Here is a 131,769-nt window from a genome sequence, read left to right as displayed (position 1 = left end):
GTGCCCGCTGCTGGACTCAGACCCACATCCTCCCAGTTCACACATGCAGCCTCCTGGAAGGGCTTTCTGACACTGGCAGCTGGATCTTTCTGATGTCACCATTCAGGGCAGTAGAATGCGTCCCCTCTGTGTAGTTTGGGGCTGAGATATTAATTTCTCCAGGTCACTAATGACCTCCATACCCCTAAATGGAATGCTGATGTGCCAGGAATTTCAGGATTCCCTGATGTCTGAGTTTGATCTGACCTGCTCCCGGATTCATTACCAGAACATAACCACCTTGAACCAAGTGTCAGGCTTAAAATTCCCAGCGTACCCGTGGGTCATACCTGGTCATGATTCTGTCTGAGTCACCTTCCCAGGTTGATATGCGGTTGCTGTTGTGTTTGTAAGGTCTCCAGGTAGCGTCCCAGCCCTGATTGCACGTCTCTGTTCTCATTTCTGCCTTTGCTGTGAGAATATGATGTTCTCGCGGAAAACGTGTCTTTTTCTTGATTACTTCCATGGGTCTTGTTAACCGCTGAATGATACTGACAGTATTTATTTGCGACTCTGATGTATTTAAGATATTTTTAGTCTAGTTTCATAATCTTTCTCAGTAAAATGTTTGATATAAAGATTGTGACTATAGGGCTTCCCTGGTGGCACAGTGGTTGAGAGTCCGCCTGCCAATGCAGGGGACACGGGTTCGTGCCCTGCTCCGGGAAGATCTCACATGCCGCGGAGCGGCTGGGCCCGTGAGCCATGGCCGCTGAGCCTGCGCGTCCAGAGCCTGTGCTCCGCAACGGGAGAGGCCACAGCAGTGAGAGGCCCGTGTACCACAAAAAAACCAAAAAAAGATTGTGACTATAAATGGCACTCTCATCCTTTCCAGGGCTTCCCCCTGCATTGCTGGACTTAGAAACCCTTATGTCCTGTTACCTGAACTTATTGGATCCGGGTCAAGTTCATTTGTTAAACTCCATAGATTTAATAGGGGTGGATATATAAGGTCTGTGTCCAAAATAGTGATATTTATCCAATATCACCCCAAACAAAGGACCAGAGGGGGAAAGGTATGACAGGTCATGAAGCGAAAGAGGAGAAAGTAAGCAAGTGACGGGTCTGAAAGCCGTGTCCTTAATGGGGAGGGTCTCCCAGGACCTGGAGACGAGGAGCTCCTCAGAGTGAAAGCTCCAGGAAAGGGGGGAACCCAGCTTGCTTAGGTGTCAAGGTTCAGGGCAGGAGCACAGAGCCTGGACAAGGAGAGGGACATGCAGGGGGTTGGCAGAGGCCCCCTGGGTCTCCCAGGGCACAGATGCTGGACCTCTGCTTCCTCGTCATCCTGCCCCGTACCTGTGGTGGATCATTCGTATCTGGGCCCACAGTCGTTGTGTTTGTACTGAGAGACCAGTAAGGAATAGAGACATTTTCACTGACGCCATAAAGATGGACCAGGATGAAAGCATGAGTCTCGGGATTCAACAGCACAAGTGACAGCAGAGGCCAAAGCTGAGCTGGCGTCGGTCACAGTCAGGGTCAGACAGGGGTGTGGAGGGCAGATTTTTATCTCACTTCCCCAGAGCACAGGAGTCCCTTGTGGTGGTGGGTAGTGATTAGATATGTGATAACCAGCCTCCTCATCAGGACGGGGCCCAGAGGTGACCAAGGAGGCCGTGCGGACAAGCCAGGAGCCAGAGAATAGCGCTGAACCCCCAACGTCACTCACCTGTGTCCTGGGTCACAAAGGTAGGGGCTCTGTCTGGGATCTCTTGTCACCGTTGCCATGATAACCCCCATGTCCCTGCTGCTCCCTGTGCAGGAGAAGGTGCTCTCGGATCTGGGCTCATCAGGAGCGTCACAGGGGGAGGGGCACAGGCATGTATTGGGGAGTCCCTGCTCCTGACGGTTCCCAGCCCCACCCCCACCCTGCAGTGTTGGAAATCCTCCAGTGGGGTAGAGAGGAGAGGAGGACACAGCCAGCACCTGTCGGCTCAAGAGAACCCACTCCCGGGAGTCCCCTGGGTCCTGACAGGTGTCAGCTGTACCCCTGACACCTCAAGTTCTCTGCTCTGACCCTCAAGGAGCAGAGTCCACGCTTTAGTGGACGGTCCACCTGCTGGGCTGGTCCCCGGGCTCTGCTGAAGATAAAACGAGGAATGACTCATTTCTTTATAGTAAGAAGAAAGGCCAGATCTACCTCTCTGGTTGCTTACACATGGATAAGCAGGCAGTATTTCAGTGCCATCATGAATTATTTTGTTTTATTTTTGTTCTAAGTTTTCAGGAAACTAAGAAGGGTTGAATTAAGAATTGGGAGTAGATCCATTACAAACCAGAATGTACTTCCAAGTACACTTTGTATATATACAATTTAATGTGAAATTTAAAAGTTGTCATGAAAAAGGTTCTGACAGGCTAAGGTTCTTGTTCCACTTTCCCATCTGCCTGCGTCTCTGTGAGGAGCACTGTTGTACCAGATTGCACAGTAATGGTCAGCCTCGTCCTTGGGCTGCAGCCGAGATGAGTAGAAGCCCTGCATTGGCCGAGGCCTCTTTGGATCCAGAGAAGTGGCTGGGGACCCTGGAGCCTTGGTCCTTAATGGAGTCTGAGTTGTAGGACAGGAGGTACCAGGGAGACCTCCCTGGCTTCTGCTGGTACCAGGTTATAACATAGCTGGCAACACTGTACCCACTGCTCAGGGTGCAGGTGAGGCTGGCTGATGCTCCCAGAGATGCAGAGAGGGAGGGAGGCTGAGTCAGCACAGGCTGGGAGACGGAACCTGCAGACACAGACACAGCGGGGAGATGGGGCAGGAGCTGGAGGAAAGATTCCAGGGGTCTGAGCCACACGGGCTGATGCAGGCTGGGGACTGAGACCTGGTCCCCGCGGCCTGGCCCTCCCTGTGCAGTGAGAGAGGAACACGAGCAGGAGAGGAGTCCAGGCCATGGTGCTCACAGCCCCCTGGTCCCCACAGTGGGGCTGGGCTGCCCCAGGCCTCCTTTTCTCCCCCAGCCTCTGCCAGAGGAGGGGCTCCCGTGCAAATGGGTGTCCACCCAGGGCCCACCCAGCCCCTCCCTGAGCCCTGGTGCTGGAGCTCAGCTCACAGCCCAGACTCAAGGGGATGGAGGGCGGCTTCCCCCTTGAGACCCCCTGGGAGGAAGCACCTGCTGAGACCACGCAGGTCCCTGCTCAGGGGCCTCTGCCAGCCAGAGAGTACACACTGCTGAGTCCTCAACAGGGAGCACAGGTCCCGCCCCCAGACCCAGCTCCTGGAGTGAACGATCCTCCCTGAGCAGCTGTGCAGGGATCCAGGGCAGTCCCACAGCTCACCCTGCTGGTTTTATGTGGGAAAAAGAATCCCAGAAAATGTATAGTAAAAACACCTCTAAAATGCATCATTGCCTAGTAAGGTACAACATTGTCTGCATCAGATATAACATGAGTAACAGACCGATTTCCTTAGAAAATAGAAAATTTTATGGAACTGCTCCAAAGAATGACATAAGATACAGATAGTTTCACAGGAAACATTGAACAGAACTTCAGAGATCAGATGGTTCCGACTTATTTGCTTCATATTTTTTCACAAAGTTTGAAAAAATATACACTTTCCTAGTTCTTATAGAAAACATATAACAGTGATGAAAGCACCTGACTCCTTACACAAAACTATTACAGAATAGTAACATTAAATATTGATGAAAATGTTCTAAATAAAATATGAACAGAGATTTCTTACTAGATTAATAAATTGATACTTTTACTCCCATGATACAAGTTGGGTTCCCTATTATGAAATACTTTAATATAATACCAATAATAATACAATATATTATTGTCTTAAATGATCACGAAAGAAACTTTGACCCAACCTAACAGCAATTCCTTAAAAAATCCACATAAAAATACAAACAGACAGATACCTTTATAATATGATAATACACACTATCTCACACACACACAGATAACTAGTCCTTAAGCCAGGATTTTAGGGTGGTTAAAGATCAGGAACAGGCGAAGGTGACCTTTAGCTCCATTATTATTCAATTATTCTGCAAGTAGTAGAAAGTCAGTGAATGAAATGATGTCAATGGTGAGGACGTAGCATTGATGGGAAGGACCAGCAGTTCTTTCTAAAGATCCAAAAGGACATTTCAGCCTCAGACAGGCCGGTGCTGGTGCAGAAGTGATGGCAGAGGTTTCCCCACTGAGGGACTAGCTGCAGACTGTGACTAGTACAGGTAACAGCTGGTGACCAAGTAGAGATGGTGGAGCCAGGGGGGCAGAGGGGAGTCTGGGCCACCTGCCCAGGGTGAAGAGAGCCTTGGAAGGTGAGAAGCATAGTTTGCCTCCCACTCAGGCTGCATCCTGAGTCACGTCAATCCTCACTTTATGGGGGATCCTCAAGGGGGAAGAGAATGAGAACATCTCTGCAGACGCAGAAAAGCGAGGACCCCAGAAGAGGCATCTGGTGTGATGGGCCCAGGGGGGCTATGGACGGGGGCGCTGGGGAGAGGCTGGGGACTCACTCTGCCCCGTGCAGGACTCTGGACCCTGGAGACAAGGTCTGTGACATACAGCAGACGACTTGTCTTGAGCCAACGTCTTGCTGCTGAAACTCGGCCTCTGTTCACCAGTGACAAATAGAAACGCGGAGACAGAGTTTTGGGTGAAGTAAAAAAGAGTCGCTTTTATTGCTTTGCCAGGCAAGGAGGCCACAGCGGGCTAATGCCCTCAAGTCTGTGTGACCCACCCTGGAGGGGGTAGTGAGGAGTTTTATAGTGTTCAAGGATCAGGGCATAATCAGCTCGTGGACAATTCTCGGATAGGTTGGCATCAAGGTGACGTTTCAAGCATCATCAACCTTCTGGTTCCAACCAGTCTAGGGTCTATGTGCTTGTGATCAGCAGTTTTCATCTGGTGGGGCTCTGCTTCCCGTACAAACAACTTAGGAATGTGTGTCAGGCCTTTATCTACCTTCATCTTTCAGGGAACTGGGATTTCGGTGATTCTGCAGGAACTGGGAGTTTGGTGATTCTGCGATGTGGCAGAATTATAGTCTAAATTGATACCAGTTCCCCAGCCCAACAGCTATTCTTTGTCTCTCCATCTTCACGTTTCCCAATCATTCACTCCTGAGTCAGCATTTTACTTCAAAAGACGTGGACACAGGGGCTTGTACACGGTTTCGGTTTCAGGACTAACCTGGAATCAGATCAGCCAACAAGAGCACCTGAGGGCCTGAAGGATGCCTGTGGTGGAGAAATAGACAGTGAAAGAGGGGTCCGTGTCAGACCTGGTGTATAAGACTGGTCCCCACGTCTGTCTATGAGCAGAGGGAGAGGGGAAAGGAAGTCAGCCTCTCAAGATTGGATAGTTCAGCCAACCAAATATGCAGGTGGCAAATCAGCACAGGAAAGGAGGCTCAGCATCGTTTCTCATTAGGGAATGTGTATTACAACAACAATGAAATGCCCCTACGTATCTATGGGCGTGGCTAAAATGAAATTCTAGTAAGTGAAAAAAATACCCGACGGGTAATTTCCCATGGTGATGTTGGTATGAAAATAAACAAATACTGAATCCATTTCCCTCCATGGGTCGTACATCTACACTGGTGAATTGTTTGAAACAAAATAGGAGTCAGAATGTGAAACTGCAGTAACACAGATTGAAAGATGCACGTTCAGTGAGCATCTTTTTGACAGTTGGCTAGAGCCACGCTGTGGGTCACTGCATCATGACATTTATATACTGATTATTGAAGGAAAATCACTTCAAAAAGGGTGAAACGGCCACGCAAACTCTCTCACCTTTAAATTCAACACAAGGGAAGAGTCTGGAATTACTAAGCTGGAAAACTTTTAAAAGGAGTGTAACATTTCAAGCACATTTTATGGTACCGAGAAATTTTATAAAACTTTATTCTTCTCCCGTTCTAAGGTTTTTGGCACAGTTTATTTTGAAATTAACATCATGATTCAGAAAGCTCTCATAAGGGACAAGGAGACTTATTTTGGGATCCATAGTGATGCAATGTCCAAAAAAAGCCTCTTAAAAATCCTTCTAATATTTCTTTACAAGAAATACATACATTTCCAACTGGGGTGAACCATCAGAATTCTGTTACCAACATGGATACTTTGCTGGACTCTGAAAAAATGAAGGAATACAACACTTAAAAAAATGTCTGAGTGCCCGTCTACAGAGGTCCCAAGGCTACATCCATGTTTGACCCATTGATGCCATTTTATTTTCAAAGCCACACATTCACACCACGCAGTCTCTACATTCAGGTTCATTGCTGGTTCCTGCAGCGCTGACACTGATCTCTGGTGAAATCTCACTCTTGCAGTAGAGACATGTCAAACGCCTTATGTTTGCAGTTGGCCTTCTCATTTGGAGGCTGAAAGCACAGCCTGGGGGCCAGGATGAGCACGGGGTTACTCTCTGTCTCTCTCTGTCTCTCTGTCTCTCTGTCTCTCTGTCTCTCTGTCTCTCTCTCTCTCCACACACACACACACACACACACACACACACACACATCTTTCCTAGGAAATGTGTGGTACCATGGATTGCCCTCTGGATGGGTTTCACCTTCTGTTCCATTGCTCTTTACTATTGGAAACATGTCCTGAATTCTGCATGTAAGTGACTGTCATTTTTCATTTATCAGTTTTGGTATAAATTTTAGTATGTTCGTTTAAACTTTCTAGAGTTGTCACATTTTCCATAGACAGTAGAGAGTTCTAGTGTGGCACCGGTCTACATCAGAAATGTTCTGTTGATCTTATCAGTAAAGCTATTAACTACCTCAATAAACGTGTCAAAGCTTGGAAACGAGGGGCCCAGGGTTTTTGTCCCATTCGCCATCTGTCTCTGTCACGGTGCTCAGCACCACTTGTATACACCTGACAGTAAGAGTCAGCCTCGTCCTCGGGCTGCAGCCCAAAGATGAGCAGGAGCCCTGCATTGGCCGAGGCCTCTTTGGACCCAGAGAAGCATCTGGGGACCCTGGTGCTTATCAGAGTCTGACTTGAACCTCAGGAGGTACCTCAGGGGAGGGCTCCCTGGCTTCTGCAGCTACCAGTATATGCCTTTACCACCTACACTGATGTCACTCTCAGGGTGCAGGTGAGGCTGGCTGATGCTCCCAGAGATGCAGAGAGGGAGGGCAGCTGAGTCAGCACAGGCTGGGAGAGGCACCTGCAGACACAGACACATCAGATGAGGAGAAGGGACAGGAGGCAGCTACTCGGGGACCTGAGCCAGAAGGAATTCCTCAGGCTGGGATGGGCCCTGGTCTCTGAGGCCTGTCTTACCTGTGCAGAGAGAGGGGAGCATGAGGAGGGCAGGGGTCCAGGCCATGGTGATCACAGCCACTGCTCACGACACAGAGCTGGGGCTGGGCTGCCCAACTCCTCTCTTATGCCTCCCCGCTGGCGCCACAGAGGAGGGGCTGTCACGCAAATGTGTCCCCACCCACTGCCTCTCCCCCATGACACCTGACAGGTCTGGGGCCCTTGGACCCAGGGAACCTGCCTGATGCACTAGTTTCCCCCATGAGCCGGGGCGGGGAGGAGGCAGCTTCCAGGACCACACACGGGCCACGTGCAGGGGACTCGGCCAGGCCCAGAGAGGACACAGCTGCCCCCTCCCCAAAGGAAGCAGAGCTGGGCCTCCGGCAGAGGAGGTCTGCCCAGCTGGGCGCCCCTGTCCTGCCCGATCCACCAGAGATGGCCGCACAGCGCCCCCTGCTGGTCCCAGGGCCAACCTCTCCTCCTCTCGCTCTGGTCCACAATCTCACGGTCACCTGTGTCCCTGACCCCTGCGTTTCCCACACGTGACTCCTCCTTACGGGGCACGAGGCAGGTGTGGTCCTGGTGTAGCCTCACTGATTCGGGTCCCTTCTCCGCGGGCGGCGGTCTAGCGGGAGGCACACGTGACATCCTGATCCAGGAGGGCGTGGGAACAGCTGCGGAGCTGAGGACCGGACTCAGGGAACAGGGAGCACAGCGGATCTGCCCACGCGGGGGCTCAGAGGAGGCGGGCTGGCCCTGGTGCTGTGAGCAGGAGCTCCAGGGGACAAGGACGCTCACAGAGGAGGACACAGAAGGAGGGGACGCTGGTCCTTCCAGAGCAAGTCAGGGGGAAGACTGCACACACCCTGGGGCGCAGGGCTGGGGATGGAGCAGGGCCTGGGCACCCAGCAGGGACCCCTCGGGCCGTCCTGCCACTTCCCCGTGTGCTGGGAGATCTTTAATCCCGGCGGTGCTGGTCCTCAGTGGGGCCAGATAGAGACCGAGCTCTGAGTAAAACTCTGGGACAGAACTTGGGACAGAGAGAACCAGCCAGGGGACATTTGGGGAGACTGGACGAACAGGACACAGAGGAAACAGGAAGGGGTGACATGGCACGTGGCCTGAGGAGGGACACAGGGTGGTGACCAGCTGACCCCAGGCCGTGGGACAGGAACGGGTGGTCCAGATGTCTGGTGGATGCCCGACTGACACAGGTGAGGGCAGCTGCAAGGGCAGGGGTTGGGACTGGGGGGTGGGTGTGTGTACATTTGTCACATAGAGACCCATGGTAGGAAAGCCTGGAAACATGTTAGTAAAACTCAGGACAAGGGACTCATGTCCTCCGCTAGAGGAAGGACACAGGGGCTGTAAGTCACCCGATGAGGGACTTAGCTGCATCATTCATTCATCCAGCCAGCCAGCCATTCATTCTCTAGAAGATATTTAAGGACTGTCTCCCGTGTACCAGACACAGGGGGAGGATGGGGATCGAGGACAGGGGCCGGGTCCCTGGAGCGGGGGAGCCAGGCCAGCAGGGGTGAAGGTGATCCCAGAGGACATGCTAGGGTCTGAACCCCGGGTCCCCGCAAAGACCCTGAGATGTCAGAGTGTTAAGGAAGCACAGGTCAGAGACTCCAAGATCTCCCAACGTTCATAACGCCTAGAGCACATCACCCCACAGGACAGGCCACATCCCCGAGTGTCTGGGGACATATGATGGGGTTGCTTTGAACGCGCAGATCAACTGGGCAGGATTGATCGACACCTTCACAGTAAGAAGTCATCGAATCTATGAACACGGGTCTCCTTTCCCTTATCTTCATCTGCTTTAATTTTTCTCTGCAAAAAGAAAAATTACAAGGGCCCCAGACCCTGTCAGGGGTCATGGGGGAGAGGCAGTGGGTGGGGACACATTTGCGTGACAGCCCCTCCTCTGTGGCGCCAGTGGGGAGGCATAAGAGAGGAATGGGGCAGCCCAGCTCCAGCTCTGTGTCATGAGCAGCGGCTGTGAGCACCATGGCCTGGACACCTGCTCTCCTCATGCTCCTCTCTCTCTGCACAGGTAAGACAGGCCTCAGAGACCAGGGCCCATCCCAGCCTGAGGAACTCCTTCTGGCTCAGTTTGTAAGCTTCTCACCTACTCGGCTAATCCTAGTCCTAAGTATTTTATTCTTTTTGATGCCCTCATGAATGGCATTTTTTAAAATATCCTTTTGCTTCTTCATTTTTAGTAACTAGAAAACCAAGAAATTTTTGTAGGTCATTACTCCTCATAACACTGTGGAAGATCCTAGTTAGAGCCCGGTATGGGGTTGTGATAAGAGTTGTTTTTCCTGTTTGTAAGGCAGGTAACAAGCAATGGAGCAGGTGGGAATATTGAGGTGGGGTCTGCCGTCCGTAGACAGTAAGATGAGCCACACAAAGGGGCGGCCCTGGTGTGACCATCTAAGGAACTGAAATGGCCCAGCGCTGCCTCCACTAATTATGGGGGAAAGGAAAAGCATAAAACACTTTTTCTTTTCAGTTTGAGAAAAACATCATGAATGTATCAAGAACTTATGTAGTGATTGTGAAACATACATGGTAAGAGCACCCGCTATCCTCTGATTGGGCCTGATGATGATAAGTTGTGGAAACGCCACAAATCAGGAGCAGCCAATGTGACTTTTAGCTCCATTGTTATTCAGCACCGTTCAGCAAGTGTTAGACACCGCAATTAAACAGGAGGAATCAATGGTTGGATCACTGAGGGACATGGAGAGGTAGTTGTTCCAAAAGACCCAAATGTGTGATGCACCTTAGATGCTCTGGTGTCAGTGCAAAAGTGTGCGAAGAAATCTCCCCTGTGAGCAAAGCACAGCCGTTCATCCTGAGGGCTGATGAGAGGGGGTCATAGCCCTAGAAACTCCTGGGAATTGGCAGATGACCCCAATGATGGAGGCTCAGGGTTCCCGAGTCAGAGTTCAGGTCGGAGATGACCTCCACCGACCCCCCACCTCAGCCCCTGAGCTTCAGGGCAAAGAATGCTGCATCCCCAGCGATGGGCACATGGCCTTTCTGTTTCCTTTGAGACCCCTCCTAGGAATGGGCTGCTGAAGGGACTTTGAGGACAGAGGGGAAAGAGGAGGCTCCACACCCCAGCAGGCCCCCAGGGATGAACGTGGACCCAGGGCAGCAGCAGAAGCAGCAACAGAAGCTCCAGCCAGAGCCTGAGCAGGAAGCTGCTGGCGGCCCCACCTCCCGCAGATGAGAAAGGAGTCCTGGTCTCGGTTCCTGTTCACCTGGAGCTCTGGGTGAGCCCGAGAGGCTGTCACAGGAAAGGCGGGAGAAGCAGCCTGGTATCAGCTCAGCCCAGTGATGGCTAAGGAGGCCAAATGCCAGACTTGGGACCAGGGAACTGATCAGGGACCACTGTCTGTCCCCCACTAGCATCAGAGATGAGGAGCTTGGGGCCCAATCCTGGGAGCTGCTGGTCCCAGGATACGTACTGGACAGTCTGATGTGTCCTGATTCGGACACAGCTGGACTCTGGCCCCTGGTTCTGACCTAACCCATCATGGACTCTGTCCCCAGGGCACCTTACCCTGGCATCCAGGGATTCTGCTCAATTTGAGAAAAATTGGACAGTTTTGCTGCCTAGGAAAAGCCTGGGCGGCAGAGGGAGCGGGGTACAGAATTAAGATGTAAACAGATTTTCTGGACCAAGTTCCCTGGTGTGGGTCTCAGACCCCAGTTTTAGGCCAAACAAACAACGGAAGCAGCTGACTTGGTAGAGGATGGTTCTGCCCCGGGAGCCCCAGTGCTGGGGGGACAGCAGGTTTTTGTCTCACTTCCCCCCTGGCTTGCACACTGTGTGACCATCCAGGCTGTCATCATAAGACTGGCAGTAATAATCAGCCTCGTCCTCAGCCTGGAGCCCAGTGATGGTCAGGGAGCCCGAGTTGCCAGACTTGGAGCCAGAGAAGCGATCCAGGACCCCCGAGGGTCGTTTGTTATTTTCATAGATCAGGAGTCTGGGGGCCGTTCCTGGGACCTGCTGGTACCAGCTCACATAATTGCTCCCGATGTTGCTGCTGCTTCCAGTGCAAGAGATGGTGACCCTCTGGCCCAGGGCCCCAGAGACAGAGCGCAGCTGAGTCAGCACAGCCTGGGCCCAGGATCCTGCAAGTGGAAGAGACAGAGATGGTGATTCTGGGGTCCAGACACAAGAGCAGGAAGCAGGGCCCATGGTCTTCCCGGGGTCCCTTCCCCTGTCCCTGCATCTGTGCAGTGAGCGACCAGGGTGAGGAGCAGAGGGGACCAGGCCATGGTGGACATGGTAACGGGGTCCTGCCTTCTGTGTCCCCACAGCTGAAGCAGAGCATCCCCAAGTCTCTCCTTCCCCTCTTCATACTCTGAGAGAGGGAGGGTCCATTCATGCAAATGACACCCCCCCCCCACCAGCTCTCTGGTCCCTCCCTGGGCCCTGGGTCAGGTCCCCGTGCTGAGCGTGGCCAGGGGGTGGGCAGGGGCGGGGCTGAGTGGGGCCCAGGGGTGGGAGGTCACAGCAGGCAGCCCTGAGCAGAGACCACCAGGCAGTGCTGGGGGGCTGGTCCCAGCTCTCGTCCCCCCCAGACCCTCAGGAATGGCCCCCGCGCGCCCCTTGGTGTCCAGGCCCTGAAACACACACCGTGTGCCCTGGTGGCCAGAGCCCCTCAGGGTCAACTCCTGCCCCCTGCTCTGTGCACTGTCTCCTCCTTAGGGCCATTCCAGGTGCCCCTTCAGTGACCCCCGTGACCTCAGAGCCATCTTTGGGCTCCCCTCAGACCCCTCAGGGTGAGTCTGTCCACAGCGCCCTTGGCTGCCCAGGGGTCAGGATTGAGGGGCCGTCTGTGACCCAAATTCCTCTTAGATCAGGATCAAGTGAGAGCAGTGCTGGCCCCGTGGAGGCCCGTCCCCTTCTGTGCAGGACAGCGGGTCCTCTCCTCTGTGTGACTTGTCCCTGGTGGCCAGAGCCCCCCTTCCTCTGTGTGTCCCCTCAGCCCTGAGGAGGAGGGAGTTCCTCTCTGTGGAGGGGGTGAGGGTGTGGGGAGAAGCCTGGGGGTGACCCTGAATTCCTAAACGCCTCAGTCTTTATTGTGTGTGAAGCTCTCCACACACGAGACCCACCGTCCCCCGTGTCGTGTCTTACGAAGTGACTCCCTCCTGGGAATCTCTCTTGCAGGCACACGTCACAGGCTGCAGTGAACAGGGCCTAGTGATGTTCTTGGCAGTTTTTATTGAGACTCTGAAGGGCTTTGAGCAGCATCTGTTCCCAGGGAGCCTGATACGTGGGGCTGTTAGGATCAACAGAGCCCCAATAGTGGGTTTGAAAAGACATAGTTAGGGGAGTGTTTGGTTGGAAGAGAACAGCCTGACTGAAGTTTGCCCAGCACTGCGTGTGTGTGTTACACAGATGGTGTGTGACTGTGAGATTTTCAGTTTACCAAAATGCGTTGCCAAAATGTAAGGTCATTACTTAAAATTAGTGCAGGATGTTTTTTTTTTTTTTTTTTTTGCAGTACGCGGGCCTCTCACTGCTGTGGTCTCTCCCATTGCGGAGCACAGGCTCTGGACGCGCAGGCTCAGCGGCCATGGCTCACGGGCCTAGCCGCTCCGCGGCATGTGGGACTGGGGCATGAACCCGTGTCCCCTCAATCGGCAGGCGGACTCAACCACTGCACCACCAGGGAAGCCCTAGTGCATGAATTTAACTGAAGGAAAACCTATGTTCTATTTTAATTTTGCATTGACAAGTGTAACATTTCTGAAATACTATATTTATCTTTGTAAATACTGTATTTTTATCAAGGACATTTTAATAAAATGACACAACAGGTATCCTATGAAATTTTATTTATTATCAAGTGAAAAAGGAGTCTGAGTGAGGCAGGGCCAGAACCAACCTCTCTCTGCCACTCATAACATCTCCACTGGAAGATTTTTTTTTTTTTTTTTTTTTTTGGCTGCATTGGGTCTTCGTTGTTGGGTCTTCATTGCTGCGCGTGGGCTTTCTCTAGTTGTGGCGAGCGGGGGCTCGCATACTCTTCATTGCGGTGCACGGGCTTCTCATTGCGGTGGCTTCTCTTGTTGCGGAACATGGGCTCTAGGCACGTGGGCCTCAGTAGTTGTGGCCCGTGGGCTCAGTAGTTGTGGCTCACAGGCTCTAAAGCACAGGCTCAATAGTTGTGGCGCACGGGCTCAGTTGCTCCACGGCATGTGGGATCTACCAAGAACAGGACTCAAACCCGTGTCCCCTGCATTGGCAGGCAGATTCTCAACCACTGCACCACCAGGGAAGTCCCCACTTGGAGATTTTTATCTCTGAGCATGGAAGTTTTGTCTGTGAAAACATGAGCCGGCTGAGGTATCAGAGCAATGGGTCAGTCTCAGATTTGAGGGGAGGAAAAGCATATGACAGGGTCAGATTTGTCATTCTCAGGAAATTCAGAAGTGACAACAGAAGGTCACCCTGAGTTAGACGTGGTCCAGGCAGAGCAGCAGTGACTGTCTCAGGGGGAGGGCACAGGGGAGCTTTTAGTCTCACTTCCCTGTGGGTCTGGAGCACAGTGTAAGTACCAGTGTTGCCGTGAACTGTAGCACAGTAATAGTCAGCCTCGTCCTCGGGCTGCAGCGCAGAGATGAGCAGGAGCCCTGCATTGGCCGAGGCATCTTTGGATCCAGAGAAGCGGCTGGGGACCCCAGAGTCCTGGTACTTATCAGAGTCTGACTTGAACCTCAGGAGGTACCGGGGAGAGCTCCCTGGCTTCTGCTGGTACCAGACTATGTGGTAGCCGCCAACAATGTACCCACTGCTCAGGGTGCAGGTGAGTCTGGCTGATGCTCCAGGAGATGCAGAGAGGGAGGGAGGCTGAGTCAGCACAGGCTGGGAGAGGCACCCTGCAGACACAGACACATCAGATGAGGAGAAGGGACAGGAGGCAGCTACTTGGGGACCTGAGCCAGAAGGAATTCCTCAGGCTGGGATGGGCCCTGGTCTCTGAGACCTGTCTTACCTGTGCAGAGAGAGAGGAACACGAGCAGGAGAGGAGTCCAGGCCATGGTGCTCACAGCCCCCCGGTCCCCACAGTGAGGCTGGGCTGCCCCAGGCCTCCTTTTCTCCCCTAGCCTCTGCCAGAGGAGGGGCTCCCATGCAAACGGGTGTCTACCCAGGGCCCACCCAGCCCCTCCCTGAGCCCTGGTGCTGGAGCTCAGCTCACAGCCCAGACTCAAGGGGATGGAGGGCAGCTTCCCCCTTGGGACCCCCTGGGAGGAAGCACCTGCTGAGACCACGCAGGTCCCTGCTCAGGGGCCTCTGCCAGCCAGAGAGTACACACTGCTGAGTCCTCACCAGGGAGCACAGGCCCCGCCCCCAGGCCCAGCTCCTGGAGTGAAAGGTCCTCCCTGAGCTGTGAGGGACCCCAGGGCAGTCCCACAGTGCTGCCAGCTGGTAACATGTGGAAAATGGAAAAAATAACACATAACTGGTAGGAAAGAAGAGATTAAAATGCATGCTTTTCAATGAAGATATAACATTGGCTCTATTTGAGAAAATACGTAAATGCACTACTTTCCAAAGTAAAAGAATTATTATTGAATTTCTGCTGAAAGATATGATATATACATTTTATTGGGAATAGCTAAGAAATCTTCAGCAATCATATGGTTCCAATACATTTGCTTTGTGTATTTATTACAAAACATTGAAAAAGATGTAAAATTTCTTAGTTCTTTTGAGATAGCAGTTAAAACAGTTATACATACAGCACATAAATTGAACACCAAAGAGGAACACTGACAAACCACTATCAGTGAATATCGATCCAAATGTTCCAAAAGAAATGTCAACGAAGAAATATTTATACTGGTTTAGTAAATCGATACTGAATCTAAATGTCATTTTTTCAAATATACAACTTGTGTTTTATATTAAGACATTAAAAAATAAATTTAACACCAATAATAGCAAATCCACATAAAATAGAATCAAACAACACATTTGTAATATGCTAATACACACTCTTCACACATGCTTAAGTGCACACAGGTTACCCTATGGGGCCTCTGCCCCCCACGCTTGTCTCACCGTCGGCACAGACGCTCCCAGGAGCCCCGCTCCTCCTTGGAGACACCTTCTGACTCCTCACCTTCTAACAGCCCCTCCCTGACCCAGACGTGGCAGACTCCACAGAGGACTCGGAGGAGGTGACCCGAATCTGAACCCTGTGGTCAGGGAGGCCACCAGGAGCTCCTGGGTGACCGGGCCTCACAGGAAGGAGGGTCCCACATCAGGGAGGACAGTTTGCCCAGTGCTCTGGAGCCCTGAGTCGTTTCCCCGCTGTCTGGCCCAGCCCCCTCTCTGGGACTCTGCACTGCGCCCCCTGCTGGCCACAGGCACCTCCTCCAGCCACTGGGATGTCCCAGCCCCCTTGCAGAGTGTCCCATTGTACAGCAGGCTTTGCTGATGTTACTCCCAGGAGAGTCGGGTGACGGGGCCTTTCCAGGTCCACCCTGGAGACAGGAATACTCTCACCCTGGGACTCTCGTCTCCATGGAAACTGACCATATTTCCAAAATGTGCATCTCTGTGAACTGTAGCCCCACAGCCCAGCCCTGCCTGCTGTGCAAACATGGCACGTGTGTATGAAAGGACAGTGACAGGGAGCAGCAGGCCACACACATGGTGACGTGTCCTGTGTGCAGGTTGGGTTGTGCTCAGGGGTGGGGACAAAGGAGCCTGAACAAAGCTGTAATGGGTCAGCAGGAATGTGAGGGAGGAGTCAGGTGATCCCCCTGCAGAGACAGGCAGAGCCCTCGGGCCAGAGGGCATGTGCCAAGGTCAGAAGAAGGGAGAGGGTGGCTCCTGGTGAGGCTGGTGAACGCTCACTCGAGGTCAGGGAAGTGGACCCTCTGAGCTTGTGACTCCAGCTCCTTCAAATGGAACAGAAAGAAAAGTCAGGGAAAAGATTATCCCCTTAATTAAACCCTGAAATCCTGTTTTTGCTAAGTCTTAGTGCATGTGAAGATGCATATGTTTATACAGCCTCAGCTCCATTCACTGACATCATTACTTTTAATAACCGGCATCGCACCCATCAGTGTCCGTGGGAACCCAGCCCGGTCTTGTCCGGGGACAGTAACTGGTGCTCTGTGAGCCCCACGTGCCCGGTGAAGCCGGGAGCTCAGGGCTCGGGGCTCACCGCCCACCTGGCAGGAAGCACCGGGTGAGGAGCCGGCCTGCCGTCCCAGGCTGAGCAGGAATAATCAGCCTCGGCCTCGGCCTGGAGCCCAGAGATGCTCAGGGAGGCCCCGCCGCCTGACCTGGAGCCCAAGAACCTCTCTGAGACCCTGGGCGCCGGTTGTGACTCCTGCGGGTCAGGACTTTGGGGACCCAGCCAGGTTGTTGCTGCACAAGCTGCCCCCTCGCTGCCAACGTTGTTGCTGTTTCCAGGGCAGGAGAGTGTGGCCATCTGTCCCGGGGACGCGGTCGCTGTGAGGGGACAGAGAGGAGGCTGAGAGCAGGACCCTGCTCCCTGTGCAGGAGAGAGGGCTGAGGAGCAGAGCTGGGGGTCCCCGGCCCACCCCCAGGTGACGTCGTCCCCCCATGTGGGGAGAGAGGAGGTGAGCAGGAGGGGCGCCCAGGTCACGGTGAAGCCTCAGACACGGAGCCCTCAGCGCTGGTGTAGGGACCGTGCTCCCCAAAGTCCCTTTCTATCCCCCAGATCCACATGCGGCAGAGTCACATCTGCACATAGACCTGCTGTCTGTGCTCCTGGCCTCCCTGCCCTGGGTGCCCACAGGGAGAAGGAGGGACCGGGGGGAGGTGCCTGGCTCCTGGTGACCCCTGGTTCCTGGCAGGTCAGCGTGGCCCAGTGAGCACACGGGTGGCCAGACCCCCTGGAGTCTTGAGCAGTTTTCCAGTGGGGAGGGGCCATCTCAGGATTGTCCCACACTGTCCCTCATGGCCTCAGAGCCCCTTTTTCAGTCCTGTTGTGTTGTGGTCGTTGCTTTTCTAAAGTACCGACAGGATCTCTTTCGACTCCCTTCCTTTGATGGGTGAGTTTAGGGAATTGGGGTGAGATGGGTGAGTTTAGGAAATTGGGGTGAGATGGGTGAGACTCAGAGTTTGACCCCTGGGAGGAAGCAGGAGGAAGCAGTGACCGGAACCCATAGTGACCTGTGAGCAGGAACCCTGCCCAGCACAGAGAGGACACACTGCTGAGTCCCCATCACACACACAGGCCCCAACGCCCCAGACCTGGGAGTTTGGGGGGGGGTCACACAGCAGGGGGGCGCCCATTTTGCAGACCCTGGGGAGACCAACAGCGCCCCCTGCTGCTCCTGGTCAAAGTCCAGCTCTGGGTGGAAGTGATGCTGGGGCCCTGGGCTGATGGCTGGTCACTGTGAGTCCATGAACATCCACGACCACGCCCTGTACTGTGAGCACAGTTAGTGATAGACACTAATTGTTCACTTTCTCAGAAAGCAACACTTTCCAAAATGAAACATACACATATTTAAAAATCTACCAATGTAGTCATCAGTAAAATGTAAAAGAATTTTAATATTACATTACAAAATATAGAACTATATATAAAATTACATATAAAACTATGTCAGCTTTAATTAAGTGATGCTCAAAATCAGAAAAGCTAAAAAGTGTGGGAAAAGGCTATAAAAGAGCAGGAACTGTCTCTAGGACACCATCGAACATGGAATTTTTTTTTTTTTTTTTTTTTTTTTTTGCTGTACGTGGGCCTCTCACTGTTGTGGCCTCCCCCGTTGTGGAGCACAGGCTCCGGACGCGCAGGCTCAGCGGCCATGGCTCACGGGCCCAGCCACTCCGCGGCATGTGGGATCTTCCCGGACCGGGGCACGAACCCGCGTCCCCTGTATCGGCGGGCGGACTCTCAACCACTGCGCCACCAGGGAAGCCCAGAACATGGAATTTTTTAAATGCTTATTTTCCATCATTAGCTTCACGATGCAATGACTGTAAGCATGTGGCATATAAACAGATCAGCAAATGTGCTGTGGATCTAGCTGTTGCACATATATGAAAAAATCGTAAATATTAATTTATTCTGCATCATCAAATTAATGAAGTTGGGTATGTCTGTTAATTCTCTTTGGACAAGAATAGTCGTGCTGGTCATACTGGGGTCTCTCAGTGTCATTGTTGGTTGATATGATTGGGAGCTGGGCCCCCTCCCCATCTATAGTCAGAGAGGGGTCCCCTTGGAGAGATGGACACACCTGGGAGAGACTGGAGGAGGCATGTGGCCACGAACCACTGGACAGGAGATGGGGCCCCAGAGCCTCACTCCCCACGGGGTGCTGACCATTTCCACCCTCTCTCTGCCTCTCCTGCCTCTAAGGGCTGAGCCCTCTGAGCACATGAGTCGGTTTTGGTAGCACTTCCCCATGGGTTTATATCACTGTGCAATAGTAATTACCACCATCCACATAGAGATTACAGTAATAGTCAGCCTCGTCCTCAGGCTGGGCCCCTGTGATGGTGAGGGCGCCTTTGTTCCCAATGATGGATCCAGAGAAGCGACCAGGGACCCCAGAGGGGCGGTTGTTTGTGTTGTAGATAACAGTTTTGGGAGCCTGGCCTGGGGTCTGCTGGTACCAGGTGGGATAGTAACCAGTAGTGACTGACCCGGAGCTAAGGCCACAGGTGAGAGTGATCGTCCCTCCTGAAGACACTGACACTGACGGCTCCTGGACGGCAGTCTGAGAATCCACCCCTAAAACCGACAGGAGAGAGACAGGGCTTGTTATGGAGACAGTATCCCCTGAGGCCCTGCTTGTAGGTGCCCCCAAGGATGCAGAGTCCCAGCGCCTGACCTAAGCCATAAGTGAGGAGCCCGAGCAGAAGCGCTGTCCAGGCCATGGTGGGGACACTCCAAGGACACGGCCTCCTCAGCCTCCTGGGCTGGAGTGTGGGGGCCTTGGGCCTTTTCACACCTCCCAGACCTGTTAGGAGGAGGAGGGGCCTCATGCAAATCAGCTTCCTGCCTCTCTGTGACCAGCGTCACCTGATGTCCCCTGGGGGAGATCTTGAAGGAGGCAGATGCTGGGGCTTCACAGAGACCGGGGACAGCACAGGGATGAGACACTGAGTGATGAGCTTGACATCCTTCCCCTAATCAGCTCCCCCACGTCCTACGTTTCTCAAACCTGAATTCTTCTCTGCAGAGCCTGAAGGCTGAGTTATAAATTGATGTGCTCTCCACCTCCTGGCCCCAGGGATCTAGTTCATCCCAAACATCACATTCATCCCTTGACTGTGACCCTCGCTCCCTCCCCAGTGGAATCACTTCTTGCTCCTTGTAGAGTATCAGTGAGCACTGCTTCCTCCAGCAGGAAACCCAGTGCAGACCCGCAGAGTCCTGTGTGGTCTGTGGAGGGACCGGGGTCTCCGCCGACACAGTCTTTGACACCATTGCTGGTCACAACAGTCCAGTGCATCCAGGCTGGGCATGCTGACACCCAGACCAGCACCAGACGTGGGGGGCAGCTCCCCTTTTCTCTGAGAAGCCATCAAGGAACTAGGGTGGCTTCAATGTACCTGCAGTTTTTTAGAAGAAAAGTAATAATACAACCATTAAAGTTTGAGATTCTTCCAAAACATCAGATAAAAATAGGAAAACATATGACTCATAATCAGAAATTAAAATTATACTGTATCTGAACACGTTGGTGTGAACATCATGGAGCATTTTTTATCTGAATTTCCCTAAACGGTCTGATATGGAGCAGAAGGGCTGGTAAGAGCAGGCGAGGGGGGTTGGGATGAAAGAGGAGTGTGGGAAGAGAAAAATTCTCCAGTTAAGTTTTGAAGTACGGCCACAAAATTCTTGTTCTCACAGTGTGATATGAAATGTGATTTCATATTCATTTCAGAGTTGCTGCTACAGTGTCTGTTTCACACAATGTGCGTGGTAATTGTGTTCCTTTCTCATTATCTGTGTCTGAGGCCTCAAATCCTGTCAGACAGAGATCCACACTAGATGCTTTGATGCCTATTAAACAAAGTTCCTCTGCTACAGTGGGAAAGATATGTAATTTTGTGTGCATCAGATTTGAAGATGAGGAGGATTTAACACGTAAGAGAAAAAGGGAGAATTAGAAGGAATAATTGCACAGTGATTGTTCTCAGATATTTCAGGATCACCTGACAGGTGAGTTTGCCCCTACCGGGGGTCTGGGGTCATTACGGGTCCACCTTCACCTTAAGACATGTCAAAGGTGTAAGGTTGTGAGTATCAAAGTGGCTCAGACCTCATCCTAATTCTCCGTGGTTCTCTTACAGTTTGATGTTGTCACTGTGGTGGTGGTTGTAGATTCTCCTGTTGGGTCCCCTCAGCCCACCTGGCACAGGCCTTTTTGTTTTTTAAATGGCTAACATGTGCCAAGTTTTGGAATGCAGCCTACCATATTACCCATCCCTAGCACTCAATGAGTATTAGCTTTTAATGTTATGAGAATAATGCAGTGTTTGTTATTAATAAATACTAGCTGTCAATATTATGTGAATGCTGAAGTGTTTTACTGCAGCCAGACCCCAGCGATTGTGAGAGGCTAGGCTGTGTTGCTGGGGGGAGTATACCAGTTTTTCTTCTGGGTCTGGGGGCTTTCTGTTCCTAGTGAACGTAGTCAGTCACCTGGGACACTTACTTCTCCAAGGGGATGGGTGGGGTCTGGAGATGTGGCTGGGTGAGCATGGTAACTCTTTCTCTCACCAAGTGTGTGCAGAGGTGGAGGGCTACCAGCTACTCCAATTTGACGTGACTGCTCTTCACCCTACTGGGAGTGTGTCTGCCTGTGGATCTCTATATTTCTGTCATTGTAGGGCGGCACAGGCCTTTTGATGCCTGTCTTTGCCATGGAGTAGAATTCCAGGGGTTGGGTATCTAATATCTAGGTCCAAAAGAACAAACATTTTTCCACCTTCCTCCCAAAGAACCAGAGCGGGGTGATCTGTGGACCTTTGGGGATTAAACTGGGAGAAGTGAGCACATGATGGGGTTGCTTTGAACGCGCAGATCAATTGGGCAGGATTGATCAACACCTTCACAGGATGAAGTCCTCCAATCCATGAACAGGTCTCCTTTCACTTATTTACATCTGCTTTAATTTTTCTCAGCAATGTTTTGTAGTTTTCAGTTTGTAAGCCTCTCACCTACTCGGCTAATCCTAGTCCTAAGTATTTTATTCTTTTTGATGCCCTCATGAATGGAATTTTTTAAAATATCCTTTGTGCTTCTTCATTTTTAGTAACTAGAAAGCCAACAGCTTTTTATAGGGTATTACTCCTCTTAATCCTGTGAGAGACCCTAGATAGAGTCCGGTTAGGGTTTGTGATAAGTGTTTCTTCTCCTTTTTGTAGGGCAGGTAACAAACAATGGAGAGGAGGGAATATTGAGGTGGGGTCTGCCGCCCGTAGACAGTAAGATGAGCCACACAAAGGGGCGGCCCTGGACGTGTGACCATCTAAGGAACTGCAATGGCCCAGCGCTGCCTCCACTAATTATGGGGGAAAGGAAAAGCATAAACACTTTTTCTTTTCAGTTTGAGAAAAACATCATGAATGTATCAAGAACTTATGTAGTGATTGTGAAACATACATGGTAAGAGCACCCGTTATCCTCTGATTGGGCCTGATGATGATAAGTTGTGGAAACGCCACAAATCAGGAGCAGCCAATGTGACTTTTAGCTCCATTATTATTCAGCACCGTTCAGCAAGTGTTAGACACCGCAATTAAACAGGAGGAATCAATGGTTGGATCACTGAGGGGCATGGAGAGGTAGTTGTTCCAAAAGACCCAAATGTGTGATGCACCTTAGATGCTCCGGTGTCAGTGCAAAAGTGTCCGAAGAAATCTCCCCTGTGAGCAAAGCACAGCCGTTCATCCTGAGGGCTGATGAGAGGGGGTCATAGCCCTAGAAACTCCTGGGAAATGGCAGATGACCCCAATGATGGAGGCTCAGGGTTCCCGAGTCAGAGTTCAGGTCGGAGATGACCTCCACCGACCCCCCACCTCAGCCCCTGAGCTTCAGGGCAAAGAATGCTGCATCCCCAGCGATGGGCACATGGCCTTTCTGTTTCCTTTGAGACCCCTCCTAGGAATGGGCTGCTGAAGGGACTTTGAGGACAGAGGGGAAAGAGGAGGCTCCACACCCCAGCAGGCCCCCAGGGATGAACGTGGACCCAGGGCGGCAGCAGAAGCAGCAACAGAAGCTCCAGCCAGAGCCTGAGCAGGAAGCTGCTGGTGGCCCCACCTCCCGCAGATGAGAAAGGAGTCCTGGTCTCGGTTCCCGCAGGCCTGGAGCTACCTGGTAGGAAATCTACGTGGGTCACAATTGCATGTTTGTTTATTTGTTGTTGTTATACAGTTCCCTGTTTTGGTCACCCAGTCCCCACTGTACACTCTTTGACTTTTATTTATGTCTTTGCCCAGAGAATATCAAAATGTTAGGGGAACAATGTCTATTGTTCTTTATTACATCTGTGGGTTCTCCTTGGCCTGTGACTGTTATTCTGGCAGTACTTAATTTCTTTTGACTCTCTAATGTACTAAATGTATACATTTCCGATTTATAGACATTTATTTACAATTTCTGTCAAGAAGAGGTTGACATAAAAAGAATATTATTGTAAATGCAACTCTCACCCTTTTTAAGAAGTTCTTCCTGCATTTCTGACCTAAGGAACCCTCATGATCCGCTCCCTAATCTGCGTCATCCTCTGATCAATTATTTTTTTTAATGTTTATTCATTTATTTATATTATTTTTGGCTGCATCAGGTCTTAGTTGTAGCACACGGCCCTCTGGTTGTGACCCACTTGCTCAGTAGTTGCAGTGTGCGGGCTTGGTTGCCCCGCGGCATGTGGGATCTTAGTTCCCCAACTAGGGATCGAACTTGTGTCCCTGGCATTGGAAGGTGTATTCTTAACCACTGGACCACCAGGGAAGTCCCTGATCAATGATTTTTGTTAAGAGCTTCATGGATTTAATGGTGGTTTGGATTTATAAGGTCCAAGGCCAGGACAACTGGTATTTATCCAATATCATCCCCAACAGAGTGGGAATGGCATTTAAAGTCGTGGGGTTAAACTGGAGAAAGTAGCAAGCGAAGGATCTGAAGGCCACGTCCTTACTGAGGAGGGTCTCCCGGACCTGGAGATCAGGAGCTTCTCAAGAGCTCAAGAGAAACAGAGCAGCTCAGCTCACTTAAGCCTTCAGGATCAGGGAGAGATCAGAGACTCTGGACCAGGGCAGGAGGCCTGCAGGGAGCGGTTGGAGGACCAGCGGGCCTCCCAGTCACAGGTGCTGGATGTCCACTTCCCTGTCATTCCACCAACCAGGCAAGGGATAGTTCGTAGCTGGGCACCCGGTGATTCTGTTTGCACTGGTGCCCAGTCAAACTCATACTGCTCACCCCAGGACAGGCCAATGAATGGAGAGACGAGGTCTTGGGACCAGGAATAATGACTTTACTTGGAAAGCCAGCAGACAGAGGAGATGGCGGTCTAGTGCCCCAACGACATTTACCCGAGTTAAAATTCAGGCTTCTTTTAAACTGAAAGGGGAGAGGGTGTGGCTGCTTGTTGCAAACTTCTTGGTGGAGACCAGACCCTGGAGGCGATGCGATGACCCTTTGTGCAGCTGTCCACGCAGGTCCGGTCAGGATGTTCCTGGAAACCTCCAACAAGACAAAGGTTATTCTTGGTTCCGCACCTTTCTGTATCTATATGAATGAAGAGTGTTAGACCTTGACCTCGCATGTCAAGCCTGGGAGGCAGAGCCCTGACAAAGGGCTATTCTGCATATTTTAGGCTGCAGGTGGCATTCCTTTTCAAGATGCAGAGCCAGCCTGACTATGCTCAGGCCACACAGCACAGACCTTGGAGCGAAAGGACCAGATCCAGCATGGAACTGTGTTTGTTCTTATCTGTGACACCTGCTCCCTGTGTCCAGCTCTATCAGGAGGGAGACAGAACTCCCTTCTCCAAACACCCGATCACTAGAGGAACGGATTTCTATTTCCCACTCGCACTGGACCCAGGAATTTCTGTCAGATGTCCCAGATCTGAGTCATGGGGAGTGGAGACAATGTGGACAATGTCCCTGAGGTGACAGGCCCTGTGACTCTGGGCTGGGACAGGAGCCTTGTGAGCAGAGGTTCTGCCTGGGTGGGAGTGTCAGGGGTGGTGACTGAGTGAGCGTCCGGGCTGGACAGCACAGGGTGCGAGGGTTGTGCCTCATGTCCCCTCGGGCCTGAAGCACAGCTCTGAGGCCACCGTCCCAGAATAATTGTCCCAATCAGCCTCAGGCACCGTCTGGACCCCAGAGACTGTCCAGGGGGTGAGTGGCCGACAGGGAGCAGAGACTCGCCCTGGGACTCATCCCAGCAGAGAAGGGGGTCGGGCATCCTGGCCATCCCTGACCCAGGACCCGGTTCTGTCACTGTCACTGTCACTGGTGTTCTCTGTGGAGGGACATCCTGACTCCTGGGGAGCCTGACTCTAAAGAAGGCTGGGTGAGCACAGACTGACCCCTGATTCCTGGAGGGACAGAGAAGCCTGGAACCTGCAGAATCCAGGACACTGTGTGTTTGTGTGTGTGTGTGACAGAGGCTGTGCCCGTGTGTCCTCAGGAAGCCATTCCCTCAAAGTCCACCCTGAGCCCCAGTGGCCCCTGTCCCTCTTGTGGCTTCTCCACCCCTGAGGTTGCGTCTCCAAGCAAACCCATCCCTGGGGTGGCTTCTCTGTACGAGCCTCCAGGCTCCGGGGCTGGGGCTGAGGAAGGAAGCCACATGGGCAGGAAGCCACGTCCCTGGAGCAGGATCTCCTTCAGATGGAAGGAGGAATCAGGGTGACACTTCTGTTAGCAACTCCACAGAACAGAAGCCCGGGTCACGTGGAGTGTAGACGCCTGTCCCCTGTCCTCCCTGCAGGACTGGGAAGGATGGAGCCCTGACACCACAGCTGTGGGTCTGCAGGCCCAGGAAGCACAGGGCAGGGGGGCCACAGCCCCATCTTCCTGCGCCCTCACCAGAGCCAAGGCTCGCGGGCCCTGCTCGGTCCAGGTGTCTGCAACTGGGGGACCAGGGGAGATTGTCTAGTTTGATTTCGGAAAAGAGAGGAGGATTCGGACTTCAGGGACCTGAGGAAAATGTTTCTGCAGTTGAGGTGCTTTCGGAGAATTCATGGAAACATCACCTGGGGCAGAAGAAAACACAGCCCGTCTTGAGAGATGGAGCCAGGGCTTCCTCTGCTAAATCCTCAGGACTCACCTCGTGTGGGGTCTCAGTTAATTCTGAAGGAAGAAATAATCCATAGCTTCCCCACGCAATTACTCAGAGGCTGGATGACCCCTGAGTTTTAGGAAAATGCAGCCCTGTTTACAGCACAGTAAAGAGGTTGAGGGGGGAGGAGGGAGCAGAAAGCAGAGCTCGTGTCAGTATTTGAGCTGTGGGGACATCCGTACAGCCTGGTACTCACAATTTGTGGGATGAGATGAAGGAAATGAGGAGGGACGTCGCTGTGCTGGGAGCATTTCTGGGTCCAGACACAGCACCTACTCTGGTGAATTTACTCCAGACGCTGAAGGAGGGGCAGGTGGGCTCTGTGCGGGTTCCTGGGACACCTGCGCTGTCTCGGGTCACAGGCACGACCCTGTGTTTCTCCTCTCTCCATTCACAGAGATCTCAGTGCAGAGAAGCCTCCCTTGCAGATCCCTCCACAGAAGCTTCTCACTGAAAAGAGGCTCAGAGCCAAGGTCTGTGGGCCCAGGGGTTTTTGTCTCACTTCCTCGATGAGCAGAAGCCCTGCATTGGCCGAGGCCTCTTTGGATCCAGAGAAGCGGCTGGGGACCCCGGAGCCCTGGTGCTTATCAGAGTCTGACTTGAACTTCAGGAGGTACCGGGGAGAGCTCCCTGGCTTCTGCTGGTACCAGATATGTGGTAGCCGCCCACAATGTACCCACTGCTCAGGGTGCAGGTGAGGCTGGCTGATGCTCCCAGAGATGCAGAGAGGGAGGGAGGCTGAGTCAGCACAGGCTGGGAGACGGAACCTGCAGACATAGACACAGGGGGGAGATAGGGCAGGAGCTGGAGGAAAGATTCCAGGAGTCTGAGCCACACGGGCTGATGCAGGCTGGGGACTGAGACCTGGTCCCCGCGGCCTGGCCCTCCCTGTGCAGTGAGAGAGGAACACGAGCAGGAGAGGAGTCTAGGCCATGGTGCTCACAGCCCCCTGGTCCCCACAGTGGGGCTGGGCTGCCTCTGCCAGAGGAGGGGCTCCCGTGCAAATGGGTGTCCACCCAGGGCCCACCCAGCCCCTCCCTGAGCCCTGGTGCTGGAGCTCAGCTCACAGCCCAGACTCAGGGGGTGGTGGGTGGCTTCCCTCTTGGGACCCCCTGGGAGGAAGCACCTGCTGAGACCACGCAGGTCCCTGCTCAGGGGCCTCTGCCAGCCAGAGAGGACACACTGCTGAGTCCCCACCAGGGAGCACAGGCCCCGCCCCCAGGCCCAGCTCCTGAAGCGAAAGGTCCTCCCTGAGCAGCTGTGCAGGGACCCCAGGGCAGTCCCATGGCGCCCCCTGCGGGTCACAGAGCACAACTTCGCGGTGACCTGAGGACCTGAGGGCTCAGCAGGTTCTGCAGCTCACCTGGTCCCTGTCTCCTTTCACACATCCAGGGTGGTTCCCAGTTCCTGGGATTCCCACACAGTGTACATTGATTTTTGTTTGTTGTGTGTGGTTTCTATAGTAGCCTCACAATCTTTAAATTATTTTTGCTGTAAATATGTGTCACTATCTAGTCATGTATATCTCTCTTCATTTTTGTTCATTTGTAAAATGTCCTAGACTATTCCTGGATTTACATTTTTTCACACAAATATTAGAAAAAAGGTCTCATTTCTCCAAAATTCTGACAGGTATTTTTAAAAATAAATAGAAACTATTGATAAGCTAAATAAGCATAATTTTCAGATTTTTTCATTGCAATCCATCCTAAGCATCAATGGATCTGTTTCTACATGTATGCAAGTCTTGTTTTATCCCCTGTATGGAATGTTCATCTTTCCTGGGATGTCTGTACGTTTTCTTTGTCAGGAGGTTGTCGGAGTCCGTGTGGACTGAGTGGCTCCTGACAACGGTCTTGTGTGGGGGAGGTGAGGGGCATCCAAGCTGCGTCCAAGTCCTGGTTCCCAGGGGAGGGGCCTCTGTTGAGGCATCAGGGAGTCGCCTGCTGGGCTGGTGTTTTCCTGAAGTGGTGACAGGGAGAGTCGTGCTCAGAGGGGAGGCTCCAGAACAGCCCTGTGGAAAGTGTGAGCCTGAAGTTGCAGTGCCCCCCAGGCAGATCCCAGAACACTCCTGCCTAGTGGTCCTCACATGGGAGGGGGCCTCATGCCACCCATTCCCTGGTCTCTGAGAGCGATTCTATCCCTGAACAAGGGCTTTCTGCTGAGTCCAGGGGAACAAGCTGAGTGTGTGACTTCAGCACTGACTCATTCTAAAGGTTCTTAAGGTCAGTGATCCATGGGGAGGGTCTCAGAGCCTCCTACAGAGCATGAAAAGGGACTCAGCATCAGGGGTCATTAGGGGAATGCAAACTACAATGACATATTGCTTCACCCAGACTAGAAGGGCTATAAAATAAAGTGAGAGATAATAACAGTTGCTGGTGAAGGCGGGGAGAAATTGGAACCCACATACATTGCTGGTAGAGATGCGAACCAGGGCAGCCGTGTTGGAAAACATCTGACAGTTCCTCAAATCTCAAAATGTACTGTTAGCGTAGTTACCATAGGACTCAGCTATGCCACTCCTAGGTATCTACCCAAGAGAAGTGGAAACATACTTCCACCAAAAACAAAACACCTAACTACTTGTACACAAATATTTCTGGCAGCATTTTGCATAATAGCCAAGAGAAGAAAAAAACAACTCAAATGTCCCTGAAGGGTAAACAAACGGTGGTCAGCTCATACAATGGAGTATTATTTGGCAATAAAAAACGGATATTGACTCACACGGTTGGAACTTCAAAATGTTACGCAAAAGAATTAACTGAACTAAGACAGTCACAAAGGACACCTATTTTCTGGTTCCATCTATATGAAATGTCCAGAACAGGCAAATCTGTAAAGACAGAAAGTGGAGCAGTGGTTCCCTAGGACTGAGCAGAGGTGTGATGAGGTGTGATCACGAATGGGTGGGGACGTTCTCTGAGGAATGTGGGCAGGTTCTAAAATTAGAATATGGTGATCCGGAACTTCCTTGGTGGTCCAGTGGTTAGGACTCTGAGCTTCCACTGCAGGGGGTATGGGTTCAATCCCTGCTTTGGGAACTAAGATCCTGCATGCCGCGCTGCAAGGCCAAAAAAAAGAATATAGAATATAGTGATAGTTACACAACTCTGTGAATATGCTAAACACCCTTGTACTGTGCACATTGAACCAGTGAACCTGTTGGCATGCACAGTGTATCTCAATGAAACTATGATGAAAACAGTGAGATGGAGCCTGTGTCACTGACCCTTTAAAGTGGGTGGGTGCTGGACAGTCAGACCCTCACGCTGTAAGATGGGCCACGGTCACCTCCTTATTTGTCACAGGCAGTCACGGGGGTGATCACGGGGGGAGGGGGTGGGTTTTTGTCTCAGTTCCCGGTGGGTCAGATGCGCTGTGTTACCACTGATGCTGTCATCCCACGTTGAACAGTAATAATCAGCCTTGTCCTCAGCCTGGAGCCTGGAGATGGTCAGAGAGGCCGTGTTGACAGACGTGGAGCCAGAGCACAGGTCTGGGATCCCTGAGGGTAGAGAACCTGCAAGCATCGCCGTTTTGGGGGCCCCGTGAAAAATCTGTTGGTACCAGTTCACGATATTAGCTCCAACATTGTTGCCATTTCCGGTGCAGGAGTGGGTGACCGTCTGTCCCACAGAACCTGACATGGAGCCTTCCTGCGTCAGCCTGGACTGCGCCCAGGACCCTGGAACAGAGGAGGGGACACACAGAGAAGTGAGTCTGGGCCATTGTCCACAGCATGTTCTCCACAAGAAGGAATAAAGCGGCCCAGGTGTCCCCGAATCCCTTCTCCCGGCTTCCACCGCCTCTCACCTGTGCAGTGAGCGAGGAGGCCGAGGAGGAGAAGGGTCCAGGCCATGGTGGAGACACCCCAGCTCTGCTTCTGAGCCCACAGAGGACCTGCACAGAATCTCTCTTACCTTGTCCCTCATGGGAGAGCAGAGGACCCCTCCATGCAAATGACCCCTCCCCTGGGGACAATGGGCCGAAATTGGGTGAGACCTGAGCGTGGAGTGGGGCTGGGGAGCCTCCCCTGGGCCCTGCGTGGTCACAGCGGCTAGACCGGTGAGCATAGAGCAGAGGGCACAAGGCAGGGCTCCAGGGCCTGGATTCCCAGCTGAGAGTCCCCCCACAGACCCTCAGGGACAGGCGCACAGCGTCCCCTGCGGTCCACACCCAGGCTCCCTTAGGATTGGGATGGACATTCCCAAGCTGAGCCCAGTGGGTGAGACCACCTTTAGACCCGCCTCACACACCCCGGTTTCCACCCAAACTAACCTGGATTCTGGCCACCACCTTCTCCTCCCAGGATGAGACCCACAAACCCACCTCCCTGACTTGTGCGTTTTATCCCCATTGCAGCTGGAGAGTTAGTGTAGAAAGGCCAACGGGAGTGTGTCACCCCCACCTTACAGTCCAACAATGACCCTACGTCCCCTGAGGTCACTACAGTGGTCTGGTCTCTACCTGCCTCTCCTGCTCTCCGGCCACTTTCCAAAGAGCTCCTCCTAGGAGCCTTCCCTACCCCCAACAACCCACAGCACAGGCTAAAAGCAACTGTTCTCAGTTACTTGAATGGCCAATATCTCCTTCTTTGAATTCTTACCTCTTACACTCCCTCCCCCCTACTCGTACCATCTCGTTGGTCTCAGTCCTTTCGGATTTTGAAAATCCCAAATGAGATGCAGCTCCTATTGATTAGGCCTCTTTAGACCAACTCCCTGCCCCTGCCCCACCTCACTCTTTAGTTTTTCACCTCTTCCGGGGCTGGAAACCAAGAGCAGGGTTAGAGCTGTAAATACACAGTTGACATAATTTTGGTCTGGGTTTTAATTACAAGGAGATGTGTAATTCCTTCAGATACAAATCCAGTTCTATAGAGCATTCCCACATATTCCTCCTACTCCCTCCACATTTCCACCATTTTAACATCTTGCATTTGTTTCGGGCAACTGGTAAAACTGCATAAACCAATACTGATACATTATTATCAACTAAACTCCATTGGAGTTCGCTCTTGGTGTCACACAGTTTTATGGGTTTTACCAAGTGCGTAATGTCACCTAACCACTATCCCATTAACATACAGAATATTTTCGCTGCCCTAAACATCCCTTTTGCTCCACCTGTTCAGCCTTTTCCTATCCCCGAACTCCTGGCAACTCTAGATCATTTTACTGTCTCTAGACAGTAAATGTGCCTTTTCCGTAGTATCATATTGTTGGAATCACACAGTAACTGTATTTTACTTTTTACAGATTTGGCTTCTTTCACTTAGTAATATGCATTTACTTTTTGTATCGCCCTTTCTTTTTGTGGCCCAATAGCTCATTTATTTTTAATCACTGAATAATGTCCCATTGGGTGGATGTACCACAGTTTATTTATCCCTTCAGCTATTGGAGGCCATTTTGCTTGATTCCAGATTGTAACAACTATGAATAAAGCTGCTGTAAACATTTGTGTGCAGCTTCTTGCATGGACACACCTTTTCAACTCATGTAGATAAACACCTAATTCAACTGCTGGATCGTACGGTGAGAGTATGCTTAGCTTTCTAAAAAATCTCGTCTGTCTTCCATAGTTGGCCAATACCGTTTTCCATGACTACCAGAAATGAATGAGAGTTACTAAATGACTAGTTTAGCTCTATTACCAGTTTAGTCCATGTGCTATACAGGGTCTCTCCACTCTGCCAGGTTAAAACTCAGGCATCCTACACATTTTTAAATAAAATTCCTAAGGTCTATTCCAGTTACTCACTTGGCTTCCATAATCCATCTAATCTACCACATCTCTGCTCTTTTCTCAGACCTGGACAGTGGCTCTCTGATGGTGCAAAGTTTTCATTCAGGAAATTCTCATCGTGCATAAGCACCTGCAGAGATGAGCATAATAGCTCTCCCCACAGAGCACTAGCCCAATTCAGTTTTCATTATATTGGCATCTTTCTCATGTCCTATAAAGATGATCGTGTAATTTGAATTATAACTTACTAATTGTAACTTGTAATATGTCACCTACCTTATCATTCTCAGCAGATAAATTATTCCACCATCCAGAAGTGAGATTTCTGGAAAAGCATTTTGAAGATCTATTACACATGTTCAATTATAATATGGTAAATAACTCATCCCTGTTTACCCTGGATGTTCCTGGTTTCACCACTGGAAGTCCCATGTCCCAGGACACCCTTCGGTCCTGAGTAATGAGGGTGGATCTTCCCTCTAAGTTAAACTTAGAGTTTTTGAATTTGATAAACAGTTATTAGGTTTGAAAAGATTTTCCGTATACAAGATGATAATCAATAATTATTCATACAAAATATAAATTTTAAAAAACAATAAAATTTTATTAGGACTTACATTCCAGAAGGTACAGTAACCCCTGTGTGGTGTCAGTTACTGACATTGATCACTTACCCATCCCTCCTTCTGACATCGGAGGGCTCTGCACTGTCACCTCTGCTTACACCCACCCACGCACCTTCTCAAGGGAAAACATGTATAAATAAGCAATAATATAAATAATAGAAGTGCTTGTATAACCCATCTACTCACTTCTGACATTCTTACTCAGTGTTTTCCTGTAAGAAAATATTTTACCCCTTGTTCAAATTTTCCTTTATGTTCCTTGCTGAATTTTTATTTGTTTTCCTGCATATATGGTCAAAGTTTCTACTTTTTTTTTAATACTGGGACTGGAACAACATACACTTTGAAGTACTTTTAAATTTATATAATTTTAAAATTATATAGTATTTTTATTAATTGAGAATTTGAAAATGTTTATATTCATTCCAATGAATTTTCAGTACAATCTCTAGGCTTCTGTGTAAATTGATTCTTTGTTTTAAAATATGTTCATATTTTTTTACTTCTGTTATTGATTTGATGCAAATCCCAGGTTAAAATCTTTCACAGGAGAGGCCAGCAGCCATCATGTGTGGTCAGATTAAAATGGAAACAATTCTAGCATTTCGCCTGGAGGAACAATGCTCTTCTCCAGTTTAAAGATACATAATCATTAAGCCATTAAGGAAGTTTCCTGTATTTCTTCATTTCTATATTTATTTTTATAAAGGCAGAAATGGTGATAGAATTTAAGTGGCAGGTTCTAAAGCATTTATTGAAAATGGAAAGTGTGTTTTTCTATTCAAATCTTATGCATTGAGAAAGGAGCCCAAAAAAAGGTGGTTTTTGAAACAAATTCATTCATTTTGCCCTCATGACTGATCCTCCTTTTTATTTCTCTTTGATTTATTATAAAGCTTAACATTTACTGATTCTCATGTTTGATTCCCAACTCCTGCTATACAGCCTTCATCTTCCATTTCTAGAATCTTCCCGGGAACTGAAAGCCCTGAGGCCAGTGCCTTGGTTGAATGATAAGAAAATGGGGACTGTTGTCTCCTTTTTGCCCTCATGAACTGTAGCATAGTTCTCGTGATCTAGTTAAAGAACCACACATCTGCAGTCCTGGCAGCCCAGAGATCAGGGACACACGGTACTAAGGACGTGGATCCGCAGCCATCACAGTCCCCTCCTTTCCCTCCAGCCGACTCGCAGAGTAGCCTCACCCCTGGTTTCCTGTGTCTGCAGGAGGGCCAGTCTTCACAAGGAAGCCTGGCATCTAAGGGCGGGGCGCTTACAAGGAACATGTTAACCCAGAGGTGAGGGTCAGGCCCAGGAGACCAGAATAGTTGGTGAAGGCTTGTGGCCTCAGGAGGACAGGAAGAGGGCCACCAGGAAGGGTTTGAGTACAGATAAGAAAAAGTAGTTTGGGTTCTTAACAGATGAAGACCAGGTACTGGTTGAATGGATGACCTACGGTCTATTCCAGTAGTTTTTAACTCTTATGCTGGGCACGGCCAGTGTCAGCCTCCCTCTGGCCCTTCTATCAATTGCCCTAAAGGATTCTGTGTCCTGAAGCTAAAGTTTCTGCCTGTGGAGCAGTGATGAGGGTGAGAAATGGTCCAGCCACCCTCAAAGCCACAAGTCCTTGAAAAGTCTTCAGGTCCTCAGGTGGTGGTGGCATAGTTAGGAGCAAGGTCACCCTTGACGTAATGTTACACACAGGCAGCCAACGTTTATAGCCTGACGGTGGGAGGACAGGGGATGGCTGAGTCTCCAGTCCTCCAGGGTCTGGAACTCTGTGTCAAGATCATCCCATGTCTGGTCCTAATGACCAGCTTTTTTGTAGGACAGGGTCTAAGGGACCCTCAGGAACCATCCATTGGCCAACCTGAAGCCAGAGTTTCCGTCTCAGATGGCACTGAGTCAAGATCTCCCCAGTCCACATGTTCAGGACTCTTGCCTTGATGCTTTTCTTGCCAGGCCATAGCAAGCTTTTCTTGTTCATTTATATGTTGTTGATTTTCTGCTATAAATGAACTTGTTTTTGAGATCTCACTCCAACATCATGGATGGATGTGTCCACAGAGCCTAGAAAGAAACAGAAACCTAAAAGATATAAAAAATAGGGAGAGGTGAGATTTGGGGTCCCTGCTCACTTTGTCCACAGGGAGGATGGATGGATAGATAGATAGATAGAGTTGCATCCCATTGGTTCTGTCTCTCAAGAGAACCATAAATCATACACAGCCCTTTACCCAAATCTCTGTCCTACTCTGTTTTTTCTGGCCCTTTGCAGGGTTCTATTCTGTGGAGCAATCTGTGATAAATGGTGGCCCAAGGGAAGCCTGTACTCTGTTCCCACAAAGACCTTGAGAGGTCACAGTCACAAGGAAGTGAAGGTCAGGGCACAAGATTTCCCCCTGTGCATAATTGCCCACTCCACATAGCCCCACAAGACCAGGCTATCAGCACTCCGTTTGTTGCAGGGCATCTTCACACTCTTTCTGGGACAAGCCAGTGCAGCTGTTGAGAAAATCTATAATTTGGAGGGGGGTGGTTCTTTGGATTTTCTAATCAGGATTCACCATTGTAGGTTCCATTTCTAAGCCTTGGAAATACTGCCGGGAACCCTGAAATCACACTGGTGCCCTCTTCTCTTTAGAACCTCTGGGTCATAATTCTCATCAACAGGTTGCAGTTCCCACAGTCGTTCTTGGGGGTGAGAAACCTGTCACGCCAGGTGCACACTGCAGGTGAAGCACAGGGAACACCCAGCAGCACCCACCCCAACCTGCTGCACCCACACTCTGCCGCCCTCTCCCACCTGGTCTGGGACTCTTTTCTTGAGTCCAAAGTGTCTGTATGATTGGGAGGTGTCTCTTCCAGGCTCTCTGGATAGTGGAGCCAGGGCTGGCTCAAGTTAAGAGCACTGTTCAGTGGACATTTGAGGTCATGAAGGGAAGATAGCACTGACCATTCTTGTCACTACTCTGTGTACCCCATCCCATGCACTCTACCCACCAGGCTGATCAGGTGGGTACTTTGTGTCCATGCTACAGACAATGACACTGACACACTGGGAAATTCAGAAGCAGGTCCATGATGCATGTCTAATATTTGAAAGATCCAGGTTTTCAATCTAGATTTTTCCAAGTGAAAAACAAGTTCTCTTTAAATTCCCTCTCTTGATGGGTGAGTCTTGAGAATGGGGAGCAGGGGAGGAGCGGGAGTCTGGGAATAGGAAGAGAACATTCTGGGAGCATCTGGTCCTAGACTAGGCTGAATTAGTGGTGACGGTGATCACAGCAGCTGGTCTGGGCCGCACACTGCAATGAGTTCATATCTGTGACTTCATTTAATCCTCTCCCAACCCTATGAAGCAGACAGTGTCCTGATCTCCCTTTCACAGGTGAGGACTCAAAGATTAAGGCCTTTTTGGAGCTAGGAAGTGAACCGGGGGAATCAAGGGGATAGGACCTGTGGGCCAAGGTCTCTTCTGACCCTGACGTGGCCACAACCTGAGGGTCTCTGGCCCAGGACTGAGGGATGTCTGAGAGGTTCTGTCTGTGCAGTTCTGAGGGCCCACCCGATGCTGGGGGAGGTGGAAGAAACTTCCAGGCTTCCTTTGTGAGCAGAGCAGAGCAGTGGGGAGATTTTTGTCTCACTTCCCCATGGGTCTGGAGCACTGTGAAAGCCTTTGAGTTGCCGTGATATGTAGCACAGTAATAGTCGGCCTCGTCCTCAGGCTGGAGTCCAGAGATGAGCAAAATCTCAGCATTAGTTGATGCATCATTGGATCCAGTGAATCTGCTGGGGACTCCGGAGCCCTGGTTCTTGTCTGAATCTGAGTGGAAAGTAAGAAGATACCTGGGAGGGTTCCCTGGCTTCTGCTGGTACCAACGTATCCAGAAATTACCAACATTGAAGCCACTGCTCAGGGTGCAGGTGAGTCTGGCTGATGCTCCCAGATTTGAGGAGAGGGAGGGTGGCTGAGTCAGCACAGGCTGGGCGAGGGCACCTGCAAACATAGACACATATGGGTGCTGGGGCAGGGACCAGAGTTGAGTTGCCTGAGATTCTGAGCCAGAGAGGCTAACACAGACTGTGGGGCTGCTCTGTGTCTCTGAGGAATGTCCCCAGCTGTGCAGTGAGACAGGAGCATCAGGAGGAGAGGAGTCCAGGCCATGGTGAATGCAGCCCTCCTGAGACACCTGAACTGGAGCTGGGCTGCCCAGACATCTCTTATCTCTTCCAGTGGCCTCAGGGAGAAGGGGCTATTCATGTAAATTTGTTTCCCATACTGGAGACCTCTGTTCCACCCTGAGGACCAGCTGAGGTCTGCACTTGGTTCTTTAGACAGAGGGGCTGATGGGTGAGACTCAGAGCCTGCCCCATGGGAGTGACTAGGGAGGAAGCAGCTGCTGGGACCTGACACAGACCATTGAGCAGGAGACCCTGCCCAGCCCAGAGAGGACACAGTAGCTGAGTCTCCACCAGCAAACACAGCCCCAGCCCTGGAGAGTGTGAGTGATTACACAGCAGAGGGCACCCACTGTGCAGACCTGGGGAAATCCCACAGCGCCCCCTACTGCGCAATGAATTCGAACTTCAGTTTCTCCGTGGAAATTATGTTAATGGCGTTGGTCTGAAAACCTGGTCCCTGTCTTTCCAGAAATATCTGTGGACCACACTCTGTAGTGTCCATTGATAATTGATATTAAGAAACATCTTTCTCAACTGAGTTCTTTCTAGATTTTAAGGTGAAAGAAATATGACCACCATACCACGTGACGAAGGCTGTAGCAAGGTGGGAAAGCAGATGGATTTGGGAACAAAGACTTGAGCAGCCCATTCAAGAGGGCAACAGGCAGGAGGTGACTGGTCATCTGGGTCGGAATGGACTGGAGAGTAGTGGTCTTGTTTGTGGAGCAACAAAGCAAGCAACACTTCTAGAGAAGGGCAGGGTTCTCAGAAGGTGTAGCAGAGTGTTCAAATATTCAGAGACACCAAATAGTGTAGGGTATTGGGAAATGGCAAAACGTCTCATATTTCTGGGTCTGGCATTTTTTGGATGCTTTTGTTGTCAGGCCACAGCATGTTTCAGAAAGTTCTTCCTAACATTCCTACACCATGGATGGGTGAGTCAGCACAGTCTGGACAAAGGACCCTAAAAGATCAGCATAATGGATACTTCTCACTTAGAAAAATGCTTCCATCCATTCCAGAAATACTTATGAAAAGAGTGGAACAAGCCAGTAGTGTGCCAGATGTGAGGGAGATGAAAGAAGGCCGCTGTGGCTGAGACAAGAGACAGAGAGGTGAAGATGTTCCCAGGGGCAACACCAGCCTTTGTCAACAGAAGATACGAATGTTCTTCATCAGTTCACTTCGTGAGGCCCCCGGATATTCACGAGGTGAAACTCACCATTGTCTTTGTGGTAAGATTGCCAACACCAGAGGCTCTCTCTTCCTTCCTCTTCCTTTGCTCTCCTGGCTTGAAGAGGGTCTTCAATGCCATATTGGCTGATGAGCTCTAAAGTGTTGTTTTTTCCTCCTATTATGGACATATTCCATCAAAATCCAGGACTTGACTCTCTCCTGATTAGTTAGACAAAAAGATGAGAGTCTCTTCTAAAATCTACTTTGGGAAGTTCACTTCACTCCCTAGCTCTATTGAATTCGGACGTGCTATATATATATTTTTTTCATCTTTACCATTGGGTGACCCCTCTTATTAAAGCAACATCTCTGTCTTTTAGTTAAGGGGCAGAAATGTACACAGATGCTTCTTATTATTCAAAGGAATACATAAGGTGACTGTCTACATAAATCTTTACGTCTGATAAAGGTGGGGGAGTGAAAAATAAAGATAATAAAGAGGGTAAGGTACCTTGTTTTAAGGAATTCAATACTGAAATATCAAAGTGTGGAAGAGGGCCGTGTCCTTCGACTATTTTATAGTCAAAGATTTACCCAAAGGGGCTTCCCTGGTGGCACAATGGTTGAGAGTCCACCTGCCGATGCAGGGGACACAGGTTCGTGCCCCGGTCCGGGAAGATCCCACATGCCGCGGAGCGGCTGGGCCCGTGAGCCATGGCCGCTGAGCCTGCGCGTCCGGAGCCTGTGCTCCGCAACGGGAGAGGCCACAACAGTGAGAGGCCCGCGTACCGCAAAAAAAAAAAAAAAAAAAAAAGATACCCTAGAGTTGTATCCAAAAGAACCATGCCTCACAGCACACAGAAGAGTTTTCACAAGAATACTTTTTACTAAATGGGCTGCCTTTATCCCTGAGTGACAAGTGAATTGTTCAAGTCAGCACTGTCCAGTAGAACTTCCTGCCATGGTAGAAATGTTCTATACCTGCACTCTCAAAAATGGTAGCCATGAGGCACACGCAGCCATTAAGCAGTTGAAGTGCAGCAAGTGTGATTGAGAAAATGGAATTTAAAATTTTACTTAATTTTAATTAACATAAATTGAAATATAAATACCCACATTCTGCTAGTGGAGACTATATGTACTGAACAGTGGAAGTCCAAGGACCAAAATTTGAAGAGAACCGAATAGAACCAGAGCCAAAATTTGAACCTAAACACTCTGGTAAAAGAAAGGACTTTTTTTTTTCTTTTGCGGTACACGGGCCTCTCACTGCTGTGGCCTCTCCCGTTGCGGAGCACAGGCTCCGGACACGCAGGCTCAGCGGCCATGGCTCACGGGCCCAGCCGCTCCAGCAGGCCCAGCCGCTCCGCGGCATGTGGGATCCTCCCGGACCAGGGCACGAGCCCGCGTCCCCTGCATCAGCATGTGGACTCTCAACCACTGTGCCACCAGGGAAGCCCAAAGAAAGGACATTTTAATACACCCATCTTTGCTGCTGTCCTGGTCTGTTTTCTCATACCCATCTTAAAATGCAAACTGTTAGAGTACCGGACCTTTTCATGTCTTCATCTTTGTATCCCATGCTTGAAAAATGCTCCCTGTGGGAATAAATGAAGAGAGATTTTCATGTGCTTTGTATAAAGTTTTAAAATATTAATCACACACCTAATCTGGCCAAAAGTCACACTCCAGTTGGAAGGAGATTCCATATGATTGGGTCATAGGTTCTCTGATCTCATGATGCTTAGAATGTTATTCATCCATCAAAACAATCATTTGAATTATGTGTTATTGTTTTGCCTAAGCTGGGAAAACAGAAGCATAGGGCGATGATACATCCGTACACCCAGCTGGTGGTATAAACAGGATTCAAAGCCAAAGCCTTCCTAATAGCTGAGATCATGCTCTTTTAAAACGTGTAGTTCTCAAACTGGGGTGATTTTGCCCTCCTATGGGACATTTGAAAATGGCTGGAAGTTTTTTGTGTGTCACAATATGGAGAGTAAGTTGTTATTCGCATCGGATGTGTGGGGCCCAAGGATGCTTCTAAATGTCCTTGATACACAGAACAGCCCCTCCACAAGGAATACTGAGGTTCAGAAACCCTGATTTGAACTAAAGCTCCTCCATGCAGTGATTGCAAAGGATTATGAGATCATCTATCAAGACATGGGAGGAAAAAATTATATTTTAGAAAGAAAAGGGAGGAACTCATGAAAATTCCAGCTTGAGCTTTCAAGAAGAGCACAGGGAAAAACTCAGCCCTCCCTGGTGGGGATGGGTCAAGGGCAGACCCAGGACAGGGAGGCTCTAGGGAATTTTGATCTCACTTCTCCATGGGTCTGGAGCGCTGTGTCCTTGTTGCTGTCATAACCGGACTGACAGTAGTAGTTGGCCTTGTCCTCAGGCTGCAGCCCAGAGATGGTCAGGTAGGCAGCACTGGAGGAAGTGTCAATGGAGCCAGAGAAATGATTGGGAACTCCAGAGGGTCTTTGGTCATCCTTGTAGATTACAGTGGTGGGGGCACTGCCCAGGCGCTGCTGGTACCAGTGCACATAGTAACTCCCAATGTTACCGCTGCTGCGGGTGCAAGAGATAGTGACCTTCTGCTCCAGAGACCCCGACACAGAGCGGGGCTGAGTCAACACAACCTCTGCCCAAGACCCAGTGAGGACAGGACAGATCCCATTCCCAGGGAGGGGGGAGAGGTCATCCTCCCAGGTGACAAACAGGAGGCCTCCCAGAATTCCCTGCAGGCATCCACCTGTGCAGTGAGCGAAGCGAGTGAGGAGGAGAGGAGCCCAGGCCATGGTGAAGACACCCCCAGGCTCTGCTTTCTGAGCCTCACAGCGAGGCCTGAGCCCACCAACCCTTCTTATATGTCACCCTGATCCTGAGAGTAGGAGGTCTCCATGCAAATATTCCCCTTTCTGGAGGCTGTTCAAATCCCTCCTTCAACCTTAGCCTTGGCTCCACCTGATAAGAAGAGAGACTGTAGGAGGGAGGTGTTATTCACCCCAGTGAGGTCACAGGAACACCTGCAAGAGGGGAGGGAATCAGCTGAGAAACTGGAGAGCATCAAGCAGGTGCATAGGACACAGCGCCCTCTGGTGGATGAAGGACACATGCCGACCCTGGGCAGGTGCTATTGCTCAGGACTCCTGCCTTCCCCAATCTGCACCCCTCACAATTCCAGCGGTGAGTCCAGGGTGTGTCTGTGCAGCGTGCTATGATCAAAATACATTTAAACCTTCACATCTCTCTAGATGCACCAAGGGCCACTACTCTGGTCCAGACATTTAGAGTCACTTTGTGTTAAAGGAGGTGATAAATATCACCAGAATGAGCTCTGTTTGGAAGGAAATGGAAACAAGGACACTCCCCTCTCCAGGAGGGACCATGTGGGGTGAGGTTCTGAGCCATTCACTGAAAGGAGCCCAGCTATTCAGGCAAGAAGAGCTAGGAATCCTGGAATTGGGACCAGACTTCACCATCAGAAGATGCCAGATGCCCAGAAAGGAGAAGGAATCTGAGGATGCAGTGAGGGGAGGGGCCAGATGTCAATCAGGGGTCAATTCAATCATAGCCCATAATCAATAAGTGCAATGAAGGTTTGAAATAAGACATTAGAATGGAAAGTCAACAGGACCTGATGAATTTGAAAGAGCTTTGGAGAGAGAATCTACAAAGTTAGTGATCAATTGGATACCTGGGTAGGGTAGAAAGAAGACTCCATATACATTTTAGTTTCTCATTTTGTGGACCAGTTGGGTATTACTACTTTTATTTTTATGTTGAAGAGTTTAAGCCCAGTTTGGGCCTTTCTATTAAGGAAATTATATTATCAGAGTTGGCGATTCTGAAGTAGGATGAGGTTAAATGGTATTTGGAGATTCTATGGCCACTATGTTGTCTTATGAAAACACCTATGACTTCCTTTGGTGGCATGGTCATAGCCAGTGTCACCACAGCTGTGGCTTGTTGCCAATACCTTGAGGGGATGGACATGCTATTCTGCCACACAAGGTGAGTGAAAATGTAGATGGTATTACCTCCTATCAGTGTTCACACACCCTGACTTCCGTTACATACTCCATGCCTATGCTTCAGCAGCACCCTTCATCTCTGGCCCAGCTTCTTTTTAAGAAAATATTGCTAAAAAACAAATAATATAAAACTCACTGTCTTAACCATTTTTAAGCGTGCAGTTCAATAGTGTTGGGTATATTGACATTGTTATATGACAGATCTCCAGAAATTTTCATCTTAAAAAACTGAAACTCTATATTCATTAAACAATAATTCTCCATCTCTCTATCCCCTCAACTCCCCCAACTGCAATTCTACTTTCTGTTTCTATGAATCTGACTACTTTAAATATTTCATATAAGTAGATTCACACAGTCTTTGTCTTTTTATAACTGGCCTAAATCACTAATCATAATATCCTCTACTCATCCACGTTGTAGCATGTGACAGGATTTCCTTTCTTTTTAAGGCTGAATAATATTCTGATGTATGTATATATACCATACTTAGTTTATCACTCATCTGTCAATGGACATTTGGGTTGATTCCATCTCCTCCTTAAAAGGAAGGCTGGAGAGCTCTGTGGGAACCATCTTGTGAAGGAAAAAACAAGCAAGGGGAAGAAATTTAGAGTTCTACCAGGTACAAGAAAATTAAAAAGACAAGTGAGAAACAACCCATCTCCCCATCACAAGAAAAGTAACAGGTTATGTGGTAGAGGATAAAAAATAGTAAATCTAACTGGCACATCAAAATCTTTTTTTAAATGACAGAATAGGAAAACCACTTACTAACTTTTTCAATGAAAATGTATAAAGTCAAATATGTGGAAAATATTGAAAACTTAAAATGAAAAAAATCCTAAAGAGATAACTTCCATTGAAAAAAAACTAGATGAAATGTATACATCCTTGGAAAATGCAAAGTTGGTCCCATTAAAGATAAAACATCTAAACAGACTACTTTCTTTAGGAAAAAAATAGAGAATGTTGTTATGGAACTACTCCACAGAAAGACATGAGGCCCACGTAGCTTAATAGAAAACTTCTAACAAATCTTCAAAGATCACATGATTTCAATTTGTTTGCTTCATAATTTTTTCCAAAGCACTGGAAAAGAGGGAAAATTTCCTAGTTCTCATAGAAAGATTTATAACACTGCTACTTAAACCTGACAAAGAAATACAAAAAGAGGACAGTTACAGATCAATATCATTAAATATGGATATAAAATTTCTAAGTAAAATATTAACAAATGGAATGTAATACCAGATTAATAAACTGAAATGCCATTACCAACTGGAATTTATTCCAGAAATGCAAGTTTTTTTTTTCTTTTTTTTTTTTTTTTTTTTTTTTTTGCGGTACGCGGGCCTCTCACTGTTGTGGCCTCTCCCGTTGCGGAGCACAGGCTCCAGACGCGCAGGCTCAGCGGCCATGGCTCACGGGCCCAGCCGCTCCGCGGCATGCGAGATCTTCCCGGACCGGGGCACGAACCCGCGTCCCCTGCATCGGCAGGCAGACTCTCAACCACTGCGCCACCAGGGAAGCCCGAGAAATGCAAGTTTTGATCAATATTAAGAAATCTTTTAATATAATATGCCATAATAATAGATCAAAAGATAAGATCAGATTGTCTCAATAGATACTGAAAGAGCCTTTCACCAAATTTAACAACATTTCCTAAGAAAAACCAGTTAAGAAAATAAAAACAGACAGATACATTTATAATATGGTAATATGCTCTCTCTCTCTTGCACACATGTATAATTTAGTCTTAAAGTCAGCATCTCACTTAATCCTTCCACTAAGATCAGGAAAAGGTAAAGTTGCCCATTACCTCCATTATTATTCAACATTGTTCTGTAACCACGGACAACGCAATTTAAAAAGAGTAATCAGGAATTCCCTGGTGGTCCAGTGGTTAGAAGTCGGCATTTTCACAACCGTGGCCCGGGTTCAATCCCTGGTCAGGGTAACTAAGATCCTGCAAGCCTCACAGCACAGCCAAAAAAAAGATTAGGTCTAAGCTTTGATGGGACCACACAAGTAGACATTTCTAAAGACCCAAATACTTTAGTTCTTCAGGTGCTGGTGGCAGAAGTGACAGCAGAAATATCCCCAGTGAGCTAGTGTTGGTCACATGTTGTGATAGGGAAGTAAATGACTGAGCAAAGCGTGCAGAGGGGATGCCTTGGCCCACTTTCCCAAGGCCAAGATCGTAGTGCAAGGCTATTATTCCAGGTCTGCAGTAGTAATCAGTCTTTCCCCTCAGGCCATAGTCCAGGGAACAAAAAACATCAATCACATTTACAGTGCTTCAGAATAACAGCTGTTGATGCAAGACTGCATCAAAATTGCTTACATTTCTAAGGCTTCCATTGCAGAAGGTGGTGACCTTCTAATCAAGTGACCAATACACTGAGACAGAGGGGTGTGAGTCTAGTATCAGAGGACTGCTTCTTATAGACCAGAGGATAAAGGTAGAACCTGTCTGACCCCGGGAGCCCCTTCACCTAAACCCCTGGAAAATGCCCCATTTGTAAAAGGCTGAGGGGAAAATGCTCTGGGGCACATTGGAGACGCCTCAGAGCTCTGTCTCCAGAAGATCCATGGTGGGGATTATGCCCACAAGCTGTGTTTGCTTCTCTAGCCAGACTCTCCTAGGAACAGACTTACTCTATCCACATTCTGGATCCTCACTGTCTATCAGTCCTTCCTGGACCAGATTTGGGCAAAGACTCTAGAAGAAAAGGATCTGACTGAAATCTGAAGCCATGGGAGAGCCAGACCTAGGATCTCGTAGGGTGATAAGGAGGCATCACAGGTGAAGGAAAGTCACACACTAGTGAGAACACAGTTTACCCAAATACTCTTGAGCAAGCTGAGTGGTTTATCAGCTGTCTAGCACACCTGCGCTCTCTGGACATCACAAGCGCCCCCTGCTGGCCACAGGGGCTACATCCTCTGGTTACTGTGATAACACTTAGCACATGTCCTTTTTGTACTGTAATTTTTTCCTGGTGTCATTACCTCAGATAACAGAGTGAGTAGATGTCTCAGAAGATCCACCACTGGAACAGTGATGCTTTCACATCTGGATTTTTATTTCGATGGAAAAATATCAATTTTTTTAAATGTCCGTCTCTGTCAACTGTACCCTTACAGCTCCAACTTTGCCTGCTGTTTCCAGACACTGCACACATATGTGAAAGGGCAGTTAAAGGGTGCAACAGGAACACACACATGGGAAATTACCCTTTATGCATGTTGAGGAGCAGAGGGAAGTTGGGCCAAAGAAGTCTCAAAAAAAGTCTGATGCATAAGTTTGGATCTGTAGGATGTCAAGCGGTCTCCATGGCAGAAAGGAAGAAAGATCCCTAGAGTCAGATATCACGGCATGTGCCAAGGGCAGAAGAAGAAGGCAGGCTGGTGGCTGATGACCCCAGCATGTGAATCTAGCATCTACAATTGGAATAGAAAAGAAAAATATGGAAATAAATATGTTCCCTTAGTTAAACCTTGTATTCCTTTTTACCAATTTTTACTGTGTGTGAATGTATATATCTTTAAGTTGCCACAAATATATTCACAATGATAAATATACGTTTACCGATTGTGTAGGTCCAGTCATTTTAACTCATATTTTTTTCTCTCTCATATTATTTTTAATGCTCCTGAATAGCACACACTATTGTCAGTTGGAACCCAGCCCTTGTCTTTTCATGGGCCAGTTAAACAGTGCTCTGTGAGTTCCCCCAGGTGCTGGGTGAGGCTGGGGGAGCTCAGGGTTTGTGTCTGAAGCACTGTGTGAGCTCTGAGGATGCTGTACCACACTGAGCAGTATTAATCGGCCTCCTCCTCAGATTGGAGCCCAGAGATGGTCAGGAAGGCCACCTGCCTGATATGGAGCCCAAGAACCACTCTGAGACCCCTGTTATATTATACTATACTGTACTATAATATAGATTACATATTATAAATTGTATATTATATATAATATGATATGGTATAATATAAATTATATATTGTATCATATATATAATATTATATAAAAATGATGCCTTTGGGGATCCAAAGAAATAAAATTCTGAACCACAGAAGACCACAGAACCAAGCTAACTATTTTAGAACCAGTAAATCTCAAGAAAAATTGAGTAGGGCTCCCAGACTTCTGCTGAATAATTCATAGATCATCACCTATGACTCCACTGATGCCCCTCCCAGGGGTACACAGCTGCAAAGTCCCCTATGGTGAGCGAAAGTCTCCTGCCCTCAAGCTTGGGGTTCATCCTCCTGGGAGCAGCTGAGAGCAGACTACCCACGATTAGTCCCACAGCACCCTCTGCTGGTTCAAGTTGAACTCCCTCTCTTCCAAAGACCTGATTAATCCTGGGGCTTTTCTTGTTCTAACTGGGTTACAAGAGTTTGCAATGCACATCGTTTTCATGACACCTACCTGTCACACACTATCCTAGCCTTAATGTTACAACAATTAACACAGCCCCTTACCATATGGCTCTTTATATCTGGGTCTCCTGGAGAAGGTAGAACTTCTTCTAGTGCTAAAGGGATAGCAGCAAGGACATTGTAAGGAGAAGAAATAGAAGGCATAAAACCTCTGCATCATTTAAGGTCAAGGGACATCCAGGAGGTGGCAGAAGTCTGATGTGTGTGCCAACTGCCGAAGGTGGTGAGGTGGGAAAAGCCTAGGCAGATGAGGAAAGGAACAAGAGAGACTTGTGGTGGGGGAGGGGAGGGGTGCTTTATATGACAGGTAGCAGACAGAAGGCATTGTGACTTCAGCAGGGAGATGAGGACACAGGAGGTGGATGGAACCATTCCCATGGACTAACCCAGACTCATATATATGCAAAAACAGTTTTCAAACCAACTCTTCTCTATAGATCTCCCAGAGAAGGCAGTAGAGCTTGTTCCTCTTCTGGAGTAATAAACTAATAAAGTTACTTTACCAATTTTTCCAGACTGGTCAATGTTCAGGAATTGTATACCCACAGGTCTTTGAGGTGTCCTCGTGCCCAGATTCCCTCCTCCTCCTTCTCCCTGTCCCTGGGCATGAGATGAGAGTATGTGAGTGCAGCTGCTGGAACTAGAGAAGCTGAAGCCACATAGCCTAGCAGAGCAAGGGCTTCAGAAGGAAGGGATGCAGCACCTTGAGCCTCCATCCTGCCCACAGGATGAGGTAGGAGCTCAGAGGTTCAAAACTCCAGGCCTATAGGTGGAAGACAATGTGATGCCCAACAGAAACTTCTTACTCAGAAAGAAAAATGATCCAAAGGAGACCTGCTGCTTGATGGGCTTATTTATTTGGTAAAGGCAAGTTATAAATATGTGTCCTTTGGTGGGAGCTAACCAAGTCCTTTCTCTCGTGCAGATTTCCTCATGCTTTATGAGGGTCTTGGACTCAGGTTCACAGAGCTCTCTAAAAAGTGACTTTTTCTTGCCTTATTCTAAGGTTGATCTTTAAATTTTTTTCCTAGTGAGATACAGCTGTGCCACAAACTTCTTTTATGTTAAATTAAGGTTTAGTTAACTTAGCTCTACTCCTACTTTCCTGTATTGGGACCCATTTGATTTTCCTCTCGGCTCCTCTTGAGGCTCTTATTTCATCAAGTTTACTTCTTGTCCTGCATTTAAATGGTCAGAAATGCACACAGATGTTGCTTGCAGAGCAGAGGAAAGGACAGATGTGCACGAATGCCTTACGCAGGATAGGATCTCTGGGAGAGTGTGGGAGGGAGCAGTAATGACCTGATGAGATGTCTCAGTCAACAGAACTCCATTATAACCATGAGATGACCAGGAAAATGGTGGACTAGGACATTCCAAGATTTCATTCCCCAACAGAAACATCAAAAAACCAACCAGAACATTGTGGAAACAATGGAAAACAGTCAAAGGTTGACAACAATCAAGCAAATGTTCAACAAAGAAAAAGACATCTTCAAAATGGTATGGGCGTTCATGAGGTGACATCAGCAAGATGGTGGAATAGGAGGTCCCTGGCTAGTATTCCTCCTCAGAAACAATAATGTGGTATCCTTCCGTGGGCAAAAGTGCCTTTGGGAATTGTGTGAATCCCTGATGGAGTCCAAGACCAAGGAGGGAAATTTTTAGAAGGTGAGCCCACGCCCAGGTGGCTGACTCACTGATTGGAGTCCCATCTACAGATGTGAAAACAGATGCAGAAAAAGCATTTAACAAAATTCAACACCTTTTAATGATTAAAACTCTCAACAACTCTCATACTTCTCAGGTATGGAAGAAACTTACCTCAATGCAATAAAGGCCATATCTGACAAGCCCACAGCTAACATCATACTCAATGGTGAAAACCTGAAAGCTTTTCTTCTAAGATCAGGAATCAAACAAGGGTGCCCACTCTCACCACTCCTATTTAACATAGTACTGATAGTCCTAGCCAGAACAATTAGGCAAGAAATCCTAAAATTTAGAAAATCCTAAAGACTCCACACACACAAAACTGTTCAAACTAATAAATTCAGTAAAGTTGAGGATACAAAATCAACACACAAAAATCAGTTGCATTTCTATACATTAACAATGAACTATCTGAAAAAGAAATAAATGAAACAGTCTCATTTACAATAGCATCAAAAAGAATAAAATACTTAGGAATAAATTTAACCCAGGAAGTGAAAAATCTGTATACTGAAAACTATAAAACCTTGATGAAAGAAACTGAAGAAGATATAAATAAATGGGACGATATCCCATGTTCATGGACTGGAAGAATTAATATTGTCAAAATATCCACACTACCCAAAGCAATCTGTAGATTCAATGAAATCCCCATTAAAACACCAATGATATTTTTTCACAGATATAGGGGAAAAATCCTGCCACAAAAGTTTCCAAATAGACAGGGGCTTCCCTGGTGGTGCACTGGTTAAGAATCTGCCTGCCAATGCAGGGGACATGGGTTCGAGCCCTGGTCCAGGAAGATCCCACATGGCATGGAGCAACTAAGCCTGTGTGCCACAACTACTGAGCCTGCGCTGTAGAGCCCGTGAGCCACAACTACTAAGCCCACATGCCACAACTACTGAAGGCTGCTCTCCACAACTACTGAAGCCCGCGTGCCTAGAGCCCGAGCTCTGCAACAAGAGAAGCTGCCATGATGAGAAGCCCGCTCACTGCAACGAAGAGTAGCCCCTGCTCGCTGCAATTAGAGAAAGCCTGCACGCAGCAACAAAGACCCAAAAACAAAGACCCAATGCAGCCAAAAATAAATAAATTTATTTTAAAAAAATAAAGAAAGCTTTTCCATAAAGTGCTAGATTGTAAGTATTTTAGAGCTTATGGGCCATACAGTGTGCGGCAACAACACAACTACTGTTGTAGCACAGAAGCAGCCTTAGTCAATATGTAAAACCAATGAGTGTGGCTGTATTCCAATAAAACTATCTGTGGACACTGAGATTTGAATTTCATATAATTTCACATTTCACAAAATATCATTCTTCTTAAGATTTTTAAAAACTATTCAAAAGTATGAAAACATTCTTATCTACCAACCATGCAAAAACTGGTGACTGGCTAAATTTAGGCCATGAGCTCTAGCTCGCTGACTCCTGCCCTAAGGAGAAGTGATGGAAACATCTCAACATTCACCTGCTTTCAAGAAGTCTGTTTTGGGACTTTTAACTCTGATCCTAGTCTGTTTTCTTGGATTCCAGCTGAACGCCTCTCTCTTTGCCAGTAATATCGCCAGTGTGTCACTTCGTGGGGCTGACAGGGATGGGAGCGGATTCGGGAATCGCCATTGCAGCATTTGAATGGAATGTAAGTGGCATCATAAGCTTTTTTCTTTAAATCAGAACTCTAGGTATGTTTGTCTGGGAGTCTGTATAGGACAAACTCCTCTTTGGTTTGATTTCTGTTTCTCCTTTTCCTAACCCATCCCTTGATAAACCTCAGGGCCTTCCCTGTGTGGCCCATTCTGCCTGGGTCATTCCAGTCACATCATTCCCCCCTCTGAGATTTCACTAAAGCAGTTATTCCCACCAAGAATGTCATTTCTATATCATTTAATCCCCACTATCACTTGACCTCCTTGATCATTTTAGCTCTCACTTCTATCTCTCCTCCTTGAGCTATTACACTATATATCCAGTTCTGAATTAGATGCAGGAAATTAAAAAATGTAAAAGTAATGATCCCTTCTTTTGAGAAGCTTACATCTCAGTGAGAGAAACAGATAAACATTCACTACAGTGTAGAAACTACAAAGAAAGAAGTATGCATGCAGTGTTGAGAGACCTCGCACAGAAGGAGCATCCATCCTAGATGGTGGCTGGGACGTGGCACATGTCCAGGGAGCTTCCTGGGGCGGATGCCAGATGGATGAGTAGAAATTGATGAAGAAAGTGATAGCATAGTAAGGAGTGAATGATTTAGAGCTAGTAGATCAAAACTTCAAGACTTGGTGATTAAGTTCCTAATTGTTCTACTGCCAGCTCAGCAGTAGAAGCTGTGTCTTCTTAATTAGATCCTAAGTTCCTTAAGTACTAGGGACCATTTCCTCTCGTGTCACTCACACTACCCCATCATCCAGCATTTGACTGAGCACATGCTATAAATATTTCTTGAGCTGACTGAGTTTTTTCAGGTCTAGTCTCTTATCCTTTCTAGTGTTTGCACATGCATATATATGCCTATCAGTCAGAGGGAGATGCTTATGTGGAAGAAAGTTGGATCATAGCAAATGTATAAACAGACCATCCCTGGATAGACTCAGAAAGTGACCTTATGTCATCACAAATAACTGTGCCCCTCCCTTGTTGAAGATTTTGCCCCTAGTTTTACTTTAGTAGTATCAGAGACTCCAGAATGGACCCAGCCTCCACACATGCCCTATGGTCCGAGTTTTTTTTGATAGTGCCATGCACTCCAGAAAGGGGCCAGTCTCCAGAAGTGTGGACAAAATACCCTATGGCCCCAGTGGGTGTGACTAACAGGTTGCTGAGAGCCTGGCTCTTTTAGCCTGTGACCTTGGGCTTCCTTAATCTTTGTGAGGCTTGGGTTACCCCTCCACAAAACAGGAATAACTGTGCTTATCACATCTGCCTCACCTGGTGTTGTAAGAAAAACATGAGTGATATAAGTGAAGGCTCTTTGCAAACATTAATATCCATGTAAGACTATACCATTATCATTATTATATATGGCAAGACTTGGGGGCAGTCACTGGGAATATTCTTCTATCTCTAAATTTCTTTCTCATTGGTTTGAGAAAGAAATTCCTGACATTCAAGAATAATTCCTTTTGGCAAAGATTGTATGACCTTCTAGTGGTCCAGCTGAGCTCATATCTCTTACTCTTTGTCTACTTTTCACCATACATCTTTTGTCACATCCTAAGCCCCAGGAAACGGTGACCTCTGAATCATGGAAACAGAGGTAAGGGACCCACAGCTGTCTTGGGGTCATAATTGGTTGAGTGGGACAGGATCCAAGTAAGCATTTTATTTTCAGACTCAGAGGTCATGAGGTGAAAAAGCCCACAAGCCAAACCTCTCTAATTTCCACTCTGTTCTTGGTTTCTTGTAGGCCTTGCTGTTGTTGCTGGTCCTAGGGTGGTTCTTTGTCCCCATATACATCAAGGCAGGGGTGAGCATCCACAGGTGTTCTCTGGTGCATTTTTCTAGCATTCATTTATTCACTCATTCTTTCTGCAAAGTCATGAAACCTGGGTAATATCATTAGTCCCAGGATTTCTGGGCTTACATTTACATGAGACCGCTAAGTGCTGCCGGATCGCTCTTGAAAACGGCTGCAATCCACTGTCCTCTTGCTGATCACTGTTGTGAGGGTTCCCATTTTCCCACATTCTCACCAACCGCATGGTATTTTCCTTTATTCTGATTTTTGCCATTCTGATGTTTGTAAGGTAGTTTGTTGTTTTTTTCAATGAGGGGCTGGAAATACCATGCTCTGGTGGCTCCCCTTCAACTTCGGTGTTGTCAACCAACTAGGGCACTGCTCTGCCTCTCTGAGCCTAGCTCCCATGCTTATTCCTTCTGCAGCTGGTGCACAGGCTGAGGGGTGCTATATCCTGGGATAATTCCTGGGATGACGGTGTCCAGGGGGCAAGCCTTCTGTCTAGTACCTCTGCAGGTCACTATATAATCCCTCTTTGCTCATCCTGAGTCCCTTCTAGTGCCAGGCTTGAACAAGCTCTGCTCTCCTTGGTGTAAGAATACACACCACAGAACTTATGCATGTGTTCTTGGACATAGCTTACCATCTTTGAGGGGGTTCTGCACAGTTTCTGAGCCCCAAGAATTTCCCTTCTTGCTTTTGATAATATTATATAAATGTTTACTTAACATTCTTTTATACGGGGGGAGATGAAATCATGAGCTCAAACTACTATGAAGGAACCAGAAAAATGCACCTTTTAAACTGATCACATAGCTGATCTCGTATTTCGGTAATGATAACTTCAGAATTTTCTCTACATAAGAGTTAATATAACTCTCTTTTTTTCAATAAAGATAATCACGTAAATATACACCTGAATATATATCTGCAATTTGTTGAATTATCAATTTATTATGTAATCCTAATTATGGTTCATTATTTATATTGTTTTTGCTAGACTGCAACATTACTGGTGAAAATAATAAAAAAATATTTGTTGAGTGTCTACCATGCATTTGGTGTTGTGGTAGGTATTTTACATCTACCTTCATATTAAAGGCCCACTTTACAGATGAGAAAACAGAGGTTCAGAGAGATTGTCATTTGCCAAAGTTCATATTTCCAGTAAATGTTGGATCTGGGAACAGATCCCAAGATTGCCTGATTCCAATGCCTGTGTGCATTCCAGCCTTGCTGCTTTCCCAAGGGACTGTGCCTTTCTCACTTGTGTCTTCCCAAGGTGCCACACACAGTCACCTGCCCACAGGTGCTTAATAAGTGTTGAATGATCTGAATGTGCTGGACCCTGAAGGTGAATCCCTGCTGATGTCTGTCTCTGAAGGTGATGACCATGCCAGAATATATGAGGAAGCGGTTTGGTGGGAAGCAACTCCACACTACCTCTCCGTTCTCTCCCTGTTCATCTGTGTGGCTTTGAGAATCTCAGTGAGTTCAATGCCCTCTTGGCATTTTAGCTTCATGAGGGATGAGAGTGCTAAGATCAGAGAGCCTTTAAAGGTCAAGCCATATAGATGTTTTAAAACTACATGGGGTCTCTCTACCAAGATTTTATGCAAAAAAAAAAAAAGGAACTTCAGAGACCCTGCATTTGTGGAGTAAAAGAATTACATGTAGGGCTTCCCTGGTGGCGCAGTGGTTGAGAGTCCACCTGCCGATGCAGGGGACGTGGGTTCATGCCGCAGTCCGGGAGGATCCCACATGCCGCGGAATGGCTGGGCCCATGAGCCATGGCCGCTGAGCCTGTGCGTCCGGAGCCTGTGCTCCGCAACGTGAGAGGCCACGGCAGTGAGAGGCCTGCGTACCGCAAAAAAAAAAAAAAAAAAAAAGAATTACATGTCACGAGAGGCTCCAGAGTGTAAACCCACCCTTTCATTAAGGATGTGAAAAAAAATGGATGTACAGAAAGATCGGAATGTCTCATTCAAGTAGCACAGCTATTTAGTAGTAGAAACGAGAAGGATTCTCTGGCACCCTGGCTCCCCCCTGCACAATAACCTCTTTATTCTCTTTGTCAAAGCCAGTTTAGGTTTACTTTTTCCTTTTCAGCTTGATTATCTGACGTGTAGACCAGAAGGAAAGTGTTTTGTATTATTATACTGACTTTGCTTAAATGTACCCTATTTTATCGCCCCTACAAAACAAATGTCACAAATAAGTGTTAAAAGAATTCTGGAGGGCTTCCCTGGTGGCGCAGTGGTTGAGAGTCCGCCTGCCGATGCAGGGGACACGGGTTCGTGCCCCGGTCCAGGAAGATCCCACATGCCACGGAGTGGCTGGGCCCGTGAGCCATGGCTGCTGAGCCTGCGCGTCCGGAGCCTGCGCTCCGCAACGGGAGAGGCCACAACAGTGAGAGGCCCGCGTACCGCAAAAAAAAAAAAAAAAAAAAAAAAAAAAAGAATTCTGGAGAGGGTGTGGAGAAAAGGAACCCTCTTGCACTGTTGGTGGGAATGTAAATTGATACAGCCCCTATGGAGAACAGTATGGAGGTTCCTTAAAAAACTAGAAATAGAAATACCATACGACCCAGCAATCCCACTACTGGGTATATACCCTGAGAAAACCACAATTCAAAAAGAGTCATGTGCCACAATGTTCATTGCAGCTCTATTTACAATAGCCAGGACATGGAAGCAACCTAAGTGTCCATCAACAGATGAATGGAATTCTAAAGTTTTTTAACAGTTAAAACCCTTGGAGATAATCATTGAGGAAAGAAGAAAGGAAATTGAAGATTCAGCAGTACGTGTAGAAAACAAAGAAAAAGCTCCTCATGTATCGGTGACTAAGGAAATAATCTCCTGCAAGTTTATAGTCTAGGCAGTTCATGAGAGCAGAAGCTCACCATCCTTATTGCTCCTCTGTTGAGTTGAATCATGACTGGAAGTAAACCAGTTGCTTAGATTAAATGGCATGAGCCTTTCTAATGCAACGTGAGTATTTCCCAGCACTTATTATAAATTGTTGAGCTCCATGTCAGGGGGAACAAGATTCCTATTCACTAGGAGTTCACCATGTGGTTAAGGGTGTAAGAATTTTACACATGAAATAGCACTTTGTGACAATATATGCAAATATACTAAACTAAGAGCTGGACTAGGGTGTGTGGACAAGTACAGGAAATGTGTTGCAGACCAGGAAAGAGGGTGGTAGTCCATGTTGGGTGGAATTGGAATTGGAGGTCATCCTCATTGATGGGGGTTGGGGGCACTTAAGCCCCAGGACAGAAAGGTGAGGAGAGCCCAAGGGAGGCAGAGGAGCCTGCAGGTGTCCGGGGCTTTATGCTCACATGCTCCTCAGGTGGGTGGGAGTTAGTGATCTCCATTCTCCCTGGCTCTGACATCTAGAGCTTTATGATCCTAAAGAGCATGAACAAGGTGCTGGAGCAGAATGACGTGGCCAAAGGGGCCCCCAAGGGATGCAGACTCTTGGAGTAGATGGTTCCTGCTTGTGGGGAGGGGATGGAATATTGGGGAGCTGAATGAAACAGCAGGGAAGGCCAAGAGCATGAGTGTGACTGTGCAGGGTCTGCTGTGGTCACCTGGAAAGATTCAGTGGCAGGAGTCCATTCTTACCTACAAGGTTATGGTGGTTTTGGGGGGGGGGGGTTGGTTTTTTTAATTAATTAATTTTTTTTTTTGGCTGTGCTGGGTCTTCATTGCTGCGAGTGGGGGCTACTCTTTGTCACAGTATGTGGGCTTCTCATTGTGGTGGCTTCTCTTGTTGCGGAGCATGGACTCTAGGCACACGGGCTCCAGTAGTTGTGGCACACGAGCTCAGTAGTTGTGGCTCACAGGCTCTAGAGTGCAGGCTCAGTAGTTGCGGCACATGGGCTTAGTTGCTCCACAGCTTGTGGGATCTTCCTGAACCAGGGCTCAAACCCATGTCCCCTGCATTGACAGGTGGATTCTTAACCACTGCGCCACCAGGGAAGTCCCTACAAGGTTATGTTTTAAGTGGTATTAATAATCTTAGATACTACCTTTTGTGTACTATTACACTCTATAACAGATTCTGTCCTGGTTACTTATTAAACAGATCAAACTTTCACAGTCCTCCCCTGCCCCAAGTTTTAAAAAAGATCATCTTGTTCACTGGTTCTCAACCTCCAATAATACATATACTGAGAATCATTATATGTATTCTATCAGACATCATGCACCTTTACCCCTAAATATTTCAACCTGTATGCCTTAAAGATATTGATATTCTTTTAGAAAAACACACTGCAAATTTTTAAACCAGGAAATTAACTTTGATACAAACTAAGGTTACTAATATATAACCTACAGACCTTATTCAAATATGACAATTGTCCTACTAACGTCCTTTAAAAGCAAAAGAAAATCCTGAATCATGAAATGCTTCCTTTTTATGAGAAATATTTTATAATTATTGTGAATGTAATTAAGTCCACTGAATTATACACATTAAAATGGCTAAAATGGCAAAATTTATGTCATATATACATATATTTACCACAATAAAAAGTCATTAGTGGGACTTCCCTGGTTGTCCAGTGGTTAAGACTCTGTGCTCCCAATGCACAGGGGCCGGGTTCGATCCCTGGTCAGGGAGCTATATCCCTGCTGCATGCCACAACTAAAGTCCCCTCACACTGCAACTAAGACCCTGTGAAGCCTAAATAAATAAATAAATATTTAAAAAATAAAAAGTCATTAGTAATATAAGCTGCTTATTTATAATTTCAAGACTATCAATTTATTGCCTTTCTTGTACTATATAAGAGAAACCAAAGTCAAGGAATTCATAATACAGTAATGTGTGTTTTCATATGTAAATAATTATGCATGAGTACACAAGTCGTAATACTGTGCTTAAATAATTGTACATACAATGTACGTCGGTATGAATGTGACAGCCATAAATGCAGACGGATGCAGGTATGTTTCATGGCAACTCAAATACAATGAGTAACAACTCAGTAGGTGATATCTTTTCTGAAATGATAAATAGACTTTTTGTAACTATCCAGTTATGTAAAAAGTCCAATCTTCCCTCAATTTACACAGTAATTGAATTCCTTGAAAACCCAGTGATAACAACATTGCAGAAAGTACTTTGGGTTGGTAACACAGAGTTAGGCTCTAGGCTCAGATCATCAAGAACAGGCTTTTCAACAAGACGAATGTCTGGTGAGATGATAAAATACCAAGTTTTATTTCAAATTTCATGGGGGAAAAAAAAGCAACCATCTCCTATTATACACCTTCCAAACCCAAGTTCTACAAAGAAACCTACCTCTAATTCTTCTGATTCTGAATCCTGCCGCCTTATCCTTTGCCCTGACCCCACTCATGCTTTCCTTTCCCTTAGATTCCACGATCCATCTTTATAATCACTCTTTAAGCACATAGCCTCAGTTTCTTTGCCTATCTCCACTTTCATTGAACTCCCCTGGCAAAAAATCCAACCCTGGTTGAATCCAGCTTCCCTCTGACTCTGTGCCTGTACCCAGAGATTTTATTTCTGTGTTTCTAACATGCTTACATCCTATTTCTCAGGTTTTTGTTTTGGTTTGGGTTTGGTTTTTGATATGAAGCCTGGGAGGATCAGAGTTGAAGAAACACCTGTTGTGTTGAAGAAAGATCAGAGAAGCTGGGAAGCACAATTTGGGGCTATAGGGGTGCCAACAGAGCTCGGTGGACATGACCTTGCATCTCAGCATCCCTCTGCAGGACTCCCTGCTGGCTTCTAAACCTCAACCAATAGTCCTTTTATCTGTGTTTCTTTATGATTTTCTCCCTGGTCCTCTCAATGACTATTCTAAACCATCCACAATGTTTTTACCTCCTGGACCTCTGCCTCTTATCAGAAAACCTCATCTCTCACTTTATCTAGAAAATTTAGGCATGAACCAACCACTCATCCCTCCTCCACCCAAATAACCTTGTTCTTACTTTTTCCCACTACTCTGAGGATGAGGAGTCTTCCTTTTTGTCAAAGGCCAACCCCTTGACCTCTGCCTACTCTTGATCCCATCTCTTCTCAATGCTTCTGGCTATTTGCTTCATAATTACCCTCCTCCCATCATATTTTACCTATTACTTTCTGTTACCCCAAGCATGCTCAAGTATCTTCCTTCCTGGCCATAACCATTTGTCTATTCTGTATCTCCTCTATCTACTAATCTAGTCTTTATTGTTGTTTCTCTGCTGACCATCATTAAAGAGTAGTCTACACAAGCTATAGTGCAAACATTTCTCACCTTCTGTTCAATCACTCATTATTAGCCTCGATGGTCAGTCCAGTAATTGATCCTCTGAGGATGAGATCTGGCTTCTAAGGTGTTCATAATTGGATTGTAGAGGTGACATGTATACTATAGTAAATATTAGTGACATGTATACTATAGTAAATATTAGTCATCAGTGAAGAGCTAAGTGACGCAGTGCATGTTTCTTTTCCATCCTGACTGTTCCCTCTTTAGTCAGACATATTTTCTGGAGCCATATTCATCACACTGGCCTTGGGATTGGACCTTTATCTGGAGATCTTCATCCTCTCGGCTCTCACTGCCATTTGCACAACCACTGGTGAGTCCATTGCATGTTTGGCTCAGTCACGCTACTTCTGCTGATCTCACCCCAACCTACCATTAGCATCCTCAGTGTTAGCCTTGTCACTGCCATGTAAGGATATCCTTTTATTTCCATTGTGAGATTCAAGCACAGACCCAGAAACACAGCTAGAGCAAAGAAAACAGAATCCTCAGTATTTGGTGTGAGCACCTAATGATGTAGTGAATGGGATGGGGTAATGGTGACTGGGCCCAGCTATGTGTTTGGTACGCAGAGTGGCATTTGGAACCCAGTGTATCATACACATGGGAGGTCAGGATAAAATAGTGGCTTAGACCTGAGACTGGCAAATCTAAGGCAGGGCCCAAATGAATACACGATGCCAGGGCACAGAATCAGGAAAGGAAAATTGGGGCAGTGGGTTGGTTGTAGGAGGAGATGTGTGGTAATAGTTCAAGCAGGCTTTCATGAACCAGATATTTTGGTGTAGCACCTCATGCATACTAACTTATGAAAATTAAACTATACCAGCTCAGTTGGAAAAATAAAGAAAAAGTATAGCTGGAACAATAAAGATAGTCCTGAAGCCATTTTAATACTTTGAGCACATGTTTCAGAGTAACTGAAAGTTAAGTGCATAAATCTCCTATTTTCAGTATCCATCTTGTTTCCCCATGACACTCTCATGAAGGAAATATCTTGTTGACTGAGACTCTGTGAGCCTAGAGTTGAAAGAGAAGTTTTTGTTGTTTGAACAACACTGCAGCAAAACACAAGTCAACGACTATATCTAGCTCTTAACTAATGAAACAATGAAATATTCTGACACTAGAGCAAAAACGGTTCTTTCCAGTTTTGTTTTGTTTTGTTTTTTTGCGGTACGCGGGCCTCTCACTGTTGTAGCCTCTCCCGTTGCGGAGCACAGGCTCCGGACGCGCAGGTTCAGTGGCCATGGCTCACGGGCCCAGCCGCTCCGCGGCATGTGGGATCTTCCCGGACCGGGGCTCGAACCCGTGACCCCTGCATCGGCAGGCGGACTCTCAACCACTGCGCCACCAGGGAAGCCCTCAGCTACTGTTTTGATAGAGATTTCCTTGAGTGGCAGAAGCTCTCCCAGTCTTTTAAAGTTGACTGTGCTGGGGGCCTCCTTCAACTCCTAGCCAGACTTGCACTGGATCTGACCAAGGTGAAAGCTTAGGGTCTTCTCAGGTCTTTTCTAAGCATGTGTCTTACCCTGGTCATAAATATGGCTTTCTAAATTCCCCATTATATACAGTTGTTTTTGGATGTCTTAATTTCCCAGAGACACTTTCCCCAGATTTTGCCTTAGGCAGTCTGTTGTGTTTTGACAACACAAGAGTCTTTGCAAGTTTGGCTTGCAGTGTTTTCAAGATTTTCCAGTCTGAGTTCAGAGTTAGGTAAAACAGAGCTGTACCTAGTGTCAGTCCTTCAGGTAGCCTCCCAGACAGGTTAGAAGAGGCATACACAATAATTTGTGAATGTGGTCTGCTCTGCTCCCTCTGGAGCTAGGGAAATGGTTCCACACTGGGGACATGAGCTACCCCTACTTTAAAACTGGTGCCAATTTATGACTGGTGCTGCTTTAAAACTGCCACCACACAGCGAGAGGGTAAGGGAAGGGCAGTAAGATTGTCACAAAATCTTCCTACCATTTTGTAGTGACTTTTTCTTGATTCCATGCTTGTTTGGTCGCTATAAACTTTTATAAATCATTTTCCATAATTCTCACAAAATTGGTTCTGACAGTTTCTGCTCATTTTTCTTTCTTTTTTTTTAAACATCTTTACTGGAATATAATTGCTTTACAATGGTGTGTTAGTTACTGCTTTATAACAAAGTGAATCAGTTATACATATACATATGTCCCCATTCTGCTCATTTTTCAATGTTTCTATTGGAGGATGAGAGTTTGGAGTGGCCTACTCCACCGTATTGCAGACATCATCGTTTTTATGATCTCTTCCTGATTTCTTTTTCTTTGAAGACTTTTTAAATTCTTTGTCCTTTTTTCCCTAATAGTTTCCTGCTATCTTTTCCTCGTTGATTCGCAGGAATTCTTTGAATAGTCTACCTACCAACTGCTTGCTATTTTTTGTATTACTTCCTCACTTCATGTTCTGCCTACTCTCTTTCTGGAACGTCAAAGAGATGAATGTTGGCCTTCCTGGGTCCATGTCTTCTGAATTTTATTTCACAGTTTCTATCACTTTACCTCTTTTTAGTACGTTTTAGGATAATTCATGGGCTTCATATTTCCATCCACTAAGGTCAGTTCTGTCCATTCTGCTATTTAGCCCATCTTCCAAGTATTCTGTTTCAACAAGTTAAATTTCCCTTTTCAATATCTTTGGGTAGATAGTATAGTACAATATTAACAAACTGGAACTCAGAAGTCAGGACCCTGGTCCTGGAGCAGTCAGAGTTGTGGTGTGAGAATGAGAGACAAGGAATGTAAGTGTGTAAAAACAGCTTGTGCTAACTAACATCGTGGACATGGTGTGAAAACTTGTTCTCTAAAATCATAGACTGAGAAGCTTGGCTATTTGAAATGATATCAGTGAGAATGAAATAGCTCACTCTTGCCTGATGGCTCTGAGTCACACAGGTCACTAACAGAGAAACAGCCTCGCTTTCCAACCCAGGCGCAGAGCTTCAGATAGGGGTCTTCAGACATAATATTCCACATTTAACTTTGAATTTCCAAGATAATGGGAACCCTGGGTCTGTTTCTTAGACCAGCCTGTATATTAACCCCTTTACACACTCTCTCTGTTTTACTTTGAGCCAAACACAGTCTCACCTAAATTTTCCCTAAACTCCACACTTCCTCCAAATCCCATGGTAACTCTATCTCTTCCTCTATTTGGTGAGAAGCTGCACTTCTGCTTGATTGTGTCCCTTGCTGAAGCAAGTTGAATCAACCTAGCTTTGTGGGGCCATAGGTGTGTTCCTGGCTTCAAGAGGGGTCAGAAAGTGATGAAAAGTGGTGTTGGGTTCACTGAGTAGAAAAAAATGGAGTCTGCAAGATGGCTGGACCAGGTGAATGACTATTGAGGAGACAAGAATAGAGACAGAGAGAGAAGAAGAGAGGATGAAGAATAAGAGAGGGTTAAGAAGAAGGAAGGTTGAGAAGAAGACAGACAGTCTTGTAAGGAAATGGAAATGCAATTCCTGATCAAGAGTCTGTCTGATGGTGCCCTATAGACCTTTGAGACAGCTATGAGAAGTGGATCTGTTCTAATAATGTAGGTGTGGGGTATGGTATGGTGAAGTCGGTGCAGCCACAAGAGAAGAGAACCAGGCTTGAAAGGCAGAAGTTTATTATAGTCACAGATCCCAAAGAGGAGGGCACTGCATGCCATGCAGGGCCACAGGGGGAAGCACCACTGTCAGTCAGAAGGCAGAAAGGAGCAAGAGGAAGGCCTAGGCCACAGACTTTATTGGGGTTTCTTCAGGAAAGGCAAGGCAGGGCAGGTAAACAACTTAGGATTGGCCGGTTTGAGTAATTCTGGTGCGCTTTGGGCTATTGAGGTGGTCTCTAATTGCCAAGCACCTGGCCCTGGGATGATTTAGGACAGAAGAAATATTGCCTTGGTGTGTGAGAGTTAGATAAGGAGGTGACTGGTGTATAAACATGATTGGTTGGTCAGTTTATGACAGATGTGATCCGGAACAATCACTTTGCCATCTCTCCCCAGTCTGCGAGGCCTCCAAATGCCAGAGCATCAAAGTACAGAAAATAGGAAAATATAGTTAATATACTTGACCCTGTGATAAATGCCTATCAAACTGACAAATACAGAATCTAAGAAAATGCAGAACAGGATCTAATCCCCTTACAGATTATATTAGATGGCTAGGGCTGCCATAACGAAGTACCACAGACTGGGTGGCTTAAACAGCGAAAATTTATTTTCTCACAGTTCTGCAGGCTGGAAGTCCAAGACCAAGGTGTCAGCAGGGCTGGTTTCTTCTGAGGCCTCTCCTTGGCTTATAGATGGGCAGTCTTCTCCCTGTGTCTCCCCATGGTCTTCCCTCTGTGTGTACCTGCATCCTGATCTCCTCTTATAAAAACATTAGTCATATTGGATTAGGTCCCACCCTAGTAATCTCATTTTAACTTAATTACCGTTTTAGGGAGCCTATATCCAAATGCAGTCACATTCTGAGGTACTGGGGGGGGTTAGACTTTAACAAATGAATGCGTGAGAGAAGAGAACACAATTAAGCTTATAGCACAGGTAAAGTTAATTATGCATCTTATGGATTTCCAAGTCATGGGTTCCTGTGGAAAAAATAATCTAAAGTGGATGTCATGCAGCAAAAGGAAACAGAATTACAAACTGAACATATAGGGCCTGAGGGTGAGGGAAGGCAGGTGGGGCAGCGCCTTTGGGTGGCTGGATCACAGAGGTTTTCAACAAAGAGTTAATGAGAAAGCATCTGCTGCTCCCAGGACTCAGGCACCTTGACTCCTGGACTATCAGAAAATAAAGCGAAGCACCAGCATTCTAATTTGAATTTTCTCCAATCTGAAATATCTAGTGTTTAGTTTGACAATTTGGCCTTTGAGTGTGATCTAGGAATGCAGGTCCACTCAAGGACCAACTTCTCTCAAGCTGGGGGTGCCCTAGAACCAGAAAGCATCATTATCCATGTCCTGGGAGTCTTGGAAGAGCCCTCATAGAAGAGCAGAAGCTCCTCTGACAGAAAAAGCTGGCTGGGTCAGGGATGCAATGTGGACCTCGGGGACTGAATAACACTCACCTGAATCCTCCAGAGCTAGTCAAATAATGCTGCCCCATTAACCTCACCCACATCTCCCTAATTCCATCCCCACCAACCCATCAATGCAACGGCATCTCATTCAAACAACTTGGTTCACCGAAATCCAACTTGGAGTTTAGAAGGAGTACTCTTCGGGCTGAGTTTGGGGTAATGTTAAAAAAATCTCTCTCCTGCAACTAAGTACACACATGTTTTTCTCCCAAGGTTTGCCTTCGTGAAGCAGAACAAGCTGTAGCATATCTTTTAGGAAATGGTGATTTCAGTACTAGGAAAAAGTGGGTTCTAGTGAGTTTCAGAGGTAGAAATTTTTTCACGTATACACCAATGCCTGACTCAGTTATATGGAAGTAAGAAATGCTCCCAGGTATGTCAAAGGCCCCAGGACCAACGTCACTCTGCAGACAAGGAGCTTTATCTTCTCATTTTGAAAGATTCCTTTTAAAATGGTCATCCATACTTAAAGAAGCTTTATTCCTGACAGTGCCTGGTTTTTCAGTTCTAAAAACTAGCATTAATGAGCAATCACTCTGCACCATAACACACACCTTCCATCTGAGGAAACGAATAGCTCTTTCCTGCATCCCTGAAATTATTCTAGTATAGTTTATCACTTACTGGGCCCTGGTTACCCAAGTGGTTCAGTCTGTTCTAATGGGACATTGTGCATTGAAGGTAGTTACTCACCTCATGTTTACTAGTGGTTTTCAAGTGGAAATCATCTTCAAACTTTGCTACTTGTTGTTAAACTGTTCAAGTTGTTAGATTCTATTCTCAACTGTCCTGGCTCCTGCTTCCTAATCCATATCTTGTACCAACAAATGCTCACCACAGACAAGCTCAGTATTTGTCTAGAATCTCTAGAAAACAGGAAATCAGGATGTTATGGTTTTTTAATGTTTTTATTTTTTACCAAAGTAATAAATTTTAATGTACAGGACTAAATGCAGCTTAATATTACATCTGCTTGGCATCTTTCATGTATGTATTGCTCATCCTCTTTTCAAAGTGACCTCGTCACACCCAGAGGAGGTAGGTAGATGCTATGAGCACCAAGGTCCCCATTTTTCAAAGAGAAAAATACAGAGTTGAGACAAAATAATTTACCACAATATATATAGTGAATCATTGACAAGGTCAGAAACAGAATCTAGGACAATCTAGATACTTTATGATGCTCCATCCACTAGCTTTCAATCCTCTCCCTTTATCCTCTCAAAGCTCAAAAATATCACAAACTCCCCACAAAACTGAGTACTCTGAGTAATACTAGCCATGTGAAATTCTCCACTTTTCCTTGTTTTCTGCCTAGCTTAAGGGGAGTATGAGGGCACATCAAATATTTTCTTTTCCTTTCACAAGAAGAAGCCATTCTTTACCTGTTGAACCATTTTTATACCCAAGGAACCACTCTCAGCTCTTTTCTAAGCTAGCCTGAAATCAGTCAATACTAACATCATGACTTCCACAGGATTATATTACAATATGATTAAGATTCCACAGGTGGAACTAAAAGAAATAAATTAATTAAATTTAATTTTAATTTAAAACATTTCTCCCTAGGAAACAGGTAAAACAAGAAATAAAAGTGTTGAGTGCTACCACCTGGAACAGAGACCACCCACCCCAAACTTGGTCAATGGATGACCACCAATCAAGACACTTAAGAAAAGAAGAGCTGTGGTCACATGAACTCACAGGGAGGAGGATCTCTGGCTAAAAGTTTCAGTGTTTCAGGAGAGTGCAGCTGCTTTGAGATGACAGATGCCCCCAAGAGGCATATGTGCTCTATTTTGTGACACTGAGTCAGTTACTAAGCCTGTATGTCAATATCAGCACCATGAGGAAGAGGAGCCTCTGAAAAATGCACCCCAATTCATTATAGTCACCAGAGTGTGTACTCTGTGCAGCCATAAGGCTAACCAAAAATAAAGCAAGCATTTATTAACAAATACCCACATCATTCATTCAGTCCACAAACATTACTGAGTGGCTAAGAGAGTCCAGGCACAGGAAATGCTAAAATGAATGAAATCTCAACACAAAGAACTGACAATGGACACTTTTAAGAAAACCAGAAAATCCCCTTGACTCGGAATTATCTGCTCTCCCCGCTGGCCTGAGGCTGGAGCCTAGGTCCCTCCCTTTGGTGTTAGTACTGCCATGTCCAGGCCCCTCCTTCAAAGAGCAAACACCCAGGACAGGGACCCCATCAAGTTCACATCCTCAGCTTCAACGTGTTCATCAGTTTATCAGATTGATCTTTCCTGTGCCAGGAAAACCTTGACTGGGATATCATGAGGCGGGGGAGATTTTTCTTTTAAAAAAAAAATGAAGGGGGAAGTTAGATAGGGAAAGTGGTAGGAACCAGGGAGACCACAACTCTTAACATAATATTCAAGGGTCACAAACAATGTTGACGTGCTGAATCTACCTGAGACAAACTTGCATCAGACATCATGGGCTTCTGTTTCTTAGTTTGCCTTTTCCTAGACATCAGGCTGCCTTTTCCTAGACATCAGACTGAGTGGAATTTCCTTCTGCAGCTCCGATATGTACAGATGATTGTATCACACTGGTCTCAAATACAAGTTAACAGCAAAACAGCAATTTTTCTCTAGCTAGCCTGTAATTACAAATGTACACATTTATCAACTGGGCAAACTTTACAACTAGCTGGTGTCCCTTCAACACTGCAGAACGGGATTAAAAGGAGACAGAATAAAGATCCCAGCCTTCACAAGCACAGCCTGCAGCAGAAGGCAGGACTCAGGCAAAATACCCATGACAGAAAACGGCCACGGTCAGCAGGATAATGCCATTGATGTTCACTATCGTCCTCCACAAAGGCTTCTCCGAGGTGTCTGTCATCTTCAGCTTCATGGCTGCCTCCTCTTCCTTTGTCATTTTGGGACCCTTCTGCTGGTCCAGACCACAAAACAGGTCATAGGCCCGCCTGAAGCATCCTTTTTTCTCCTCAGGAACTTCTGTTTCAAGGGCAAAGCATAAAAGGATTGTTGGATACAGAAGCAGGAGGCACCAGAAAAGGTTTCCAGGGGAGATGCCATTCCATGAAACATCTGCCATTTTGCAGACATTTCCCAGTTTTCTTGTTTGCAAGAATGAAAATGGTACAAATTTATGTTTGTATAAACATAATTATAAGATGATGTTAATAGATGGATTCTACATCCTTATGATCAGCTTGCCTACGTTTTATCTCTGTTGGGCCCAATGTAAATACATTTTAATTTAGAACAGTCAGAATCAAACAGGAAATAATAGTTTATGAGAGAGAAATGTTAACAATTGGCTGGGGACTGTGACATATGAAGAACATGGAAAACTCACCTCCCAAACACAGAAACTCATGTCTGTTTGCTACATCACTGAAAAGCAATGAGATTGGCATGACTCAGGAGTGCACTGGCTACACCTGGAAACTCCAAGGCTTCACAACAGATCCAGCCATGTGATAAGGATTGGTCTGAATAGTCCCTGATACAAGGCAGCAGTGATCAACACTTCCAGGGCTTAAGATCTGATACTGCTGTGTCGAACCATTCAACTGACCTTGCCATTCAAAGTGGATGCCCACCAAGGGAACTAATTCTGTCTCCTGAGCCCAGGTGTGGCATTAGAGGTAGGCAGACCTGGGTTAGAATCTCAGGTTTGTGACTCACTAGATACAAAATCAAGCCCACTGTGTTTTCAGCACCATGGTCAGGGACCACTGCTCTCCACTCTCCCAGTTCTAAGAATCACAGACTTACTGAATTGGAAAGAACCTCAGTGGTCAAGCACATACATGTGTCAGAACTGGAACCAAAACCCAGCTTTATGGCCTTCTTTTTTTTTGCTTTTTTGAATTTTATTTTATTTATTTTTTTATACAGCAGGTTCTTATTAGTTATCCATTTTATACATATTAGTGTATATATGTCAATCCACTTTATGGCCTTCTTAATTCACCTCTCATATTCAAGTATACGTAAAGTTGGATAAATAACACCTTCTTCATTAATAAGATTTCCTGAGAGACTGCCCAGTGTGTAGTAGGGGTTAGGAAGTGTTAGTCCCCTTCCATTCCCTCTCTTTTCTCTCACACACATAAAAAAGATAGACAAACCTCCTTGTACCCCTCCATTTCAGTAAACTCTACCAAAATAGGAGAATGGGGAGGGATTAGCAAGGAGTTGGGCTCACTAACCAGCCCAAGTGAGAAATGCCTGGTTATCTGGGTCAATAAAAAGTTGGGTGGCCTTGAGAAAGTCTTTATGTCTCATTTTCCTCATCTGTAAAATTGGAAGACTTACACTTGCATTATATGCCTTATAAGTATGATGCAGTGCTAAAATGTATCACTAGACTAAAGTATTCATAATTAAAATGTTATGATCATATCAATATCAGTCATGATGACAATGGCGCTGGTGGTGATGATATGGGGATGATGATGATGCAGCTGCAAGTTTCCTCATGCTGCCATTTCTCAGAGAATGTTGAGGGTCACACCTATTGCCTGCAAAAGCCCTCAAGAGATCTTCATTTTTTGAACTTTAATAGGGCAGAGTGTTCAGTCTGATTTCACCATGAGTTCAAGAAACAACAGAATTCAAGTGCTGCCAGGAACCTCAGAAGTCACTAAGCCAGTTCTCTAGTCAGTGTAGGAGTCTCCTCTATGGCATCCCTGTTAGATGCATACTTGCTGCCCACCCCTTTCCAGACAAACACAGTTAGAAAACTCTTCCTTAAGTATCAGTAATGATGGTGATAACTATAGCCAATTCTTATAGTGGAGGATTATGCTTATAGTGGAGGATTATGCTATGAAGTGTAGCCTATCATTTAGAATACTTTTGTGAGGAACTTGACCTTTAGAAAAATGGAATCTCTTGCCCAGGGTAGTAAGTAGAGAATTCAGGATTCAACCTCAGTTCTCCCCAAATCCAAATACCACACAGTTTCTGCACTATCCTGCCTCCATACTTCAAGTTAAATTGGAAGAGTTCTTTCCACCCATCTGTCTTAAGCCTTCCCTGTGGTGCAGAGCTAATCTCTTCTTCCACATTAAAACATGCAAAATATGCCTCATCCATGTTCCTTTCAAATCTGATATTCTCACTCAATGTGGAGACATTTTGAGGGGTGGGAGAAGTAGGGGGCATGTTCACACCTGCCTGGCCCAAGGAAGAAGGAAGGGGCAGCCTTTTTCAATACCATGGCCAGCTGCCTATGGCTCTAGGTTCCTTCCAGCACTTGCAGGGTTACATTTCAGAACTGAGAGGTCTTTAGAGATCTCAGAGCAGACTACATCAGAGCTGGGACCATAGGCAAAGCCTCTCCCTTCCTGGGCCTCAATATCCATGTCTGTAAAATGAGGTGATAAGACCAAACAATCTCTGGGGCCCTTTCCAGAGCTAGTTCTATGAGTTTCCTGATGGCCAGATTCAGACCTTGTTGTGCAGCATCCATGCTCCCCTTCAGATGGAGTGATGAGACCTCCAGCCCAGTACCAGGTAAAACACATATGACCTTGTGCTACCACACTTCTGCGCACTGCACATCACCACAACCACCTTCCATGTGTGCACCCCTCCCATCTAGGGAGGAAAAGCTGCAACACAGAAGTTGAGGAAAGCATTGCTCCATGATCAGGATAAGTCTCTTGGCATTGCCTAAGCATTATCTTACTGGACTTCCAGGGAAATTTGATTTTTTAAATATGATGTGGTAAGCCGGTAAGACACAAGACCCTACGAGCCTCTATCCCATCCCCCTGATATCACTAGAACTGACCATAGCTTTGATTCCAACTTCTTTCAGCTCACAGGCTATGTCGGAAGAGTCCTGAGCCTTCCCTTGTCCCTAGCCAAGCCCCAAACCAAGTCAGGGTGGCATGTATCTCACCCACGCTTACTCACTGAGCACTAAAAACCAGGGACTGAAGAGCTGGGATGATTTGGTATCCCCTTCCTCCCCTTGACCAGACCTTGAGTAAACTACTCAAAACCCACTTATCCATCTCACCCCACACCCCACTCCTCACTCCCCTCTAGTAGAAAGATCTGAGCTTTGATGAGGCACTTAGTGAAGGCTTCAGTAAGGTGGTCTTGCTGTTGGAGGAGTAACTCTTTAGGGCTTAGGAATAGGCTCTGAGCCACAAATCACCTGTTTCAATGGTCTCCTCTGAGGTTTCTTGAATGTCCTCCTCTTCTGCATCCAGGTCAATACGCTCCTCTTTGCTGTTACGCAGGCTCCAGCACAGGCGGTAGAGCTGTGGAGAAAGCAGAACAGGTTAGCAGAAAGATCCAAACAGTGTCTTGGGCCAAGAAGTTGAGAGAACAAAGAGATGTATATCAAGAAAGGAAAAGGAATGTGGCTCTCAATACCATAAAGAACACAGATAACAGCTCCCATCCACAGCACTATCTCTAAATATGCTGGAAATGTGGATATAAATCTTACACACGTGCACACCAGCCCCTATGCTATGTGCATATTCAGAGGCTATGAGACTGCCTTGAACATAGAAATGTTTTGAATGAATGATCTCTTGTTACATATGATAAGTGAATTTGTTCCATTTAGCACCTGTGCTGGGAAACAAGGCTAGACACCCATTTATCTAGACCAGCAGTGTAAGATCAGGTTTTCTGTACTATATTATGGGGGGAGAATTGTAGACTCATAAGCCATTTAGAACAGGGAACAGCTGGAGGTGCAGTTTCTATTGACATAAAACCAGAAACTACTTTACTTCAAGAGGAAGCATGGAATTAAATGTGTTTGGGGCTACAATACTTTCAAAAACTGAGACATCAAGAAGCAATTAATACAACATAAAGTGAGCCTGTGACAGATTTGGCCACTAACCATGATGGCGGTTCTGCTGCTATAAAAGCAATATTTGTTTGATATTAAGGTTGGTCACAGTTTTGAAAATTTGGCAGTGAGACTGAAGGTCTCTCAGGGATTCCGTAAGCCCTGTATTTGTCCACGCACCAGAAAGGGATAAACAAAACCCTTTCTCTTTCTCTACAGACAAATGCGATCTTGGGTTAACTCTCTAGCTCTGTTCCTTGGAAAACTGAAAAGGATAGAATGTCACCTGTGCTGGGTTATCAGACTATATTGCTTATGGTAAAAATGACCCATAATTGGTAATCTTCATCTGCATTGGGAGGGCTGCGAACATACCCTAAACCAAGGGTGACATCTAGAGTTAAAGAAGAGTACTTGCGATTTTTAAAGTCTTGAATCAATTAGACTTTGATACTATTTGAAATTTCTTAAATTCTATGGGCAACTGTTTGGAGGCTTAATTGGGAACAAATAAAGGGCAAATCATACTTCAGATTTCCCTCAACGTGGTGATTTTTATAACCAGGTATGTCCCTTGCTGGGACCCCTGGAAGCTATGACCAGGAGATTGTTACAAGAAATATGTGTTGCTATCTGGGGCATAAGCATCCAAGCCAGGGTGACCCCTGTGCCTGCCCATGTGATCTCATTCCCTTGTACCGAGCTGTCACTTGGGGAGCAGGATCCAGAGAATAGCCTCTGGAGTGAAATGAGGTCTGCTGTGAGGACTCCTGCTGAAGACACACTCTTAACACTGCTCTACTGGGAAACCATGTTTTCTGTCCTGTATCCTTCTACATGACACCAAAAGCAAGGATGGCCTATTTTAGTCATGTGAGTTGGTGATGTCTGATTGAGCCAAAGGCAACCAAGATGGGTGTTGCAGCATGAACATGAAACCAGGGCAGGACAGGTCTCCCAGATGGATACTCACATGCACATCTGGAATGGGCTTGGTGAAGAGGGAGACAGCCAGGATGATGATGAGAGAAATGACAAAGAGGATGATGGCAAAGTACAAGTAGTGTACACCACAGATAATTGTGGGACAGTTGCTGGGCTCCATGCAGCTCCCAGTTCCATAGGCAAACTCAGCAATCATACGGGACACCCCAATCACAAATCCAATGATCAGTCCCCAAAAGGCTCCCTGTGAAAGAAAAACCAGGGTTAAGAAACACTGTATACAGAAAACAGCTGCACATTCACTGTGGGGACAGAGGCAAAAGAATAACAGTGAGAGAAATGAGAGCTCCAGGCTATCTAAAACGGAAACAGTGGAGTTCAGAATACGGCTAGGAATGTTACATCAGGCCTTCAGTGGTTGCGTTTACCACGTTTCAGTAATGTGATTTTACGTAAGTCATAAAACAAGGATTCACAAGATAATGGAGTAAAGTGTCTAATAACTGGTTAGAATAGCAACCTAAGGCCTTAATTCCCTTTAACTTTAAAAATAATTTGAATTTCTCTACCTGCAGCTACTTTTACCATCAGCCTCCAGATTTAGGCACATTCAGATGTACAGCAATTACTTGTGAAGTAATTTGTATTCCTTGAAGACATGGAAAAAGAAATTGGGTCTTTTGGGGACAGAGGAGAAAGGAATTTTCCATCACCCCCTTTTATAGATCCAAAGTCACTGTTTTTAATTTGAGAACATAAAATTATACTGTGTGTTTTTACATTAAATTTTGGGTTTACATATTAGAATTATGGAAAGCCCTTAAGAGACTAGTAACATTGGGGGACAATTTTTCAGGTTTTTAAAAAAACCCTTTCTTTCCTCCCTCCCTCCCTCTCTTCCTTCCTCCCTCCTTTCCTTCCTTCTTTCCTTCCTTTCAGTCAGTTCTCACCTAGAGGACAAGGTCTGAGTCTACAGGTCATATTTTAAGAGGACCAATGACAAAGCAGAGTGAGCACATAGAAGGGTGGCCAAAAGAAGGCTTCGTGATTTTGTCAAGTGTTGGTCTGAACAGCTCCTTTGCTAGCCATCTGTACCCCGACACTGTATATTACAGGTGTGCTAAATTACCAGCTATTCTTTAAACGTGTCATGTATGTTCATGTCTTGTCTCTTTGCACAGGTCATTCTCTCTACCTAGGAGGGCACAGGTTCATCCCTTCCTGGGAACCTTGCCCTAGCTGGAAGGTCTCCTCTCCTTCTGCCTAGACAGAACTGGGTGGGTGCATCCTCCTTGCTGTGGCTGCAGCACTGTGGACACACCTCCACACCAGCACCGACCACACTGCCATGTAATCATGCATTCGCTCCTGTCTCCCCATCGGAACTGGGAGCTTGCTCAGAGAAGGAACCAGGATTCATTCCCTGCGTGTTGCTAATGCCTAGCCCTATGCTGGCATCTGGAAGTGTCTGCTGGATGAATAAATGAATAAGGAAGAAGAAAAAGAGGTCCCGTTTGTCCCTCATACACTTTTTCAGTAAAAAATTTATTTCTTAATTTTAGTTTGTGTGAATAGTATTGATAAAACTCGCTTAGGTTTTCCTTTTCTTTTGGCAATTAGTCTGCTCTTATTCCTTTAGTCTCTATTCTCAAGAGGCTCTTGAAAAATCTGGGGGACTTCCTTGGCAGTCCAGTGGGTGGGAATCCACGCTCCCAATGCAGGGGGACTGGGTTCGATCCCTAGTGGGGGAACTAGATCCCACATGCATGCCGCAATTACAAGTTTGCGTGCCGCAACGAGGATCCCGCGTGCTGCAACTAAAACGCAGCAACAGCTTAAATAAATTAATTAATTAAAAGTAAAAAAAAAAAAAAAAAGTTAGTGTAGCTTAAAATTTATTAAAAAGAAAAAAAGAAAAATCTGGGATCCTTTGAAATTTTCCTCAAGACTTGGTCACCCCTCAGCAAACAGAGTGCGAGATGAGTCCTGAGAATCACTTTGCAGTCTCTGTGTGCTACTCTCCAGAGACTCTGGGCCAGGGCTTCTCACCCTCAGCACTGTGACATTTGGGCTGGATAATTTTTTGTGGGGGGAAGTGGGGTAGGAGGGTGTCTTGTGCATTGTAGAATGTTGGTCTCTACCCACTAGATACCAGTAACATTCTCCAAATCATAACAATCAAAAGTGTTCCCAAATGGGAATTCCCTGGCCATGCAGTGGTTAGGATTCCGTGCTCTCACTGCAGAGGGCCCTAGTTTGATCCCTGATCAGGGAACTTTAAAAATCCCACAAGCTGCACGGCGTGGCCAAGAAAAAAAATGTTCCAAAATAATGAAATAAGGGCTTCCCTGGTAGCCCAGTGGTTAAGAATCTGCCTGTCAATGCAGGGGACACGTGTTCAAGCCCTGGTCCGGGAAGATCCCACATGCCGCAGAGCAACTAAACCCGTGCGCCACAACTACTGAGCCTGCACTCTAAAGCCTGCGAGCCACAACTACTGAGCCTGCGAGCCACAACTACTGAAGCCCGCGTGCCTAGAGCCCATGCTCTGCAACAAGAGAAGCCACCACAATGAGAAACCTGTGCACCGCAACAAAGAGTAGCCCCCACTCGCCGCAACTAGAGAAAACCCACATGCAGCAATGAAGACCCAACACAGCCAAAAATAAATTAAATAAATAATTTTTTAAAAAAAATAATGAAATAAGAGAATGTTGCATTTATGATGTGAAAATTAGTCATCTCATTTCCTAATTAAAGAGATGAATTTAGTGCACCATTAAAAGAAATGTTCCCAATACAGTAGTTATTGGGTGTTTACATACCCAAAAAGCACTCCCTTTAATAACTTGGAATACTTCTGAAGTTAGTTGAAGAGTGGTTATAAATAACTGCCAAATAAAGGAGAACAATGCTAACAAAATGTGTTTATTCCTTTCAGAGTGTCATAGACATGGACATAAAGATATATAGCTATATCTCCTACCAAGGAAATCAAAATAGTAGGATAAACTGAACCTTTCCTTAAGGAATTTTGAAATGTAGGTAATAATCTGGATTTGGGGTATCAAAGCAATTTCTGTTTGACCAAAATTTTAAAATATGAAATATAATTTTAAAATGTTCACAGATACGAAAAAAAAATGTTCCAAGACATCACCAAATATCCCCTGGGAAAGGGAAAAATTACCCCCAGTTGAGAACCATGACAATCTATTCCAATTCTTAGCCTTACTTTTGTTTTTAATATTTATTTATTTGGCTGTGCTGGGTCTTAGTTGCGGCACGCGGGATCTAGTTCACTGACCAGGGGTCGAACCTGGGCCCCCTGCATTGGGAGCTTGGAGTCTTAACCGCTGGACCACCAGGGAAGTCCCTAGCCTTACTTTTTGAAAGCTCTGGTCCATTGCTGAACTGAGTCTGCTTGTGGCCCACTGCAATACCCAGTTGGGCTTCTAGCCACACTTTCCTTACCTGAATTTTAGAAATCTCCCAGTGAACCAGTTTCTGTCAATCCCTATTGAAACGTATTCCAAGATGTGTGCCAATTTCCCTAACTTTCCAAGATCACTTGCAGGTTTAATTCTGATCTCTCAAGGCCACTTATCCATGCACCCAGTTTTGTGTTCCCAGCAAATCTGGACTATGTTCCTAATGGCAAATGACAAAGGAAGAGAGACGCGTGTTGTGATTCACACACCTCAACTCTGGGTCACTGCAGTGAAGTGTTTCCCTGATATATATCTGTCTCTGTCCTATTGAGAGAAAGGGGTTGTCTAACCAAAAATACATCATTGTTTATATTGTTTCAGACAGTCAGCTACATAGTCAACACCCCTACCCCTTCCCAATCCTTCCCAGGCATAGAGATGGTTGGATACAGAGACACTGAGCAACATCCCAGTCAGAAGCCTTATCCAAAGGCATTCTTTTCGTGGTGCTTCAAAATCTGCAACGTTGCCCCACTGATGGCCCAAATTCTTCAGCCTGGCTTTCAAAGGGACTGTGCCTAGTCTAACCTTAACCTGCCTTTCCAGCTGAGTCTTCCATTATCCACACACACAAACTCTCTCAACAGGTGAGATTCCTGACACTCCCTCATCCCTATCCTGCTTGAGTATCACTACTTAGTCCTTCACTGGGCCCTGAAAAGTGCTGGCTGGAAAATCTAGCTCACTGCCGAACCAAGGAGGTAGCCTGTGCTAGAACTTCCTCTGGAGCTGCTCACCCAGGGGCTACAAACTTCCCAGGGAGTGCCATGCAGTTGGGTCAAAATCACCAGGAGTGGATGGAAAACATACATCATTAGTTGGGAATTAATTTGGAACATGCAGCAAAGAGAAGAGGGAAGTCCGAGAGTATGTGAACCCAGGAGAGTCCCATGGTCCCTGGAGGCTTTTCCATATAAACCCTCAGCAGCACATTCATTCCTGCTTAAGATCTCTGGGAAATAGAATCCCTCCCAGAGAATATACAAATCCAGATGGGAATTTCTGTTCCAGAATGATTTTTCTAGACATGTATGATACCTACCTGCTCATTGACTCTCTTGCAGAAAATAGCAAGCAGGAAGACAGCTGCAATGGGTGGTCCCAAGTAACTGGTGATGGACTGGATGTAATCAAAGAGCTGCCCACTTTGTGCTGACTGCACAATGGGGACCCAGGCAATGCTGATGCCAATCAGCACCAGCATGAACAACCTGAAATCAAAGCCCCCACAATAGCGTGTCAATAAATGCCTCCACATGAATAAATATATATCACTGTGTGTATATATATATATATATATATATATATGTGTGTGTGTGTGTGTGTGTGTATAACTAGCAAATATAGATGTACACATAAAAATAGATAGATAGATATAAAGTTTTATATGACCACAGCAAAGAAAAATAATTAGCAAATTCGCTGAGACTCTTTTCTTCTGTATTCTGCTTCTTCAGGAAAATCTTCTTCACCTGTAAGTAAAATGCACTTGATTTTCAATAGTAAAGTAGACCCAGTAACCACCAGGAGAGAATCCCACTTTGAGAGGCAGTGGAGTATAGGAACAGAGTATGGACCTTGGAGCCAGCTCTCCTTTTTTTTCCTTTGGCCACGCCACGTGGCTTGCAGATCTTAGTTCCCCAACCAGGGATTGAACCTGCGCCCTTGGCAGCGAGAGCACAGAGTCCTAACCACTGGACCACTAGGGAATTCTCTAGCTTTCCTCCTTTTGAGTTTCACTTCAAGTCCTGAACAGATTGGAGGGTTCCTTATAACCTCTGGATTTAAATAGAAGGAAGGCTGTGATTCTCTTATCTCTCCTACCTGAATTTAAGGCAAGAGTCTTAAGCTAACCTTTGTGGGGCAGTGTTTTCACTCACATATTTCTCCCTCTAAAATGCCCTTCCCACTGCCTCCCATTTACCCAACCCTTATCCACCATTTTGAATGCTGCTCCCCCAGGAGCCTTCCTCAGCTACTGCATGGTGCACTCATCTATCCCTTCTCTGAGCCCTTGATTGCTCTTACAGGTGCCACAGCAAAGTTTGGAATTGTTTCATGTAACTGTAAGTTCATCTAGGACAGGGACAAACCCCTGGGCAGCAGTCATTGGATGCACAAAAAATATATGAGCCCCAACATAATCTCAGGCCAAGAGGTCCAGCCCTGAGCAAAGCAACAAAATGGTTTTCTTCCCATGTTGCATCTTGAGCCTTATAAATAGCAGAAAAACACCAGTAAACTTCTTTCTAAGGAAAACCCAGTCAGGGTAACCGTGCTGCTTCCGGTGAAGCAGAGTGGTGGACTCTGGCCCAGTGGTCAGACCTCCCCTGAGTGCCAGGTGTCTCATCTCCTGAAAGTGGCCTGCCATTTTCCTTTCCTTCCTTTGCCCTAATCTTGCTCATGAGATTTATGAGGTGGCAGCATTCCCTGGGAACCTTTCCCTTGACAGACATCCCAGGGACTTTTTCCACCTCCCCTGAGGAGGTTGGCCTGCCTTAGCCCCATGGAGAGACACAGCAGAGCTTCTGCTAATCCTCTATCCAGAGCATCTGCTCCATGATAATCGGGATAATGGGCACACCTGACCCATGGATTGATGCTTACTGCATTCAGTATCCTGTTGTGCCCATTACAAGCGTGCACATAGCCTGGTATTTTAGACTTTACAAAGCATGTTCACAAGCATAATATCACCAAATCCTCACTATGGTCCTGAAAAATGTTACAGCAAAGGGTCAAGGTACTGGAGGCACCTGGGTCTAAAAGAAGTCCAGTGAGGAGAGCTGCAGTGTGGAGGGCTGAGAAAGAAAGCGTGGGACAGCATAAAGGGCCTTGGACAAGGACTCAGTTGGCCATGGGTTCCAGTCCTGTCTCTGCTTCCTGATTTGGGCAGGACAAGCCTCATCTTGTTTATTGATAAACTGAGGTTAGATTAAATGATCTCTGATGTCATTTCCTGCTTCAGAAGGACATTGTTTGATGCTCTCTAATTTAAAGTTAAATGCCACTGAAAGCAAATATAACTTGCCACAGAGGTTACTCCCATTCTACCCAGCATGTACCAATCTTCCCCAGCTTGAGGGAAACTCTCTGATCATTCAAGCTTTCTATGGTGCATGACAGGGGGAGCTGAACTTACCTTCCTGCAATCATGAGCTCTTTCTCAGATGCTCTCTTCCGGATCTTGGTGTAGATGTCCATAGTGAAGAGGGTGCTGGCGCTGTTGAAGATGGAGGTCAGGGAGCTCATGAGAGAGGCCAACATGACTGACAGCATCAGGCCTCGAAGTCCTGAAAGAAAAGGAGGTTCTGAGTGGTACATGGAGAACCTCAGCTCTTTTGTGCTTGGAAAGTGTGAAGACTTAGAAAGTTTTTTGCCTTCTTACACCACACCATATTCTCTGATTATCTCTCCAGAAAGATTAGAACTTTAAGGAATGGACTGTAGCTTAAAAATACATTGTAAGCCCACAGCAGTCAACAAAGAGCTAGGGACAAAATACACATGAGGTAAATGCTTTGCTGTTGGGTGATTGATGGTGGTGGCGGTGATGGTGGTGGTGGTGATGGTGGTGTGTGTGTGTGTGTGTGTGTGTGTGTGTACGTGTTTCCATCTGAGCAGACTTTTACAAGGTCTCTCACTCAAAAGATTAATGATAATGAAGAAATAGTTAAACTAGGATTCAAAAGACAAGGTTTCAAGAAAGTGAAAAGACAGCCCATAGAATGGGAGAAAATATTTGCATATATCTAATAAGGGTCTATTATACAGAATATATAAAAAATTCCTACAACTCTATAATAAAAAGACAAACAACCTAATTTAAAATGGGCAAAGGACCTACACAGACACTCTTCCAAAGAAGATAAAGTGGCTAATAATCACATGAAAAGTTGTTAAGCATCAAGGAAATTCAAATCAAAATCACAATAAAATACTTCTTTGCACCCCCTGGAGGGGCTATAATTTTTAAAAAGACAGATAATAACAAGCATGGGTAATGATGTGGAGAAATAGGAACCCTCATACATTGCTGGCAGTAATGTAAAATGGTACCACCACTGTGGTAAATATTTACTCAAATAGTTAAACATAGAGTTAACATATGACCCATCAATTCCACTCTTAGGCATCTACCCAAGAGAAATAAAAACATAGGTTTGTACAAAAACCTGTACATGGGTGTTCATAACAGTATTATTTATAATAGCCAAAAAGTAGAAACAACACAGGGTCCATCAACTGATAAATGGATAAACAAAATGTGGTATATCCATCCAGTGGAATATCACTTTTAAAAAAGGAATGAAATACTAGTACATGCCTACAACATGGATGAACCTTGAAAACATTATGCTAAGTGAAAGAAGCCAGACACAAAAGGACAAATATTGTACATGATTCCATTTATATGAAATGTCCAGACTAAGCAAATCCATAGAAACAAAAAGTGGATTCGTGGTTGCCTAGAGCTGTGGGGTGGCTAGGATGAAACATAGAGTGATTGCTAACGGGTACAAGATTTCTTTGGGGCATGACGAAAATTGTCTAAAATTGACTGTGGTGATAGTTTCACATCTCTGTGAAATACTAACCAAGGAGAGCACGAGGTTGTCCCTACTGAGGCTAGGAGGCCAGGCCATGCTGAGGGCCCACTATTGAGAGTACAATCCCAGAAGTAAAGGTAACCTTAGGGGTCACCTAGGCCTACCACCCATCTGACACACAAATCCTTTCCACAACTTTTCTTCTGCCTAAACCCTGCAGCAACAGGAGCCTGCTCCCTCTTGGACAGTCCTAACTAGGCAGATATCTGCCTGTTGATAGCCTCAGCCACCCACCAGAAGCGGTATTACTCTTCATCCACTTTTCCATCTTTCACATATTCAAAGACAACTCATATTCTCTTGAACTCTCTCTTCTCCAAGCTAAACATCTTCAGTTTCTTGTACTATCCCTGTATAATAGAACTTGACATATATCTCTACTAAACTTCAGCTGGTTAGCTTTGAGTCAGCATTCCTGCTTCTTGAGATCTTTTTGGAACATGGTTCTGTCACCTTCTAGGTATTGTATCTGTAAATAATTTTATAGCTGTGTTTTCATCTACAGCCTCACAAGAAGAAAAATAAAGGTTGCCTATTCTGATTATTTTGTCATTTGTTGGGACATTTTTTTTAATGGTCCCACTTGAGTGTCTATCATGTAGACTACAGACTATTGGAGCTATAGTAGGAGTTATAAAGACCATCTCATCCAACTATCTCATTTTTCAATTAATAAAACAAAGATCCATTTCAAGGAGTCAGTAGGTAAGGCTTCAAGTCTTAGTTCTGCCATTCGCTCGGAGTTACTTTACCAGTTAATTGCTCAGCTGCGATAGAGTTTTCTTCCCTCTGTATGATACTCTTCTCAGACTCACGTTCATTTATTCACACAACAAATATTTGTTTAACATAATTTTAGAGCAGTCCAGGCAACAAGTAACGGTATATCAGAGTAGAGTGATGGCGATAACAAGAGAAGGAGGTAGATGAATATAAGAGATACTTAGGAGGTAAAATGGACAGAATTTGGTGATGGATTGGTGGGGGAATATTTACTGACTGGGTGAAGGAGGCTGAATCTGCAAATGAGACAAAAAGGAACAGCTGGAAAGGATGGGGGCAGGGGGCGGGGGGGGAAGACAAACAGAAGAGGATAGTGTTATGGAATCCAAGAGAAGGGAATAACTCAAAAAAGATGAGTGATCAATAATGCTGAATGCTACTGAGGGACCAATGGAAAATATCTATTTGATCTAGCATGGAGAGGTCATTGGGGAATCTGGTGTTTACAGAAGCCAGATTCCAGCCAAACGGGAGGAACGACAATGGTACATGCAAAAGCAGCATTTTGGTGTCCTATGTGCCACACAGCTTTCTGTCATGCACAATCCACTCTAGCACAGTATGCAGAGCTACAGTCCTCACCCAGGATCTGCCAGTCTAAGGAAATAGCATAAGCACGCCACAGAGGCCAGAATCCCAGCCAGAACTCTAAAAGAGCCATGATTCTTGTTAATTGCAACCTTAATTAATAAGCAACCCAGCTCAGTGGAATAGTTAACTATTACTCCCATTTTTATAGAAGTTGAATGCAAAGGGTTTGCCCAAGGTCATCTATCCAGTCTGTGGTTTAAAAAAAAAAAATCCAAATTCCTAAATTCTAGTCTTCAGCTGAGTTAACCATGCCAGACGCTGAGTTACTGTGTGGCCTTGGAAAAGTCACTTTCTCTCTGTAGGCCTCAATTTCCCCAACTGTAAAATGAACAGGTTTGACTAGATGGTCTCCATGTTTCCTTTCAGTAATAAAATTTTATGTTTATTCTAAATTTTCCTGATCAATACCTTTGAATTTTTTGTCTCCTGGGACCCCTAACCTAATGAGATTTCCATCCCTTAAGCCAGAATTAGATTTTTCTTCAACATGAAGATGAACAGTAACCATACAGGTCTACCCCAAAACTAACTATTCTGGACTCTAAGTATTCACTTTCTTAGGACACCACATTCTGTATAATGAGAAACCCCCTTGTATCCAATCTACCTACTGCCTTGAACTTCCTCATTCTAGAGCTAAAATTGCTCTTTGCCTTTCTCTCCATGTTTTTCTTTGGAACAGCCTGGAAGTCAATTCATTCTCCAGGTAAAACTCCATTTAGTTCAAGCCTCATGTTAATGTCTGTTGGAGAGCATCGAAAGACTTTCTAGATGAGCATGAAAAAGTCGTGTTTTTCCCTAACATGTTTTCAGATCATCTCCTTTCCATGCCTGACTGATGGACAAGTGCCAGGACTCATGGAGCCCAACCAAGCCAGATGTCTCCTCCCTACTAAGGCAAGACCTGCTCAAAAACTGAGGATGCCCGGAATGAGGCTTTCCCTACTAGCACCCCAGGCTCAGAAACGGCTTTGCCCCAGAAGGCCCACAGACCGCTATGTAGATAGAGCCCAAGCCCAATCAGCCTCCCAAGAAAGACCCTGCCAACGGGGACAACTCTCACCATTGGGCATGAGCTCCACCACCAAGGTCGGGTAGGCCATGTTGGTACAGCCAACCTTGGTGCCGCAATATTTCTCACACTCCGAGGGCACAGTGCAGGCAATTTTTTCTGAGGAGAGATGAAGAGTCATGTCAGCAAGCAGACATCCGGGAACTATTTCCAAGATTCACCTTCTTAAGACAGGGCTTCAAATAGGACGTTCCTGCCCATGGCCCTCACATGGTTCCACAAAGAGCACAGCTCCCACTAAGCCCTTCCATGCCATCCCCCTGCCCTGCTGGTCCTGACCATTCCCAAGCTCTGCCTGGGGAGGAAAGACAGTTCCTAGGCAGATGAGGGAGAAGCAAAGAAATGCTTACGTAGGAAAGGAGAGGGCATGGTCCTCAGACTTTAGCTAGCTACTCTGCTCAGCAGTGACTGTGTTCTTGTTTCTCCTGAAGATCACAGTGACTTGCTGTTCCTAATTTTGAGGTTTGTTTTCAACAGCTCTTGCAAGTAGGGTTGAACATCTAGACAACTAAGGGAATTCCCCAGCGGGAGGAATGTGGGGTAGAACTTCCCAGATGTGGAAAATCTGGGCTAGAAATAGAAAGGCAGTAACCTGGGAGGGGAAGGGGACATGACCTAGAGACTTGGAGGAAGTTCTAAAAACTTCTATAGAATTCAGATCTACACGCATTTATTAGGTACCTACTACAGGTAGGTCATTTAGTGCTGCCCCATATAGTACCAAATCATCACAGCACCACCTCAAATATTTGTCTGTGTGTTATATCCATTATACTTTAAAATCTTCAGTTAGATATATTTTTCTCGTGACAGGTGAGCCAGTATAGGAGGGTGAAAGCACTATTAGGAGCATGTAGCCAACGGCAACAAGTGGCCCCAGACTGTCTTGTCTTCATTTTGGAAGGTGCTCATCAAACTTTCACTCTGTGGTGCTCTCTTTTTGCCATTATTTTATATTCCAGGAAACAGTTTGGACCTATGATGGCTGACCGAAAAACACACGCAAACGGAAGTGTAGGAGAGGCCACAAACAGGCCAAGGAAGAATCTAACACCCTGGATAGCAAAGTGCAAGGCTCGGGGCCGCTTCACAGAAATGGTCCAGGAAACAGGGCAGCAAGCAGTTAGAGACTGGCTGCGGTCCTTTGACATTAAGGGCATCATACACACTACTATAGCCTGGGGGTTGGGGAGAAGACAGAGCAAAAAATAAGTAAATATTAGCTAGAAGAAGCTATAGTTGGAGGCACATCATGACTTCAGAGAATTTGCAAAAGGGGAAAAATAATTGCCAATGTAAAGAACCAGGGAACACAACTCCACACATTCTGCGGCCTCAAGTTGCTCACTGTCTGGGGCAGGGGGATACAATAATGCTTGGTAATCATGGCAAGAAAAGAAGAGGGCAGAAAAAAAGAAACAGGGATCTACAGGACTTTAGAAGTGACTTGGAGCCAGGAAAATGGAAGAGAGAGGCCAGCAAGTCCAGCAGAAGGCATCACCTGTGTACAGGATGCGGCTGATCATCCCTGGCATCACCATGAGGAACATGGGCAGCAGCTTCAGGTACCCACACATGATGCAGCCAGCCTTCACGTGTGACATGTTTTTGGCCGAGAGGCACCGCTGCACAATGACCTGCCCGGGAAAGCCCAGTGAGGGAGGGGTGTAGGCAAGAGACCCCACAACAGGCTCTAACCACCCCAGCTTCCCCCACCATCCCGGGTCTTTGGCCTGGCACTCTGATGTCACCGAGGCTCAGCAGCCCTCAGACCACGTGAGCCCTGCCCTACCTTTCCCAGCCCCACAAGCCACAGGCAGACCGGAGTCTCTGTAGCACCCTGGGGAAGACCCTCTCCTCCCAACACATCCAGCATGGGTACCTGATCTGTGCACCAGTACCACAGGGCGAGGATGGACAACCCAAAGATGAGCCCAGGCCATGGCAGGTCTCCCTTGAGAGGATCTCGGAAGATGTGGAAGGAGTCAGCCCTTGGGGTGTAGCATTCTTTCTTGATGGTGGTGTTTCCATCAGAAATCACAGTTGGAATGGCATTCATGTATTTCGTCATGAAGGCATCATACCCTCCCACTTCGTGAAAAGCTGGAAACAGTGGTAACATAAGTCAACATCATGAAACTCTCAACTCTTCATAGCAGTTTCTTCCTGTGGATGCCTGAGAAACCCACAGCCAGAGCCCTCACTGTGGGGTCTTGGGCAAGTCATTGTCCCATTCTGGGCTTCAGCTTTCTCATCCATAGAATGGGATTATTAACCCTGCCCAGCCCCCTCAGGGGGCTACTGTGAGGGTCCAAAGCAACAACCTGTGAAAGTACTCCAACCATAAACTTCTTTACAAAGGGAAAGTATTTGAATTATTAAAAGAAAGACCTTGCTTTTGAACCAGATTCAAAGACTCTGTTTTTCCCCTCACCCCCTGCTATCAGCAGTGGCCTTTGGGATTCTGGACACAGACACAGATTAGGCCCCCAGTCCCAGCAGTGTGGTGGGATGGGAAAGAATGGGTGAGGAAGTCTGGAGCCCTGCCACCTCTTGGCTGTGGGAATAAGGCATTCCAGACCCTGTGCTGCAGAATAAGGCATTCCTTTCCCCTGCTCCAGACCCCTGAGGACCACCGGGGAAAATCAAATGGAAGCTCTTGGAAAACATTGCATAGAGAGAGGATAAGAAGCTTCAGAGGACACACAGAGAGCATAGGCCCCCTTAAAAATAAAATGGCATTTTATGTCCTCCCATAACAAGTACCTCTATTTGTAGGGTTTCCAGTCTTGTCCTTAGGATTTCATAGACAAATAAAATTTCAAAACTGAGAGGACGGGGATTACAGAGTGGCTGATTTTTTTTTTAACATCTTTTTTGGAGTATAATTGCTTTACAATGTTTTGTTAGTTTCTGCATATAACAAAGTGAATCAGCTATATGTATACATATATCCCCATATCCCCTCCCTCTTGAGCCTCCCTCCCACCCTCTTCATCTCACCCCTCTATGTGGTCACAAAGCACCCAGCTGATCTCCCTGTGCTATGCAGCTGCTTCCCACTAGCTATCTATTTTACATTTGGTAGTGTATATATGTCCATGCCACTCTCTTACTTCGTACCAGCTTCCCCTACCCCCACCCCCACAGTCTTCTCAAGTTCATTCTCTACATCGGCGTCTTTATTCCTGTCCTGCCCCTAGGTTCATCAGAGCCTTTTTTTTTTATTCCATATATATGTGTTAGCATACAGTATTTGTTTTTCTCTTTCTGACTTACTTTGTGGCTGATTTTTTAAATTTTACCAAATCAGGAAATAAATAAGAAAGTGGTCATTCATAAAAGAAAGGACATTTAACATCAAAATGTAGATGACATAATCTGAGATTTAAGATGCAACATTTAAATATATTTAGCCTAATAGATATTTAGCCTTATCCTTTTTAAGTCCAGTTTCTCTGTGGAGAGAAGACCTCTCGTGACATCAGCGGCCCACACTGGGGCCCACTGGCCCAGACTGTCTAGAGAGGGCAGCAAGGAATCCAGGTATTGTCTGGGCCGGGCCCAGCCTGAAACCTCCAGGGCTAGGGAAAGTGTCCCTTGCACACCCACAGTGACTGCCAATCTAGGCCAGTCTACTCCCCTGGGGAGAGCAGAGCATACCCAGCTCACTGTCTAGGACAGCAGCAGACAGGGAGGCTGGAGTCGTTTTTTCTCCCTGGGCCTCTACCTCTGCCCCCCGACCTCCTCAGCCTGCCCCAGCCCCACTTACCAAACCCAGTCAGGATAAAAGACCCCACCAGCATGATCACCGTCTGCAAGGTGTCCGTGTAAATCACAGCCGCCAGGCCCCCTGAGCAAGCAAAGGAGACAAGGCATCTAACCTCAGGTAGGAGGGCAACCTGTCAGCCCACCTCTTTTCCCCACCCTCACCGCCACCCGCACTCCTCTCCCTCTGCACACCTTCTGCACCCCTCAGTCTGCCTTCCTTTCCTTCCCTCCCTTGTCCTGTTACAGAGGTCTGCCACCCAGCATGTTCCAGTATCTCCACTTTTCACAGAAATGCTGGAAGGGCCTTGGGGAGAGAATGTTTCTCCCTATTTGAGGACGGAGAGCTTGATGTGACCGCTTTAAGCCAGGAAATGGCTATGGTGAGAAGCATCTGCGCAAACAAAGGCAGGGAAGAGCAAAGAGCTGACATCTCTACAAGATGTCTGGGGACATAACCAAACCAGTCCACTCTCTCTTCTCTCAGGCCATCTGAGTAACTTCTTATCCCCAGCACCATGGGGCTCCAGCTGGGCAGCAAGCTCCGTCGCTGGCCCTGGCTCCCCTAACTGGGCAGAGCAACCTCTGCAAAGGTGCCCCATGGTCACTAGTGCCGCCGGCTTCTCCGGTCACCTCTGGAGCCTTCCTCTAAGGTCTCTGTGTGCCACTCCCTCCCTTCCTCCCTACAGTGCCTCCCAGTCCCTGTCACATCAAATCCAAGGCCTCTGTCTGGCTTCCAAGGCCCCCCCACTGTGACCCCACTTGAACTATCAGGTCTTGGCATCGTCTACACCCCCCACCCTCAGCTACCTCCCATTGATGCCCCTCCTCCAGCTGAACTCATCTGCTTGCTCACCCTGCCCCGGCACTGCCACTCCCATTCCTGACTCCATTCCCTTGCTCACACCTCTCCCCGAGCCTGGCACTCCCTCCCTGCTTCTCCCGACTCAGCCAAGTTCTCTCCACAACCTGCAAAGCCAAACCCTGTCCCACCTCCTGTAAGAAGCTGTCCTGACTGTTCCCACCAGCACTGGATTTTTCTGGGGCCACCTACAACTGTTTCCTCGAACTGTTTCCTGGGTGGATCTCTTCCTTGAGAGGAGAAGCCACGTCTTCACAAGTGCCTAACCCCAAGCTGGGCTTGGGCTGAGTCATTCGAGGGGACTCACCTGTGATTGTGTAAAGGGCAGTGATTACCAGTAAGATAAAGATGGCCAGGTACAGATTCAGGCCCAAGGCCAGGTTGATGAATATGGCCCCAGAGAAGATGTCTGCCTGGAAGGAGAGAAGAGGTGGGGCTGGGGAGAGAGGGGCCACTGGCTGCAGGGTGCACGGGGCCTGGCTGAGGCACGTCAGCGGCAGGGACGAGGGAGGAGAACTTGGAGGGGTTAGCAGAAGCCAACTCCCAAGTAGTGCCGATGCCTGTGATTTCCGAGGCTCCACGTTGGCCCACACCCCTTTGCCCTTTGGCTGAACTCCCACAATTAGAGGTTCATATTTTTATCCCCAGTTGAGAATATGAAAGACAAGTAGTGTACAATTCCATGTATACAAGGTTTCTAAAATAGTCAAACTCATAAAATCTGAGACTGGAATGGCTGTTACCAGGGGCTGGAGGAAGGGGGAGTTATTAATCAACAGGTGTAATGTTTCAGTTAAGTAAGATGAATAAGCTCTAAAGATCTGCCATGCAACATCGTACCTAGTCAACAATATGTATTATACACTCAAAACCTGTCAAGTGGCTAGAGGGCAAGCTAAGTGTTCTTACCTCAATAAAATAAAAATAAAAACAAAAGGAGGACTTTCCTGGTGGCACAGTGGTTAAGAATCTGCCTGCCAATGCATGGGACACAAGTTTGAGCCCTGGTCCAGGAAGATCCCACATGCTGCAGAGCAACTAAGCCCATGCACTACAACTACTGAGCCTGCGCTCTAGAGCCCATGTGCCACAAATACTGAGGCCCACGCGCCTAGAGCCCACGCTCCGCAACAAGAGAAGCCACTGCTATGCGAAGCCCATGCACCACAACGAAGAGTGGCCCCCACAAACCGCAACTAGAGAAAGCCCATGCGCAGCAACAAAGACCCAACACAGCCAAGAATAAATTAATTAATTAATTAATTAATTTTAAAAAAAATGATATGAATACCTGAGAGTCATGCTCTATTCCTAAATTTCCCAACAAGATTTATTCAAGATGATAATAGATATTACAAGATAAAAAAAAAGAATTCCATAGTCAAAGAGGTCTGTGAAATACTGGATTAAATAAAGTTAAAGCAGTTTCTTTACCACACAACTTCTCTGAGCCTCTAATATACTGTGAATCCCCAGGAGGAAAACATAGTAAATGACCCTTCACAAACTTATATAACTGTGGAACTCTGTTTGCCAAGGAACAACTATTAACACCTTGAGGTTCCTCCCAACCCACTTTGTAGACTGCTGCTATAGGCTATTATCCTTCATTTACACCTCAGTGTAAAAGGTTTATCTGATCTATTCCCAAAACCAAGTTTGAGTGCTGGAGTCCATGAGAGGGAAATCCCGCCTCACCCTGGAGTGGAGAGAGATGTTAGCTACATCATAATTTTATCTCCTCTGCACAGATGGGATCCATCTTGACTCAGACACAACCAGAGCATCACCACGAACCTCTTGTGTGGCAGGCTTGTTGATAGGTGGTTTTATCTAGATTATCTCATGTAAATTTAGGGAGAATTGCTCCCTCTTCACCCCCAAATTCACCAGTTCTTGATGCAGTTCTTTTTCTCCCTGCCTCATTTAGCTCCATAAAGAACCTTCTACTTGGCTGGATGGATATATGGCTATACACACATCATGTAGTAAAAATATTAAAAAAATAGACCAGAAGAATACATACCAAGTTCAAGATAGTGTTTACCTTTTAAGAAGGAAGGAAATAGGGTCAAAAGGGTATAGATAAGCCTTATCTGTTATGTTTTATTTCTTTTTTAAAAAAAATGATAAGCTGTTTAGATCTACAGAATCCTGGTGGTGGTATTAGTATAGTACTTTACTGTATGTTTGAAGCATTTCATTACTTTTTTATTTATAAAAATCAGGGACTGGATAGGGAATATACCACCAACTTTGATATAAAAGAACTCTCCTCTAATCCTATGAGATCATTTATTTCACAACTCATCTCAGAATGCTCCTTCTCTAAACTACTCTTAGCTCTTAATAAAGAAGAAAAAAAGGAAAGAAGGAAGGAAAGAAGGGAGGTAGGGGAAAAGGGAGGGAGGGAGGGAATAAGGGAACAAGCAAATTTCCCCAGTGCTGCTAAGCAAAACTAACTTGAAGTTAATTAAACAATTATGGTCCTCTAGGCCAGGGGTCAGCAAACTTTTTCTGTAAAGGCTCACTTCATACATGTTTTAGGCTTTGCAGGCCATACAGTTGCTTTCCAACCTGCTCAAGACTGCCTGCCGTTGAAGCTTGAAAGCAGCCGTAGATGATACATCAATTAATGGGCATGACTGTGTTCCAATAAAACTTTATTTACAGAAACAGGAAGTTGGATTTAGCCCACCACTTTGAAAGTCTGGCTGAACAAGCTCCATGGAACTCACAGGGGACAATAAATACAGATCCAGTTGGAAAACCTCTTAGAGTAACAGTCTCTGACCATAAGCCTTGGGTAGTTTGTTTAGTCTCAGCTCTAATGTTTGAAATCCTGGGATTTTACATGTGTTCATTTGCTGCCCATTCTAGTCCTAGTTGTATCTGAGCATCCAGTAGATCTTGCCTGGCAATGAGGTTTGAGATGGAGAGCCCCATTACTCAAATTTCTCTTTCCATTTGTGAGTGAATGAACCAGGTGATAAGCATTCAAAACTTAAGCAAGCTCCGAAGCTCTTATTTTCACCCAAGGATCCAAAACAGATAGCATAGTTGCTATAAAAGTTTATTACAGTTGTGATCTGTGATAATAGCCCCAGGAAATATAAATAGGGACATTTGGTCATCACATGTAATTCATAAAATCTGAGGCTTTATCTCAAGTGATTGTGCACGTTTGAATAAGACAGATAATGCCAGGAAATTTTACAGAACAGAATGCTTCTCCGAACTTGGTAAGGCAGGGTGCTGGGGTGGAGTGGGTGGGCGGGAAGGAGCCTATAAAATTCAGGATTACATGGAGGAATAATCAAGTCTGGGTGGAATAATCAAGTCTGAGTCTCAGAAACCAAAAGGACATAGCCACAAGATGGCAGCCATAGTCAAGACTCCACACCACCCCTGTTCAATGGCCTGGGCCACATCTGGGACTCTCCACCTGAAATGCATTTCACTTTTTCTCTCCTATCAATTACATGCCCACTGGATCCCTGCATCCTCCCAAAGCCTTCCTGGTAGGTCCCTGATTGTTCCCTGTCTGGACATGGATATCACAAGGCCACTCCTCTCTTCTTACCCATGCCTACACACACACACAACAATAGTGATTAATCTCCGTTTGTGTGCAATGTAAATACTTGATTACCTTACTTTGTTAACTAACAATTCTTTCCTTTAGTTCATAAGCCCTGAATTCGTGTATCTTAATGTGAGCTCCTAGCAAGTACAGTCAATATCAGTGCAATCCTTTTAAAGATTTCATGCTCTGTGACCCATGGTGAACCTGAAGTCAGCCAAATTTACAAAGTCTTGCCTTCCCTGTCCTTCCCCACTGTCTAGATGTCCCACCTGCAGATCCCTTATACACCCAGTGTGCAGCTGATGTTCTCCCTTTACAGTCCTCTCAAATCCTACTCTCAGAAACTCATTTAAATTGGAAGGTCACTTAACTGGCTATTTAAATTTTCCCCAAGGTCTTGAATTTTGACTTGTTTGTACTGGACTTAGAAGGCCAGGGGACATAATGTCAAAAGGTTTTGATTCAGTATCAGGGACTCTGCTTCTCAATCTAGTTCTGCTACTGTTTGACCCCACAAAGCCCCTTCTCTTCTCTGTAAAATAGGAGCATAGGTCATAGAACTAGATGATCTATCCTGTTATCCTATGCCTTCATCCCATCCAAGCACAGAGCAGAATTGTGAGAACACAGACACTGGGACTAGAGAGACCCAGACTCCAGTCCTGGCTTTGCAATACACTAGCTATGTGATTTGGGACAAATTACTTAACTTCTCTGAGACTCAGTTTTCTCCTCCATCAAGTGGAAAATTAAATAAAAATCCTCACCTGCACAGAACTCTTATGAGGACTGGAGATGGAATAAGTTAAGCCCCTACTGGAGACTAAGTAAAGCTATTGGCACCAAATAAAAGGCAGCTATCATCCTTCGTGTGCATTATTCAAGGGTTTGCTGGCTCTGGGCAGCAGGTGGAGCTGGTAGGACATTGGGCAAGGCCTCCAGTAAGGAACCACAGAAATCACACAGAAAGAGGGCAGACCATACTAAGTACTGTTCAAAAGTAAAATTCAGAAAAAGCCATCTGCTGGGGGATGGACTCCATCAGGGTCTGAGCTGAGGGAGGCTGCCCCTCAGGTACCTGGGGGCTCCCAAGTCCAGGGAGGTTTAATCAGTAACCTGAACAATAGGTGAGGTAATTGGGAAGGCAGGCAAAGACGTTGAGCAGTAAGATTATTTTTATGACTACTGCTACACCAGCTCCAAGGGCAAAGCTCAGCCAACAGACTTTCACCGACCTGAACTGTGGACTTGGAGAAGGCTTGCTTCCAAGAAAGGGAATCCCAGTGCCCTCCTCTACATGCTTAGTAGACAGGTGCTATCTCACAAGCTGAACCAAGGAGCAAGGAGCAGTTCCCTCACCAACCTCCACTAGTGCCAGGGTCACCTCCCCACCCTCCCACTTACATTCCTTTTCTCCTCTTGCACCTGACCTTCCCTGCCTCAGGAAGCCCGATTTCTCTACCCCTCCCAGCAACTCCCAGTCCAGGCTATGCACACCAGTCTCCAAGGAAATAAGACTGAAATGCCCAGGGTTTTCATCTTGTAATTAAAAACTACCCTGAAGGAAAGGAGGAGAAAGTGAAGGAGGTGGAATCACCACATAGGCAGGGAAAGCACACAGGCACCAGTCAAGGGCAGTAGCACTTTATGTCAGGAAGCTGGGCAGGGAGGGAGCAGTAAGGCTGGGTGTCAGTCCCAACTCCAAGACAAAGCCCAATCCTGGAGCACATGTTCCCACTGAGACCATTCAGTGGGGACATGAAAGTCTCTTCAACAAATGGTTCTGGGAGAACTGGACTTTACTTCACATCATATACAAAAATCACTCAAAATGGATCAAATATCTGAATGTAAGAGCTAAGACTATAAAACTCTTAGGAACAAACCTAGAATTCAATCTTCATGATCTTGATTTGGCAATGGATTCTTAGGAATGACACCAAAAGCATGAGCAACGAAAGAAAAAACAGATAAATCAGACTTCATCAAGATTTAAAACTTTTATGCATCAAAGGACACAAAAGAAAGTGAAAAGACAACCTACAGAATGGGAGAATATTTGCAAATCATGTATCAGATAAGGGTCTAGTATTCAGAATATATAAAGAACACTTTCAACTCAACATCAAAAAAGACAACCCAGTCAAAAAAAAAAAAGTATATGCATGTAGAAAGTAATAACATAAAAGTGAAAAATTATTGTGGTAGGCTGAAGATATATATATACATTTCCTCTAAAGAAGCAATAGTCAAATGCAATGTGTAGATTTCATTTGAATCCTGATTCAAACAAATCAACTGTAAGAAGACATTTTTCAGATAATCAGGAAAATCTGGATATGGACCAGGTATTAAACTACTTAAATTAAGAAATTACTATACATTTTGTTAAGCATGATAATAGCACAATTGTTAAGTTCTTTAAAAGTTAAAGGTGCATTCCGAAGAATTTACAGTGAAATGACATGATGTCTGGGATTTGACTTAAAATACTGTTGGAGGGCTTCCCTGGTGGCGCAGTGGTTGAGAGTCCGCCTGCTGATGCAGGGGACACGGGTTCGTGCCGCGGTCCGGGAAGATCCCACATGCTGTGGAGCAGCTGGGCCCGTGAGCCATGGCCGCTGAGCCTGTGCGTCCGGAGCTTGTGCTCCACAGCGGGAGAGGCCACAACAGTGAGAGGCCCGCGTACCGAAAAAAAAAAAAAAAAAAATACTGTTGGAGAAAAAAGGTGGAAGGGGAGAGATGAACCAAGAATGGCAAAATATTGTTCATTGTGAAAGCCAAGTGATGAGAATTAGGTCCATTAGTACTCATTATACTATTCTATCTCTGCTTGTGTATGTTTGAAATTTTCCAAAATTAAAAAAATTGAAAATGTTATCTAATATTGTTGTTTTCTCACTTTTAAGTAATCAGGGCAATAAAAGCACGAGCTGCTATTTTTTCATTACCCTAACTAACTAGAGGAGAAGGCTCAGTTCAGATCCAACTGACTCAGATTTCAGCCAGGGCAGATCTTTTACGAGTGCTGAGATTGGTCCAATCTCACCTTTAGTGCTAGATGAGGAAGGACAAGAAAAAAGAGGAAAATTGACGATAGTCAATGAGATAACCCCTCTGATAGAGCAGTGAGTACTTTGTAACTGCTGGCTAAGGGGGAAAGCTGGAACCACTTCCTATGTGAGCACAGAAAATGCCATTTCTCTCTCTGCCCTTGGATTTGGCAATGGATTCTTAGAAATGACACCAAAAGCATGAACAACAAAAGGAAAAAACAGATAAACTAGACTTTATCAAGATTTAAAACTTTTATTCATCAAAGGACACTACCAAGAAAGTGAAAAGACAACCTAAAGAATGGCAGAAAATATTTGCAAATCATATATCTGATAAGGGCCTAGTATCCAGAATATATAGCCTTCTTCTCTAGCTAGGTTAGGGTGCTGAAGCAATCCAGGGAGCTTCTTACAGGGAGCGTCGATGGTTCTCATGTTCATCATCATCATATCTTACATCCCAAAAACGTTTCATGTTTTCAAGAAAATCCATTTGATCCTCACTACCACCCAGGGAGGTAAGCAAGGCAGAATTTTTATCCCCATCCTACTCACAAAGAAGCTAAGCTCCAGAGAAGTAAAGCAATATGCTACTGGCCCCAGGTCACCACTGGCGAGCAGTAGAGCAGAAGCCCAGCTCCTCCACAACCCCATGTTTCCTCCAATTATTCTCCTAGATAGTTTTCTTATCAAGGTCCTGTTTTCTTTCTGTTATTCTTTATTCACATTTTCCTTCTTTAAAATTTTTTTTTCCACTGTTGCTTTAACCTTTATCAGACTGACAATCTCCTTAGGGGCTAAAAAAAAATTCCAGGCAAGACCTATAAGCGAACTTTTTTCTTCCTGCCATCTTTTGGACTGTCAGGGGGAATATATCTCAGAACTTCAATGATTTCCTGGGTCTTTCACTTTGTTTTGTTTTACCATCAAAAGGAGCTGACTTGAACATTTTCAAGAAAGGAAGAGAAGTAAAGAAGGAATTCAAGTCTTGCTCCAGTGGGTCAGCCAAGAGCTCTGCACAGCTTTCAAACACACCGCAATGGCCAGCCAATCCCTGAGAAATCTCAGCTCTGCATATTGGGGCCTGCAGCTCCAGGTTGGCAGGGAGGCAGGCTAAATGGAAGGGGGTCCACCCCAGTGGTTGGGTTCAGAGACAGCAAAAATCCCCTGGAGGGTTAGCAACTAAAGGCCCAGGGAGCTGATTCTGAATGAATATAAGAAGGCTTGTGCAGTGAAAAGGACAGTGAGCTGGAGCCAGCAGTCTGGGTTCTACTCCTGAGCAAGAATCTCCATGCCCAGAGTTTCTGTTTCCCTGTTCACGAAGGAAGAGGGGGAATCTCTGAGTTCCCTTCCAGAGTTGCCACTGACTGCCCATGTTTAAGCGCATCAGAAATGTCACTTGGAGCCAGATTCTGACCCTGACACGGCATAAAGGCTTACAACTACCTCTAAGGTCGGGGCCAGCCCTCAGGCATCCCTAACTCCCTATTAATCTTCTGTTAGAACAGAAGAACAGCTTTCACTGAACCTTCTTGAACCGTTTATGTCTTCAACCTTCCCCACAGTAGAGGATAAGGAGTTCCATATGTTCACTCCTTGATGTGTGAAATAGGACTTTACCCTCAGAAGCAAAAAGGCCTAAGGGACCAAGTTAATGGAAACATATAGCACTGCCCTTTGGTGGGCCAGCATGTGGTGAGGAGCGAGGGTAGGCAGGTTCTGAGACAGCCAGTGCTCAGCCCCTAGGGCGGAGGACTCACCGAGATCTTGGTGAAAATGTACAGCAACAGGGACAGAACAGAGAGGTAGACCTGGATCCGCTTGCCTCCAAATCGCTTCCGCAGGTACTCTGGCATCGTCACCACCTGCATGGGATGGAAGGGCGGTCACTGCCAGTCTGAGTGATCAGAAGGCCCAGAGCAAGCAGAGCAGAGGCATCCACCCCGGTGTCAGAGGTATGATCAAGGGTTAACCTTCATTGGTCAGAGAAGTCTGCGAGGTGGCCAGATGTCCCCATCCTCCATCCATTTGCTCATCTCAATCTCACATACCCTACCACTGCAGAGGCAGCTGGGTAGCATCCCAGGACATAGAAGGGCCCAATAAACAATTTTTTTAATGAACACATGCCTGCACATAACCAAGAAGGCAGATCCTTGCCCTGAAGGAGGAGGGATAGATAAATAGATAGATAGTCCTATACAAAGCACCTTCTGTGAACAAGACATCATAACCACGGTGGTACCTTTCCAGTGCACCAAAAAAGGTGTCCAGGCTGGGTGTGTGCTTCACCCTGCTCTGCACATAAGCCTTGCCAAGGACTGTGGCTGCAGGCCAGCTCAACTGCTCTCCCAGTTGCTTTCTGCAAATTCCAACCACACTCTGTCTCATGTTCTCAACCCTGAGCCTGCTGTCTCCTGGAATCAGACATGTATCACCAGCAGTCCATGAGCCTCCAGAAGATGCAGAGTCTGCCTGTGCCTCTTTCTTATTGATTTCAGCTCCTAATGTATAGACGTACACATGGTAGGTGCTCATTATATCTCAATGGACAGATGTTGCTAAAGCTTTCTTATGTAAAATGTCAGAGGTTTAGTCAAGAGACCGAGCATGCATTTGGTAGTTGAGTACCAGATGCATGCTCAGCAAACAAAGGCTGCTGATGTTTTTAAATAAAGGGAAAATATGGTTCTTTTTCTCATGTTGCTTCTGTTCCAGGGGCCGAGGCAGACAGTTATGTATCATGTGCAAATGCACGACAGTGCAAGTATTCACCCAGACCGAGGGGATGTGATGCTTTCAATGCTGAATAGAGTGAGGTTGCTTAGGAGGACTTCCCAGAGGGACAAGTCGTGGCCAAGTAGATCTGTTGAATGCCCCTGAGAGCAGTCAGGAACTTTATAACCCAGGAAAGAGAGACAAGTCATAGGCTCTTATCCCAGAAAGTCTCCTCTGCCCTCCAGGAGGACCAAGTTCACACAGATATTTGCCAGCAGGAAATATATATTACATAATAACAGAGCAAATACTTACCCCTGCCTTAATGTAAATGGGGACAAACACCCAGCCCAGCAGAACCACCAAAAAAAGGGCCTGAAACCAAAAAAGAGGTGGAGTCAAACCAGGAGGAACCTTAGCCCATCCTGCTGCCTACAGGGCTTGCAGCTGCTGCAGACAATCCACCCAGCATTTTCTCTTTGGGCTCTGGGCACAACTCCCTAAGTGGCCATCAGTGCTTGGAGAAGGCCTTTGATGCCTGATTGGTCCACAGGAACAACAGTTGGGCAACAGTGGAGAGGAACCCGGGGGGCTACCCACTGACATCACAGCTCCTTTTGCCTCTTCCCTGGTTTACAGGAGTAAAATATCATTTAGAGAGCTTTTAAAAATAAAAATAATAATAATAATGGAAATCTGGTGGTATTTCCAAACCTCTGATATGGCTGAAAGGGTACAGGAGGGGTTGGCTTTTTAAAAGAAGAAAGAAACACTATCGCCATCAAATCAGTGATTTCTCATGGTGGAAGGGGAGCAGGACCCTGGGGTTCCTGAAGCTGTGCCCCTCATCCATCTGTACTCCAAGGTGGCCCTGGGAGGTTCTCTAACATCTAGAACATCTCTGAGTGTAGACTGAGCTGGCTGACAGCTAGAGATACTTCCAGCTCCAGGACACAGTGTCTCTGATGTTACTCACGTTCCATTCAAAGCCCCCAGTGGCGATGCCTGCAGCTGCTCCCGTTCCCGCCAGTCCCACAAAGTGGCCGCTTCCGATGTTACTGGCGAACAGAGAGGCTCCAATCTGGAAACACAAAGAGAAGGTCGGGTGAGGACTCCATGCTTCACCAGGACTCTCAGGGGTGGACCAAAGATAGAAGAGACATGACATCCAAGAGAAGGACAAGAAAGAGCAGAGGCCAGCCAGAAACTTGACTATGCTGGAGTCTGCCGGGACCACTGGTTCAGAAGGCAGATGTGAGGACTTGGGTAATAGCAAAGATAAAAGGAGAGAACTGCAGAAGGAGTCGTGGGATGTATCCCCAAATCAGATCTCTGTGAGTCCTCTGTGAGCCCAATGCGCAACAGTCAAGAAGGCATGGGAAGCTCCACAGCCCGACCGACCTCCTCTGGAAGTCTCCCCAGCGGCGGAGGGCTCAGGAGCAGGACCTATGCCATTCATCTCTGTGTCCCCCAGCACTCCTGACTTGGGACCTTGACCAATACAGGATCTCAGGAAATGTGGACAGTTTTTTTGAAAGAAATCATTTAAAAGGAAGCTTCTGGACGTCAGTTACTTGTCACTTGTCAAAGAAGGCAGGGGGTAGAGCCAATAATTTCCAAGTGACTCTTAGCTGTTAAATTCTGTAATCCCATGAGCTCCCAAGTAACAAGAGATGCTAATAATAACTCTCTAAGTCGATATAGTAGTTATTTTGGCCGCACCACGTGGCTTGTGGGATCTTAGTTCCCCAACCAGGGATCAAACGCAGGCCCCGGGCAGTGGAAGCATGGAGTCCTAACCACTGGAACGCCATGGAATTCCCTCGATATAGTATTTTTATTTTTTTACAAAGGTCCTATGTATACATGCACAAAACACTGCATTTTTCAAAGATATACATATGTCTATAAACATAGGTTAGAAGACAAATTGGAAGGACATATACTAAATACCCAAGAGTTGACACCTGGGAGAGGAAAGGAGAATGGGATTTTTGAATAGGAGATGAAGGAGAAAGTATCAAGTGAAACAAGAGAGGGATTTTGAACTGACCAATCATGGTACTGTACCATCAACTCAACTGCCTCTGAGGTCCAAGAGAACTCCAAAAAGTTCTAGAGCTCTTCTGTACCCAGGAGGAGAAGGCATAGCAACATTTGATGATCATCAAACTAGTATAATTATCCCCAGTCTTGCTGAGCAATTGGGGGAGGCTGGTAGTTATTTGTCTAATGTCCCCAATATGGTTCAAATTTGGAACAAAACACATATTTCCCAAAAGGCAGATTACTCCAAGAAACTGTCCTAACTGTTCCTCGATATAAAACAGTGGGTGCTTAGTGCCATATGCTAAGTCAGAGGAGAGGGAGATCTCTGAAGGCCGGGCCAGGAGGTCTCCAGAATGATAAGGAGACAGTGGTGTAAGTGCCTTCATTCATTCACTCAACAAATATTAACTTAGCACCTACTCAGTGTGTTAAGTGCCATTCTAGACACTGAGGATTCCTGTATGAAAAGTACCACCACCAACAACAAAAAAGATCAGAGAGTGGTTAAGTGTTGTAAGAGAATAGAGAAGGTGTGATAGATAGAGTGACTGCTTTAGTCTGGGAAAGGTCCCTCTGTGGGGTGACCTCTAAGCTGAGATCAAGATGATAAAAGAAGTCAACCATGCTAAGATCAGAGGGAAAGCTTTCCACCAAAGCAAAGACCACCCCCCACACCCTCCCAAGTGAGAAGGTCATCATGGTTGGGAAGCAGAAAGAAGGCCAGAGTGGCTGGAGTGTGATGGGTGGTGTGAGATGAGGCTGGAAAGTTGGGAGGCGATACATCACGTAGGTCCTAGCAAGCCAGGATAGGAGAGTGGATTTTACTCTGTCTGATGGGAAGCCACTGGAGGGTTTCAAGCAGGGGAGGGAAAGGATCTAACTTGTTTTTAATTATTGCTCTCAAGCATGTGGAGAGTGTATTGTTGGGGGCAAGAGAGAAAACAAAAAAACATGTGGGAGGCAGTTGCTGCCTGTAGGTAACAGGGGATAGCGGCTTGGTCTCAGGTGGTGGCAGTTGAGACAAAGACAAGCATAGAGATTGGGGTACATTTCAGAAACAAAGTTGATAAGCCCTGTTGATGTATCAGACGTGGGAAAGGCGGGAAAGGGTAAACAACGGTAACCCCTAGATTCAGGACTTTAGTAACTGGGCGGATGTCATTCATTAAGAAGGGAAACTGTGTACTTTGATTATTGCTGCTTAAGAGTTTAATCTTTTGTTATCTGTACTTTAAAGTGTGTTGTACAACATATGCATGCTTGCCTTTGTTAAAAGAATAGGACCCAGTAAGCTTTGCATAAAGAAGTAAATAACCATTGGCTCTGACCATAAGTGGAATTCTCATTGTGTAAAAATTCTATTGATCTAGACTGCATTTCATCCTCATTATAGCACAAACAGTAAAATGCTTTGTGATGCAGAAGAAGAAGGAGGAGGAGGAGGAGGAGGAGGAGAAGGAGAAGAAGGAGGAGGAGAAGAAGGAGAAACTGAGAGGAAAGCAGGCTGTTTAAACACATCCACCTCCTTCCTCTCCTCACAGCTTGGTGGGGATAAGAATTCACTTTTAATCAGGATTCCCTTCTGCATGTAGCCTGCCTGTCATTACACATTATCTTTTTTTTTTCATTTATCATCTCTCACTTGATAAATTATTAAGCCTAATGTTATACTATTAAGAGCATAATTACTAGTAATGATTAACTGCATTAGATTAACCTTAAGTTCAAGAATTTCTCTCCAAGATCCCCCCAAAGGGGGACAGTGGGCTTTAAGCAGTTGTAGGCTTTCCTGAGGCAGCCCTTCACCATCTGATGGAATGCGGGCCAGGGGAGCTTTGCGGGTATTAGTCCAGGTTCAGTTCATTTCTATCATGGTCACTACTGTTTTCCAGTCGCTCACCTTGGCCTCATCCGACCTCCCCCACTTCACCCCGTGACCTGCACTCAGTCATTTACAAAACCCTGACTCTGCCTTCACAATGGCATAGGCAGCTAGCACTTTTTACATCGCCCTTGTACAGGCTGTCATTGCTTCTTAACAGGCTTCGAGGTGCTCTCCAGTCTCCCCCCACCCACATGACCTCTCCAAAGCACAACTCTGATCAAGTAACTTCCCTATTCAGAGACCCTTCTGGACCCCCAAATGAGCCTGCCAAGCAGTCTTTCCTGGCAGTTCCGGGTTTAAAGATGCAGTCCCAGGAATTCAGCAAGATTTCACACTAAAGTTCCCTCCAGTGAGAAGGCAGCATGAGCTTAAAAATTAAAGTTTGAATGCTCTCTTGCCCTCTTCCAATCTGGGTGATCATAACATCTGCAAGCCTCAATCTTCTCCCATGACAGGGTTGTGCAGGAGTCAAAGGAGATTATGAATCAGTAATGACACACTCAGCGGGCCCTCAATCAGTGTCCTTTCTTTCCTCCAAGAGGACAGTCACTTCACCCTCAAAGACAGTTCACAAGAGCTACAATGGACACTGTTATGGACTGAACTGTGTTCCTCCAAAATTTATATGTTGAAGTCCTAACCCTCAATGTGACTATATTTGGAGATTGGGTCTTTAGGGGCGAAATTAAGATTAAATTAGGTCATAAGGGTAAGGCCTAATCTAATACGACTGGTCCTTATAAGAAGAGGAAGAGACACCAGTTCTCTCTATGTCTCCGTCTCTCTCTCTCTCACTGAATGTGCACAGAGAGAAGGCAGCCGTCCACAAGCCAGGAAGAGAGGTCTCACCAGAATCAACCCTGACAGCACCTTGATCTTGGATTTCTAACCCCTGGAACTGTGATAAAATAAACTTCTGTTGTGCAAGCCACTCAGTCTGTTGTGTTTTGCCATGGCAGCCCAAGCGGGCTAATACATACATACATCATTGCTTTATCACCTACACTCCTCTGACAGGTTTTCACACCACCCTTCCTCTCACTGGAGCTTGTTAACAATGCTTTCATCACTCTGACTTCCCAAAAGCCCTCTCTGTCCACACCTCACCCATGTTCATGTCCACTTGGGAATCATGCCCCATCTAGGGAGTGACCTATGAAGCATCTTGTCCTTCTCTGTAATTTCCTCCCACATTCCTTCTCAGTTCAGGATTTCAGACTTCCTCTGAAATGTTCCCAGCTTGACCTTGCTCCTGACTAACTTCTTTCCAGGCCTTCCTCATTCTCTGATGGGGCTCAAGAAGCCATTCCAAGTATTTAGATGGTTTGCTGTCACAGTGCAAAATGTGCTGGGTCTGACCAAACCCAACAGGTTTCGCAGCATGGTAATTGGGGAAATAATGTAATGTCATTACATTACAAAGAGAAAAAGACTATGTTTTCCTTTGACTTTAGGGAATTCACAATCATACTTTACTGCCTAAATTTCCTATCCTAGATTGTTGGCAGGAGGGAAAAACCTAGGGAGAAATTAGAGAATCACAGAATCTTCCAGAACTGGATGGGCCCATAGATGTCACAGCTTGAATCCCCTCGGAAACACTCCCTCCCTCCCTCCCCCCGCACCAAGTGAAGGTCAGCCTCTGGATGCGTGCCTCTAGTGACAGAGAATGCCCCACCTCACGAGGCAGCTGAATCCATAGTGGAACAACTCTAATGGTTGCAAAGTCCTCCTTTACCTTGAGCTTAAATCTCCCCATTTAGTCCTACTTGTGCCCTCTACAGTGCAACAGAACAAGTCAAATCTCTCTTCCACAAGCTAGTCTTTCCAGTATCTGAGGACAAGGGTTGTACCCACCCTCAAATCTTCTCCAGGCTAAGCTTCCTCTTCTCATGTGTCTGCTCCTCACTGGTGGCCCTTGTTGCTCTCTCTGTTGCCCTCAGCCCCACCTGTGTCCCCAAATAGGTCTCAGACCCTGGGCCTCTAGACCAGTCCAGACATGGGTTGGCCGGAGCTAAGCAGGCTGCCCTTCTTGACTTACCATCTGTTTTTAACATCATGTGGCTTCAAATACTTTTAAACCTGCCTCTCAGCCATGGGTCTTGGCAGTGCTGAGGACGAAGCCAGTCCCTCTTATTCCCATCACTGTCAGAGAATCTGCCTCTAAATTATCTGGACCATTTAACAAGAATAGATTTCCTCTCATTGCAATTTAGATTCCTGATAATGTGGTTTGCCTTAACAATACAGTGGCTCTATCACTTAAATTTTTTTCACTTCAATCCCTCCAGGGTTTGGCACAAATCTGATGTTTTCCCATGAGCCTTCTCTAAAGGGACAACCACTTAAACCACAAGGAAAACATCTGGCCAAATTCATTTCCCCATACCAACTATTAATGTCTGGAGTTGGAAGCTAGCAGGGACTGCATCTACCTCTCAAACCAAAGGCAGACATCAGTCCATCTAGTGATCGCTCCTTCAGTGCTTAACTCAGCCCTAGAAATGGGCTCTCTAAACCATGCTACTCACAGAGTGCTCTGCGGGCCAGAAGCACTGGCTTCACCCGGGAGCTTAGGAGAGCTACGAGTGCTCAGTCCCCACCCCACACCTACTGAATCAGAGAAGTAAGGGTAGTTCTTACACACAGTGAAGTTTGAGAAACCTGCCCTAGACTGCACTGAAAGTCACTGTTCCTCCTTAAACTTGTTTTGACCTCTCTTTGGGAGCAGAAGCCAGCGACTAACTACAAACTTGGGATGCTAAGATGAGGAGAACAAAAAGTTTGGGGTGAAAGAGGCTCTCTCTCCAAAATCCCCTACTGAACTTCCGGAGTTTACCATGGCATTTGGGCCACCCAGTGGGAGACACTGTCACTTCTCTACATGCCAACATATAGCACATGGACTGAAACAAGGTTTGACCAGTGTCAGTGGTGAACCCCAGACCCGGCAGGCTCAGTTAAATGAAGACTTCCCAAGTATCCTCATGCCATAGCAAAGTTACTGAGACATTTCATATGGAAGTCTACAGAAGCCACTTAAAGGCTTTGTGGGAAATCCTTCCACAATTTGTCTCCTCAAGAGAAGGGGTTATAAGAGTTCCCAGAGGATGACCTCAACCACCAGAGTCAATAAATATTGCTGACCGGAGGGCTCCTCTGCCCTGCCATGGCATGAAAATGGGAAGAGGAATTACAGGCTCTCAAGGGTCTCTGCAATCTAGCCTCATCCTCCTTCTCCAATCCCAGCAGCCCCTCCACACTCTTCCAAGTCCTGTATGCTCTAGCTAAATCACACAGACCCAGCCTCCTGGATATGCCCTGTGCTTTCCTACCTCCTGCTTTTGTTTACACCATTTCCTTCTGCTTGGAACTCCCTCTCCATCAAGCTCTACCTGCAAAAACACTGTCCCAGTGACCAAAGGGAAGCCCAGTCCCATCTCTCTGCTGACACCTTCCAGAACCAATCTCTTCCTCCTCTGACCTCTTACCCCACCTGTCGTCTGTTGCACTCTCCTGATGCCTGTCAGGTCCTATTTTGGTAACTGCTTCCGGACAAGTGTTGTCCCCCAAATATCCTCTAGCTCTTGAAGAGCATTTCTGCTTCCACTTAGCATAGGACCTTTCTTGCACATGGCAAGCACTCAGTAAAAGTCTGCTGAGTGAGTGAGTGAGTGGGTGGGTGAGTGACAGCAAATACTTGGAGCCTCCTCTTGGGGAAATGACAGGAACCATGGTGACCAAATGCCTTTGAGTTGCATTTATTCCCACTGGCTGCATGGAGTCGGGACTCTTAATGGGGACATGCCAAGGACGGCTGTCTCCTGAGGAAGAGCAATAAACCTGTCCTGCCAGGCCCACATGGGGCCCGTTAAAGACAATGGGGCTGACTAGAAACTCTAAACTGCTCTGAGATGTCAAAAGGGTGACCTGTAAGCTCAGTGTTAGTGAGACCAAGACCTCAAGGGGGATCCGACCTTGAGGGTTAGTCTATCAAATCGGCAAAAAATTTTAAATGATAATATTTGGTATTGGCAAGAAAATAGTCTCTCCCACATAGTTCTGATAGAAATGTAATTCTGGAAAGCAGTTTGTTGGCACAAATCCAAAGATCATCTCCTTCCACCATACAATCCTACTTTTAGTATTCTATCTTAAGAAATTATCAGAGATGCAGAGAAAGACTTATACGTAAGGATTTTCTTAGTATGTTCAATGCTACCTTATTTACAATACAGGAAATTTGGAAACAACATCAATGACCAACAATAGGAAAACCACTGGATAAATTAAGGTACATACTTAGGATGAAATATTACACTGCCTTTAAAATTATAGCTTTGAAGAATTTGTTATGAGGAGATGATTGTGACAAAAATGTCAAATAAAAAAACATACAAAGTTATATACCATATGATCCCCAAATTTTTAAAGATAGATAGATAGATACAGAGAGTTATCCAAATTAAACAGTGATTATCTCTGGAAAAGAAGACACTAAGTGTGTTTTTGTATTTTTCTAAATTTCCCACAATGAGTTTGTGTAATTTTATAATCAGAACACAATTCTTTAATACCTTAACAATAAAGGGCAACAATTCCAGGGTGGTCTCAGATTAACTTGTAGAGCCTGAAGTCTTAGAACAAAGTATGCAGGGAAGTTATGTATTTGTTTTTGGGGTTGTAGAAAAAGACATGAAAATATCATTGAATGCTAATTGAAAACTATGTTTTATATGACATAAAATAGGAAATATATGGGAAAGCCTATTACTTGCCAACACTCAGTCATCTGATGTTAGAGCAGGGATTACCTTGGAAATAATTAAGGTCAACCCTATTCTTTCAAGTGAAAACAAAATTAAAGCCCAGAGGAAGAAAGTGATTCAAGTTTACACATTCATTTTTTCTTTACTTCCGCACCCTTAGCAAAGTAAGATAGTATGTGAACACTCAGGACCACGAGCTGAAGAGTCAAGAATTGCCTAAAGCAACAGACAATGGTTCTGTGTGTGTTCCTAGCTTTACCATCAGAGGTAGCCACTGGACTGAAAAAAGAGTGCCCTGTATATGCCTTGAAAGCATAGTTAAACGGTGTGCCTGCCCCCCACCCCACCTTCTTCCCCTCCTATTAAGCACACTGAGAGGCTTCCCACCCAGTTCTAATCTTGGTCCAGTGGTTAGGACTCTGCGCTCTCACTGCCGAGGGCCCAGCTTCAATCCCTGGTAGAGGAACTAAGATCCCACAAGCCATGCAGTACGGCCAAAGAAAAAAAATTCTTGGCTCTGCCAGGACAAATTATGTGACCTTGAGCAAGTCATATTACTACCCTGAGCCTCAGTTTTCTCCACTATAAACTGAGGATAAGAATCCTTCTTAGCCTATTTCACAAGGGTGTTCTCTGGCTTAAATGAAGTGACACGTGAGAAATCTTTAGGAAAGTTTTACCCCACAAAGCCATACTAATCAGAAGAAATATTAATGATGCTTTTACATAGCCCGTGTTTTGATGGAGTTCCCTGAATTTCCTTAGACAGAGAGGTCATTTTCTCTTGGAGGGAGCAAGATCTTCATAGCTCAAATGGAAAATGCACTCAGCTAATTTCCGGGAACCACTTTCTTTGTTAATGGATCATATAACACCCAGAATGTCCAGAGCTCTGGAGATGGCTTCCTGTTCTCAGCTTCTGTCTTTCCTTTAAGGAATGCTACCAGGATATCTCAGGGCCTCCTCTCCACTACTCTGGGCTGTGCTGGATGCCTCCCTCGAGATATCCTCAGACAGTGGTTCTCAAACTTTGGCATGCACCACAATCTAGACTCAAAATACAGGATGTCCACTTAAATCTGAATTTCAGATAAAAGAATACATTTTTTAGTAAAAGTATGTGCCAATATTGAGTGATACATACTTATACTAAAAAATCATTCACTGTCTGAAATTCAGAGTTAACTGGCCAGCCAGTATTTTTATTTGCTAAATCTGGCAACCCTAGTCAGAATCACCTGGAAGATTTGCTAAACCACAGATGGCTGAGCCCATCCCCTCAAGTTTCTGATACACTGGTCGAGGTTGGGGTTGGAAATTTTGCATTTCTAACAAGAACCCGAGTTTTTTGTTTTTTTTTTTTTTTTTTTTTTTGCTGCTGCTGCTGCGGATACCACACTTTGAGAGCTCCGTCCTAGGAGAATAAGAAAGGGAGAGAGGATGACTAACTTACAGTGCCTCCTTGGAGGCCAAGTGTTGGGCCAGGCACTTCATTCACCTTATCTGATCATGCTCACAACAGTCTGTGAAGTGCATATTGTTCTCATCTTCATTTTACAGGTAAGAAGTCTGAGGACAAGAGCAGTGACGTGATTTGCCCAAGGTCCCACAGCCCAATGTGACTTCTGTCCAAGGGACAGAAGAAGAGGCCAGAGCACCACACTGTCTTTCCCCCTTCCTCCCCAGACATTCCCTTCTGAACTTCCCTGAAGGGGCACAATGCAGTCAGACCCCCCCAGCCCACCTCATTGACTCATTGTAAATTCAGGAACAGCATGTGTGTGTCTGCATCACACTTGTATTTCGATACTTCCCTCATCCTCTGGGGAACTGGTCTTTAATCTAAATTAACATCTTGGGTCAGGTGGTGGTGGTGGGATGAATTGGAAGATTAGGATTGACATATATACACCAGTATGTATAAAATAGATAACTAATAAGAACATGCTGTATAAAAAAATAAAATAGAATAAAATTCAAAAAAATAAAATAAAATAATTTTAAAGACTCCAAAGAGTTTATGAGGATTATATCTATCTATATTTATATTGGAGATATAAAATGAGAAATTGAAAGAATATGTATTTGTGAAATCATTTAAAATAACAATAATAGACTTATTATATGTTAACAAAAAATAACATGTATTAATAAAAAGTGACTCTATTTTCCAAACTAAAAATAAATAAATTGATTAATTAATTAATTAACATCTTGGTTCCCTTAGTAAGGAATCTTTTCACAGGGGAAGTTTGAAAAGGTTTAATCTTTGACCCTTGCCATCTCGTAGGGATGACATTTCCTGGATTGGGACAGAAGAGAAGGTGGGGCTTACATATTCAGGCTATTTAATTTTGGAGACTCGTAAATATTTAGACACAGGCATTCTCCAGAGTCATCATAATCTCTGTTTACCCTATGTCAACTCAAAATGGACAATGGTGGCCTTTCACTTATTTTCTTCATGAACTCTCTCTTTGCCCCAACAACCAAAGGGGCGTGAAATCAGGAAACGACTGCCAAAGCTGGCATCTTCCCACAGGCTGTTGGCACAAAAGGGGGGTGAGGTCTTCTGTTGGCATTTATAGGTCAAGGAGGCTGAAGACCAACCCTCTCACCAGCTCAGACGGGCTCATCCTTGGGATCATCAACAACTCAGGGTCGCTCACCTGAAGGGCCTGATCAATATGCATGGTCTCTCCCCTATGCTGGCCCTCTTTCAGTTCCCAAGTATCCCAAGCTCCTCCTCACCTCAGGCCTTTGACAATTCTGTTCCTTCTGCTTGGATCGCTCTTCCTCCAGTCTTCATCTGCCTCCTTCTCATCTTTCAGAGCTCAACCTAAATGCCCAATCCTCAGAAAGGCCTTCCCTGATCCTCTTATGTACATAAAGATTCAAACACATTTCCTTCTTAACCTTCACCGCTATTTGTAATTTCAGATACATTTTGTAAGAATGTGTGTCACACAAACACACACACACACACACACACACACACACAAATATATGCCAGCACCTAACACAGAATGTGGCACATAGAAGGTAATCAATATGTAAATGTAGAATGAAATAATAGCAATGCATATATGGATAAATGATTGAATTCACACTTTAAGAAGGAGCATCTGGGGACTTCCCTGGTGGTCCAGTGGCTAAGGCTCCGCGCCTCCAATGCAGGAGGCCTGGGTTAGATCCCTTGTCAGGGAACTAGATCCCACATGCTGCAACTAAGAGTTCGCGTGCTGCAACTAAAGATCCCGCATGCCTCAATGAAGATCCCGCCTGCAGCAGTGAAGATCCCGCGTGCCGCAACTAAGACCTGGAGCAGCTAAATAAATAAATAAATAAAAAGAAGGAGGATCTGGAGATGAGATACAATAATAAGGACAATGATGATGATGATGATAAGAATGTCCAACTTGGGTAGTACTAACTGTATACTATTCTAAGAGATTTACATGTATTAACTACTTTAATCCTCGAAACAACCCTGTGAGGTAGGTGCTATGACCTCTATTTTGAAGTTGAGGAAACTGAGTCAGGAGAGGGTAAGTAACTCAGCCAAGGCCACAGAGATAGGAATGGATGGAACTGGGGTTAAGACCAAGGCAGCCTGGATCCAGAGCCTATGCTCTTAACCCCAACTCCAAATCACCTCCCTTGCATATAGTTTATCCAGAACAAACATATAGCTGTAGCCAACTCAAAATGTGCCATGCCACTAGTAGACAGGGAAAGCCCAGACACATTTCTAACATGAACAATCCAAAGACTTCATCATGGCTGATAGTTTCAGCACTCTTCTGACCTCAACCAACTAGAGATATTGATTATAACTTACTTTTCCCTTTCTCTGTTGGCAGAATTGCTAGTGTGTTAGAGAATGTTGGGAAGACAGCCAGAGGGAAAGGAGAAGCCAGGAGCTTAGGTACAAACTAGATGACAGGAACTTGGCTACACACAGTCAACTGAGGCCGCGGAACACAAAGGATACATGGGATGGTGAGTGCCTGTGCATGAATCAGAGAAACTCCTCAAAGGAAACCAAGCCTTGAAGAATTGGAGGGAAATGGGTCCACCAAAGAGAGAGAGGGAAGGATGAGGGGGAGAGAGCAAGAGGAGGAGGAAGGCAGGGGGGAGGAAGAAGAGGAGAAGGAAGAGAAGAAAGAGGAGGAGGAAGAGAAAGAACTGGTCCTTCGAGAGTAAGGCAGTCACTGGCATGCTAAGCAAAAAACTCTCACCACAAATGAGACACAGATATATGGGAACTGACAAGGTTTGCAAAATCTTGACTTAAACTGAGAGAAACCAAATGTTTGAGATAGTGAGGAAGCATGACCACACCAGCCTTTACCAAGGAGTCCAATCTGGGCTGAAATCAGGCACCCTAATTAGGGCCAGGCTTGGTTTTCCAGTTTTACTACCATGAGCCAAGAAAAAAAAAAAAAACCTAAAGGAAAAAAATGTTCTGTGTACATAGGAACAGAAACGTGGAGCACTGCTGGAAGCAGCCTTTCACTTGGACTCAGCACCCTCCTAACCTCCTGAATTCTTTCCACCACCTACACAGTGTAGTCACTGCACCAGAGAGCAGAATGCAGGCTGAAGGCTCAGGTGACATTGACAAAGGGATCCAGTATGAGGGTCTGGGGACATATCCCTCTTCTCCCTCTCATTCCTTTAATTCAGCACATACTAGATGCAAGGCCCTGGACTAGGTGGTGGAAGAGATTTAAAAAAAAAAAAAAAAGATTAAGAAAAACACAGGCTCAACCCTGGGACAAATGAAAGCACACACAGCTACATGCAATCAGAGCAGGAAGACAGGGCCACCTGGACTTGGCAGTCACCCGGGCTTATGAAGGTCAAGTACTTGTCTGTCTCCCATCTCACATCTTCCCAACCCTTGCGCCCTTGGTGAGCTCTCTGCCTCTCCTATGTCCATTCGCCTTGTTCCTGCTCTTCCTCTCTCATTCATGAGTTCTCACCTAGGTATTAGGCCTGCCAGGCTGTTCCAGGCCTCCCGGTGGCCACTCCAGTAGCATCCTAAGTGACTGAACTTTGATCTGATCATTAGGTTTTAGAGACTTAATCAGATACATTTTACTCAAAAGAGTCTAAGAAGTGTGAGAAGCTGTCCTCTTTCCTCAGAGAAAATTTCCATCAGGGTCTATGGTCGAACCTAAATGAAAGATTGTCTTGGTTTTCGGAGAAACCTGTAGATTGTACCTATAGATCTCATAAATTTCCATCTCAAAGGATAAGGAAAAAGAGACCTGAGTAACCAGAAGAACAGGGAGAACCCTAGCTCTACTGTTATCTTGTGTGAACTTGGGCAACCCATGGGGTTAATCGTCATTCTTGCTGGATCACTGAGGATTCAATCAGATAGATGATTGAAAAAAGAACAAGAGCTAAACCTGAGAGTTTGTGTGCCAGGTTCTGTTCTGAGACTGAATGTGCATCCTCAAAACAACCTCAAGTAAGTACTGTTATCTCTGTTATAAGAAAACAAATGTAAGGCACACAGATGTTTAGTAACCCAAACAGGGTCACACAGCTAGTAAGGGGCAGAGGCTGCATTTGAACCCAAGCAGCCTGGCCCAGACCTGAACAAGAGGTCAACAAACTAGAGTCTACGGGCCCAATCTGGCCATCCTCCTGTTTTTATAAATAGAGTTTTACTGGAACACAGCCATGCCCATCTATCTATGTATTGTCCATGGCTGCTTTCATGCTACAGCAGCAGAGTTTAGTAGTTGTGACAGAGATATTTACTTTGTGGGCCTCTGCAAAGAAAGTTTGTCAACCCGTGACCTAAACCACTGTGATATACTCCTCTCTGATGATTCTTTAATAGTAAAGGAAGGAAAGAAACTGTGGCTATTGAGAGACACACAGCCATCACATTTCCACTGGCAATGGACTGGCTCGCATGTACACACCCATTTCCCCCATGCTTGTTCCTTCCTCTGTGGTGTGAAATCTCAGCATTTTAGTACTGGAAGAGGCTTTGAGATCTCAGTCTTACTGTTTCCCACACTGAGAAGACTCTCTGAGACTCAGAGAGGCTGATGATTTGCCTGACGTCACAAATCTAGGACAAAGCAAGTCCTCTGGCTCCTTGTGAGGTCCCCACTCCCTTTAGAATACTTACTTCTGAAGTGTTTGAAAATGCCTTGAGGGTTGTTGAAGGGTTGGCTCAGCCCTGTTGTACTTGCTGCTCCCATGGACCTGGCTCTGCCAGTGGTCCTGGCTGGTGTGACCAAACTCTCTTCCAAAACAAAAGTTCTCCGTGGGGCTGTGTACCTGGGGCTCTATCTCTCTAAGTAATTTCTGCTGCCACTAGCCAAGGCATGGAGAATTTCCCCTTCAAAGCTCACTTTCCTGCTTTCACGTCTCCCACATCCTCAAAGAATCATATAGCACAGCACCCAGGCAGCTGTTCATCAAAGGCACCAAACCATGGTGCCAGCCCACAATTACATAAGGTTTCATTTCACTAACAAGGTTTCGTGTTTCTCAGTTGGCTTGGCTTGCCTCAATGTGACTCAGGTTTCTGGGGCCCTCCCTGCCTGGCCCTCTTTGTGAGTTGACCTTCCTTTACCCAGCCCTGGAGTCCTTGCTCCTCCTCCCAATGGTCCCTCACTTTTATCCCTAAGCCAAGCACAAACTATTTCTCCCTCTTGCCCTCATTAACTTTTTAAGAACGGGGTCCTTTTCTAGAGTGCCTGGATCTCCACCTGTTACAGGTCACAACTGCCACATTCAAAGTCACTGAAGCCCCCAGGAATGCCCCCCAACTGGCGTCTCCTTTATCCAATCTTCTTTCAGATTTTATGAGCTCTGATTTCCACCTGCTTTTCTCATGGGTGGCTATCCAAGCCCTCGGGGCCTCAGGTGTATCAATCCAAGGTCAATACAAGTCCTTTCCTCCTAAAAATCCCCTGGGACTATCCTTCCGAAGTTTCTCTGGTTGCTCACGCATCCTACAGCACAAAGCAACAGTGCTAAAGGCAGATAAAGGAGGCAAAGTGTCCCCTTGGAGGCTGAGAGAAATGTCAGCTGCAAGAGCCTGTGGCCCCTGTGATGTCCTCCTTGGGCCAGCACATTTGAGGACAGATATTCTGGTTATAAACTTATAGACCGAAGACAGGCTTAAACTGACTTTGTATTTTAATCCAAATGGAAATTTAGAAGCATAGTTTTGTGAATTCCCTGGCAGTCCAGTGGTTAAGACTCTGCGCTTCCACTGCAGGGGACACGGGTTCTATCCCTGGTCAGGGAACTACGATCCTGCATGCCCCGCAGCCAGAAAAGAAAGAAAATACAGAATGTCTTGGCAGGCCCCAATTATCTGCACTACCTATTCAGGTATTTTCCTCTGAATGCCCACCCAGAAGGATCCCCTCCAGCCTGGCCAACATTAGCACAATGGCCTGAGCGAGGACAAGGACGGCTGGGAGAGGCACGCATCCACCCAAGAGAGGTCCCCAAACCTCTCCTCCCCACCAGGGTGTGGGTCCCTCAAATGTCCCTAAAACCTTGGGGGGGTGCCCCATATTTCCCACGCACGTGCTTCTCCTTTGCACCCAGAAGTGCAATTGAACTGGTCAAACCACACGTTCCAATTTGGGGACTGCAGAAGGCAGCCGTATCCATTTAAAAAAAAAAGAAAGAAATATATTCTTTCTGAAATATAGTTTTGATGCAGTTTAAACTATTTTTCAATTTTGGAGAGAAAGTAGTTTGATTTGCATTTTCTTGCATGCCTTGTTGTTCTTTCAAGTGTGTACTACAATAGTTTTAAAATCATTTTAAATTTTAGAATGGAAATCATCATGCTTATTTTTCTTCTAAATTAGCAGTTTTTAAATTTTGTAAGTCAGCAGAACCTTGCCCTCAAACAAAATCTTAGCAGATTCCCCTCATATAAAATAAATAAAAGACGGGTTGCTGGGAAGGAGAGTGAGGGCAGCCCCTGAGGCATTTCTACAGCGCCTAAGAGTTGTAGTGAACATATTTTTAAAGACTGCTACCGGGGAGGGGGAAGGGTAAGCTGGGACGAAGTGAGAAATAGCACTGACATATATACACTACCAAATGTAAAATAGATGGCTAGTGGGAAGCAGCTGCATAGCACAGGGAGATCAGTTCAGTGCTTTGTGACCACCTAGAGGGGTGGGATAGGGAGGGTGGGAGGGAGATGCAAGAGGGAGGGGATATGAGGATATATGTATACATATAGCTGATTCACTTTGTTATACAGCAGAAACGAACACAACATTGTAAAGCAATTATACTCCAATAAAGATGTAAAAAAAATAAAAGATAAAAACTACTACCTTAGAATATAACCATACTTTACTGAATCAAAAGCACCAACTATTGTAAGACATACCACGGAGCACGAAGAAGAAAAAACATTGCCACTTAAAGTATGGCATGCCACTAACTGTCAGACACAGTCAATCTCAGAACTGTAAAAATGCGGTCAATGTGTAGCTGGAATTGATAACTTACAGTAGTATAAATAAATTACATATAAATCGTGTTCATATACTCACACAATGTGAAAGTTAAATTTAAGTGATGTGGTAGCAATATCTTCACATAAATGCTAGCTTCCATTTACTGGGCACCAGACAAGTGCCAGCTGGGGCGTTGCCCTGACACTCTTTTTTTTTTTTTTAACATCTTTATTGGAGTATAATTGCTTTGCAATGGTGTGTTAGTTTCTGCTTTATAACAAAGTGAATCAGTTATACATATACATATGTTCCCACATCTCTTCCCTCTTGCGTCTCCCTCCCTCCCACCCTCCCTATCCCACCCCTCTAGGTGGTCACAAACCACCAAGCTGATCTCCCTGTGCTATGCGGCTGCTTCCCACTAGCTAGCTATTTTATGTTTGGTAGTGTATATATGTCCATGCCACTCTCTCTCTTTGTCACAGCTTACCCTTCCCCCTCCCCATATCCTCAAGTCCATTCTCTAGTAGGTCTGTGAACATTAACAAATGGAAGGAAGGTTAAGAGCGTCAGGGCATCTTAGGGGTAAGATGCCCTGACGCTCTTAACCTTCCTTCCATTTGTTAATGTCCCCATTTACTGAGCACCTGCCAAGCACAGTCTTGAGTGCTGCACATGCATAATCTCATTTAATCCTGACAAGAACCCTCCAAAGTACATATTATTCTCCCATTTTATAGAGGGAGGAACTGAAGCTCAGGGAAGTTCAGTGACTTCCCCAGGGTCATACAACTAGTAAATGAGGCAGGTCAGATGAGCTGACTTCAAAGCCCATACTCATTCTACTCTAGAATTTTCTAGAATTAGAGCATTTTCAGAGTTGGGAGGGATTTAGAGGTCATTGTATCCCCATTCAAGAATCCCCCTTGCCAGGATCCCTAATAGATGTTGATATTCTCGGTAAATCTGACCAGTTAGGGAAGAGTCTACCCAAACCAGTGATTATCAAGCCTGCCTAATCATCAAAAGCACCTGGTAAGCTTTTTTTAAATGCAGATTCTTGGGGCCCTCTTCCAAGGTTTTTTCATCTAGTAGGTCTGGAGTGAGGTCCAGGAATCTGTATTTTTAGAAAGCACATCCAGGTGACTCAGATACACCGGCAGGTTTATGAACCATTAACATAATCTCGTGAAACCTTAGATGGAAACTGTTGTTGGAGGAAGAAAAGTCAAATTTCAGCCTCATCAAGGAAACAGGGACTTCTGCACAAAAGCAGAATGATGTCATGTTTCTCTGTTGGTTAGAATAATCCAAGACATGAGTAAGGAAAACAACACCCACCGGAAACCCCACATTATCTGTTTTGGGTGGGGCTAATCCTCTCATCACCCAACTCTCAGCCCAGATCCAAACCCAGGTGCCATCAGGAAGAAAGACATCATCACTGGTTAAGATGTGATGTGTTCCCAGGCCTAGCCCAAAATATATATCTCCTACGGGTGGTTCTGCCCCATGCCTCTGCCTTCTTGTTGGCTTCTCCAAGACCCAGAGATTGGAAGCTAAGGCCTTATCCCCAATAAATCGGCCCTAGAAAATTTACATGAAGAGATATGAGTTTCCTGTTAAAGAGGGAGGAAGGAAGAGAAAAGAGGTCAGGATGCAAACCAAGGCTGGATAAACATCCTGGATGGCAGGCTTACTCTTGGGGGCATTGAAGCATTAGATGGGGTGGGGATACACTGGTTTCTTAACAACTAAAGTAAACTGCAAGGTCCTATTCAGTTTTCTAATTCAGAAAATCTCAAGTCCACTGAGATTTCATGCCAGCCTTGGCTGTGAAATCTGTACAGCAGCACTGTCCAATAGAACTTTCTAAAATGATGGAAATGTTCTAGATCTGCAGTGTCCAATATGGTGGCTACCATCTACATGTAGCTATTAAGCACTTGAAATATGGCTAGTGTGACTGAGGAAACAAATTATTTATCTTATTTTAATTTCAATTTAAAAAGCCAATGTGATTAGTGGCTACCATATTGGACAGTGCAGTTCTAGAGGAACTACTCCAACCTTGCCTTGAACTTTGTGATCAGAGCTGCCTATCTAACACCAGCTTTTAGGAAAGCACCAAAGTCCAAAGCATGAGAAGATAAAATGTGTCAGGAGAGACCACCATGAGGGACCCAACACAGAAGTCAGCATCTGCCCAGTATTCTTGGCCAAGGGTAAAGCAGAAATGACTTCAGAGATAACATTAGCAACTGTGAAGATGCCAAATATTAAAATCCATCCCCAAATAGCTGATCAAAGGCCAAGTGCAGGAAGTGGCATGATTTCCTCCTACCTTCCCTCTGTTCTGTGTATACGACAGTGACAGTCTTCACTTTCTTGCTTCTCTTCCTCCATACCTGTCGCTCTCTTCTCATTGTATGTACATTTCATTACCCCTGCCCCTTTCACCAGTCAGTCCTGCTTGTATCTTACGCCCAAAGAATTTCACAATTTGGCCAATCTGGTCAACCAGTAGTTTCGATGAGAACTCTGGATTGAAATAATCATTGGGCTGACTGATAACCCAGCAGAGCCCTGTGCTGTTAGGATGGAAGGGTCCTTCCAGTTTCTCTTCCACTCATGCACACGTCCTTTGATTGGGATACTTCTGCCTATGTGCAAGTATCAGGGAAAACACCTCACGTTTATACAAAATACAAAATCCACCAAGAGATGAGGAAAACTGTAACTGGGGACAGTAGGGGGCTCCTTCTCCAGCCACTCTACAAATGTTTATTGAGGGCCTCCTGTGTATCAGGCACTGTGTTAGGCTCCTGAGGTAGGAGAGATAAAGTCTCTCCTCTGTGGGTCTTAAAGTAGCAAAAAGGTAGCAAAAGAGCTACTATTTATTGAGTTTCCACCCCACAAGCAGTCTCCGCTTCTCATCATACTCCTGGAAGGCAAATATTACCAACTCCCATTTTATAGAAAGAGAAGTGGAATCTCAGACTTGCCCAAGATCACCTCGGACTGTGTGCTCTTTTTGCTTCTCCACGCTGTCCTCCTTGTGAAGTCTTTCCTCTGTTTATCCCTTGAAAAACTTCCAAGTGTTATTTATTTAAAGGCTATTCCCTTACTGCAAGAGATTAAGGGTGCCCAGAGACCTGGAGAGCAGGTGACCCATTATCAGGGATCTAAGGCAAGAAGAAAGAATAACCATCACCCAAAGCCAACAAGAAAATGGCCTCCTATGGGGAATATCGTGGTTCAGCAAATAGTATTTCAGAGAAAACTTACCGGCCACCACACCATACTTCGTCCTGCCAGGAAGAAGCCTCCAACAGTCCCACGATTAGTGGAAAACATGGCCTGGGGAGGAAGTGTCAAAAATTTAATAGAAAACTAGAATGGAGTAACCTTGCCAGCCAAGAGGATCACCCCCATCCCCCATATACTTGCACTTTCTTCAACCCACTTCACTTTCTGAAACACTTCCACATTCCTTACTTCCTTGAAGCTCAGAAGACGGAGGCAGGAACCTATATTTGACAGGCAATTAACACAGATTTGTTGAGCCCCCTGTGCCCTAGGCAGTGCCAAGGAGAGCATGGCTCAGATATTTCTGGACTCCTGGCAGGGAGCCTTCCATAGGTCATAGTCTTAGGGCCTCTGTAGTGGTTTTTCTGGGAATAGCAAGGGGACCAACAGCCCCAAGGAGCAGGGGAGGTAGCTAGGGCTGAAACAAAAAAAAGTTCCAAGGAATCAGGCTCTGAAAGTTGGTCAGGGAAAGACCATTCTGAAGGTCATTCTGAAGACTCCTAGAGTCCATAAGGAGCTTTCAGATACATCTCTGCAGATCCTCACAGCCACGTGGGGTGTCATAAGAACAGGTAAGATTGTACCCATTGCACATTTGAATAAACTGAGACTGAGTGGGGTTACCAACATCGCAAGGCTGGCATGTGTCACAGCCAGTGCTAAACCTGAGAACCCTGGCTCCTGGCTGGACTTTCTACCATGTCTGGGAAGCTGAGAGTACTGAGCAAGAATCAGCCACACAGATTCCTTGTGACACTTTAGGCTTTCAGTCACATCTGGTTTCCACAATTATTTTTTTCTTTTTAAAAATCAACACTTCCTTTTATCTCTAAAAAAAACCTCTTGGCCATGAAGGGGTTAATGCCCACCCTCCTCTACTCTAAGTCAAACGACTTCAACCACCTGCTAGCACCTCAGCCTCCTGGCCTGCGGTCCCTCATGAAAGCCTTTGAGAGTGACTGGAATATGTTCACACTTAAAAATACCTCTCTTCCAGTTGCTAGGTGTGCCGACGTCTGTCACAAGTGAAATTTCCAAGTTCAAGACTGCTAAGAACAAGTTTCTCTGGTTTGGTGTGTCCCCATAGTTCCAAAAGGGAGCCACACGCATTTCCCTCTCCCCAGCACCAGGCCACCCTCCAGTCTTCCTCCTCCTCCTCCTCTTCCTGGGCCCAGCTTTTCAGCTCTCACTCACTCCAGCCCCTAGATCCCAGGGCACAAGACCTCTCCGAGGTGGGGGACGCAGGGCAGCCCCTCTGCCTTGGGCTGCCCCAAAGCACCTGCAGCTGGCAGAGGCTGGTGTCCTTCCGGATCTACCCTGCTTCTTTCCCTTCTGAAACTGGATGACTAAGAGGCAGGACAGTAGTCACCTTCCTGGGGCTCATTTCCCAAGCCCTGGGATCCTTCCTGCAGCTACCAGCTGGTCCTCTCCTGCCCCTCACACCCCCAGCCCCCAGCCTCTCCAATCTCTCACTCTCCTTCTCTGCTCACAGAGCCGGGGTGGAGGAGCCTCCTCAGGCACTGGCCAGCACCCCCACTTCTGCTCACCCTTGCTTGGCCCCTCACCTCACACGGTGCCCCCTGAACTCCTCTCAAACATTTCCAAGTCATTTCCACCCGGCTCCACACACCCTTCAGCCCACCTTCCCCTCCTTGCAGTTCACCAAGGCGGTGGCTCCTCCGTGTGCCCCCTCCTCCCTCCCCTTGGCCCTTGCTCCCTCAGCCCGCGTTTCAGGAGCCCTACATACCCACAGCCCGACAGCCATCACCACCACGAAGTAGACAACAATGACAGAGATGTCGGCCGCATTGCGGATGCGCTCATAGGGCTTGAGGGGCTCGGCGGTGGCAGTGGTCGCAGGGCTCCAGGTGCTACTGTCCATGACGGCGGCCACAATGCGTCCCTCCAGCCCAGGCCGCTCGCTCCTTATATGGTCTCCGGGTTAATGATCAGTCCCGGGGAGGGGACCCGTGAAGTCTGGCAGCAGTGCTGTCTTGCAGGAGCCCCAGCGCTGCGCCGTCGGGGAGCAGCTCTGAGTGCACAACAAGGAGGAACTGGCAGAGCTTTGGCGGTGAGGTGGGCGGGCAGATAAGCACTCTCTCTCAAGTGGGGTGGGGCCGGCCAGGGAGTGGTGCCCTCCTAGCACAAAGGCCCACTGTGCTCCCGCACCGGCACCGGGCATGGGGCAGCTTCACCTGGGCTGCTGTGTGGCAACACCCAGGCCAGGGCTCCAGCGGCTCCATTGAGGAGCCAGGCTTCCTGGTGCTGGGGGCCTAGAAGCTTCAGATCACCTGCCACCTGCTGTTGGACCAATCTTGTGTTCTCTGTGGACCTGGCTTCTCCATGTGTAAAATGAGTGCAGGACTGTTCCAGGAATCAGCCAAGTTCTTGGTCTCCATGGAGAACATTCTGGTGAGAACCAGAAGTTGCTGGATGTTACTGGAAGAAAATTCAGCATGATGGCAGTATCTTGGCCACTCATGGGTGAGTGGGATGACCACTCACCCATCCACATTTCTGCCTCTCCCTCTACAGCCTGCAGCGTCAAGGGGCACTGTTACCCCAGCTGTAAGGAAGAAGGAACTGAGACTGGGGAAAAGGATCCCCCTGGGAGCTATTTCCTTGCCCTGTGCCTCACCCAGTAATGTTATCTGGGGCCCTTCCAAGGCAGGTGGGAGAGAGGAAAGATACTACAGAATCCCTTCCAAGGAACTCATCAAACCCTAGCCCTTTCTGGGGGCTCAGCCTACCCATCTGGAAACACATGTCTAATTTGGAAGTCAAGGCTCAGAACAGAGATGACTGTGAGAAGAAGCACAACTCACCAAAGGTCACACAGTGAGCCAGTGACAGAGGTGACCATGCAGCCCAGACCAAGGCAGCCCTAGTTCAGAGGAGGGTTGGGATGCTCTCAGGGGCTGGTGCTGGAGGTCCCAGAGCAGCCACTTTGGAGAGGGGACCCTTGCTAGGTGATGAGGTGAGGGAGGGGGAAGGACCATCCAAACCCGCCAGGATGCTATTCTGCCTCAGGCCCTCCCTGCCCACCACCAGACATCCATCCACTGCTTAAAGTCAAGCAGCCCATTCCTTTGCACCTTGTTGCCTCTGAGGGCCACTGCCCTCCTGCCTCTTCAGTGCTTGTTTTTCCCCACTTCCCCCACCCATCCCCCAGGACTGTAAACTGTATAAGGGCCCATCATAACACCTGCCCACAGGAAGAAGAAATTCCCCATTTGGGGATCTTGGAAGCAGGGGCTCTTCACCGTGGATGCCTCCCATGACCTAGAGCTCAGCAGTCAGCCACAGCTTGGAGCAGCTTGCCTTCCATCTGTGTCCACTGGTTCCCGCATTCAGCAAAGCTTTTTCACCTGACTCTGCCAAGCAGAGTCCCTGCCCTCAGGGAACTTCCAGTCTGGTCTGGAAGTGAGCTCACCCACAGGAAAAGTCCAGCCTTTAACCACCAGCTGCAGGCTGCCAGCCCATGCCCGGTTCTAAAAGTGAAGTCTGTGGAAATGAGCAAATCCAAAGCGTGAGTGGGAGGAAGGCTTGGAAGTGCTAAAGGACCTCAAAGGAGGGACCAAGCTGTTCTTTGATCTTTCTAGGACAGCAGAACATAGGTGGCCAGAGAAGGAAAGGGATGGGTGGCAGCCAAGGAGAGACCATAAAAGGCATTCATTCATTCATTCACTCTTACAACAAAAGAGCAGCTTCTATGTGCCAGGTCATGTGCAATGACTCTAGGGATACAGCTGTGAACAAGACTCACAGGGCTCTTACCTTCCTCACAGGGCTTCCAGCCCAGTAAGGGAAACAGACCATCATCAAAGATGAGACAAATCATATACCACAATGTTCATTGCAGCTCTATTTACAATAACCAGGACATGGAAGCAATCTAAGTGTCCATCGACAGATGAATGGATAAAGAAGATGTGGCACATATATACAGTGGAATATTACTCAGCCATTAAAAAAACGAAATTGAGTTATTTGTAGTGAGGTTGATGGACCTAGAGTCTGTCATAGAGAGTGAAGTAAGTCAAAAAGAGAAAAACAAATACCATATGCTAACACAGATATATGGAATCTAAAAAAAAAAAAAGGTTAGGAAGAACCTAGGGGCAGGAGAGGAATAAAGACGCAGACATAGAGAATGGACTTGAGGACATAGGGAGGGGGAAGGGTAAGCTGGGATGAAGTGAGAGAGTGGCATGGACTTATATACACTACCAAATGTAAAATAGATAGCTAGTGGGAAGCAGCCGCATAGCACAGGGAGATCAGCTCGGTGCTTTGTGACCACTTAGAGGGCTGGGAATAGTGAGAATGCGAGGGAGACGCAAGAGGGAGGAGATATGAGGATACACGTATATGTATAGCTGATTCACTTTGTTATAAAGCAGAAGCAGAAACTAACACACCACTGTAAAGCAATTATATTCCAATAAAGATGTTTTAAAAAGAATATCCTTCCTTTTAAAGGCTGAATCATTCCATTATGTAAATAGACCACATGTTGTTTATCCATTCATTCACTAATGGACATTTGGGTTGCTTTCACCTTTCAGCCATTGTGACTAATGCTGCTATGGAATGGGTGTGGAGGTATTTTTTGATCCTCTTTCAAATAAGAGCAATCACAGGATGGGTGGGTGGATGGATGGATGGATGGATGGATGGATGAATAGTGGATGGATGGGTGGATTGATGGGTGATAGATGGATTGATAGATAAGTGAAAGAGCTCCAAACTGAATTAAATCTGTTTCCTGTCCTGTATGTCACACTTTCTACCTGCATGACACACCGGACATCAGAGATATTGTGACATAACAGTGACCCCATTGTAACAATGGCAGTAGGATTGAGTTAAAGGGAATTTCAAAATACTTATAAAGATGAGTAACTGTGCTATTTCATGATCACAGTTGGCATGTATCAGTAAAAGGATTATATATTTACAAGACCTTAAGGTATTGCTGACTAAGAAGAATGGGATTTCCCAGAGTGGTAATCCTAGGAAGGAAGGGAGTATTCAAGTTGGGTGAAACTCACACTCAGTATCAAATGTGGAACAACCATAACATCAGTCAAAACAGCAGAAACAGAGTCACTGAAAATTCAGGACCTTGAGCCACAGATGATGCTGGCAGTGAATGGATCCAAGATGCAAAGAACTGGGCAAAAATGAAGAGTATAGAGAGGATATTTTTGAGAATACTGAGCTCCGCTCTAAACTGGCCCATAGGATTTGTTTATCCTTAGTCTCACCATCCACAGCAATGTAAGAACCAATCCTAACAGAAAAATGAACAAAAAATACAAACAGTTCATATAAAAGAAAATACAGGATTTCCTTGGTGGCGCAGGGGTTAAAAATCTGCCTGCCAGTGCAGGGGACACGGGTTCGAGCCCTGGTGCGGAAAGATCCCACATGCCACACAGCAGCAAAGCCTGTGAGCCACAACTACTGAGCCCGAGTACCACAACTACTGAAGCCTGCAAGCCTAGAGTCCGTGCTCTACAACAAGAGAAGCCACCACAATGAGAAGCCCACGCACCACAATGAAGAGTAGCCCCTGCTCACTGCAACTAGAGAAAGCCTGCATACAACAACGAAGACCCAACGCAACCAAAAATAAAATTTTTTTTAAAAAAAGAAAATACAAATGGCACATAAACATACTAAAAGATACCCAGTCTCTCTCTAATAAAGTACATGGAAATTAAAACTACAGTAAGATACTATTTTTTACCTATCAGACTGGAAAAAAATCACAAATAAATTGATAATACATTGAGTCATAGAGGAAACATTTACTCTCACACATTACAGGTGAAAGTATAAATTGGTACCAACTTTAACAGAGTAATTTGAGAACATCTATCAAAATTATATCAAGAGAATGAGGAGACAAGTCACAGACTGGGAGACGATATTTGTAAAAGACACATCTGATAAAGAACTGTTAACCAAACCTATACAAAGAACTTTTAAAACTTAACAAAAAGAAAATGAACAACTCGATTTGAAAATGGGCAAAAGGTCTCAACAGACACCTGTTCAAATATACAGATATATCTTCTGACATACAAATAAGCATATGAAAAGATGCTCAACATCATATGTCATTGGAGAATTGCAAATTAAAACAATGAGATACCACGACACACCTAACGATAGGACCAAAATCCGAAACACTGACAACACCAAATGCTGACAAGAATGTGGAACAACAGAAACTCTCATTCATTGCTGGTGAGAATGTAAATTGGTGCACCCACTTTGGATGATAGTTTGGCAGTTTCGTACAAAACCAAACATAGTCCTACCATACAATCCAGTAACTGTGCTCCTAGGTATTTACCCAAAGGAGGTGAAAACATGTTTGCACACAAACCTGCACATGGATATTTATAGCATGATTGCTAAAACTTGGAAACAACCAAAATGTCCTTTAGTAAGTGGTACATCCAAACAATGGAATATTATTCAGTGATAAAAACAAATATTCTATCAAGCCAAGAAAAGACATGGAGGAATGTTAAATGTATATTAATGAGTAAAAGAAGTCAATCTGAAAAGGCTATATACTGTGTAATTCCAACTATATGACATTCTGGAAAAGGCAAAACTATGGAAACAGTAAAAAAAGATCAGTGATTGCCAGGGTTTAGACAGCAAAGGGAGATGAATAGAAGAATACAGATAATTTTTAAGGCAGTGAAATTATTCTGTATGATACTCTAGTTGTAGATACATGTCATTATCTATTTATCAAAACTCATAGAATGTGCAATGCCAAGAGTGAGCCATAATGTGAACTATGGACTTTGGATGATAATGAGGTATCAATGTAGATTAATTGATTCTAACAAATGTACCATTCTGGTGCAGAATGTTGACAGTGACAGAGGCTGTGCATGGAGGGAGGGGGATATGGTAACTCAGTACTTCCAGCTCAATTTTGCTGTGAACCTAAAACTGCTCTAAAAAAATAAAATCTATTTAAAAATTTTATATTCATACAAAGGGTATATACATACCCTTTGACCTTTTTTTCCTAAGAATTTATGCTACAGATAGGCTTACATAAGGGCAAATGACCTATGTTCTAAGTTATTTATTGCAGCACTATTTGTAATGGGCAAAGATTAGAAGCAACCTAAATCCATCCATAAAGGATTGGTTAAATATAATACAGTTTATCCACTTAATGGAATAATAATATGCAGCCATTAAAAATAAAAAAGAGGGACTTCCCTGGTGGCACAGTGGTTAAGAATCCGCCTGCCAATGCAGGCGACAGAGGTTCAATCCCTGGTCCAGTAAGATCCCACATGCCGTGAGGCAACTAAGTCCATGCACCACAACTACTGAGCCTGCGCTCCAGAGCCCGCGAGCCACAACTACTGAGCCCGCGCACCACAACTACTGAAGCCTGCGTGCCTAGAGCCCATGCTCGACAAGAGAAGCCACCGCAATGAGAAGCCTGTGCACTGCAACAAAGAGTAGCTCCCGCTTACTGCAACTAGAGAAAGCCTGCATGCAGCAACGAAGACCCAACACAGCCAAAAATAAATAAATAAATAAATTTATTAAATAAATTAATTAATTTAAAAGCTCTTGTATATTGATATGTAGTAGTGATCTCAAAGATATTTTGTTAGGTTAAAAAAGCAAAGTGTACAAAACAACATATAGTATGCTAAAATTAGTATAAAATATCAGGGGGTAAGGGAAGAATATAGGTATATATTTGCTTACATGTACAATTTTTAAATCTCTTGGATACACAAGAAGCTGGCAAAATTTATTGCCTTCAGGGAAAATATTTGGATGACTGGGAGACTTTCTCCATATATGCTTACATATGAACCATGTGAATGTATTATTTATTAGATCAATGGATAGTAAGAAGGAGGGAGGGTGGGAGGGAAAGAGAGAGAGAAGAAGGAAGAACACTACACTAGGATCACTGAATATTCAAGTATTTGGGGACCTCAGGGATCGTCAAACTTGACTCCATAATATATTCACTGGATCAACAAATATATACTGAGTGTCCTATATATGCCTGCCACTGTTTCAGGTGCTGTAGACAGCAAGATGCAAAGATGTAGGAGTACACAATCTAATGGGGAAAGACCTTATTTTTATAAAATGAGAAACCGAGTCCCAGAGAATGAACAGACCTTGTCAAGATCGCCCAGATTGTTGGTGGAAGAGCTAGGGCTGAAACCCAGGTCTGCAGGCTCCTGCTTGGTTTTATTATCTACCCTGGAATTTAAAGTACAGTGAGGGAAATGGACTTGATTACCCAGGCAATGCTTACGAGTGTAAAGATAAGTGAACCACAAAACTGGCTTCCCAGAAAGAGCTTTCTTCTTCTACACATGCTTTCTAATGGTCATAGTCACCCCCAACCCATGAAAGATCTCCCAATACTATCTTCATCCTTCATTCACACAAACAATTATTTGAGTCATTATAAATAAATACTGTTTATACACACACACATACACTTTTCCAAAAGATGATTCATTTGTCCTTTTGGTTGAGACACCAAAAATGCTAAGACAAAGTAATTAAGGCACAGACTCCCCTAAAGAATGATCTTCTGTCTGAGCAAGAGGAAAAACCTAATCCTAGTCAAGTATCCCTGATCCCTGGGATTTTCTAAGGATTTTAGGCAAACACTTCAATAGGGTTTTTCCAAGTTTGGGAAATCCTACCAGGAAGCAAGAAAAGAAGAACGTCATTCTCATTACATTGAATGACAAAGGTGCAACAGTCAATGGCCTGTGGCTTAGCCTAATGTTTTAGACTGACTTTGATTAAAGTATTATAGAACAGGTATAAAAATGAAACCATATATACACAAACACATATAAACATCACCACAAACATATACCCACATAGATGTACACACAAATATCAACCCCAAAGCACAAAATAAAAGCCTGAGATGAAGAACCTTCTATTCTAAATTGGCTACACTTAAAGAACCAATGTGATGTTTCAAAATGCAAAATCCTGAAATCTCTGTTTGTCTTCCAAGTGATTCTGTGATTGGAGGAGGACCTGCTGGTCGACCCTCCAGCTTAAATTTGGTTCTGACAGGTAGGTAGAACAAGGAAAGGATCCTTGGTGAGACTGAAATTGCTGATAGGTGAGAGGAAATGGTTCAGGGCTGTGTTTGAAAAAAGTGGAAAAGGAAACTGAGATTTTTTTTATATGGGCTTAGGCCATGGATCCAACCATAAGGCCTCATTTTTAATGGTGGGCCACCACAAAGTCCATTTGCTCTGCTCTCCAGCCAGGAATCACCACAGTTCCCAGTTTAATCTCTTGTTTTGACTCATCCTGAGTCACTCCCCACTTGTTTCCCACTTCCACTCCTTGTGAGAGCTTCCTTAGGTATTCTCCAAAGTCAAGCCAAAGTCATTGTTTCATGTGAAAGAGCTGTGAGCTCTTTGGGGCAAAGGCCTCTTCAAATTAGAACTGTCATTAACATTGTGATTACACCCACATCGCCCTGATATGGGAGGACTGCTTGTGCCTTCTTGGGCACAGGGAGCTGCTGATGTGAGTGGCCTTGAGGGCTAGTTCTTTTAATGTCTGAATCAGGAGTATGTTGGGTTTTCAATTTCCACAACATGTAAGATAATAGACTCTTCAGGCTGAAAGGGGTTAAGAGCATCCAACCCACCCCTTCGTTCTATAGTGGAAATTGAGACTCAAAGAGGAAGGGTGATTTGTCCATGGTCATTGCCTGAATCTGTGCTCCCAATCCAATGCTCTGGCTTCTTCTCCAAAAACATTATTCAGGGCTTCACTGGTGGCGCAGTGGTTGAGAGTCCGCCTGCCGATGCAGGCAACACGGGTTCGTGCCCCGGTCCGGAAGGATCCCACATGCCGCGGAGCGGCTGGACCCGTGAGCCATGGCCGCTGAGCCTGCACGTCCGGAGCCTGTGCTCTGCAACGGGAGAGGCCACAACAGTGAGAGGCCCGCGTACCGCAAAATAAATAAATAAAATAAAAAGGGGAAAGACAAGCCCTTATATTTGCAGTGCTCTTTTCTGTTCACAGAGCACTTTCCCACCTCTCATCTCACAACCACCTCACAACAGCCCTGTGAACTCAGCGAGGTACGACTGGGGACACTGTCTCTATTTTATAGGAAAGAAAACTGAGACTAAGAAGCAGCAGTCTCAGCCACCTGTGCCAGGTACTGGAAGCATCTCTATGGTCATAGGACCTGAAGAGCAGAGTCTACCACTCACTTGTCAGACAGACACACTCTGGCTCAGAGGGACAGGAACTTGTGAGTCCTACAGTGAATCAGGGGGCAGGATCGGGATTAGGGTCCTGGACCCCTGGTTCCTGGCTGCATGTGCTCTCTCACCCACTGCATTTTTGCTCCCCTCCCTTCTCTCTCAGGCCAGAGCCTGCTCCTGCTGCCCGGGCTGCCCTCAGATCCCTCTGGGGGCTCCAAGGCTGACTTCCTCAAGCTAAGCCCCAAATCCCAGTTCTGCACCCTTCCCTAGGTGAATTCTGGGCTCCTCGGGCCCTGTTCTCAGCTAGTTGTCAACCCTCTCCAGGGTTCTAATGAATTCATCCACAGGGTCGTTTCTTATGAAAGAATTCCCAGTGTTATTCCACCCAAGGACATCTGCCACAATTGAAAGAGTAAGAATTTATTAATCAAAGAAAAAGTTAAAATAAAAGATCATTTTCCACCTACAAGATTGTCAGATGTCATTGAGGTCTCTCCCAATGGGGCTTTTTCAATTAGCCTACATTGTTGGAAACACCTCACAGAGTAAATATGTGGATTTTTTATTTATTCACAGAATTATGTGAGTAAATTATGTGTTACATCTGTGGGAAATAACTATAAGACAGAGCTGCTAAACTATGAAAGACCTAACAGTCAAACTTCTTTTATCTTAGGTATTGGCATATCCCACCAATCTGTGCTATTCTAGGCTGTGATAACTTAGGAGTGAACATGATTTGAACTTATGCATGTTTAGAGGTTGTCTAAAATTCAGAACCAGGCAAATCCATCTACTCTGACCTTAAACATGGCCCTAAAGTAAAATACTTGAAGAAAATGGCTCCCAAAGATTACAGGTGGGGAATTTTTGAAGTATGTTCATATCCAATTGGAGATCAAAGAAAGCCAACTAAAAAAGTTGTGGATTGACTGATATGACAACTGTGGATTGAGCAGAAGTTCTTTTTAAAAGGACTATCTTGAAGATTATGACTCAAACATTGGAGGAACTAAGGTGATTGGCAGTAGAAGGAATCAGAGCATGCGAAATTCCTTTTTTTTTTTTTGGCTGCGCTGGGTCTTCGTTGCTGCGTGCAGGCTTTCTCTAGTTGTGGTGAGTGGGGGCTACTCTTCATTGTGGTGCGCGGGCTTCTCATTGTGGTAGCTTCTCTTGCTGTGGAGCACGGGCTCTAGGCACACGGGCTTCAGTAGTTGCAGCACGCGGCCTCAGTAGTTGTGGCACGCAGACCCTAGAGCATGCAGGCTTCAGTAGTTGTGGCGCATGGACTTAGTTGCTCCATGGCATGTGGGATCTTCCTGGACCAGGGATCAAACCCGTGTCCCCTGCATTGGCAGGTGGTTTATTAAACCACAGTACCACAAGGGAAGTCCTGAAATTCCTTAAATAAAAATTTATCGACTTTTAAAAAAAGATTGTCAGATGTCTAGAAGATGAATAATATCCAGTGCTGCCAAGGGTAACAGAAAAATGGGCACACTCATACTTTGCCGGTGGGAGTGTAAATTTTTATCGTAATTTAGCAATACCTAAAAAAACCTTAAATGTGGATTCTCTGACCCAGCAATTCCAACTTCAAGGTGTTTATCCTGCAGAAATACTCACACAGGTGAACAAAAATATTTACACATTAGAGTGAAAAATTAGAAACAATCTAAATGTTACTATGGGAGATTAGTTCGAATATGGAACCCTATAGAACTTTTTTCACATAACATATTGAGGAAAACTGTCTTGTAAATTGATAACTGTATTTTTTTTTTTTTTTTTTTTTTTTTTTTTTTTTTTGCGGTACGCGGGCCTCTCACTGTTGTGGCCTCTCCCGTAGCGGAGCACAGGCTCCGGACGCGCAGGCTCAGCGGCCATGGCTCACGGGTCCAGCCGCTCCGCAGCATGTGGGATCTTCCCGGACCGGGGCACGAACCCGCGTCCCCTGTATCGGCAGGCGGACTCTCAACCACTGCGCCACCAGGGAAGCCCCTGTCTTATTTTTTTAATGGCCACTAGTATTCCATAGTCTGTATGAGCAATAATCAATTGAACCACTCCCTTACAAATAGGCATCTGGGTTGTATCCAGATTATCCAGATGTTCTTTGTTTTACAAGAGCAACAGCTCTCTAGGAAAGGAAGTGAAAATGTTAAATTTACTTGTAGTGGACTTCCCTGGTGGTGCAGTGGTTAAGAATCTGCCTGCTAATGCAGGAGACATGGGTTCAAGCCCTGGTCCGGGAAGATCCCACATGCCACGGAGCAACTAAGCCCGTGCACCACAACTACTGAATCTACGCTCTAGAGCCCGCAAGCCACAACTACTGAGCCCACGTGCCACAACTACTGAAGCCCGCATGCCTAGAGCCCGTGCTCCGCAACAAGAGAAGCCACGACGATGAGAAGCCCGTGCATTGCAAAGAAGAATAGCCCCCATTTGCCACAACTGGGGAAAGCCCGCACACAGCAACAAAGATCCAACGCAGCCAAAAATAAATAAATAAATTAATTAATTAATTAAAGACTTGACCTTTAAAAAAAAATTTAATTGTAGTACATTGAACTGACCCAAACTGAAATACGGACAGTGCCAGATTGGCAAATTTTAAAAATAATTCTAATAATTATACAAAAAGATGCTAATATCACTAATCATTAGGGAAATGTGAATTATAACCATAATAATATACCTCTTCACACCCATTAGAATGACTATTATAAAAAAAATTGTTGGTGAGGATGTAGAGAAATTAGAACCCTTGTGCACTTCTGGTAGTATTGTAAAATAGTGCAGCCAATATGGAAAATAGTATGGTGGTTCCTCAAAAAATTAAAAATAGAATTACAATATGATCCAGGAATTCCACTTCTGGGATACCCAAAAGAAATTAAAGCAGGAACATCATACTCAATGGTAAAAAGCTGAAAGCATTTCCCCTAAGGTCAGGAACAAAACAAGGAAGCCCACTCTCACCACCTTTATTCAACATATTATTGGAAGTCTTAGCCACAGCAATCACACAAGAAAAAGAAATAAAAGGAATCCAAATTGGAAAGGAAGAAGTAAAACTGTCACTCTTTGCAGATGACATGCTACAATACATAGAAGATCCTAAAGATGCTACCAGAAAACTACTAGAACTCATCAATGAATTGGTAAAGTTGCAGGATACAAAATTAATATACATAAATCTGTTACATTTCTATGCACTAACAACAAACTATCAGAAAGAGAAATTAAGGAAACAGTCCCATTTACCATCGCATCAAAAAGAATAAAATACCTAGGAATAAACCTACCTAAGAAAGTAAAACACCTGTACTTGGAAAACCATAAGACACTGATGAAAGAAATTGAAGATGACACAAACAAATGGAAAGATATACCATGTTCTTGGATTGAAAGAAATAATATTGTTAAAAATGATTATACTACCCAAGGCAATCTACAAATTCAATGCAGTCCTATCAATGCCATTTTTCACAGAACTAGAGTAAATAATTTTAAAATTTGTATGGAAACACAAGAGACACTAAATAGCCAAAACAATCTTGAGAAAGAAGAACAGAGCTGGAGGAATCACCCTCCCTGACTTCAGACTATATTACAAAGCTAAGTAATCAAAACAGTATGGTACTGGCACAAAAACAGACACATATATCAATGGAACAGAATAGAGAGCCCAGAAATAAATCCATGCACTTATGGTCAATTAATCTACGGCAAAGGAGGCAAGAACATACAATGGAGAAAAGACAGTCTCTTCAATAAGTGGTGCTAGGAAAACTGGACAGTTACATGTAAAAGAATGAAATTAGAACATTCTCTAACACCATATACAAAAATAAACTCAAAATGGATTAAAGACCTAAATGCAAGACTGGAAACCACAGAACTCTTAGACGAACACTCTGACATAAATCGTAGCAATATTTTTTTTTGGATCTGTCTCCTAAGCAAAGAAAATAAAAGCAAAAATAAACAAATGGGACCTAATTAAACTTAAAAGCTTTTGCACTGCAAAGGAAATCTACTGAATGGGAGAAAATATTTTCAAACAATATGACCAATAAGGGGTTAATATCCAAAATATATAAACAGCTCATACAACTCAACATCAATAAAAACAAACAACCTGATTTAAAAATGGGCAGAAGACATGAATAGACATTTTCCTTCAGTCCACGGGCTCTCTTCATCCTCTCTGGCATCTTGCTACTCACCCCCTCTTCCCATATTTCCAAATGAGCCAGACTTAGCTTCTAACTGGGGCCCAAAGTCTAGATGGCCTGTGGGTGGAGGGACAGACGGGAGATTCCCGGGAGTTCTGCTCAGCTCAGGACACTTGGCTCTTTCTCTATGACTTTTAGCAGGGCCCATACATTGAACCTTATCACATAATGAGTTTGGTGCTTTCGTAGGCCAATAAATCACATACTCTCCTCTCAGAAGGTACACAATTTAGGTGATAACCTCAGTCATGCCAACATAACCCCACGGCAAAAATGTTTAAGGGAGCAGAGTTTCTAATTCTGTTATCACAGCTCCCTGATTACACACGTGTCACAAAGCCATCACAGCTACCTCACCTAGGAGCCCAGAGCTGAAGTCTTGCCAAAGCTGGCTTACCACCTCCAGGAAGATAACTAGTCTGCATTTCCAAATCTGCTCACCTAAGTTGCAACTCTCTCAGCTTTTTTCAAAGATCTGGAAATTCCAAAATCTGGCTTGACTGTGAGCTCTGGAAAGTCCACTAGAGATGGCATGACTCATCCTCCACCTTTCACAAATGGGACACTGAGGCCCAGGTGAGGCCATGTGGCTCAGCTAGAACCAAAGCTTGGGCTTTCTGCCCCCATGCTGCCTCCTTGATGCTTGCCCCCATTTCACCCCTCAGCTAGTTTCTGGACCCATGGAGTCAGCCTTTGAAATGCCTCTTCTAGTGTTTTCCTCACCCCTTCCCCCACAACCTCCCAGACCATCATCTCTCCCTAGATTGCTGCTACAGACTCTTGTGGTCTCCCTCCTCCAATTCTCCCCTTCCTTCAGTCCATCCTGGGTGTTGTGCCAGGTCACTCTAACCCGAAAATTGTCAGGGGCTCCCCCTTCCTGCCAAAGAAAACCCAAAAGCCTTGACCTGGTGTTCAAGGCCCATCACCATCCAATGCCAACTTGCTAAGAGCTTCCCATCCCCCTCGATCTCCCCTCCCCACAGACCCTAAATCTAGCCCAAATCAACTGGTTGCTGTTCCCAGTATCTCCCTTCTGCTTCTGCATTTGGTCATGCTATTTCCTCCACTGAGTTTGCAGGACCGTCCTGCCCACTGCCCACCTGTCACCTCCACCTATCCGAACTACATTCCTACAAGGCTTGGCTCAAATGCCCTCTCACCCCAAGAAGCTTCCCCATACTCCATTCCCAATGGAAATAATTGCTCCCACCTCAAGACCCTGCGATGGATGGACCTTAAACCTTAGGTATTTATGTACCTGTTTTCTCTCCTAACAATACAAACCTTCTCAAAAACAATACATATTGATTTGTCTGTATGTTTCCCACAGGCCCAGTATGGTGCTTTTTATTCATTGATTAATGTTTTTATTAATAATTTACTGAACAGAGTTTTGGAGTCCAAGAGACCTGAGCATGAGTCCAAGCTCTATCACTTGCTAGTAGTATGATCTTGAGCAAGGTACTTAACCATTCTGAGCCTCATATTTTCTCCTCTGCAAAATGAGGATAATAAGACCTAGTTCACAATGTTATTGTAATGACTAATGAGGTAACATATGGTCATAGCACAATGACATAGCACAATGCCTGGCACATAGTAAGTATTCAATTAATAAGGCAATACTACTACTAACAAAAATAAACATAGCTCCTGCTATGTGCCTGGAATTGTGAAGAACGCTGGGGATACAGACATAAAGAAAACTAGGCCCATGCCTTTGAAAACTCAGAGACTAGTGGGGAAGCAGACAACAAGGAAACATCTGACCTCCATATCATACAGGGTGAGAAGTGCTATGACAAAGATACCCATAGGGTACTCTAGAGCTTCCAGAAAGGGCATTGAATTGGGGCTGTGCCCTGGGAGGCGGGGGCTCAGGGAGAGCTCCCCAGAAGAGTGGTGTGAGCAGTGTTTGGAAAAACCAATGATAATGATCCAGGGGAAAGGGGCAAAATGGGCAAGCGGGGCAGAAGGCAGAGCACGAGATAGGAGCACAGAGCAAGTCG

General features: G+C 45.8%; 1 protein-coding gene and 1 pseudogene across 3 annotated transcripts; one reads left to right on the top strand and one right to left on the bottom strand.

The window, feature by feature from the left end:
- Positions 1-64,437: 64,437 nt before the first annotated feature.
- On the bottom strand, positions 64,438-117,118 carry SLC5A1 (solute carrier family 5 member 1). Of its 3 annotated transcripts, none has more exons than XM_060029455.1 (15): positions 116,984-117,118; positions 115,216-115,287; positions 95,730-95,834; positions 95,069-95,128; positions 93,796-93,900; positions 85,701-85,806; positions 84,536-84,616; positions 82,646-82,866; positions 82,265-82,400; positions 80,755-80,862; positions 76,850-77,000; positions 74,750-74,918; positions 70,245-70,460; positions 68,618-68,723; positions 64,438-65,433 (listed from the first exon to the last, which is right to left on the bottom strand). In XM_060029455.1, exons 1-15 carry the CDS (start codon positions 117,116-117,118, stop codon positions 65,216-65,218), a joined length of 1,989 nt encoding a protein of 662 aa, XP_059885438.1. In that variant the 3' UTR covers positions 64,438-65,215. The 3 variants fall into 3 exon arrangements, with proteins under 3 accessions (XP_059885438.1, XP_059885437.1, XP_059885440.1); XM_060029454.1 differs by having other exon boundaries at positions 64,438-65,442; positions 68,621-68,723; XM_060029457.1 differs by lacking the exons at positions 95,730-95,834; positions 115,216-115,287; positions 116,984-117,118 and having other exon boundaries at positions 64,438-65,430.
- An 8,881-nt stretch (positions 117,119-125,999) lies between these two features.
- Positions 126,000-126,146, top strand: LOC132436729 (small nucleolar RNA SNORA18; annotated as a pseudogene).
- The last annotated feature ends 5,623 nt before the right edge of the window (positions 126,147-131,769 follow it).

The sequence above is a fragment of the Delphinus delphis genome, chromosome 13 (assembly GCF_949987515.2).
Source record: "Delphinus delphis chromosome 13, mDelDel1.2, whole genome shotgun sequence".
NCBI lineage: Eukaryota > Metazoa > Chordata > Mammalia > Artiodactyla > Delphinidae > Delphinus > Delphinus delphis.
The sequence above is the reverse complement of the archived record's forward strand: the minus strand, read 5'-3'. Positions and strand labels throughout refer to the sequence as shown.

Excerpts from the sequence above, each read along its gene's own strand:
- SLC5A1 (XM_060029454.1), bottom strand. The coding sequence starts at position 117,118 with ATGGACAGTAGCACCTGGAGCCCTGCGACCACTGCCACCGCCGAGCCC. Across the intron at positions 82,867-84,535 it reads TTTTATCCTGACTGGGTTTG|CTTTTCACGAAGTGGGAGGG; the intron begins GTAAGTGGGGCT and ends CACTGTTTCCAG. Across the intron at positions 68,724-70,244 it reads AGCCCATTCCAGATGTGCAT|CTCTACCGCCTGTGCTGGAG; the intron begins GTGAGTATCCAT and ends CTTTCTCCACAG.